Source organism: Mercenaria mercenaria, chromosome 16 (genome assembly GCF_021730395.1).
Source record: "Mercenaria mercenaria strain notata chromosome 16, MADL_Memer_1, whole genome shotgun sequence".
Lineage (NCBI taxonomy): Eukaryota > Metazoa > Mollusca > Bivalvia > Venerida > Veneridae > Mercenaria > Mercenaria mercenaria.
Window position 1 is genome coordinate 59,756,255 of NC_069376.1, and position 126,022 is coordinate 59,882,276.

Consider the following 126,022-nt stretch of genomic DNA (forward strand, 5'->3'; position numbering starts at 1 on the left):
AGTCATGAATGCTTCCTATGAACAACCAAGTGCTGAACTTCTGAAAGAATTACACTGGCTTCCAGTTAAGGATAGAGTCATGTTCAAAGTCTAGTGATAGTATTCCGTGTCATCAATGGTACAGCTCCAGTATATCTAAGGGAAATGTTTGTACCTACTCGACAACTGTACAGACTACGCTCATAAAGTGACACTAACTTTAACATCCCTAGACGGCGAACAAAGTTAGCAGACAGATCTATGACCGTCGTTGGTCTCAAATGGTGGAACGATCTACCTAGCTATCTGTAAGACATTCAGTCTGGAGTCAGCTTTAGATCAAAACTGAAAACACATTTGTTTAGTCAGTTTCATGAACAATGAGTGTACTCTTGTTAAAATACAAAATATCAGTAATGGTATAAATTAGTATTTATATATGTCTAAATCTAAGTTCTAGGATCCTGTTCATATTTTGAATGTATATGTTTTAAATATGCGTTATGTAATTGTAAAGCGCAATATAATATTTCATAATTTTTGCGCTATATAAATTCCATGTATTTGTATTTTGATTTAAAGATGCACCACAAAATAATTGTATTCTTTTGTATCTCCATGATGGTAATTATACATGCTTTGCATGAAGATAATTAGAAATAACAAGTATCTATTTAATTGACAGTGACATATATTAGGTCAAGACAATGTGTGTAATGTCGTAACATGTTGTTGAATAAATGTAGCAATATGTACATAAATCAGTGTATTTAGTTAAATTTCAATCACATTTTGTTTCTACAGTGTAAGATAGTTATTCATCAATATTTTTGAAACTATACTGAAAAGAGATTGACTGAATAAGTTTGCAGTTCAAGTTGTCAAAACACATTTATTCAGGAAAGGCCTAAATTGTCCACCTGAAAACTTGTAGTATAGCTTTATATTACCTGTATTTTAAGAATGATTTTCATGAAGTGTTTGTGGGTGAAAAAAGTAGGTCACTAGGTCGTGGTATGTCTTTAAAACAAATAATAAACGAACAGGAAATAATTGATATACAGCTCAATTTTCGAAAAAAAACAGACGAATTAATTCACCCTATGATTAACGCCATATCTTCAAGTTTTTTAAAACCAATATGCGTCATTTTAATCGTTCTATCTTTTTAATATTCTTATCTATATTGTTGGAAAACAGCTTTTGTATTGCCACTGCACAAAAAAGGTCTCTGACTATAGACCAATTTCAAAATAAGTTGCGCTGGAAAAGTAACGGTAATGTAAGCGATATAACTAGATATCTTGGATGTTTTACATGTTTTTAATGTTCATAGTTCATTACCTTTAATCCAGGATCCACAAACTTTACAGAATTAAATCTAACTCGTAATTAAAACCTGTGGCAAGTAACGTTTAATCCTAACCTAAGATATAAGAACTTTTCTGTTCTCTGACACATAATTTCAAGCATCCCAAGCATACTTTGTATTTCGATATGTCCAGTTAGTTTTACTCAACGCCACAAACATCTTAATAAAATATGCTTCAAATATGTTGTTAGGAATTCAAATTTAATTTAATCAAATTAAAAGCGAAATATCTAAACCAAATTTACATTTCACATACATGTACATACATGCCATTTATTGGAATATATGAATGTAATATGGAATAGCTAAATCTTATACGAAAAGGAAAATACTGACAATGACAGTACGAAGCTGAAAGGCTAGTTACTGGAATAATTAAGTCTGTCTCGATCGGAAGATTGTTGCAAGAGATAGGATATGTATCGTTATCAGACCGTCGTTTAATTTAAAACTTCTCAATCTTGTTTAAAGCAAAAATAATGGCAATTACCCAGACATAATACTCTTAACATTCATTTTCCAAGCTGCTGTTCAAGAAATAATATTGATTATTTAACGGTTGGAAGACGAACAGAATAGTTACAAATTAATTTTACTATCTACTGTTTCTGTTTTGAATAGTTTATAAAGTGTTTTTCAAGCATTGTTCTCTTCAAACGCATTGAAAGGTGGTTAAATTGATTTTGGTCAAGTAACGGTATTTTTCAAAACTTTAACATCTGCTCATTTACAATATGAGCCGCGCCATGAGAAAACCAACATAATGGCTTTGAGACCAGCATGAATCCAGACCAGCCTGCGCATCCGCGCAGTCTGGTCAGGATCCATGCTGCCCGCTAACGGTTTCTCTAATTGCAATAAGGTTTGAAAGCGAACAACATGGATCCTGACCAGACTGCGCGGATGCGCAAGCTGGTCTTGATCCATGCTGGTCGCAAAGCCACTATGTTGGTTTTCTCATGGCGCGGCTCATATTATTATTATACAGTACTAAATGCAAGTTACATTTTCATTGAAAGCGTTGCAAAACGTAATTCAGAAGCTACATAAGTCATTTGGTTCCGGTGGTTGAAATATCCCGATATTCATCAAATGAAAATATAAGTGAAATAAAAGAAATATTCAGTTTTTGAAATACTTTCATACTAAAAGGGAGTAATTGCATTTTTTTGTTTCAAAAATCAGTGAAACATAGGGATTTTACTCTATGTAATTGGTATTTTTTAAATCTTACTTACAGAAACGGTACTCTCCTTCCATCTTCAACAGCCACTTGCCAAGGAGCATCCGTCGGAAATCGGGGACATCGACAGAGATACGCCTTCAGCGTATAAGGTATCAACCACATCTGTAATCAGCATTTAAGTTACAGTAGTGTTAAAACCCAGAAACAGTTTTCTTACAAAATAAGTAGTACTTAAAACCCAGAAACAGTTTTTAATTAATAAAATTATATTAGTGTTCAAACCAAGCAATAGTTTTCTCTACTAAATGAGTGATACAACAGTGTTCAAAACCAGAAATAGTTTTCTTTGCGAAATTATTTGTACAACAGTGGTCAAAACCAGAAATAGGTTTCCTTGCGAAATTAATAATACAACCGAAATGAGTGCGACAACAAAGTTTAGCTAAATGTAGATTTTCTTGAGATACGAGTAATACAACAACGTTCAAACCGAGAAATGAATTACTTATAAAATGGGTAATATAATATTAGTGTTTAAAACTGGAAAAAAGTTTTCCTTACATAATGATATGAATACTTTTCAAAGTTATCTGATAAGGACAATTTTGAAGGTATAAAATTGGATAACATTCCATAAAAAAGGCGGTTTACAATTTCTTTGTAACATTTTCATTCTTGCAGTTCAAATTAATTAGCACGTGCTATATTGTTTTTGTGATTACTCTTAATAAATGTCTTACATTCCGAAAGCTTAAGTTATATGAAAATTGATTTTTTTATAGCTTTCGAATACTTTTAATAAACCAATTACCCCCCCCCCCCCCCCCCCCCCCCCCCCGTCGTACTCCATACGTGGAAATGTTATCCATAACACATTGTAATATCACTGAAGTTATTTTTATATCTAATTTCATAACACAATATCTGCACCTTGCATAAAATCCTGCGGTGTATTGACATTGTTATTGTTTTTATTCCTAACGAAAACTCAGATTATCTACCTTAAATGTATATAATTAGGTAAATTTCGCGTATTGGAACTACTATAAGATTATTGAGCACCTGGCCTAGAATACCGTCATGTGATCCTCTGTTTTTGCATTGTAACAGTTCCTAATGTACAAAACAGCTTGTACACCGTGAGAGAGAAGCTATGATTTACGTAATTTGATAAAGGATATGTAAAAAGGCCCTGTTTATCTCATTATTATATATATTGATTTCGTATGAAGCGTTTTGAAACATATGGTTATCTGTGATGTTGACTGAAATTCCATATTCTATACAATCTAGCCACCTTTGAAATAAAGGTTTTTCATAAAATACGTTATGTTCGGTACCTTTACGCTTATTAATGCTTATATAAACATCCTTTGTCATTAATCAAAATCACAATAATATATGGAACACTGTAAGCTAAACAGATTAACTGGAGGGACTGGATCTTTACGTATTGATCCTCTAAATGAAATGTCCTGCTTTAATGTCTTTTGAAATATACGTTACAGGGGATATTCGATACAACAGCATTTTCAACATACGTTTGCTTTAAAACACGTACAGCTATACCAAAATGGCCAACATTGACAAGGAAAGAATGTCTTTCAATGTTGTTGTTCTTTTAACATTAAAAAAAAAAACAAGGAAAAAAGTCCAACAAAGCTATATCTAAAGATCGCAGCCGCTCATACATACCTGGATGATATTATTTACAAGGCTTATTCGGGGGTGTTTTTGTTTTCTTGTTATAGTTTCGTGAATTGTTTTATGTGGTCTGATAGAATATCTTTTTTCCTCTACTGTTTAAGCAGTCACAAATGTGTTATCAATATTTTGCCTTGTACAGCTATCTATGTTTTCAAAGGATCGATTTAATTAATAATAATATAATGATAATAGCTGCGCAGTGTAAAATTTATATATTTTATCACTGGTGTGTTGTATGGGATTCGCGGTTTTCAATCTGTAAATTATGAAATACCATATGTTCTATATTTTATGATACGTCTGATGCGTTGAAGTCACAAAACTCCATATTTGGGTCAGTGTGGTATGATTACACAACTCACACAATGTTGTTATTACCGTCTTTTGTGCACTTCAATCGATTTAAAGGTAGTTCAAATATGTCAAAATGATTGTAGGTTACATACATAACTGTATTGTATATCTTGACATATCGCCATTTTTCAAAATGAAATAACGAACGGACATATATGTCAAACGTCTGCATCAGTACAACAGAAAGTGGTAAGTGATCAAATGATAAAGGTAGACCCAAATGTATTATTGATAACTATTTTAATTTTGCGATTTAAACAAAAGGAATCGTTTACACTAGATGGTTTAGGTTTAATAAGTTTCCAGTGGCGATATTAACAGTCTTTGCTCCCTACTTAGTCAGTGGCATAAAACGGATCTGAAAGGTTAAGATCCTCGCAAAGAGTGCTGCCATGACGTCACTCCTTTGTATTTACTTACAGTGAGGCTCAGTACTGTATTTTCCGCGTGGAGTCCAATATTTGTTTGATATTGAACAGTTTATTTGATACTGGACTGCACGAGGAAAACGATTAATATACACATTCAATTTACTCGTGTAGTCCAGTATTTTTCAAAAGTTGGGTTCCATACATAAATATATTTCTGTAACCCACTGAAAGCAGTCCAGTATTATAACACAGTTCTGAAAGTAATGAAAATCAATATCAAAATAAAGTTTTATATATAAATGCCTTATCAATATGGAAGTAATCGCAAGATATTTAAAATAGCATTATGAATTTTTGCGTGCGTCAACGTAGTGTTATTCCCTAAACGACACCTTCCTAGAGCAACTACTTCCTTTGAAAAAATATTGTTTAGGTTTCTAGTTTTAAGAATTGTGCAAGACTTTATCCCTCTCTGTAAAGAAAAAAGTTTTATAAGACCAATGATGATAGTTCTGAGAGGCTGTACTGTAGTAGATTCCTGGGTTTCGCGACGAAGGAGGGTCTACTAGTCCGCTATATTGATTGAAGCGGTTAACTACTTCTTGCTTTAAAAGTAAAAGATTAACTACCATATCGGTACTATTGTAATTGAAAAAAAAAATTAACCATAATAATTCGGGAATGTTTTTACAATTAACTACCTAATAGTAACAATTTACGAAAGCTGAGTGAATAATTGCATCCTCATGCAGTCCACATTTCCAAATGCATCCGTACTAAAATTCATGTTCATGGCACTCATACACGTTTCTGAATGTTCATGTAAACGCTTGCATATTGTATTTTTGTTTTGAGTGTTGCGTGGAATTTTTAGCATTAACCATAAGATTTATATACCGTTATGTTCAGATTTCATGTTTATTTGAGTATAACATCAATGTACCTTAAAACAAAAGGTGAAACACATAGGTTGGTATTCCATGGAATGTCATGCAAATTTCTAACTACACCATTCAAAACGATATAAGTTTAAGGTTCTTGTAAAGCCTTTTGAAACAGCCCCTCGGGTGAATTTTTGTTTTAGTTTTTTACGCCGCATATGCCTTGGTTTATCATAAAGAAAAAAAAACAAAATGTTCATGGACGAAGTAGACGAAACTTTCAAAACAGGTTATTCTTTTTTGAACAATACATTTTGTCTTATATCACATGTACGTTGACTGTTCATGTTTTATTTTGTAGAAGATATCAAGTTTCTTGTTAAAAAGTATTTTTGTCATTACTTTTGTAGTTATTGTATGTCTAATATATTTGTCCAGGTACCCCGGGAGTTAAAAGTGTTACACACCGTGTACATTTCAAAAAGAGGCAAAAATTAAAAATCAAAGTAGGACTGTCAAAATGACAGAAAAACACAACATTTCAAAATCTATCAAAGTAAACTATTTTTCATTTCCCAGAGTATCTGGAAAAGTATGTAAGATACACAACAAAACAAAATTTAGAGAAAAATACGTTTGAGAAAGAAGTTTGATATTTTCTACAAAATAGAATGTGGACAGTCGAAGTATATGTTTTGTAAGACAAAATACATATTACCAGATAAGGTGGCCTTTATAGAAAGTGTTTTCTGCTTCTTCTAACAACACCGTATTTATATGCTATGAATAGTACGGGTCCGTCAGGTATAGTTTCCAAAATGAAACTCTTAAAACGCTTTACATGAACCTTAAAATTTTAACTGACTATTCTATGTCCTCCTAACAAATTTTATCCACATATGTTGTTGTTATACTCTAAATTTCCCGTCTGAATACTTTGCGATATCCGTATAGAAAAGAAAAACGCTTTCCTTTCATAAGCGCATTAAAACTGATACTGGGGCCTGCATGGCCTAGTAAAATATTTTAAGCCTTTAATGCCTGAAACAGAAACATATTAAATTATGTGTTTATGAAACGCGTGACATTCTGTAAAATGGGAACTAAATATAAACATTTATAGCTCCCTACATGTAACAAACTGCCTTCATTTCTTGTGTCTGAAGCATTTGCTAAATGTTGTTCAGACTGCCTATATGAAAAGAAAAGAAAAACATCTGCAAAAAAGATACCCAAGTTTTATAAACATGAATTTTCATGAACCTTAGTTTTGTCACAATGTTTTGCAATTTTGTACTGTTTATTCTATTTCAATCTATGCTTTCCGATGAAATACTGAGATAAAAAAGATATGTTTGATAAATTCAAAGTGAAAATTATCAAATACATTTTTACAGTACTCCAGTTGGGACTACTTTAGCAGTGTTTAAGTTCCCCTTAGGATGCCTCAAAATACTGTCACCCATTGTTTTTTTGTTGTTGTTTTTTTTTTTTTTTTTTGATTTTGGAACCACGTTTAGGCCCGTTTATTTCGTAAGTACATCAATACATCATAAACAGATATTTATAAAATATTATAATTTTGAATGCACTATAGCTAGAAAAAAGGGAAGAAGAGTATGAAAAGGAATAATGTAAAGGGAAAAAAAGGTAACGGCCTTGGTAGTAAACATCGTTTGTACATATTACATATTCAACACTGGTATGAAATTTCTCCAATCATTGTTGAAACTATCAAGAGAAGAGGTTTGAAAAGCTCTATACTTTTCGATTTTCAATCTGTTGGACAGTTTTTGTTTAAAGATAGATATGTTTGGTATTGTTTTCTTCGTTTTACAATTATATATGTAATATTTGGAAAACAAGAGAATGAATGATATTATTTTATTTCGTGAATGAAAAAGGATATAAATTTATCTTGAGTAACATCTATACCAACTTCAATAAGCCATAGAAACAATTCGTTCCAAAAAAAATGTGTTATTGGCAACTCCAAAAAATATGTTCTTCACTCTCTATTTCCATATTACAAAAGTCACAAAGACTGGACTCATTTAACCTGCAGTTAAAAAGAAACTTGTTTGTTGCAATATTTCTGTGCAAAAAGTTGTAATGAAAATTTTATAGAATGTTATCTTGACAGATAACAAACGCATTTGTTTTTTCTAGAATTTCATAGGTATTTGTTTCTTTTGGAATTGACGAAATAAGTATGTGATAGTTTAAGAACTCGTTATTAGGAATATTGTATTCTATTTGTTATTGATTGAAAGTTTTGAAATTATTTGTGTCTGTATCATAAACATCTTTAATACGATTTTATGTTTTTACTTTTCCATAGCGGGAACAAAAGTAGAGAGTTATTATTCTTCACATATGAATTTTGCCAAACAATTTGTTCTTATATGTTTTGAGGATTTTCAATATTTTACTCCATGCAACTAATATATCATTTATGAATTTGTTTTTAAGCTTTAGTTTTAATATGTCTTTTGTATTTATATTGCATTTAAATAGAGATATTCCTCCTAAATGTTGCATGTGTTTCTTTATTATTTCTTTCCACAGTCTATTATTTGAGTCGCTTATTATTCTTTTAATCCAATTTGATTTTAAGGAGTTTGAAAATATTCGTACGTCAATCATATTCAGGCCCCCGTTTTCAAACTCTTGTATTATTATATCCCTTTTAACTTTATCCCTTTTTGAGTTCCATATGAATTCATAACAACTTTGAGTATTTCGTTTTATAATTTCATCCGAAGGATTAAGTAGAACAGAAAACAAAAAAGTTAACTTTGGAAGAATTAGTGATTTCAATACTGAAATATTACCTATAGTTGTAAGGTGTCTAGCTTTCCATCTATTAATGTCCGATTGAAATTGTGATAATCTATTATCATAATTTAGTCTAAGTATTTCATCAGTCCTTGAATGAAAAGTTACACCCAGGGTTTTTACACCTTCTGAAGTCCATGTAATGTTTTCATATTTTTTTCTACAGTATACTAGGTCATGTTGGTTACGGGGCGAGCCTATCCTAAGAACTGTACATTTATTATAGTTTAATTTAAGGCCTGAGATAAACGAAAATTGTTCAAACATGTTTATCGTTTCTTTAAAACTGTTTTCAGAACTGTCTAATAGCAGAGTGGCAACGTCTGCAAACGTGCTGTTTTTAACTTCTATATCCAATATCTTGAATCCTTTAATATTCTTATTTTCTCTAATGGCCATAGAAAGTAGTTCAATAGCTAAAATAAATATGCAAGGGGACAAAGGACAGCCTTGCCTGACTCCTCGTTTAATATTAAAGGGATCGGACAAGAGACGGTTATATAGTATACAACTTGTCGGGTTTTTATAAAGTACATTTACCCAAGTTTTCAAATTTGGACCAAAATTAAAATGATCCAGTGTTTTAGTAATAAATGCGTGACTTAGGCTATCAAAAGCTTTTTCAAAGTCAGCCAAAAATAAAATGCCCGGTTTATCTTCTTTTTTTTTCTGCATACTCTATTACGTCATATATCAGTCTTATGTTTTCACCGATGTATCTTCCTTTGATAAAACCCGTTTGACTGTTATCAATTAAATTATTTAACACTAATTTTATTCTGTTAGCAATTACTTTAGTTAATATTTTGTAGTCAACATTTAACAAACTTATAGGTCTCCAGTTTGACAACAGTGATAAATCTTTATTTGGTTTTGGAATTAATGTAATCAAACTTTGTGCTTGCAATTGGCTTATTTTCGAAAGAGTAGTTGAAAGAATTAATGACATCATTTTTTATTTCGTTCCAAAATATTTTGTAAAACTCAACATTTATACCATCTGATCCTAGGCTTTTCCCATTTTTCATGTCTTTAATTGCCTCTGCGCATTCTTTTTCTGTGCTTATTCCTTCGCAAATTGTTTGTTCATCTTAGCTCAACTTTGGTATTTTTGTTTCGTCATAAAAATTATATTCTGAATTACTTTGTTTTTCTTTTTCATAGAGATTTTCATAGTATTTCTTTTATTTCGTTTTGGTTTGATGTAACCGAGCCATTTACATTTAAGTTCTTTATTAGTTTGCTCTCAGCATTTCTTTTCTCTAATTGTTTTAGTAATTTGATATTCCTTTCACTATTTTCTACTTTAATACTTTTTATTCTCATTATTATACCGTTTATATTTTCATCGTAATATCGATCTAATTCTGTTTTTTCCATATTTAGATTTCTTGTAAGATTTTCGTCAAAATTGTTTGCTAACTTAATTTTCTTTCTTAATTAATTGTCACCCATTGTGATAAAAACTTCAATGAGAGTAATTTCGGCTGTACAATTTTAATCAAATCCATTAGGTTGGAGACTTCCCCAAGATTGAGAGACATTCTCTCGATCTAAACACTGTCTCTCGTTCGAAAGACAAAATTGTCTTTCGATCGAAAGACTTAAAGTAACTGTACCATTTGCACAGTGAGTATCCAATACAAAATCTAATTCGTTCACGAAATTTCAGACCTTCGTGAAAAAAATGTTATAGTATCAATAATGTTGAATATAAATGGTGGACCTTCTATTGTCTAAAGTATACCTCCTCCCTGTTCCACAGACGTCATTTGTATATGTGTATCTATATGAACTTCAACAGCGCCAGTTTAAAAGAGAACATCACTCTCTTAATCTATAAGAACATGGAAATTTTGTTTGATCCAAGCTGGTTCAGCAGAGTCAGTGAAATAACCAGTTTGCTACCCCTACCACCCACCCCCGCCCCGTACCCAAACTCCTTAACAAAAAGGAGCCTGATATCTTCATCCACCAACAAACTTTGAGTTGAATAGACGTTATATGACCGTATTATCTGCTGGTTTCAGTAAAAACCAAGTAATTTATTTGAGACAAGTTTCACCAGCTGAATACAGTGTAGGCATTATGAAATTTTCTCATACAATTGAAATATTGTTGTAAAGACGAAGATATCAATGGTATTTCGATGCAAAAAAAATGTCCTGTTTTTATTTAGGAGCCTTGCTTTCAAATGCTTTATGTAACATTTTACATTTGTATATGCGTGTTTTGCTTTTAAACATTTGCTTTACAACAAATTTTAATTTAAAGTAATATGTTATGCGCAGATTACATCTGATAAACCGATATTTTGTGGTTTTCTGAATTACTTTTGAAAGATTTTAATCATTTAAACATCATCAAAAAAGGTCATGTGATTATTTCGTATCCTTGCTTTCAAATACTTTATTCGAATTATACTTTACAACACTTTCTTAATCTAAAGTAATGTGTCATGTGTTGATGGCACCTGATATACCAACATTTTTTTTTTAATCTGAAAACAAGACAGTATGCCGGACAAAGCCATAATATACTAGAAATGTTTAGAGCAAGAATCTCAATTAACTTGCAACTGACAATTATTTGATCATGAAGTCAGTGAACTTGCAACTGATATTTATTTGATCAGGCTTGCCTATCAAAATTAAAGCACGTAAGTTTGCTCCTAAGTCATCGTCATCCCATCGGATAATACGCTTTTTTGAGTCTATCTGTGTGTAGTGAATCACACTCTTAAAGTTCGATATGTTAGCCTTAAAGAATGTATGTATGTAAAATGGCCACTGTATCAGGTCCAGATCAACCGGGATAAGTGGGAACATGCCCTCCAAGTCGGTTTGCAAGTATTGAGTAATGTTTAAAGGCCCCCATAATGATGTCAATCTTATCTGAAAAAGAATCTATTTCTGGTCGTGTTTCACATCATTGTCAGAGTTTCTCGATTTCCGACTCCGGCATCTTATTTTCTTGATTTAGCATTTTTAAGAAACAAAAACTGATATTCCGATGTTCATAACATGACCAAACTTCAATTTCAAAGAAAGATCATTTTTAACCAAAACTGGAGGTCACTGTCTTTAATAAAATGGCGTTTATATATTATCTTAGCATATTTGAAATTCCTATATGGTTTAGTCAGGAAAAGCCCCAAAACTTCATCTGCTTGGCGATAACTTGCTTATTTGTTAATGTATTAGTGGTAGAAATGGACCATGCTTAATAATAAATATCTATAAAACCTGATGTCATAAATGATACTTATTGCAAAACAATGGCACCTACGTTGGTCGAACCAGGTCCAAAGCTATAGTTAAAAAAATCATACGATTCCGAGTTATTTTTTCTAGGTATTCCTATTGGTCATGGAGGCTAACGGACAAGCTTATTTTTCTTTTAACGACACCATTGGAACCACCTGGCCTGTCCTTCCACCCAACTGGCTTAGTCAGAAATAGCACCCTACTACATGTAACAGATCTGGCCACCTAACGCCTTAAATGACCCTATTCTCAGCTTGGAAGGAATATATTTGTCTTATGTACAGCAAAGAAGCTATCAAACTTACATGTCCATATATGCAACATTTAAAGTTTAGGTATATAAGGGTTCGACCTTAGTAAAAACATTTTTACATGGTCAAGTAGTAAAGTATGCTAAATTCTGTCTAGTCGGGTTCGAGCCTCATTGTAAACTAGTGTTTAGTATAATAGTTGCCACAAAAGCTTGATGTAACGTAATATGAAACAGGATTTTAGATCGACACTGAATTATGCGTAACAACGGCAATATTTCAAATCCAATATTTAGAATTTCAGTGTCTGTAAGCCCGACTAACTGCAGTATCACTCATTTCCTTACGCGTTTCCTGTAGAAACTCAATTAGGAAACTTTGTGGAATGGGATTATATAATGTGGTGAATTGTTGCTTCCTCTCATTGTCTATATTCACATTTGTGCTGTTGAACTATCTAGTGTCTAGTATCCAATGTAACACCCGAAACCGAAGCATAACAGACTTCAGATGTTATTAAAATAATATAATTAACCTACACAATAAACCGTTTTTAATACTAGTTTGGTCGTAAAAATCCCAATATTTGCACTCAATATTGTAATTAATTTCTTGTCCCTTCCATTTTCTGTTTTAGGGCTCCTCTTAAGCCGGCTACGATAGGCATTGCACTATTCATAAAATTTTATGAACAGACTCAATTAAACCGGACTTGCTTTAGTTTTCAAAAACAGAAACAATAATAAAATAAAATCAAACGGATGACTTCCTTTATAGCACTTTTCACTTACAGTAGCATGTTCAAACAAAGCGCTGGAAATCAACGTCCGTAAACAGGGAAAATGTCATGACAAATAACAATGAATATACTATCAGGAACAAAGAGGAACTTTGATTTTAATCTCGTTTTATGTAATCAAATATAACTTACTTCTACATAAATGTAGATGACATTTAAAGCACGAGAGCCATCTTACAGCCCGAGGTGAAATCACCGGAAAATCTAGTCTGGTATGCAAGAATATATAACATAGGTCAGCTAAAGTCGGCTTTTTGATGCAGATTTCATTGCATCCCGTAAACACATTCAGGCTTACTGGGCTCTGTTCTGTGCTTCCAGAATACCTTCTCATAGATTTTATGATTGAGCCTGTTCATGGACGGTAGTGGAAATGCATGCTACCGCCCATTATTTCTACATATGTACTGATGTAAAACTATAGTTCCAGATTTCAAACAGATTTCATGATATCACTTGGGAATATATATCATATACCGGAGGTATTCATTATAATTAAATGTTTAACCTACAGGAAGATAGAGACGTTACCAGTTTTTATCTGCAATATGTTATACATGTCCGTATCCCTGATCCAACTTTTGTTCCATGTTATAAGGAGAAATAATTGAGATAGGACGTTACCCAAGTATGCATTATTACCTTCAGGCACATTTAGCAAGTTATATCAGAAATAAAGGTGATGTTTTAAAATTATCAAGTTCGTTTAACGACGATTGCATATTATAAATTCGCCCACGACCCTATGCCTTTGAATTAACAGACATTAGATTTACAACCGTTAAAATGTATCATATAAAACATCTAAATTGTAGACTTTGTTTTTAGACAAAATCTTTGTTTTACCTTATGTCTGTCATTGTAAATAGACTTTGAAGGTTAACATGCTTCAACTCCGTCTATCTTAAAGGCAAACATACTAACCTAACCATCATTTTCCGTGTATACATGAAGTTTTTAAGAAAAAATATCGAATTTTACGCTATAGAAAATAAATGGTGCAAACATGCACAACCACCTTTATCTTACATCTTCGTCCACAGACATTTTCCAAAGAAAGAAGCCAAGACATTTACCGCATCAGATACGATCTGCCATAAATTTACAAAATTTGCGTTTTATAGATGGGTTTTACTGACATTTATATCGAATATTGTCTTTTATTTCAGCCCAGAGTACACCATAAATGTTCTCACAAATGTTGATTTGAATAAATTAGTCAGATAAGAACAGAATTGAATGTACGATCATACTAAGATATCATATTAACCGAATATGCTGGCTTTATTATATGCCTTTCTCTTCTCTTTTTGGTGGGAAAAGGTGGAGTGTGAGGGGATGGGTCAAAGTCAATGTTTAATAGATAACAGTATCATATATATCGACTATCGCGATTAGGGTTTTTTTAAGATTATTTCCAACGGTTGTTATTGCGCAAATGTGTTCATTGTCCGGTCTGTTAATACTTAAGTAATTTTACTTTAAACAGAACGTTGACTTTTTACATGTTAGACGGTGGAAAGTGAAGAAAGCACATATTTGGATAAAGTAGCCTCGATAATTACAGTTATCCTTCTTTAAGCATGCTTTAAAAATCTATTGTAAAATAGCCAGAGATGAAAACATTACATGAGGATAGTATAGTCAAATATTAATCTAAATATCTCAGGAAAAAAGCATGGATACTCATTGTTTTCATTGTATCTGTCTGATAAGCATGGTATGTGCTACTTCTACAGTAAAAATGAAGAGTTGTACATTGGAATAAAACTATTATGAAAAAATGTGTTTTTTATTACATTGTTTTTTTTTTATTTGAGAAATTTTTTCTTATGTTTTGTTTTAAATCATGTGATTGGTTTTAATTATTGAATAATTTGTATCAATTATGTTATTTCCTATGCACTGAAATCAAAGTAAATGAAACTTAATCAATTTGCCATGAAATCTAATCATTACATTTCCATAGTTCGTGGTTTAAACACTTAAGTAGGTCATGCACTTTATACTATCCGTGCCATAAAACTGACATGGTAACCTACCCAAATGGTTGTTAACCTTTCCAATATGATCGCTGAAACAGATATGGTATTATTGAACAAGATATTTGTAATACTTAAGAAGAATCTGTAATTGGAAAATACTTCCAGAAAATGTCTTCAAGAATACAGATAATTAAAATTGAGAGAAATCTGTCACAAAAAAAATGTGTTCAAGTCATCAAACGCATGTTGGGTTTGAAGAAGACAACATTTTTGGATAGGAAATGTTTTTTGAGACGAGTACTCAGTTACAATGTCAGAAGCGCATTAATCCAAGGCAGGCTCTGTCCTCAATCGTAAACAAATGGTTTCTTCTAAAGCTACTCGCACACACTTGGTGTGAATTTTTCAACATGTTAATATCACACAAGCTTGACATAAATAGGGAATATGTGTTTTTAGTGTAAGATTGAAATATCTTTTACGAGTGAACACCAGATCTATCTACTAATGTCACGAGAGGTATAACCACGAGTGAAAATTTAAGGTTTGGTGCTCCTGGGTGAAAGATGTTTTATTTTATATTTTAATTAAAAAAAAAACATTTGTATTTCATGTTTTGACTTAATTAACACATTTTATAGTTTCGTACCAGTGATATATAATATACAGATCAAATAGTTAAAAGCACATTATCTTGTGTTACTTTATCTTATAAAACAGTGTCAAAAATGGCCATAAAAAGGATGTGTGGGAATCCTATTATGCACTTCATTTTTTACATTCAACTCGGATGCTTGATTTTCTCAAGTTCAACATTTACAGTTACATTTACGTATGAAGAATTGTGTCACGAAAATTGCCGAAATTGCCGAGTGTCATTTCGTGATGACCTTAAATTCAACATTTGTTCTTTAACAGAAATAATTCAGCAGTGTCAAATTTTTAATAACGCCATAAATGTACTAAAATTGCTGCCTCCATCTGTAGCTATTCACATGAATTTCAAACTGTCCTATTTTTTTTAACAACGGTTCGATTCAAAAGTTCTTTTGGCGTTACAAATTTCTAGGCAATCGTTTTCATTTATAAATTATCTTTAGGCATTCATTCCCAATAAGGCTTGTCGTGTTCTTATAATATTCGGGACAGGATTTATTTCATATCAGCCATAGTGCCCTTAAACAGTGAACTGATTTTATTGAACACCTTCAACTTAATATGTAATTGACGAGACAGAAAATGACTTGATCTGTCCTGTTTTCAAAGGGAAATAGAGTGACAAAACTCATTTTGTGTAGAATTAGGAACTGTAGTGATATAAAACAAGTATCATGACATTTAATGATTTATATTTTGCTATTTCGATCGGATTTACACGACGACATTCTGTATGGGTAAGTTTCTGTCTTTTTGCGTGATATCAGCCGATAAATTTAAACATGAAATGTTACTTGTCATCAAAAATTTCAAGTTTTGCTTTGCATTCATTGCATTTTGCTGTTTTTGCTTTGAAAATAGTAAAAATGATACAAAATTTTCATTAAGTAAGAGTCATGAATAGCTTTTTGTTATTTCTTAAAGGAAATATCTTAAGAAAGCCAAATTTACTACCTTCACAAACTTTCTAAAATAGAAATGAAACTAAAAGGCATGCATGTATTTAGGCAAGTAATCTGATTATGTTTTATTCTTTCAAGTCGAGCAAAATAAAGTTCATTGAATGGTTTACATATCAATCTGTAGGTGAAGTATTATCATACATTACTCTATTTATCCTCTCGATGTATTTTTAACGTCGGGGGTTTAATGCTAAGTCGATCTCCTATAAGTTAACTAAATTCTACAACTTCTTTATTTCACCTTAATATCAGACACAAGAAATAACTTGTCTACTCCTTGTTTCTCAAAAGTACCATCGTCGTAATTTCCAGACGCATTTATACTATTGGAATGTCAGATCCTCATCGTAAGCACTTTCACAGGAATACTCATCATTTGCTTTCAGTAATTCCGTTTATGGTTAAAAATATCGCAAATTTCGTAGATTTTTCATCATATTAGTCTTGTCTAGTTAGCATGATTTTTTGATCTGATAATTCGGTCTTTATGCTTGTTTGTCTTAATCGTAAAAGGTCAAGGTTTCTTGATAGTACTGCTAGCCAACGACAGTCCCCGCCTGACACTGATGGGCCAAGTCAAGTCTTCGGCTGATGCCATATTTACTTCCCTTATGTCCAGTGTAAGCCGATACTGATGAAAACAGAACCAAATAAAATATAACACCAAGTAGTGAACACTAGTCGGAATGTCAGCCGCGACTGGGAATAGGTCCAGGAGGATGACCTAGGTATGGTAATGTTACATTTCGGAGCTTTCCGTTATCCCTAGACAATTTAATAACTTTAGAGTCTGTACTTGGTGACTAGTCGAAGAAAGCCACATTTCCATTGGTCAGTTTTCAAACATAGCTAAGGAAAAAAGGCAGACGATTGAGTTATGAGACTAGTCTCCAAGATTACGAAAACAGTCATAAACAGTCATAGACAGTCAAAGACCTCCATTACGCAGACGTAAGAGTGAAGCATAAAACCTCACTTAGTTCGCGTGTTATTCAATTATTCAAATAAAAATGCTATCTTCTCTATTACTTAAGTATCAACACTCATTTGCTGACAAATTTATATACCTTTGTTCTAAATTAATGCCATGACAACAGAACACTCAGGACGGTTTTATTAAATTATTTTGATATGTTCCGACAGCTATAATGTCTAGTTATCGTCAACAATTAACTACAACAAGACGAAATCAGATAATGTCTTGTCTGATTTCCTTCCTCACGTGCATAGTTCATAATTTTTTTTGTGTGTTTTTTGTTATTCTTTTTTTTTTTTTTTTTTTTTTTTTTTTTTTTTTTTTCTTTTTTTTTTTAACGCCATTTTTCAACAGTATTTCAGTTAGGTTACGGCGGGCAGTTAACCTAACAGGTGTTCCTGGATTCTGTAACAATACAAACCTGTTCCAGTTCTCCACAGGTAACAGTCAACTTTCCATATGGATCAGAGGTGGAGGACCAATAATTTCAGACACAGTGCATTTTATCAAATCGTCACGGAGAACATTCACCTCGCACGAGGATGGAACTCCGACTCCGCGATCTGTAGATCTGCGCTCTCCCTATTGAGTTATGATAATACACCGACTGATGTCATTTTATGCGAGATTAAAGGAATTTCTCTTCCTAAAATATCCGAATTTACTTATTCAGTTTATGCCGTTAATACATTGCTTTCACCAGTAGTTCATAGTAATGATAACTGTAGCAGCGTCCGTTTTGGAATATTAATTTCGAGCTCTCTTTCACATAAAATACTATTTTCTTCGAGAAAACAGTTTTCATTTAATAATATAATATATGTTTACGATTTTCTAATATTTTCATTTGGTACGTATACACTTTTCCTGTCCAGTAAATGTCGTCCTTCTTCCAATATCAAATGTGTTTTATGACGCAGACGTCATTGCAAAGTCGACTGTGGCAGGAATGGCGTACTCTCTCACACCCTTCCCGTCAAATGAGAAATAAAGCCTAAGATAAATGCCAAATTAATTTATTTACATGATATCTTAGTACAATCTTACATTTGGTGCAGTTCTTGTCTGACTCTTATTTAAACCAACGTTTGTGATAGTATTCATGACGTAATCACGTCTAACATCAAAGACTATCTTAGATATAAATGTCAGTAAAAAACCCCACTATGAAACATGTTGTAGGTCGTAGAATGTCTTGATTTCTGTCATTAAAAATAGACTGTGTGGGTGAAATCTTATATTAAGAAGGTTGTGCTTGTTTGCAACAATTGCTTTATACAGTTTCATGTCTACAGGGAAAACAGTAATAGCATAACGTCATTTATTCTGGACTCAGTATACGGAAAATGTATTTATGGCAACCCTCGAGTAAATTTAATAAAACGGCAACGTATGACAACTTTTGACTCGTTAAATCACGGTCAAATATCCCAAAAACAAGTACACGGACCTATACATTTCATATCACCATGTTATAAACTATATGTTAATTTATGAATGTAGGAGCCTCTATGGGGGAGTGGTGAAGGTCGCTGACTTCAAATCACTTGTCCGTCATCGATATGGGTTCGAGCCTGAATCGGGGCGTTGAATTCTTCATGTCAGGAAGCCATCCAGCTGGCTTATGGAAGGTCGATGGTTCTACCCAGGTGCCCGCTTGTGATGAAATAATGCAAGGAGGGGCACCTGGGGTCTTCCTCTACTATCAAAGCTGGAAAGTTGCCATATGACCAATAACTATGTCGGTGCGACGTTAAGCCCAACAAAATAAATAAATTATTGATCACTGTGAGAAGTTTCAACAAAATCTACATTGTATAAAAATTTCTGTTCGCGAAAGTTTTATTAAATTTTCGATTTTCCCGTAGAAACCCTTCATGACAACTTGTGCTGGGTCCAAACATTTTAAATCAGTTTAGCAAAAAGTCATCTTTTTATATGCAAATCATTCTAAGTATATTACGAAGTTTTCAAAAATCAGGGTTTAATAAAATTGTATATTGAAGGAAACACATTGATCTAAACGTACAGAAACACCTGAAGGTAGAACGATTTGAGGCATGTGGACCTTCGGAAGTTAATAGGTTATAAACAAACAAATCCTACAATGTAAATGTTCATGACACATTTTAAAGGCTGTAAATCTACCTATTTTCATATTCAAAGGTAGAGTTGTAGGTTTATTTCCTAGAAATAATTTACTGTTTCAGTATAATGCCAGTTTTCAAACAGATTTTATGATGTCAGTTTAGAATATTTTTACATACTAGTCTTTTTATCAAATACTTATAATAACGTTACAAGTTTTAACAGTAACCGTTTACCTATCCCGGATACAAGTTTTTCTCCCATGTTATGAGGATAAACGGTAACTTGGATAAAACTTCACTTGGCAGCAAATTAAAATTAGTCATTCCCCATGACTTTTATGTTCATCAGTACAAAGATGTCGGCTACAAAACACAAGGTTACCCCTTGTTTTTCTGCCTTTATTTGGGATTTTAAAGAGTTATTTCATTACCTTATTTTTGATAGAGAATATATGGTTACTGTCTTATAAATTTAAACTTATTAAGTTAGGTGAAGAAAATATAAAAGTCCTGGCTTTAGTCGATACATTTTTTTCGTAGATGAACCTAGTAAATGTTTAAAGACAGTAACCTAATGTTCTATTTATTCTACCTTCTGATTCACAAACTAGGTATGTGTCTGCCTAATATTTAAAAAAATGATACACTTTCCAAATTTCACACACATAAAAGTTAATGGTAGATTTTCCGTAATCACAGAGCACCCAAAACACAGCCTTAGACATTAATTTACAATGTATTTGATCAAAAAAACAAAGAAAAATGTCAAACAGGGAATGCCACGCACCAAAAGCGCAGCCTCCTCAAAACGAACCCCCCAAGTCGCATCCCTTCATAATTACACTCCATTTTGTTGGAGTTTCTACCTAGTTAAAACATGCGTAGCAGGTAGAAAAAAACACTGTGCAGTTAAGATCTATAATGTACTTTTGAAATGTACTTTTGAAATGTACTTTTGAAAGCAAACGTATTGAATCTGTAAATTCGAATAGCCTAAGAGTGGAAATCGACATTTCTATAGAACGAGAACGCCCTGTCAATCTTGTAAACAAAGATAGAATTGTAAAAGTACGAGTTATATTACATTATACATCAAAAAACACAAGATTAATAGTGTCGTTGTCCTCAAAACTCCTGCCAGTCTGAGTGATTTACAGGCTACAGAAAAACAAGTCTAATGTTCATCATAATGGGAGATAAAGCCGATTACAGACAACGATAACTACATAAAAGAACTTCCAAGAGATTTCTATAAAATAAAAGCGTCTGAAATGTTCTATTATTACCACAAACGGATGCAAATTGATTAACATTTAAGTATTGGATAGGATAGCATATCAAATTAAATAAAGACGTGAACTAAGTGACGTTTTATGCTTTACTTTCAGAATCACTCTCGCGCCCGCATTCTGGAAAAAAAACGTATGTAGTTAACTAGTCACAAAAACACATCGTCTGAGTGTTGCTGTTTTTCTGATATTGTTATTTTTTGTTTTTGTTTCTTTTTTTTTTTTTTTTGTCAGTACAATTTTGAAATTTTCAACGATAAGGCCTAAAAAAATTCTTTGTTTCCGGTAACATGCTAAAAAAAATTAGGGTTGGTAGGTCGGATTTTTTATTATTTTTTTTGGAATTTTTTTTTTATTAAGGGAGACTTTTCAGAAAATATTTTTGTGTCAAAAAATGAATACAAACAAAGGTATTATGCCTTTAGAGCATCAGTAAGTTGATTTTTAACATCACTGAGCATGTTTAAAGCATAAAAGGTGTAGTTTTGCAATTTTTTGTTAAAAGTTGAAAAAAATATTCTCCAAGGCCATAAAAACATTTAGGGTCGGGCCAAAAATTTAGGGTATGGCGGGATACCGGAAACAAAAATATTTTTACGCCTAAAGTGGCTTTATTCAACTGGCAAGCTAGAACTGGTTCCAAGACTATCGGTATATGATTCCTTTTAATTTATCTGCACAGAAGTTGGTTTCAAAGCTATTAAAGTATGTTTGAAGTCCACTAGAGAGTGTACGTTTCCGAGGAAACAATTTGCAGACAAGTCCGGATGTGGATTGTTCATTTACGCTGAACAACGTTCTAATATTACATTGATATGTAGTTAAATCTAATACATGTTATAATATACGAGGGTGAATAAAAAAAAGCACTGGAATTAGTAAAGAACAACGTCTCATTTGACTTGAAACATCTGCAGCTGATTTTGCCGTCCAAATTATAAAGGCTAAATTCCTACGGTACGTAGATTTTTCTGAGGTCGTTGTCCTAAACACAGAAACCTTAATGAATATTGTAGATTGAGTCTTGCACTGAAGTGTTTAACGTCTGGACATTAGTATTGCTTCTATAAAACGTTTGAGGACAAAGTGTAGACAGTTTGTCTCTAGCGTATCTGTCATTGACAAAAGTGTAGTACACGAGAAAGCTGTCTATAAGTCCGGTTTGTGAAATACCGCAATGATTAGTTATTAAAGTAATTTTGCCAGATACTGATCACATGAATCTTTTAGTGTGCATTTTAACTTTAATATTTTTAATTCTTCTTTACTGCGATAAAGTATACGAAAACTCTGGTAAACACTTATTTTGGTCGATTAAAAATTCTGGCGAAATCTTGGATAAGTTAATAATTACAAGGTTTCTACAGTCAGTACATACGATTTTTCTACTTTGTATACCACTTTACCACATAACTTAATAAATGACAAATTAACGGCCCTAATTCAAAAGACTTTTGCCAGAGAGAATGCTACATTTCTCGCTTGCAATTTTGATAAAGCTTTTTTTACTAGCAATATTATTAAACATTATACAATGTGGACCTGTGAGGAAGTTTTTAAAGCCATTTCCTTTTTATTGAACAACATTTACATCAGGTTTGGGAATGCAGTTTTTAGACAAGTTGTTAGTATTTCCATGGGAACAAATTGTGCACCCCTTGTCGCAGATTTGTTTTTGTATTGTTATGAAAGAGACTTTATGTTGAGCCTTTCTCCGGATACGCAGGCAGATATTATAACTGCATTTAATAATACATCGCGCTATCTGGATGATATTCTTAATATGGATAATCCGTTTTTTTTGGTCATTTGGTGGGTACTATTTATCCTGGGGAGCTTCAGTTAATTAAAACTAACTGTAACGGGCACCGCCTTCCTAAGCCGGGGTTTATGGGACAAGATCAGTTGGTAAGAGAAATACGAGTACGGGGTTCGAATCCGACTCGGGAATAAAGTTCAGACCTTAAAGTAAATCAACAATTCAAAAGTAGATATCACATTTAATATTCAACCTGTGTCTTATCCCAACTAATATACAATGTACATATTAACAATGTATAAATCCTACATGTTAACGTTATCAAGTGAGGGAACTCGACGCTTGTGCAGCGAGAGAAAGAACCCTCCCGAACAATCATCGTTTACACATTTTATGCACATTTTACCGCGTAAAAAGATCTAACAATTGTTTCATTGGTCGCAGCAATAGTATCTAAGCAACGCATTACAAAACAATACTTCGTAAGTTTCCGTAAGTGCAATTGACCAACCATGCACAAGATGACAAAATGTCATACAAGTGATAATGATTGGTTATTAGCGGTGCGCGCCTCGTATCAGCAGACGACATTTACTAGAAGTCAAATAATAGAACATTAGCCGGTGTAATATAAAATATGTATGTCATCCGTGCAGGTCATTTACTCAGTTGAAGTCTAAAAGATAAAGGTTTGTACCAGGCCTGTTACATACCTCCCCCCGTCACCTTAAAAAATTTTGGAGCAAAAATTGAAAATTTGAGAACAAAATTTTAAAAAAACAAACTAAACAAACAAAAAATAAAACTAGACCCATTATAATGCAATACTAAGTGCTGTGACCAACAAACATGAATATGAAACGAATGTTGAATTAAATCTGAAGTCAAGAAGCCAAACAAGTGATACATAGATAAGTAAATTATACATAAATATCCTTAAGTGCTACATGTGCCTGTATCCAACAATAAAAGCAAATTAAAACCTTTGCGAGAAATTCAAAGTTAAAATATACATATTAATAATTAATATATCTATAGGACATAATGAATTATTATATGCATGTCAATCAAAGATTATTGCTTAATCATCAAGCATACTATCCAAATCAATTCATAATACAACATATTATAATGTGAATATTATTATATTGTTCCATGATTCTTCACACAATGTTCATCAAGCTATGTAAAAACTACACAAAGTCACAATCCTTTAACACAAAACACAAATGATAAAGAATATTCCTCCGTTTTATATCGTCTATATATGGATGATACACGCACACGTAACACATCAATTGTGTGACAAAGTCTCTATACGTAAGATCCTTGACCGGCTTCTTGACATCAGCAATGTTCTATAGCTAGCGCATTCCATACCGGAAGGTAATAAAAGGTCAAGGTAACTATGTACTGAAAAATAAAAAGTACATATTAACATCAAGCAAATAGTATAAAGCAATCTTATACTTCACTATTTTTACTTATAAGAACAAATAAATATTTGATTACAATGCAATACATTATTTGTTATCGTTAAACTTTGTTTATGTATTAAATGCAAAAAATTAAGAGTAGACACCGTTTAAACTGACAATACTTATGGACCTTGAATTAGAATTAACGTGAAAATGACATTTTACGTTAAACCACGTTGTAAGAATAATATACGTTACGTTTACATTGACATGTAATGATTGAAGTATACATACAATTCAAATGTAACAATCTAGATAATATAACCTGTGAATAAATTGCATGTGTTATGTGAAACAGCATTACAAATAAATAAGAAAAAATAAAATAATCTCTAATAAAATTTGTTTAAAGCTGTGAATTTTCATTTAATTTGCAGACGACGATATCATACCAAAAATAACTAGGTAACTGACAGAAATTTCGTCGTAAATATGAAACATCTAAGCATAACAGTTCTATTAATTTATCTAAAAAATCAAATAAAAAAATACAGAAAATCTACTTAACTTATATAATTCTATGGATGTTCTTGTTCGTCTCAGATGAATGGCTCCTCCGGAAGTAGGTGGATGAATACGTGACCCCATATAACGTTCACTGCCGTCAAACGTGATACTGCCAAGAGATGAGAACGGAATATGTGATCTGTTTGAAGTCATCACGAATCTATATCCAGCGACCCTTTCGCCAGAAGTTTATTATCGCCCATGCGCATTATCAATATCCGGCTGAACATATATCTCTATTTCCAGCAGATTGTTGCCAGAAATTCAACGGAGTTGTATACTCTATTTCCAGCAGATTGTTGCCAGAAATTCAACGGAGTTGTATACTCTATTTCCAGCAGTTTGTTGCTAGAAACTCACTGAAGATGCAGACTCTATTTCCAGCAGTTTTTTGCCAGAAATTCAACGAAGTTGTATACTCTATTTCCAGCAGTTTGTTGCTAGAAATTCACTGAAATTGCAGACTCTATTTCCAGCAGTTTGTTGCCAGAAATTCACTGAACTTGTAGGCTATTTCCAGCAATTCGTTGCCAGAAATTTAACGAAGTTGTAGACTATCATTCCAGCAGTTTATTGCCAGCAATTCACTGAAATGTAGACTGTTTCCAGCATTTTGTTGCCAGAAATTCAACGAAGATGTAGATTGTATTTCCAGCAGTTTGTTGCCAGAAATTCACTGAAGTTGTAGGCTATTTCCAGCAATTCGTCGCCAGAAAATCACAGTTCTGCACCCCATGGTACGATCGAATAATATAAAGTATAAAATCTCGAAATATACAATATAGTATATTACTTAGCATAATTTCAACTTCAACGATTTTCGTCTGCACTTGATTATTATAAACGAGACACTTCTTATCATCTGTATTCAAGATGAAGAACATTTCTTCATTCACATTTAATATTTTAATTGCCCTGCCTGTAATAACGTATTCAGAGCTTAAGGAGATGTTTATTATTAAAAAAAATTAATCACGTGATGGTGTACAATTTTCACTTTCTATATTCCTGAATCATCCTACGAGTCAGAAAAAATCACATACCGTTCCGGGTAGGCAGCACGTTCTAAGCAGTGAGGGGGGTAATCCACCATTCCATCCTTGAAGTTGATACGTCCTCAGAAGAAAGAGAATCATGTCCTTATTAACACTTGGAACTGAAACTTATTTTTTCTCATTATAACAATTCAATATTTTTGTTAAAAATTAAATAACTTAGATAATTCTTATCATTATTCTTACAATTAACTTAAGAACCTATTTATTTTTATAAAATACATAGAAACACGTAATAACAATATTATGGGATAAGACACAGGTTAAGTCCATATGTACATGAAAATAATTATTTCCTTCTGTACGGAGTAACAGCCCCTGGATCCATATAATCTGGATTGATCACCCTGACATTCACAATACCAGGATGGTTCAATCTACGGGTGTGCACCAATACCAGATGCCTAGTCAGTGAGGAAAACTGACACCCCGAATATTGGTATTTACATAAATAAAGGTTGTGTACCAATTTCCAGTGCTTTCTGAAAGCACTGTAAGTACGGAACGTGACTTCGCACCCATCTACCACACAAGAACTCCCTGTAGTAAACACAGGTCCTCTCTCGTCTAGCCAATCAAGATTCTGTACAAATTAAACAAAAAAATCTTTTAAGCAAAACATCAACTGTACAAGATTACTTAATCTTAATGTTATTAAATATAGCATATCTACTTTATCATGTCTGATCATTTATATACACGGTACTGACACATTATTAAAGCTTAAGTCATGGCGGAAAGGTATGTTACATTTTAACTACCCTCCCAGTTCTTGTGATAATAGGGGGATGGGGGCGGGGTTCTTTTAAACTAGATCTAACCTATTCCAGCTGCTATGAACTGAAACCCAAAGCCTTGATTTTCGACACAGAAAGGAATGTTCATTGACCCATAAACTTCAACAGGAGTCCCACAAGCCTCTGTGAGATCTGGTCTCGCTTGCTTAGAAATATCTAACTTTAAACCCATCCTAAGGAAAATATCATGCGATATAATGCTCAGTGTCGAACCTGTATCAATCATAAAATCATAAATTGTATTATTGATTTTGACAGGAAGATACATATGGGTAGTATGTAAACCTTGCGTTGATATATCGTTCGAGATATCTTCCGACATTTCACGTGACGTCACTTCCGTTTCCTCGCTGCATAAACTCGTCGCTTTCGGCAATGCATCCTCGTAATTTAAATCTAAGTGTGTAGTATTCACCAAATATGACATGGAACTTGATTTTTCGTCCGCTTTGGAAGAACAAGACTTAATTTCAGGGATCCAAAAATCAGGTTTTACCGCGTTTGTTACTGGGCTAGGAACCTCGGTTGACAAAGACTGATTCGAGTTGTAATAACTGTTCGCCGTAATTTCTTTTGAATATACGACTCTAACATCCGAACTACCCCTCGGGTCCACCACCGAGTCAGTATTCGATACCTGATCATGTCTCACTGCATTATTTTGTCTTATCAACGGTGTACTTACTTTATGCATAAAATTAGCTACGAAACGCAAGGTTTCTAACTTATAAGAGTCTTTATTCAGAAATGGCCTATTTTTGATAGCTGAACTTTCGGCCACAAGCCCAGCATTTATAAGTTTCCCTGATTGTTATTCTGTGAACCTTGTTTATTGGGACATGTAGCTGCAATATGACCCATTTGATGGCAATAGTAACATTCTGTTTCCCCACTTGTAGGCCTACCAAACCTTTGATTTTGATCTTGGGTATAGTTGCTGTTTTTATTGGGACATGCAGGTGCCATATGGCCCTTTTGATGACAATAATAGCATTCAGTTTCTACATGAGAGCCTAGCCTTGGATTTTGACCTTGATTTCTGGGATTTTGTTGCACCTCAGCTTTGTGTGACCTTTTGACCTCAAATAGCAACCTATCTAACTTATTTTGTACTTCCATATTTTCATTATGTGTTTTCATCTTTTGTACCCCACCCATGTTTATTTCTTTGTACTGTTTTGCTGCAGTCACAGCATCCTTATAGTCCCTGGGATTCCTCAACAAAACGAAATTTTCAAAATCCCGATCCCTTTTGTAAACACCCTTCAAAAATACGTTCATTAATATAGTATCCTCCTCTTCATTTCCAAATGCAAGCTCTTTGAGTTTCTGTAATCTTTTCGAAAACTCTTGTACTGACTCATTACTTTCTCTTTCCGCATTCATGAAACATTCTAAAGCCTCTTTGTGATCAGGCAGATGTATAACATAATTTCTTTCTTCATGACGCAATAATTTTGTTTACCTTCAGACGTGAGCTTATTTAACAGGTATCTAGCATTATCATGAAGATTTAACAGAAAGGCCCTGGCCATGTCAGTATGATTTAACTGAGCTGTCATGCAGTGAAACTCAAAATCATTGAAATATTCTCTGACATTCATAAGCACACTAAATCTTGGCATCCCTATGTTGTATTTATTATTCAAGTTGTTCGAAGGGGAATAACTCGTTGCAGCAGAAGGATACTGAAATATACCCGGGCTTCTTACTGAACCTATATTCGGTGTCTGAGGTGAGAATGTATTGAATCCATACCCAATACTTGCAGCACACTTGTTAGAGTATGGGATATTGTAACTATTATTCATATAATTGTATCCATTCCCATCTATCGTACCTAAAGGGGGCTGTCCTACATATTAACTAACTGTACTGGTCGTAACAGAAGGAAACCCGTTGTGATACGTTGTATTCCCTGCAGCATAAGTATTATCATCATAGACAGGACCTATTGTAGGGCTGGGAATAATGGGGTACATAGAGGGTACAGTTACCGGAGAACTAATGGGAGAATTCTGTACATTTGTCAAAATAGGGTTTAAATCTCTAGACCCAAAAGACAAAACGTCCTTACCTCTCTCTCCATTGTATACAAGTGGACGATTTACACCTAGACTTTGTGCACGGGATATTCGTGTACTATCTTGTAGTAGTCTGACTACAATCATAACCCGTTATCAACCACCACAGAAATTTAACAAATCGTACGAGCAACTGAATTAACCCAATCATTATGTAATCCAATTCAATGTACTACCTATACAATAATTATCTACCAGGGTTTATATTTAGACCGATTCAAAAAATATATATAAACACTTGAAATTTTAATATGATTGTTCCCTAAAGCGGAATTCTAAATATCAGGCTATCAATCTATAGCTAAATTAATGCAGTGTTGAATAGCCTATTTTGACATTCACGTCCCGCCGGAGATTCCAGATGTAACGGGCACCGCCTTCCTAAGCCGGGGTTTAGGGGACAAGATCAGTTGGTAAGAGAAATACGAGTATGGGGTTCGAATCTGACCCGGGAATAAAGTTCAGACCTTAAAGTAAATCAACAATTCAAAAGTAGATATCACATTTAATATTCAACCTGTGTCTTATCCCAACTAAAATACAATGTACATATTAACAATGTATAAATCCTACATGTTAACGTTATCAAGTGAGGGAACTCGACGCTTGTGCAGCGAGAGAAAGAACCCTCCCGAACAATCATCGTTTACACATTTTATGCACATTTTACCGCGTAAAAAGATCTAACAATTGTTTCATTGGTCGCAGCAATAGTATCTAAGCAACGCATTACAAAACAATACTTCGTAAGTTTCCGTAAGTGCAATTGACCAACCATGCAATATTATACATACCAAAATTTATGACAAGAGGGATGATTTTAATTTTAGTATTGTAAATTTTCCCCATTTGGATGGGGATGTACCTCAGGCTACATCTTATGGGGTATATATTTCTCAATTAATTCGGTTTGCCAGAGCGTGTAGTCATGTCAAGCATTTCAATGAACGTAATCAATATATTACAAGTAAACTTCTTCAGCAAGGCTACCGTTATTACAAATTGCGTAAATATTTTGCTAAATTTTACTATCGTAATTCTGATTTAGTTTTAAAATTCAATAGTAATTTAAAGACACTCCTGCGAGAAGGTATTTCTAAACCCGTTTTTTATGGAGATTTAGTTTACAAACTTCGTAAGATATTGGGTCATGGTAATTTTCCAAATGTATTTGGTAAAATTATAAAACGTTTTATTAAGAGAGGTTACGACCCAACTGTTTTGAGACATACTGCATGTTTAGTGTTCAACCCGTTTACAGTTGGACACTACGCTTCCCTCTTTGATTGTGTCTGACGGAAGAGGGGGAGGACTCTATGATAAGCAGTTTATAAATCCTACCAGGACTGAACTGTTTTGATATTTGTCTTCTGGCCTTTTTCGTCGGGCCCTTAAGGGTGTTTCTCTTGTTACTCTGTCTCCTGAAAAGGCATTGAGTACATACATTTTTGGTTCTTAAGGTTTGCTTTTTATATATTTTTACACGAGCATTTTTGTGTTTTACATGCCATGCCTTTTTGTTTCCATTACGTGTGTAAGAGATTCACCTGGAGGGGATTACTTTTATTTACACTGTCCCGTGTCTTTGAAACATGGTGGGGGTAAGAGTGAGGTTGGGTGCGCACCATAAACCGGTTTAAGCTTCCCAGTGGTGTTTTTGCCACTGACCGTCCCAAGGCGGTGCCCCACTGTGTTCCTTTGTTTGTTCGTTTTGTCCTGATGTGTCGGCTTTGTGTGTGTGCGTGTGTTTGTGTGTGTGTGTGTGTGTTTGTGTGTGTTCCTTTGTTTGTTCGTTTTGTCCTAATGTGTTGGCTGTGTGTGTGTGTGTGTGTGTGTGTGTGTGTGTGGTGCACGCATCTGCGGGCTGTGGGTTTTGTTTTGAGGAGGCTGCGTTTTTGGTGCGTGGCATTCCATGTTTGATATTTGTCTTTGTTTTTAGATTAGTACATATGAAACATGTATATACCACTCTTCGCCAATAAAATTACAAAACAAGAAAGAAGCTCACCACAGAAGATGAAGAGTTTTAACAAAGGAACATTTTAGAAGTAGGTGGGGGCGATTGAGGGTATTTTTGAGAATGGAATGTTTGGGGGGTCGTGGTTGGTCGAGTGAGACAAACAAATAAAGTGAAAAGAACAGGACTCGTCACAAAAAGCTGAAGTACTGAAAATATGTATTTATAACAAAACTTAAAATAGTATATTTTAGGGGATGTTAGGTAGGGGTAAAATCGGCGGGAGGGGTGTGACAGGATACTATCAAGATACCTAAAAGTAAACTCATTATTTTTTGTGTGGGGGTTGACTGGATACCAAAAGATATTATCAAGAAACAAAGAAACTAGAACTAAAACGGTTGTTTTTTGTGTAGGTGGGGGTTTAAAGAGCCGGGAGCAAACAGATTGATGGACACAGAAATTGAGGAACATCCTTTAGTAGTTCATTAAATGTTGTTATAAGTTCATTTTATTTTTACTGTCATAGTATTAGTCCCGAAAACACACAAAAAGGAATCGTTTGGGAAAAATATGAGAGAGGTTCATAGAAGAATGCTACAGACAATGCTTGGTGAAGATCCATCAAGATTCATGAGACGAAATTACTAAAGGTTTCTATATGTTTTGCTCTGTTGGTCCCTTAAAGGGACCAGACAGAACCGTTTTAACAAAATTGATAGAAGGCTATACACAATTACTACAGGCTAAATTTGTAATGATCCACTTGGAAGTTCATGAGACGTCCTTTACCGATTTTTTCTATAGCGGAACCATTTGAAGGATACAGTACAGACCAAGATTTGCGAAATTGCATCAAATGGTTCATAAAAGGAGTTTTTAATTTTATTTTTAGCTTAACTGGCCCGAAAAGAATTTGTATAACCTTGAAAGAGAAAAATATAATGTTCATCTCAAGATTAGTGAAGAGCAATCAATTGATTAATAAGTCATTTGAGGTTTTTCTATTTTTAGTTCTGGCGGCCTATAAATGGGGGCGAAGTGGAACTATTTGAACAAACCTGAAAGAGTACAGATCAAGTTCAGAAGTCTTCCATCATGAGGTTCATTCAAAGGATTTCCTTCCAGCGACCCATAAAAAGAGCCAAGTAGAATACTAGAGGTCCAAAAGTTTAGTAGGTATATTGTATCCATAAATGGCCTTTTAGGGATTATACTTTCGCAGTAAATACCCCGATAATGCGCACAACTAGACTAGACTTGATACCAAAATGGTCTGTGAAGTTTTATTGAAATCCTGTATATGTTTTTGGAGATAAAATCTTGACAAAATTTTCCATGTAGACTTTGATGTATAAAAAACAAAATGTAATAACTCAGTGAACAAGGTTACAATAGTCACAAAATACGTCCGTAAGAGAGCTTGTTAAGTTGTCATTCTTGTATCTGAGCTTTGACCTCTAAGTGTGACCTTGACCCTAGACCTTAGACAAGGTTCTTGCGCATGACACTCCGTCTCATGATGTTGAACAATTGTGCCAAGTTACATCAAAATCCCTCCATGCATGAAGAAGAAATGCTCCGGACAAAGTCATTCTTGAATTTGAACTTTTGACCTCTAAGTGTGGCCTACGGATCTGGTTTTGTGCATGACACTCCGACTAATAGTGGTGAAAATTATTGCCAGGTTACATCAAAATCCCTCCATGCATGAAGACCTAGGGATATGGTTCTTGCGCGTGACACTCCGTCGCATGATTTTGAACATTTGTGCCAATTTACATCAAAATCCCTCCTTGCACGAAGAAGAAATGCACCGGACAAAGTTTGTGGATGCCGCACGCTCGCCAAGGGCGTTCCCATAAGATGTGTCGTCTTTCAGACGGGCGTATAAAAATCATTCATCCGTAGAATTTGTAACATGTCAACCAGCCTCTCTCTAGTAGCTAACGTTTACAAGCTAAAGAAGACTCCACCAGTTACAGGAAGACAAAGACGAAGACAACCAGCCTTGCTTTTGATTATTCCTACGAAGTTTTATTAACATATAAATAAAGGAGAAGTAGACCAGAAAATCATATTTAAAATTACTGTTTTGGAATAGTACCTCCGCAACATATAATCCTAGCAAGGAGTACCTGCGATATGCACGGTAAAACTTACATTAATCATTCGTCTGAAGATTCATTGAACTCTGGCCAGTGCTTTTTTGGAATGAAGTCCATAAAAGCAAAATGCAGACAGACAACAACGGCAAAGGCAATATGAAATGGAAAAACATTATCCATTTATTTAGCAAATTAACAACTGTCAGATCTTTCTTTTTCTTTTATGAATCTACCCCACCCTCATTGTTCTAGGAAGAACATTTCGTTTCTTTTTTACCCAGGTCTTCTGTCCACCTGTCACAAAATCATGTCTGTTCTGAATCTTTTTGCCCATTTGAAAAGGTTTTCAGCGTAAGGTAAATATTCCTCACAATCTGACAATGTGCAGATTTATGTACAATTTAAGATGTGTCAGTCCAATACTAGGTCAAGGTTGCACAGTAAGTTGTAAGGTCATCAACTCTGAATTTCATATCAGCTCCACCTTTCAACTCACATGATTGATTCCTATGAGAACTAGATAGAGGCGAAAAGAAGGGCCAAATGTAGCTTCAACCATGTAGTTCTATGTCAGAATTATACTGAAAGGTCAAATATCATTTTGGCTTCATTTTTTTTTTCTTAATTTGATGATAAGTTCAAAACTAATCAAGAAATCCTGATTTTTTTCCAAAATCCTAACATCACCTTAGAGTTCTTCAGAATATGCCCAATATCAACAGTATTGTTTTACATTTAAAAGAGAATTCTGGGAAAACTCTTGTTACAGAAAATGTAGATCAAACAGCATGGTTTATATCAATGACTTCTCTTTTAATTCCAAAAGCTTTGATCTTATTACGTACTGACAGTCATGACAATCAAGGAAAAGTTCTGTATACATTTTGGAAAAAGTCCTGACACAAATCTAGAAGTGTGCCCCCATTTAATACATAAATGTATAAATATGTAACTGAACTAAATATTATATCTAATACTTCCGCTTAGAATATAACAACGTTCAGCTTTCACGAAACTCATCCGTATAGGACTCAACGCAAATGAGGCACTCATAGTACGATGTTACAAGCCTTAGTAATTGGGGCTACTTTGACCTAAGCTGTTGTCCTTATCTGGCTTTGAAAACATATCTGTGTGAATTAAGCTTTTGATCTACCGTTTGAGGGCCTTTACTGCCGAATCAGTTTAGTGTTTAGGGGAGGATGGCGAAGTCAATTTGGAGTAACAAATTGATATTTACAGAGCAAATGTTACTAAAGGTTGCATATGAAATAAATACATCTCTAGTTGTATTTTTTAGCTTTCACAAAACGCATCCGTATACGACTCAACGCAGGTAAGAACCGCGTGCAAATCGCATTGCAAGCATGTTTTAATCCCGGACTACTGTGACTTATGTGTTAGTTCTTCTCTATTTTTGAAGATATATCTTTGCAATCAATATTGTGATCTACAATTTGAGGGGTTTCACCGTCGATTCGGTTTATTCTTTAGGGTAGGATGACGGTATTAATTTGAATAAAATTTATTTAATATTTACAGAGCAAATGTTATTATACGTACGTTGCATGCATATGAAAAATATATGGTACTTGGTGATTTGTTTCAGCTTTCACACAAAGCTCCTCCGTAGAGGACTCAACGCAAATGAGGCCCTCATATTACGATGTAGCAAGCCTTAGTAATTCGAGCAACTATACCAAAGTTTTTGTCCTTATCTGGCCTTGAAAACATATTTGTGTGAATTAAGCTTTTGATTTACCATTTGAGGGGCTTTACTGCCGAATCGGTTTAGTGTTTAGGGGAGGATGGTGAAGTCTATTTGGAGTAACAAATTGATACTTACGGAGCAAATGTTACTATTGGTTGCATATGAAATAAATATACATGTATCTCTAGCTGTTTTTTCTTTGGCTTTAACAAAACGCATCCGTATACGACTCAACGCAGGTAGGAACCGCGTGCAAATCGCATTACAAGCCTGATTTAATCTCGGGCTACTGTGCCTTATGTGATTGCCTCTCTCTGTTAATGAAGATATATCTTTAAAATTAATATTGCGATCTACAATTTGAGGGGTATCACCGCCGATTCGGTGTATTGGTTAGAGCAGGGTGACGTTATCAATTTGAGTAAAATTTAGTATTTACAGAGCAAACGTTATTATACGTACGTTGCATGCACATGACAAATAAATTGTACGGCGTGATTTCTTTCAGCTTTCACAAAACTCATCCGTATAGGACTCAACGCAAATGAGGCCCTCATATTACGATGTTACAAGCCTTAGTAATTCGGGCTACTATGATCTAAGTTTTTGTCTTTATCTGGCCTTGAAAACATATCTGTGTGAATTAAAGCTTTTGATCTACCATTTGAGGGGCTTTACTGCCGAATCGGTTTAGTGTTTAGGGGAGGATGGCGAAGTCTATTTGGAGTAACAAATTGATATTTACAGAGCAAATGTTACTATAGGTTGCATATGAAATAAATATATCTCTGATATTAAAATAGTTTTCCTTTTAATTAATTTAATAAAAGCAATTTGTGGAACAAATAATTTCCTTTTAAAGGAACAAATTATGTACTCTTTTTTGTCCCTTTTGAAAGGACCACAAAATTGAACTACATTTAATTGAGTAATTATGCTTTATTTCCAGTAAAACAAATAATTTACCAGTGATTTTCCTTCAAGTCCTTTTAAAGGACCCTTTGCGAAACTATGTTTACTTGATAATGCTTTCTTTTTTAGAAGGATTTATTTGCTCGACATCATTTTCCTAAGATTTGATGTTGTTTTTTTAAAAAAGAATGTGTATGATAAAATGCTTCATGTTTACACAAAAAAGCAAACAATACATACAAATGTAGTCAAACACTGTTGCATTGATAAACATTTGTTGTATTTGTGAAAATGTAGGAATTTCAAACACATATAGTTGATACACAACATGAGTTCAAATACTAAGTAAATAAGTAATTAAAATTATTTTTTATTATAGTGACTTGTGTTATACTATATAAACACATAATACATTCAACTAATATAAACAAAACAAATAAAACAATCAAACAAACACACACAAAATATAGAAAAAAAGACTGTCAAATAAAACATTCATCTAGTACAAATTAATAATAACGCTTGAACAATTTGAATAAAGGACTAATGTTGTAACCTTTGAATTTCTAAAATAAAGCAACAGCTGCTAATCTGGATAATTTGATAAATAATTAAAGCACATTGAACTTTGACCATCTCTGTAACTACTGATAGTGCGTAAACTATAAACTAATTCTTTATTAGTATTCTAATTCAACGACATGAATAATGATATAATACTATTATTTCCAACTGTTTCTTGGATCCGTATTGAAGTAGGTATTTCACTTTTTTGCTCCACTAAAATAACTGAGAATGTGCTTACAATATTTGTTTCTACAATTCGAGCAATATTGTTTTGCGTAACAAAACGTGGGACAAATCACTGATATTTATTTAGTACAACCTGATGTTGATGTTTGCCTACACTTACAGGTGTGTTCACAGGATAGGATCTTAACTCTGATATTTATTTCTGTACAAACTAAAATTGATAGATGTATAGAGGTTAAGGTCGCGTTCTCAGAAAAGTACCATAACTCTTATCTTTACCTCGATAGATGCTTAAACCGGTATATATATACTTAAAGTTGTGTTCTTAGGAACGGATCATAACTCTGAATTCGATATAAGGTGATATTGATGGAAACCAGAATCAAACGGTAAGGATAGATTTCACGGAAGCATAGAGCACAGTAAACACGTCACAAGTACGTTCACCACAAATATAAATTGTAGTGGAATGATAATTATAGCAGACGCATTGCTTCAAAATCAATCATATGAAGGATATAAAAATGTGGATAGGGTAGAAAAAATGATGGGGGTTGTTTGGAGAAAATGCAAGGACTTATATTTAATAGGAAAAGCAATGTGCCAAATATGCAGTCCCCCTAGACAACAAACGACTTCAATGTAAGTACGGACGCTCACAAAACCAATACACACGTACACAAAGCCACAGGGACTGGCCATAACTCTGATAATGTAATTCGGTACAAGATAACTGACTAATTAAAAAACAAACATGTAATAGATTTTGGTCCAGGATCTAGACTACAACTACAGCGCTTATTATGGATGACTGTGGCTTCCTCGCTAAAGACCCCTTGATATCCGATGATACCTTTTGTTTTGGTTTCTGTAATATTGCCCCAACTGTAAGTGTTTTAAGACTGATACATTTAATTGGGTTATACCTTATTGTTGAAAGTACCCTTGATAGCTTCAGTTATTTTATAGGATGTAAGAGGAAATATAGCCCAAGCCCTGAGCTTGATTTACAGTGATGTTACATTTTTTCTGGTCGTTTGGGACCATAGAATCCATTTACTGTGCCTACATAATAGGGTTCCATATAAACCTGTGTTATGGGGCATGAGGGTGTTGTACAAAACATGAAGGTCTTTAAAGAGAATAAATTTTTGTACATATCACCATTAGTTTAACAAGGCTTATCCCTACACACCAAAGTTGTATGACATTTTTGTATAATTAACTGGGTATAAATCTCAAAATTCTATGACAAAGTTCCCTGAAACAGATTATACTATATAAAATGCAGTAAAATGTTTGGAGGTCACCACTTGGGGCAATTCGTGTTCAATATTAATAATGTGTATGACATAATCATTTTAATCCATACAGTAACTGTTTGTAGTTTTAACTCTATGGTGACTTTCTTTTCTTTGATTAAAAATCTAAAAGACGTTTTAAAGATATGGACTTGTATACTGTCTAAATATAATGAAAAAGATTTTTAAAAGGTGGAAAACCACATGGATCAACACGACATAAACGAAAATGTTACAGGCTCGGTTTGATTGAGCTTGTTCGTGGACGGGAGTGGAAATGAAAGATACCGTTCACGCCCCCTAACCCCGGGTTGAGCAGAGTCCAAAATTTACACATGTTATAAGTACCAGAATATAATTTACAGACATCCGCATATATATACATACGGCGATGCCTTCAATGATGCACTGAGTGCAATTCCATGAAATTCGGCGTATGGTCCACGGATAAAATAATGACCCTAAATGAGAAAACAATGAGCAGAACTAAACAAACTGAAATTTAGAAATGGGATCTGAGGTTATGGAATCTGCATTTCACAGAATCTGCCAAAAGACAGAATTAAAATGCAGACACCGTATCTAAGGGGTGATTAAACACTACCCACCGCTATTAGAGCGGGAGTATTTGAACCAACCAAGCCGAAATGTTCAACAGTACACAAACACAATATAAATGTCGTACTGAACGATCTAAAGAGATCGTAATGTAACAGCTCTGAATGAACCTTGGAAGATTTTAATGAAATAAATATATAATGCGTTCCTAACCATCTTAATAGTCACATTTACATGGTTGCATTAGCTGCGTCGTTTTCCTTTGATGACATACACTTAAAAGGAAGGAGTTTCTAGCTACATTAAATCTTAAATAATTGATGAACTATGCAAATTGTACAGAAGTGCAGCAATATATCTTTGCTTTTTAGCCGACGGAAATGAATTTAAAACCAGTCAACTATAATCGCACTTTGTTCGTTTTTATAGCTTTCTTCCTTATTTTCATCAACTTCGAAAGTGAAAGAAACATTTCTTATCTGCTTTTACATCAGTTGTTTAAATTGTTTAATAATTTTCTGCTCTTATTTTAATTTGGTAACTATAAAAGCTTTTCAGTTTGTGCATTATTCCAAATTGATCATCCGACGAAAACATCTCTTTCTACTTTAGTTCGATTAAGTTCGCCGACCGAAGAAAGGACATTGACTCGGTTATTCTTTACAGAGAACTGAGATTTTCAACCATAATCGAGTGGTACATGTCGGATATATCAGTTATTAGTGCCTACTCTGACAGACATAGACTATGGAATCACATAGTATAAAACAACCCATCATTATATACCTTACAACGAAAATAACAAATTTACGTTAAAAATACACAAGTACCAGTTAACTTACCCTGGTGGTATTGGCACAGTGTGCAAAAAGAATGAAAAATTTCTCATTTTACGTTTGGCATTTCTCCGACTGTCGTTTGTGTATTACTTTAAAACCATGTTATGTCTACTAATTAAATTTAAGATAAATGAAAGGGAGCGGTGGTTAGTGGACAGGGTGTCAGCCGCTCAATCCAGGGGTCGTGGCTTCGAGCCCAACTGGGGTCACGACCATGACTTCACATATGACCCAAGTACTGGCTTTCCCAGGAAGCGGACTCGAGAGTGGTTACAATAAGCTTGAAGCTTTCATCACAATCGAGCTAAAACAAATTAGTATAAACTAAATTTAAGATATATATCATTTCTTGAATTTAAAAATTGCTTTTCACGAACGTCTCTACTCCACAAGTAAATGTGTATTTGGTTGTTATTAAAGTGAAAGGAAGCAAAAGTTAAATAAAAACGTATTATGTACAAAAAAAGCAAATTGCAAAAACATGCACCATGATTCCGTAAAATACAATTAGGTCTGTCAGTTCTGATCTATTTTTATACAAAATGTTTACATGGACGTCTTTATTGCTATTTGCAATATGTACATATACATAAATTTTAAGCAAGAATCAAACAGCAAAGAGCAAAATGGGGGAAATCAAAACACAAAATTAAAGCAAAAACCAAAAGCATAACATAACATCGTAGTCTTACGTATAAAATATAAAATTATGTTCCAGATTGAGTCTCAAAATGTAGAATGTCTCATATATAGTATCAATTCTTTCATGGACAAAAATATGATGGATAATGAAAGAATCTGCGTGTAGGTTACACATTGATTGGAAGTTACTTTATAAATACTCGGTAAAAAAAAGTTCTGCACACACGGATATTTTGGGTGACTTTATTTTTATTATATAACACACAACAAACATGAATATACCAGATTAAACTTTAATCAAAGCTTAACACAGAACTGAAAACGAAAATAAAATCCAAGTGTCCGTTCTTGAGTAATCCATAATAGAAGGTCCCAAGGGTCCTCTGTCAAAAATGGTTAAATCATGGTTTTACTACCAAACACTAATAATGCGTATATCCTCCACACTGAATGTGACACTCTGCTTGATACTGCTGATTAAGACGAACAACAGTACTCCGGTGAATTCCAAATATCGCTGCAACTTCTGGGGTCGCATACCAGCTTGTAAATGTCCCAGGGCACGAGTCCGGTCTTCATTAGTTAGTCGTCTAAACGGACGCCTTGGCAGTACATTAGCCATTACTGTGAATAAGGATCGCAAGTTTGTTTTCTTTTATAAAATTCATTTTACAAACAAAATAATTAAGTTATTAAGTTACTAGGTGTTTGATTGATCAACAATAGAATAAATTACTCATATTCAGGACTTTGTCTATGTGTATGGTCAGTGTGTGAAAGAATGCAAGCAAGACTATTCTGAGCACTTTTTCAAATTTACTGCTAATTTTGCCATTTTTGAAGGCTTACCCCCAGTGCATATAAACTGTTATAACTTGATCATTTATGTATCGATTTTTATTCTGTTTCAACCAGTGTCCTTGTAACAGATATCTGTTGACTATGGTAAATCCAAAAATGCATGTACTTTTTTAGTTTGCGCTATAATGAAGAAAACATCCAGCTGTGCAGGACTTTTTTTTTACCGAGTATAATACATGTTTCACTTGCTTTTATATTACACTCTTACATGTCTAAACTGGCCCCGATTTCACGAAAAATCTTAAGTGATTGCTTAGCTAAGTCTGTTATTTTAAAAGTATGCTATTGCTTAAGCTATTGTTATTTAATGCTGATTTTTTTTTCTATACCAATGTATTTATAGCTACATTAAACTATAGTTAGTAGTATTTGTCTGCAGTACTTATTTCAGTCTCGCAAATATGATATTTCTATTTATGAACGATATAAAGAACTTAAGTATTTGCTTAAGTATATTTCTTATTTTTATACTTCATTTCTGTAATATTCAGAATTGTTTTGCTTTGATCTATGAAATAATCATTTACGGGTCTGATATAGACGAAAAAGTCAACACTGAAGATGCTTAAAGGGCAAAAACAAGCATCTGAAATAACAAACTTAGCTAAGCAATTACTTAAGATTTTTCGTGAAATCGGAGCCTGATGTTGTATATACTATATATGTTCAGAGAGTGAACCTTTTATGTCGTCATCTTAACGCCGAAAGTGGATTAATGCTTTAACAAATAGAAGCATCTATCCAAAATGTACCCAGGGGTAGATATATTCTCCTTTTTATTCAAAATAGTTCTGAACCACCTGCATTTGTGAGTTTAAATTATGAATTATGAGTTCTTGTCTTTTCAGACATTTAACATGTATCGTTCTAAAACTAATTAATATAAACATTATGAACATTACTCTTCTGTGGCTGCCGCAGAGCAAAAAGCCAATAAAGAAAAACTGGATATGCAACTCGTTTTGATTCGATAAGGATTAAAAAGCGATATTTGAGGAACAGCTCTGACTCGCTCTGGATTAAAAACAAATCAAGGAACGATCAATCTTATATTCAGACACATAAATTACATAAGAGTTATGTATCAGTCACACTTTTAGGGATTTGTGCTTGACATCTATATGGTATCATCTATTGGTATGATATAATTATGCTGACAATCATTAAACAGAAAGCTGTATTATAGTCTTTTACATCACATTGGCAAATCTGCTATAATAAGATTACCTAATCTACAAGCTGATTTATACTTTGAACTTGTATAAAAATATGTAGATAACCTAAGGTATTTAAACGATGATATACTAAATGTTCGTAGTGGCATCCCAACGCGACACTTAACCAAAGCTTTAGATTTGTTGAAAACAATTGTTTTGAAGTAAAACCTGTGAAAACTATTGAAAGCTTGGCATTACATAATTCTAAACATTTCAGTTAAGTATCAGTTCCTTATCTAAAACTCTTTGTATTGTTTTTATTGCATCAAAACAATTAAAGCTATTCAATTACCAGTCATCTGATTTTCTTTATCAGTTTGACTTTCAGCAATATTCAAGGACTTTTTTTCAGCTGTATCCTGATCTTTTCGAAATAAATAAATATCGGATGTCTGTGGGCACAAAATCAGAAAACGCACACATTTCCTTGCTAGACAGTCTGATAATTTATACACGGGAATAAAACAATCAATTTGATATACAGTAGGCTATCTAAAAATTAAAACATTTAGTAACATCAAAGGTGCAATAAAAACCTCGACAGCTTTGTAGCTGAGCCCATGGGTAACTGTTACATGCTGTCTTAATGTGTGTAGGATTGTGAACATAACTTGCGCATTTGGTGAATAAAACATTACAATTCACTTGAGACAAGGGCATGTGACAACTATCAACTTTTATTGGTGGATGGAGATCCAAGGCGGCTCACTGGATATGGTAATATGTATATGCGAGTACAATAGTGATATCACTGACCTTTGCAAGCGGAGAAACGTACATTCGAGAGGAAGAGTTAATATAGGATTCTGGGTAGAAAACGTTATTAAATAGCAAACCAAAACAGTGTATGCTGTTATAATCTGAAATTCAAATAGATACAAATATCAAAACGCCACCAGTGGAACACTTTGTTGTTGATTTTTTTTCTCTCTCTCGAAGTCCTGGAGTTTCAAGAACAGATTAGATTTGAACGTTATTCACAAGTCTGTTATTAAATTACAAAAAACGTCAAAAGGCCTCTGGTTGGTTTATCTTGATAGCGTCATCGGATCAGCAAGAATGTGCGCGATTATTAAAGTTTGTTATCAGCTTAGTTAATCACCAACACCAAAGTGTGAAATGCTCAAACAGACATGTACACGGAAGAAAATATTCAGAACCTAAGTTTTTGAGTGGCATCGGAGGTTCAGTGAAGGAAGGAGCTCGCTTAATGATGATAAGGGCAGAGGTCCGAAATCTACCGTGGATACGACGTTAGTGAAGTCAGTGAAAGACATTGTTGATAGTGACGGGTGGGTGACAATACATGAAACACATCTGTGATGTAACAAGGTAAAGCTATGAGACTGTTCAGCGTGTTATCACTGATGAAATGAGCATGAGGAAGACTAATGTGAGATGGATACCTTGACTACTGACTGACGATCACAGACGCAACCTGGTCACTGCCTCTAGAAAATTCCTACATCGCTATCGTCGCGAGGGCGCCAATTTTCTGGAAAAAAAGCACTATTGACATATGACCTCAAAATGTGACCTTGACCTTTGAACCAGGGTCCGAGTTTTGCGCATGACACGTCGTCTCTTCATGGGGAACATTTTTGCCAAGTAATATTAAAATCCCTTCATGAATGACAGAGTTATGGACCGGACACGAAATAGCGGACGGAATGACGGACGGAAAAGTGCATTCCTATAGTCCCCAAAACTGGTTTTCAACCAGTAGGGACTTATAAATTGAACTATAAAAAGCAACAAGAAAACAACAAAATAAATCAAACGTGAGTTGTTGAGAAAACGTTAGTCTAAAATATTAAAGGAATGATATATGAATTCACTATTAAACAATAAATAATACAAAATGTAGATACAAATTGCCAACGTAAAAGTCGTTTTCACACTTAACAATAGAACAAAAGAGTAGTAATCATTGAAGCAATGGACATAACAAACGAAAGCAGAGCAACACAGTGAATGCCGGCCACCATTCCATCGTAATTTAACCTCAATTTTTATTTTAGCTAAATATTTAAAACTAGAAACTACAAGGATCTCAGACCTCAATATGAATTATAACAAGAAAAAAATACCAAAACTGGTTCCTTTACTGTGGAAAATGTTTATGTATGACCTTTAGAGCTAGAATACTTATCGGCTGGACAAATCATTTTAATGTACTGCATTATCTCTGTAAAAAGCTTTTGTTCTAATTTACAATTTTATGGTGCAATTTTAAGATTTCTCTTACGTACATAATATTAGGATGCTACCAACAGACCAAATTTGGCATGGCTCTGACTCGTAGTTTCTGAGCGGTAGATGTGTAAGTGGTAATATGAATAAAGGGCAATGCACGATGGACTTTCCAACAACACTAAACAATTCGTTACAACCCTTGATAAGGGATGCATTAGTGGTCATATGAATATAGGGTTATCCTGCTTGGAAATACAAAAAGTAGGTAAGATCTTTGAATTTTCTAGTAAAACATAATCCTTAATAATCTACATACATGTATCATTTTTGTACTTTGACTCTACATAATGCATTAAGGCCGTCAAAAACAACAATAAAACGTGCATTGCTATTAACCCGACTGCACCTATATGATAAACAGCTGACTTGTAATCAGAAAAAAAAATATTATTATGTTTTTGTTTTCTTGTTTGTCTGAGATAATCGGAATAAATGACAGTCTTTAGTTGCATGTGACAATCTGAACTACTGTAAACAGATTTATCATCATTTCCCCCTTTTCTTTAAATAATATTTTGCCGAAAAAGCAATGTTTTAGACCAGTCTACACCAAATCTCTTCCTAAGTGGTGTTAGAAGCATTCTTACATTGAACCATGGAGGCAAAGAGAGTAACACATTGTAAAACTTGAAAGTAAAATTATCTTTACACATTCATATGTTGTCCAAGTGCGTTGTTATTTACTCAAAAATAAATATACTTCAGCAACATTCATTTTTACCAGGTGAAAATAGTATTACTTTCCTTCATAAACATGGCATAAAAATATTAGTTTCCTTCGTAAAAGTGAAAATTTATCCTTATGACTTTTTTTTCTCTCGTAGTGTTATATTTACCAAATATTGAAATTTACTCAAAAATGTATAATCTTTAGAAACATTCATTTTTACCCGGAAATGATAGTATTACTTTCCTTCATAAACACGACATTTTATATCCTCCTCTACGGCAATCAAGATCTGCAAAAGTCCACAACCAAACCTCTTGTTGCAAATCTCTTTATCAATATAGCTTCTTTCCTGCCACTGTTTTCTTTAGAAAACGACATGCCTCGACATGCAGTAAATCACGCTTTAATGCTGTTTAAGCTAAACACCAGGCTTTGTATTTGAGTAAGGCAGTAAGTTTTCTTTGCTACACAGAAAACAGCCGAGACACACTGTCACTATATGAGACAAAGTGTTGTTCCGTTATATTATAAGTTGTAATACATCTCTTCTACGATTCTAAAGTATCTAATGCAACTTATCTTATATGTCTGGAAAACTGAAGTTGTAAAAATGGTTAATAATCGAAATTGTCCTTTGTGTTTGTATTATTTTATTATTTTCAAGGACAAGACAATACTTAGTCTAATAGAATGTTAACCTCAGCTTTGGTCAATATCTCTACATGATAGTTGTAGTAAAAGTGTGCCTTTTGTTACGTTTTTTCTGTATGCGATTCCGGCCTTCTACGGTTTTTACGGAAAACCGTGTAAGCTTTGAGCTACATTTACGCTGAAAAATGCCTAATTATGTAATGAGAATGCTACTTTACATGAAAATTACCAAATTTTGCGAGTGTCATTACAGGATTACCTTAAATTCAACATTTTCTATACAAATCAATGCGAACAAGGTTATACATACTAACACTAGTAACAATATATATGGTTGAATAAATTAGAGAAATCTGAAAACATAATAGTGATGGCAGTACTCTATCCCAGTACTGCACACAAAGTAATTCGTTTCAAAGTACACAAATGTAATGTTGTATTGGGTAGGGCAACTTTACTTTCAGTTGGAAGTCGGAAGTGCGGAAGTCGGAAGTCGGAAGTCGGAAGTAAGAAGTCGGGAAGTTGGAAGTCAGAAGTGCGGAAGTTGGAAGTCGGAAGTCAGGAAGTTAGAAGAAGGAAGTAAGAAGTCAAGAAGTCGGAAGTAAGAAGTGTGGAAGTTGGAAATAAGAAGTCGAAAGTCAGGAAGTTGGAAGTCAGAAGTGCGGAAGTTAGAAGTCAGAAGTGTGGAAGTGAGAAGTAGGAAGTAGGAAGTCAAGAAGTAGGAAGTGAGAAGTGCAAAAGTTAGAAGTGAGAAGTGGGAAGTACGGAAATCAATTGTCCCTCCAGGGCTTCCATAGCTATGTCTTCTTTCATCAATTTAGTTTTATCAAAATAATAGTCGCAACCTAAAGCAACATGGCATTTTAATTACAGTTGTCTTTTTGAACTCTACTTCCTTAATTCTATAAAATTATGTCTTGACTACTTTTCTTACTAGAACGGAAGAAATCTATCATTCTTTACATCAGCAAACTGACGCATCTACAGAAATTTATCTGATTCAGTAGTAATTTTTAACAGTGTTATGTATATGTCATCATCCCTTTATGTTTAACTTTATTGAGGAATCATTGTTCATTGATCTAGTTTTGAGACATCATGTAAATAAGTTCTTTTATATTCTACGGTAATCCAGAATGTTCTACCACAATACTGATGAATAGCGTGTAACAATTATTTTTAGAAAGGATTGTTCTTTGTTTTTCCAGAATGTTCTTCTTGTTCTTAGTGTTACATGAAAGTTCTGGAACCTTCCATGGTACATTAAATTGGATGCTGTCTGACACCAGGCCAGAACTTTTGAAGGATTTACATTAAAATTGTGGACTTATTAGTTATCTTTGAAGAGAGGATTTATACATTCTTTGTATATACTAAATTCAATTTTGAATACTTGTGACATATTATTGAATCTATAATTTGACATGGACAGGTTTTGGACTGTTTTTACATATAAGATTGGATTTTACGGCTATTTGACATTTTAAAATGTATTTGAATTGTTACTTTTATGAATAAAATTGTGTTATTGTTAATAGTTGATGGTTTATTTTCTGTTACTTTTAAGAAATTGTTACCCTTTAACGTAACGAACGTCATAAACGTACTAATGGGAATCCATTTACTTGAATTTCAAACTGTCCTATCTTTTTCAACAGAACACCCTCAACTTAATATGTAACGAACGAAGCAGAAAATGGCTTGGCCTGCATTGACAAAAAGTCTGTTGTGATGAAAAAAGGAACCGCAGTGATTTAACTAACTAATATAAAATAAGTATCATGACATCTATTGATATAATATATATATATGCTGCTATACACGGTGGCAATTTATATTGTTAAGTTCAATCGTCTTTTGCGTGATATCAACTGATTAATTTGAACATGAAATGTTACTTGTCGTTTTGCTTTTCATTCATTGTATTTTGCCGTTTTTGCTTTGAAAATAATACAAATGATACAGAATTTCCATTAAGTAAGAGTCATAAATAGCTTTTTGTTTTGTCTTAAAGGAAACATTTTAAGAAAGCGGAATTTACTGCCTTCCCAAACTTTCTAAAATAGAAAGCATGCATCTATCTAGGCAGTAATCTGATGATGTTTTATTCTATTGTGTCAAGCAAAATAAAGTTCATTGAATAGTTTGGATTAAATTACTTATTGCAATAGTTACATCATTTTATTTACCCTCTGAGTGCTTTTTTTTTTAATTTGCGTTTTGAATGCTGAATCGATCGTATAAAAGATGATTAAACTCTACAATTTTTTATTTCACCTTAATATCAGACACAAGAAATAACTTGTCTGCTCCTTGTTTCTCAAAAGTACCATTGTCGTAATGTCCAGACGCATTTACACTATTGAAATGTCACAGCATAGAAATTATCCCCATCGTAATCACTTCCACAGGAATACTCAATCATTTGCATTCAGTAATTCAGTTTATGGTTAAAAATATCGCAGATTTCGTAGAATTGTCATCATATTAGTCTTATCCATTTAGCATGATTTTTTTTTATCTGATTCGATCTTTATGCTTGCTTGTCTGAATCGTATAAAGGGTCAATGTTTCTTGGTAATATTGCTAGTCGACGACAGTCCCCGCCTGGCACAGATGGACCAACTTTCGGGCCAAGTAAGTGGCTTGGGTAATATTTACCTCCCTAACGTCCAGTCTAAGCCGATATTGCTGAAAACAGAACCAAATTAAATATAACACCAAATAGTGAACACCAAACTCCAACGCAGTGATCTCCCTTGCCGCTTCGCTCAATGATCAATAAGCGAAGCGGCAAGGGAGATCACTGCGTTAGCGAAGCGGCAAGGGAGCTCACTGCGTTGGAGTTTGAGTGAACACTAGTCGGAATGTCAGCCACGACCGGGAATAGGTCACGGATGACCTATGGCAATGTTGCATTTCGAAGTTTTCCGCAAACCCTAGACAATTTAATAACTTAAGAGTCTGTACTTGGTGACTAGTCGAAGAAAGCCACATTACCATTGGTCAGATTTCAAACTGAGCTCAGGAAAAAAAGCAAACGATTGAGTTATGGACGGATTACACCAAACCGGAAGTGACTACTCAGTGTTACATGCGAAGTAGTCCAAAATGTAGTTCCATGCTATGGATGAAATCTGGTATAATGAGTGACATGAGGATGTGACAGTTAAAGTTTTGGCTTATGATAATTGCTTATAGTATTGAGAATAGATCTAGACCATTTTTATTGTAAATTTCTTGGAATAAGTTTTATTCTTTGCGAAAAATGTCTACCTACGCGTAACTGCTAAACGGCTGTTTTCATGGGGGCATTTTTAGAGGGTGATGTTTCTCAGAACAGATTATTTTTCTTATATTCAACATAAGATGTCATTTTTTTTTTTTTTTTTTTTTTTTTTTTTTTGATAAGAAGACATGACCATATATGGTTTTCATATCATTGAAATGCTCTAAAGTGCTGAAAATGAGGTCTGAATGTTTTGTTATTAATATGAAATAAATAAGGAATTGAATTGGTAGAATGTAACCTATAAGTTGTGCAGGGGTAAAAATTTAAACTTGTTTAGATGTGGCTGTAAACAGGCTAGTTTGGCCAGATTATGATAGAAGATGACAATTTCGGTGCAATTTAGCAGAGAAAAAGAAGAAAAACTAAAAATATTTAAAAATCACTGTTTTGGGTGTATTTTTTTCAAAAAATGCATATTTATTGACTAAATATTGGTATGTTTTAGGTGTCAGGGGTGAGTTTGGGTATATTTTACAGTACCAGTGTGTGATTTGAGTGCAGTTTATGGTAAAACTTGATAAAATATGGCAAAAATAAGCTCAAGCAAGGAAAAGTGGTCAAAAATGATGTCGCGACAGCTTTTTTCCAGGAAATTTGGCGCGCTAGCATACGTTACTGAAAAAGCCATAAAACCTTGAAAATTAATTGAATCAAACTGAAACTGGTATTTTTTTCATGCATTTAGGTTACTGGTACAATTTAAGTGAAAATAACACATTTTGAGTATGAAAAATGTTTCTATAAGAGACTAGTCTCCAAGATTACGACAACAGTCATAAACAGTCGTAGACAGTCAAAGACCTCCATTACGCAGACGTAAGAGTGAAGCATAAAATCTCACTTAGTTCGCGTGTTATTCAATTATTCAAATAAAAATGCTATCTTCTCTCTTACTTAAGTATCAACATACATTTGGGACAAATTTATATTCCTTTGTTCTAAATAAATGTCATGACAACAGAGCACTCAGGACGCTTTTATTTATTTATTCGAGTATGTCCGGACAGCTGTAATGTCTAGTTATCGTCAACAATTAACTTCAACAAGACGAGATCAGAAAATGTGTTGTCTGATTTCCTTCCTCACGTACCATGATAGTTTATAAAAAAAATCTTGTTTTGGGTTTAACGCATTTCAGTTATGTTACGGCGGGCAGTTAACCTAACAAGTGTTCCTGGATTCTGTAACAATACAAACCTGTTCTCCTCAGGTAACAGTCAACTTTTCATATGAATCAGAGGTGGAGGACAAATGATTTCAGACACAATGCATTTTATCAAACCGTCACGGAGAACATTCGCCAAGCACGAGGATAGAATTCGCGACTCCGCGATCTGTAGATCTGCGCTCTCCCTATTGAGCTAAGCGGGCGGGCTTCTTAAGTAGACTATATGCATGTCCCTTCTTCTAGTAAAATATCCATTATGATAATACACCGACCGATGTCATTTTATGCGAGATTAAAGGAACCTTTCATTTAATATTATAATATGTTTACAATTTCTAACATTTTCATTTGGTACATATATACATGATACATTTCCTGTCCAGTAAATCATTTATCCAGTAAATTTCGTCCTTCTTCCAATATTAAATGTTTTTATACAATAGTTTTTTTTCGCAAACCTCATTGCAAAAGTCGACTGTGACAGGAATGGCGTACTCTCTCACACGTTTTGTATTGAATCTGTAAATTCGAATAGCCTGAATAGCCTAAGGACATTTCTGTAGAACGAGACCGCCCTGTCACTCTTGTAAACAAAGATGGACTTGTAATAGTACGAGTTATATTACATTATATATGCAAAAAAAACACAAGATTAATAATGTCATTGACTTCTCAAAGCTCCTGCCAATCTAAGTGATTTACAGGCTACAAAGAACCAGTCTGCCTCATGAAGGAAAATGTTCACCATAATTGGAGATAAAGCTTATTACAGACAACGGTAACTACATAAAAGAACTTCTGAGACATTTCTATAAAATAAAAGTTTCTGGAGTTGTCTGGAGTATTGTATTACTATGACAAATGGGTGCAAATTAAGCCCAAGTGGGTGTTAATATTTAAGTATTGGACAGGATAGCATATCAAGTTAAATAAAGACGCGAACTAAGTGACGTTTTATGCTTTACTTTCAGAATCACTCTCGCGCCCGCATTCCGGAAAAAAACGTAGGTAGTTGACTAGTTACAAAACCACTTCGTCTGATTGTTTTGTTGATGTTTGTTGTTGTTGTTGTTGTTGTTTGGGGTATTTTCTTCTTTTTCTGTTCAGTACAATTTTGAAATTGACCAAAAATAAAGTGGCTTTCTTAAACTGGTCAGCTAGAGCTGGTTCCAGGACTATCGGTACATAGTTTCTTTCAATATTTCTGCACAGAGATTGGTTCCAAAGCTATTAAAGTATATTTGGAGACCACCAGCCTCAAAATGCAGCATTGCCATCGGTGAGAAACAGCTAATCACAGGCTGGACTTTTCATACTGATGAATTTTACAATTAATAAGATTCAATCAGCTTCACTTTGAAAACTACGATTGTGATTCATTGTCAACGTACGTATAGCCTTTAAACTCGACATTTGTCAGAGGAGAATTCTTTTTCCACAGTGGGTACACGATCTACAATTATGACATATTACCGGTACATTTAAGCTGAATGCCCTCATATATAGTTAGAACTAATACATTCTATCATATACGGGGATTTATTAAGAATATGTGGAGACTGAAATTAGTGGATCTAAAGAACACTGTTTCATTTGATTTGAAGCATCTGAGGCTGATTTCACCGTACTTTCCAGACGAAAAAAGTTCAATGTCTATATTACAGAAAAAAATGGCCTTAATGAATATTGGTGACTGAGCCTTGGAATAAAGTGTTTACTGAATAGATTTTTATGTCATTGCCTTGACACAACGTCTTGACATTAGTACTGCCTGTAAAAAAATGTTTGAGAAACAAAGTGTACACAAGTTATCTTTAGGGTGTCTGTTTATGACAAAAGTGTACTACACGAGAACACTATCTAAGAGCTCGGTGTGTGAAACACCGCAATGATTAGTTATTAAACAAATATTGTCAGATATTGATCACGTGATTATTTTAGTAAGCATTTTAACTTTGATTTTAATTCTTTCTTAGACGAGTACATATCAAACATATATATACCAGTATTCGCGAATAAAATTACGAAACAAGGAGGAAGCCCGCCACAGAAGATGAAAAGTTTTAACAAAAGCACATTTTAGAAGGGGGTGGGAGGTGGTTGGGGATATTTTTGAGTGTGGAATGTTTGGTGGGTCGGGACTGGTTGAGTGAGACACACAAATAAATTGAAAAAGAAAAAGAAAAGAGACTCATCCCAAAGAAATTTAAGTAACTGTAACAGTGTACTAGTATTAGGAAACACATGTAACTTGAAATAAAGAATTAATATATTTTAGGGGAGGTTGGAGAGGGTAAAATCGACGGGAGGGGAGTGGCGGGATACCAAGAGACACTGTCAAGAAACGTAAAAAAAAGTCATTGTTTTGGGGTGGGGAAGGTTGACTGTATACTAAAAGACAATGTCAAGGAACTAAGAAACTAAAACGAAAAAAAAATATTTTGGGTGGGTGGGGCGTGAAGGGGCGGGGGCAGACAAATGGGCGGACACATAGATATATGAACAACATTTTTATATTCCGCCAGGGAATAACAATATATATACAAGAAAGACAACAGAAACGGAACCTTAAAGTATAATTTGTATAAAAAATAACAAACAAAAATGGGTATTATAATAGGAAAGAAATGTGTTAAGTTTCATTCAGTTATGATGTGTAGGTAGTGAGATAATCGCGCTAATTTCATAGAGGGGCTTATATCATCAAAATAAAAGCAATAGTTATGTGACCTATTCAGTTCTGTTATTTAGTTTACATAATCATGGAGAAGACATGTATGAAGTTTCATTCAGTATTAATGGGTAGAAACTGGGATACTAGCTTGCTAAGAATCGTTAACAGGGTGTCTAAAACACGACGCCGACGCCGGACCTCTGATGAATTTCGCCACGGCGAGCTAGAAGATTATGTTTGAATTCAAAAAGATGAAGGCATCCTTGTTCGTGGGATTGAACAGAAACAAAGAAATGACTGGATGGGTGTTGTTTAAGAAAAAAACGCATGTTTCCCTTGATAAGGCGGCAGGCTTTTTAATAAACAGAATGTTGATTTAAGCATTTACAAAGAAATTAATAAAGGTATGAATGTTTTTATGTAGACTTAATATATGACAAAAGGTCTAAATGGGCCAAAGCCTCTCACCTGACGAGAACCGTGACCATTAGGCCTTCCTTATGACCAAATTTGAGAATCAAAGTTGTTTAAGGGGCTTTTTTTACTGTTACAGTAGTAGTCCCGAAAGTCAACAAAAAGTAACCATTTGGAAAACAAGAACTGTCACTAATTGTGACAAATGCCCCCACAGCGCATTGTCCTTTGCCCTGGTGACCTTGACCTTTGACCTGGTGACCCCAAAGCCAATAGGGGTCGTGTCCTCAATAAGTACTATCAGCATGTGAAGTTTGAAGGTCCTGGGTGCAGTGATTCGCGAGTAAAGTGCCTTCATGCAAAAAGTTAACATTGGCCCCTGTGACCTTGACCTTTGACCTGGTGACCCTAAAGTCAGTAGGGGTCGTGTACTCAGTAAGTATTAGCAGCAGGTAAAGTTTGAAGGTCCTGGGTGCAGTGGTACGCGAGTAAAGAGCCTTCATGCAAAACGTTATCATTGGCCAGTGTGACCTTGACCTTTGACCTGGTAACCATAGTCAGTAGGGGTCGTGTACTCCGTAAGTACTATCAGCATATGAAGTTTGAAGGTCCTGGGTGCAGTGATTCGCGAGTAAAGAGCCTTCATGCAAAAAGTTAACATTGGCCCCTGTGACCTTGACCTTTGACCTGGTGACCCAAAGTCAGTAGGGGTCGTGTCCTCAATAAGTACTATCAGCATGTGAAGTTTGAAGGTCCTGGGTGCAGTGATTCGCGAGTAAAGAGCCTTCATGCAAAAAGTTAACATTGGCCCCTGTGACCTTGACCTTTGACCTGGTGACCCCAAAGTCAGTAGGGGTCGTGTACTCAATAAGTACTACCAGCAGGTGAAGTTTGAAGGTCCTGGGTGCAGTGGTTCGCGAGTAAAAAGCCTTCATGCAAAAAGTTAACATTGGTGTGACGAACGGACGGACATTGGTGTGACGAACGGACGGACAGTTGAAAACTAATATGCCTCCCTTTGGAGGCATAAAAAATGTGAGACAGATTCATAGAAGAATGCTTCAGACGAAGTTTGGTGAGGACCGTCAAGTGGTTCTTGAAGTTTTCCCTACTTTTTGCTCTGGTGGTCCCTAAAAAGGACCATGCACAACCGTTTGAACAAGAAACGCGGCAATGCCACAAAACCAGGTTTTCAACACTTTTCATAAGAATAAACAAGAGTGCCAGAATGTCACAATATACCCCCGTCACAGCAAATTTCTTAACTCTAGCACCTGTATTTGCAGATGTAATTTTAATTTTGTGGTTGTTTAATAATCATTGTAATTCTTTTGTTTTTCTAAGTCCACAAAAAAACTCCTTACCAGGTAGAGATAACATACACATAAAATTAGAAAGTAACAACTATGTTGTACCACAGAAAAGTGGTCTTGGTTTTTCCCTATGGTCAATTTTAAAAAAGTTACAATATAAGTTATTTATAGTAACAACAAAGGGAAGTAATTCTAAAGAAGTGAACTGCGCAAGACCCTTTGTCTCATGATGGTGTATAATTGTGCCAAGTTACATCAAAATCCCTCTATGCATGAAGAAGATATGCTCCGGACAAAGTTTCCATTCTTGTATCCTTTGACCTCTAAGTGTGACCTTGACCTTAGACCTAGGGACCTGGTTCTTGCGCATGACACTCCGTCTCATGATGGAGAACAATTGTGCCAATTTTCATCAAAATCCCTCCATGCATGTAGAAGATATGCTAACCCTAACCCTAACCTAACCCTAACCCTATTTTAGTAACAATGACCTTGACCTTGATCCCAGAAACCCCGAAATCAATCCCAGCCTTTGTCTTGATATAAGCTACATACAAACCAAGTTTTATTCAAATATCTTTACCGAAACAAAAGTTATTGACCAGAAACCCTTTTTCTATTTTAAGTAACAGTGACCTTGACCCCAGAAACCCCAAAATCAATCCCAGCCTTTGTCTTGATATAAGCTACATACATACCAAGTTTCATTCAAATATCTTTACCGAAACAAGTTATTGACCGGAAACACCAGTTTGACGCCGCCGCCGCCCGCCCGCCCGACAGACATCTACCCCAATCTAATAACTCAGGTTTTCGATGAAAACCTGGTTAACAAAACTGATAGAAGGCTTATAATACACATATGCTACAGGCCAAATTTGTAATGACCTGTTTGGCAGTTCATGAGATGTCATCTATTGTGTTTTGGTTTTTTTTATCTTAAGCTCTGGCAGTCCCTGAAAAGGTCAAAGCGGAACTATTTGAATAAACTTGAGAAAACTTTAAAAGGATATGTACAGACCAAGTTTTGCGAAAAAAAAATCAAATGATTTAAGAAAATAAGTTCCTTTCTAATTTTAGTTAGAGTGGCCCAAAGACAAGACAAGCAGAACAATTTGTATAACCTTAAAAGAGAACCATACAATGATACTACAAACCAAGTCTGATGAAGAGCCGTCAACATATTAATAAGTCATTTAAGGTTTTTCTATTTTTAGTTCTAGTGGCCTACTAATCGGGGCCAAGTGGAACTATTTAAACAAACGTGAGAATGCACGGATCAAGTTTAGACGTCTTTCAACATAAGGTTCACGAGAAGTCAGTCAACGGTTTGTTTTTCATTGTTGAGCTCTGATACCTCTAAAAAGAGCCAAGTTGAATCGTAGAGGAGATATATTATGTTCAAAAATGACATTTTATGGCCCATACCTAAGCAATAAATACTTTAATAGAACATCCCGATATTAAGCACTCCTGAAATCTTGAATACGGTTTTAGAGATAGAATCTTGACAAAAATCTCTATGTAGACTTTTATGTAAACAAGAGGACCATGATGGTCCTGAATCGCTCACCTGTTCCCACATGACCCAGTTTTGAACTGAGTATGACGTTGTTTTTTCTATTATTTGACATAGTGACCTAGTTTTTGAGCTCATGTGACCCAGTTTTGAACCTGACCTAGATATCATCAAGATAAAAATTCTGACCAATTTTCATGAAAATCCATTGAAAAATATGGCCTCTAGAGAGGTCACAAGGTTTTTTATTATTTGACCTACTGACCTAGTTATTGACGGCATGTGACCCAGTTTCGAATTTGATCTAGATATCATTAAGGTGAACATTCTGACCAATTTTCATGAAAATCCATTCAAAAGTATGGCCTCTAGAGAGGTCACAAAGTTTTTCTATTTTTAGACCTACTGACCTAGTTTTTGACCGCAGTTGACCCAGTTTCAAACTTGACCTAGATATCATCAAGATAAACATTCAGACCAACTTTCATACAGATCCCATGAAAAATATGGCCTCTAGATAGGTCACAAAGTTTTTTTTATTATTTGACCTACTGACCTAGTTATTGACCATACGTGACCCACTTTCAAACTTGACCTAGATATCATCAAGATGAACATTCTGACCAATTTTCATGAAGGTCCATTAGAAAGTATGGCCTCTAGAGAGGTCACAAGGTTTTTCTATTTTTAAACCTACTGACCTAGTTTTTGACCACATTTGACCCAGTTTTGAATCTGACCTAGATATCATCAAGATGAACATTCAGACCAAAATTCATACAGATCCCATGAAAAATACAGCCTCTAGAGAGGTCACAAGGTTTTTTTATTATTTGACCTACTGACCTAGTTATTGACCGCACGTGTCCCAGTTTCGAACTTGACCTCGATATCATCAAGGTGAACATTCTGACCAATTTTCATGAAGATCCATTCAAACGTATGGCCTCTAGAGAGGTCACAAGGTTTTTCTATTTTTAGACCTACTGACCTAGTTTTCGACCGCACGTGACCCAGTTTCAAACTTGACCTAGATATCATCAAGATGAACATTCAGACCAACTTTCATACAGATCCCATGAAAAATATGGCCTCTAGAGAGGTCACAAGGTTTTTCTATTATTTGACCTACTGACCTAGTTTTTGAAGGCACATGACCCAGTTTTGAACTTGACCTAGATATCATCAAGATGAACATTCTGACCAATTTTCATGAAGATCTTGTGAAAAATATGGCCTCTAGAGAGGTCACAAGGTTTTTCTATTTTTAGACCTACTGACCTAGTTTTTGACCGCACGTGACCCAGTTTCGAACTTGACCTAGATATCATCAAGGTGAACATTCTGACCAATTTTCATAAAGACCCAATGAAAAATGTGACCTCTAGAGTGGTCACAAGCAAAAGTTTACGGACGGACGGACGGACTGACGCACGGAGGGACGACGGACGACAGACGCTGCGCGATCACAAAAGCTCACCTTGTCACTTTGTGACAGGTGAGCTAAAAAACAAAAGGTAATAAATCATGAAAAATCACTAAACCGTAGAAGCTGTAACATATGCGACCAGCCTTGCTATTGATCATTCCTATGAAGTTTCAGTAAAATAAAACTAAATGAGAAGTAGACCGGAAAATCATATTTAAAAGGATCATACCTCTACAACAGAAGATCGAGCAGGGTGTACCTGCCATATGCACAGCAAAATTATATACGAATCATTCCTCTGAAGATCCATTGAAATCCGGTCAGTGTTTTTGGAATGAAGCAAAATGTGGACAGAAAAAGACAAAAGGCGTATGAAATGGGGAAACATTTATTTTTCAAATTAAAAACTGTCAGATCTTTCTTTTTCCCATATGGATCTAACCCACCCTCACTGTTCTGAGAAGAAAATTTCATTGCTTTTTCCCACCAAGTAGTCTGTCCAGTTCACACAAAATCAAGTCTGTTCTGAATCTTTTTACCCCCTGGAAAGGTTTTAAGCTAAGGCAAACATTCCTCACAATGTGCAGATTCATGTACAATTTCAGCTGTGTCATTCCAATTCTAGGTCAAGTTTGCAGTGAGCTGAAAGGTCATCAACTCAGAATTCCATACCAGCTCCACCTTTCAACTCATCAGATTGATTCCTATGAGAACTTGGTAGAAACAAAGAGAAATACAAACTGTAACTTCAGACATGTCAGTTCCAGGTGATAATCTTAATATTATTGAAAGGTAAAATCTCATTTCGACATAATTTTGTGTCTGTTCCACATTATTTCAATCAATCAAAGAATCTTTATATAGCTGGCATAAATGTTCCACAAAATGTGACCAAGTGAATACATTATCTAGCAACATGGTTAAGGTGCATTTTTTAAATGATTCCAATCAATTGTATGGTAATAATGAACAAGAAAATGTAGAATATCTCTGTTCCTTCAGATTTTATTAATTCATTAACAATGTCAAAAGTTGTAAATATAGAAAATGTAAATAAAGGTTAAACAACAAAACAGGAATGTTATATATAAACTATACAAAACTTGGACGACACAAAAGCTGGTTAATATAACTGAAATATAGGAATGTAATAGGTACTACAAAAACATTGATAGAAAATTTCTTACATAAAAAATATTGCTTTTTTTGGTTTACTACATTACACCTTCAATATTTGCATTATGACACAACCATTAAGTATATTTTAAAGGGGCATGCCTTTAGATGTGTATCACAGCCAATTTATTTCCCAAACAAATAGTAATATTTTTGAAACATCAAAAATCCTAAATCAATATCAAATAGGTCAGTATGACTGAAAGTAGCTGCTAATTTCCTGCAATTCCATAGTACATGTTTACGGTGTAACTAATTTTTCTTGTCATATAAATTTTAGAAAGAACTATACTGTTTCATCCATCAAATCAAAAACAAGTTTTTCGTGAATAGTGACTTTATTGGGCATGATCCAGATGTAACGTTTAAATCATACTAAAGGATTTCAAGGGTGGTAGTAGGTTTTTGAATTTTTAACTATCTATAGTTATGTCAATTTTATTACCAACAAAAGCTGTCACATGAGACAGTGCACTTCACTACTTCGGTGCTGGATAGTAAAACAGGGCACTATTGAGAAAGCTGGAACTATCAATGGAGTGTTTAATGACTATACAACAAGTACAAAGTTTTGGTTTCAAAAATAGCTGAAATTTACAATGGAGAGTACACCATCAGTTCTTTTCTTAATTTGGTGAGAAATTCAAAACTAATCAAGACATCCTGAAAAAAATTTAAATTCCTAAACATCACTTACGATTTCTTCAGAATGATGCATAATAGCAACAGTAATGACTTTAATACTCTCTTTACGGAAAAGGTAGTTTATACAAATGACTTCTCTCAATAACTCCTAAAGCTTTGATCTTACTACTCATTGACAGTCATGACAATCAAGGGAAAGTTCTTTCTAAATTTTGAAGAAACTAGAAATACATTCTGCATGCCCACGGGCAGAATGTCGAGCCCGCCAGCACCTTTGGCCGCTAAGTGTGACCTTGACCTTAGACCTAATTCTTGCAAATGACACTCCATCTCATAATGGTGAACATTCATGCCAAGTTACATCAAAATCCCACCATGCATGAAGAAAAAATGCTCCGGACAAACTTCAATTAGACCTTTGACCTCCAACTGTGACCTTGACTTTCGAGATAGGAACATGGGGTTTGTGCATGACACTCCTTCTCATTGAGGTAAACATTCATGCCAAATATAAACAAGATTGGTCCATGCATGTCAAAGTTATGATCCGGACAAAACGGACGCACACACGCACGGATGCACATACACCGACCCGCCAAAAGTGACGACTATATCGAGCTCACCACAAGTTGGCTCGACAAAAAAAAACCTGATAAAAATCTAGAAGTGTGCCCCTTTAATACATAAATGTATAAATATGTAACTAAACTAAATGTATCTAATAATTCTGCTTAGCATATAACAACATTTTAGGAAACACAAACTTAGATATTAGAATAGTTTTCCTTTTAAATGATGCAATTTGTGGAACAAATAATTTCCTTTTAAAGTTACTAATTATGTTTTCTTTTTTTTCCCTTTTGAAAGGACCGTCAAATTGAACCACATTTAGTGGAGTCATATATGCTTTAATTCCAGTAGCACAAATAATTTATCATTGATTTTCCTTCAGTCCCTTCTAAAGGACCCTTTGCAAAACTCTGTTTACTTGATAATGTTTTCTTTTTTAGAAGGACTTATCTGCTCAACAACATTTACCTAAGATTTGATTTTTGTTGTTAAAAACGACTGTGTATAAAATAATGCTTTATTTGCAGCAGAGACACATTTTTCCATACATCTTAATTTAAACATTCTGAAATTTCTTTTAAAAAAAGGAAAGCTACTATCTCTGTCTAAAAAAGCAGTTATCATTATTATTACTATAATTACAAACACTATATAATCTCAAAATAATTATAATATGGCAACTTGATTCTTTGGCATTCAAAGATAATATAATTTTATACTATGTGATTAGTTATACCATTTTATTGGTAGGTTCTTTCACAATCTATTTCTATTTCTAGCACATACATTTCTTATATTATTTGTTGTCATAAAGACAAATTCAACAACACCAGGTGCTATATTTTTTATAATCTTAGTGTATCACACAAAAGAAATATTTACTTAGTAACAGGACATAACTATGTTTTAAACACTTATTTTACAAAACATACAACTGGCTAAGATTATGATGACTCCAGTAAAAAAAATCTTCACTTTACAGCACAATAAATTCAATGTTGAAACTATTCATTACCAATGTGTACCCAAAGTGCACCAACTTGCATTCTACATGGCAAAGGCCTAAAGTAATTGCAAATGCAGACTTTTTTCTCTCAGCTGCACACAAATGATAGACAAATGATTTGGGAAAATGATCAGTGTAAAACTACAAAAAATTATGATTTTAAAAATCAAGGCTCTGGTGCATTTTTGACAAGTTTCTTAGACAAAATTAAATATATACAGGTAATGGTAACATTTAATTCTGTAAAAACAGATACGTTTTTCATTTCATTGCTTTATGATTTGTTGTGTGAAAAAAACTCAGAATGTAAAAAACAAGATAACATTAATATCACAACCAAAAACACACTTTTGAGCAAAAAAAATACAAATAACAAAAACAACAAGAAAAAAAAATCTATTTCATAAACTATAACAAGTAAATACTTCTGAATGTAAGTTAGGAACATATATCATCATTTTATCTTTTATATTACAATAAACAGGGACCTTATATCCATCAACAATAATGTTAAAATTTAGGCTAAAAAGCTGTAAAATTTACTTTGTATTCTGTCCCACTGACTGAACTTTCCATTAATGAGCCTTCTATAGTAAATCTGGCAAGTAGTTCGGAAGATGAAGTATAAAAAAGAATATGTAGACTTTATGAATAAAACTAGATGCCCATGGGCAACATGTCCAGCCTGCCCTTTGACCCATAATTGTGACCTTGACCTTTGAGATAGAGTCAGTCTCATTAAGTTAAACATTCATGCAAAATATAAACAAGATTCCTCAATGCATGTCAAAGTTATGGGCCGGATAAGATCTGACATGACCTTTGACCTCCAACTGTGACCTTGACCTTTGAGATGGAACCTGGGTTTTGCGCAGAACACTCCGTCTCACTGAGGTTAACATTCATGCCAAATATAAATAAGACTGCTCTATGCATGTCAAAGTTATGGTCCGGACAAACAAATCCAGACACACGCACGAACGCACATACAGCGAACAGCCATTTGGACAACTATGTCTTCGCATCCGCAAGCGGGCAGTAGTCTGGACAAATCATATTCAAAACTGACCTTTTTGGTATGTGTTTACTTAATGGAAAAATATACAACAGCAAGTGGTGTTTTTTTTATTATCTTAGTGTTTCACACAAACAATGTTTACTGAGTAACTCAACACCATCACAAACCAATAAATTTACTAAACATACAACTGGCCAAGATTTTGTTAAATCCAATAACTGATACACTAAATTCTCTAAATACACAGCTGGCCAAGATTACGTTTAATTCAACAACTGATTCTGGTTTTTCAGCGTACAAGATTTATGAAATACACAGCTGGCCAAAACTATACTGAATCCCATCAATGCCTTTGAAAGCTCAGCAAAAATTTCAGTATCATAAATATGTTAAAAACTAAGTGATAGCAAATTTAATATTAAGTATTACCCTTCTAAATTTCTAAAAATGGACTGGTCCATCATTCAATTTGGGCAATACCATTTATTATTAGAAGGGTATTCACGGAAAATTTCTGACTGAATAGCTAACAGTGCAGACCTTGATCAGCCTGCATGGACATACAGGCTGAATTTGATTTAAGTTTTCTTAAGCATAGTTTTCTTAGTCCATTTTTCAACCATAAAACACTGATTAGCATGAACCAAAACCTCATGTCAGCTTTAAAACATACCCCACACAATATGTCCCTTATGGTGAATGAAAAGTTACATATAATATCTATTTTTCCCTATCTATTTTTCAATGATAATATTAATTGTCTCAACTTGAATTTTTACAGAATCCATTAATCTGCTACTTTGATAAAAATATGTGCTTTAACATAACCCCCTGCTGAAAGAATGCTGTATGGCAATCAAGAACAAATGTTTACTGTAAATGCAGAAATTTTCTCGAGGGTTTAATTTTCGCTATATTCGCGAGGCCCTACATCTCGCAAAAATTAATCCTACCATAAATATTCACCATTAGTATAATTATAATTCATATAGGATACCATTTTTACAATTTCACGATATTAAACCTCGCAAACATACTCAAAATTTCAAATTCGTGAAATTTTGACCCAGCAAAAATTTGTGCTTTTACAGTATCCCATACAGTATCATAAAACTCATCACAGAGTAAGGTAGTGTCATACATGTCAAAAATGTTATTATTTTAGAATTAAAGACTAATGAAAACTTATCTATAAAAGCACATCTCAATGATCCCTTTTCAAGATGCCAAGTTTAGATTTTTGGCCCTTTGAATGAATGCAGGATTTCATTAAGTATATCTTTTGAAAATGAGCAATCTCTTATTAAATCATAAAAAATCCTTATTTGATCACATCGCTAACTATCAAACCATGATTGGAGGAAAGAAGTGAACCTGCCAGTATCTGATATAAGCTGGTAGAAGCCAGACATTTTCCTGGAACAAGCTTCAAAGAAAATTAATCTTAAGTTTTTAGGTCAAACCACTTTTTATCTATAAATCTGTAGTAACACATAGGACAGATCTTTACTTTTTTTCTCCCACTTCCTCTATACTAATGCTGAAGCTCAGTGCTTACATCCACTGTGGCCCAGTTCATTAAAAAAAAAAGTCTGTGATTTTTAACCCTTATCATGCTGGACACAATTTATTATGCCTGTGCGACCAGTACAGATCAAGATCAGCCTGCACATCCGTGCAATCTGATTATGATCTGCACTGTTTGCCATTCAGTCAGTATCTTTTTGGTATGCACCCCTTTAACAGTTAATGGTACTGTCCAAATTGAAAGATGGACAAATTCATTATAGAAATATTGCAGGGTAATGGTTCTAACCTTTCAAGTTTGTTTACACATCTAAGCACACAATATTGGTACAAGGTGTCAAAACTATATCAATGTTTATAGAAATATGAAACTATACCAGTTATCTCACATAATGTATTATTGCAAGGTAATTTATTTACTTATTTGGGTTTTACGGCGCATTAACACAGTATCGGTTACATGGCGCCAAACAGGACTACAAATTTTGGTTCCACATCTCATTTACATCGGAATAAAGACAGTAAACATTTATTACAATTACTTAAACAGATTGCTTGTTATATTATGTAAATATTAGTAGCAAAATGGATGCAATGGTTTTATAAAAAAAATACCTGTAAATGGGAAGATACCTTGCCCAACTAATGCTGATTAAACATTTTCCTATACCCAGTAAATACTTTCCACAATGAAAACTATTACACTCCCTGATTTTGTTTTTCCGAGTGATTATGAATATGCAGGTAAATCAAGACTATAATAATGACCTAAGCTATTTATGGGAAATGACAAATTTTAGCAAAACCTCTGGGACTATATACTTACTTACAAAAGAGTGACCTGAACTGAAAATCTCTTATACTACAAAAAGCATGGAATATTGTTTAGATGTACTGAACTTGAAATAGAAAGGGTAAAAAATATAAGCAATTATAAAAGAGGGTACAATGAAGATCTGTTGCCATAGTTACAGTCAATCATTTTATGGGCTGTTTTGAATATAAGCAATATAGTATATACTATGTATAATAACCAAACATTTGAAAAAGATTCATATACTTCTTTGCAAATAATAAACAAATATATAATTCTACAATAAACTCACATAATATTGAACCTTGTTGGACGAATGATAGATTATGCTCTCTTTGAACAACCCTTTATCAGTACATAGGAAATTATGCAACTATAACTGTGATATGAATATTATACTGCAAAAAACATTACAAGAAAATACTTATGAATCAAGAGAGTACTTGTAAATACAGTATAAAGAATATTTTCATTCTATAAAACTTGAACAATGCAAATCTGGCTACCAAAAATAACGTAACTTTAAATACTGAATCAAAAATCTTTCTCTTTTTTTTAATCACAAATCATCTCACTGTCATGTGCAGCATTTTTATCAAGCTGTAATTCAAATTGATTTACTGAACACATGGCATTGTCATGAAATTCTGTTATGTTTATGTGGTGAACAAAATGCAAGGAAAGTAACTCTTAAATCATTTTTCTTATCCAACACGATACTATTTCACACTTCTTGTTTAAATGTATCTGATACTATGAAAACACGTCATTACAACTAAAAGTTGTCATTCACTAAAGTTTCACTTCAAAATGTAAATTAAATAGAGCTCTTATGCTATTGCAAAATATTAATCTAGTATAGTATAATATAATATTACATATCCTGTTTTCTCATATTCTCGGGGGCCTAAGGGGTTGTTTTTATTCCCAGTAACAATAACCATTTCATAAACAGCATTTGGGTGTTATTTTGTAGAAAATTCACTTGTCTTTCAGATGGAGTCATAAAATGTTACAGAAATTATCCCATTTAATTATTTTGTTACTGTATTTGATACCACCCTCACCCCCAGAAATGGACCAAGAGTTTCTCGTATTCCCGTGGACATAGATTTGACTTTTCATCACAAATAAGTTGTAGAATTTAAAACATTAAAATTACCATTGTGTAATAAAAAGATATATTCTGTAGTAAATACATCAAGAAATATGACAATTAATTGCATAATCAATAATTTATGACAAATTTGCTAACACCACCAGAAAAAAATAAGGATTTTTTTTAAAATTAAGTAAAATGCTGATAGTTTCGTCAATATGCGTTCAAATCACTTGAAATTTTCAGTGTGTCAGTTTTGAACCATTCCTGTCTAGAAAATGACAAACATTAAATTATTTGACAACTTTAAGGCAAAATACGAGAATATGAGAAACCCTGAGAATACGAGAAACAGGGATATATATTGCTCAAATATTGCTATCAAAGTTGTTAAATAAATCATTTTACCATTCATTTGTTTTATTACTGATTCTTTACTGAGTTTTGCAGACCAGTCTCAGATCAAAGCCTAGCCACTGGTCAATTTCTAGACTGTGTTTGTAAACAACCAATCAGACTCTTTGGGTCTTAGACTGGTCTCAAAACTTTTTCTAACCTAAAGCATAAATTACAAAAACACTGTACATCTAATCTGGTTAATACTTAATCTAATTAAACCAAATTCTTGCTCTACTTGAAGCGAGATATGATAACATCAACTGATTTTCCATTTTTCTGCTTGATCTTGGAACTCTAAAGGTAGTTTTACTGCTACCTGCAGTAGTTGAATGTCAACTGCACAAGAAGTTCCAATGAACTCTGGAATGCTGTCATGAATTATGTTGCCCTAGAAATGTTTCAATATCCAACTGTACAATAGTACAGTAAAAATACTACCCTCTCAATCCACCTTCACCCATTTCTTTATTGATGTATTCAGTGACTGAACCCATCTGTAAACAGAAAGTAATATCATAATGTACTATTCAAATATATATATATCTAATTTGACAAACATCGTATAAATGTATACCCTTCCAAGCAAGAAAACCCTTATTACAGAAGTTAAAACAAAGTGTCACAGACTAAGACATTTTGTCAGCACAATTTTACTACATTGGCAGAAAACAAAGTTTTTTCTCCATGGAAAGCCCTATATGTTATTATGTCCAAATTCATTATGTCTGGCTGAAATTTTCCAGTTCTTACCAATTAAGGAATGTATATTTCTTGAGCTTTAGGAAATTTCAGTGAAATTTCCCATGTTAAAGCAAAAACTTACATGCACCCAGAATCTTTCCAACCCAGCCATATAACAAATCAAAATGTTCTCTATTAACTATTGACAAACACTCTTATATTCTGTATCCAATGAGAATATGCTACAAACTCTTTTGATTAATTTTTCTATTTTGCTTCATTGACTCCCTGATGGAGGACGGACGTTTTGGCCACGGACGTTTTGGCCCGGACATTTCGGCCTAGGATCTTTCGGCCTAGGATGTTTTGGCCAAGAAAATTTTTGAGGTAGGATGTTTTGGCCAAAAATATATTATTTCCATAATATGCAAATTACGATCTGGACATTAATATGTTATCATATATTACAGCATAATTGATCATTCTTCTTAAAAAATAATTGTGAATAAAATTTATTTTCATAACTCTTTTGGTTTGTTCTAAATGGCAAATATTTTCACATACACACACATATACAGTGTGTATATATACATATACAATGTTTATATGTGTATAATATATATACAAAAAGATTATAAAAATAAAAATAAAATACCATGAGTATGTTTTATTATCAGTTTAATTTGTTCACTTATACTATAACATTCTTGAGAATAATGTCCAGACCATATTTTGCACGATATGGAACCACAATTTATTTTTGGCCAAAACGTCCCACCCCCAAAAAATGCCTGGCCAAAACATCCTAGGCCGAAACATCCGGGCCAAAACGTCCGCTGGCCAAAACGTCCTACATTCCTCCCTGATAAAACTAGAACTGTGTCCCAGGTCATGAATGTCCTTGCTATTTAATGTTAGGATGCTAAAGTAAGTGTCTGGTAAGTAAAGGCATTTTATTTTGACAGTAGAACATATAGACTGAACCCTAAGTTTAACCTTGACCTTTAGGTGCAGGGTCTAAGTCCTGCAAGGGGAGCCATGGAATACAGCTTAAGGTCTTGGTCACTCAACACAGAGGTTGCGAACTACAGCCCACTGGGGTCAATATCAAAACTTCTTACATGATACCAGAACTTCAGGCTTAAGGGCTTCTGTTTTGCATGTAATACTTTTTTCTAATGTTTAATATTTTTACTAAGTAATTAAAACATCCATCCATGCATACATAAGTTCTAGACTGGACATGATTTTCCAAACATACACACATACTTAAACACACACATAATTATACATACACACGAACGGACATTGCCCAAATACAGTATTAACAGCAGGTGTATAAACATTTTTTTGAATCTACCGGGGCTTACCTCAGTTTATCTGTGTCATTGTCTGTATAGAAAGAGAAAGTCCTCATCTGTGTTTCTGGTGGCCGTAAACTAAAACTGAACTTCTTTCCAGACACACCACTAACTTCTACAGTGTAACCATGGAGATGAGCAACACCTAGGAACAAATGAAATACTGTTAAAAAGTGTTTTTTGTTTTGTTTTGTTCCTTTTTTCTTGCTATTTATTTTGCTATTTTTGCTTTTTCTTTGTTTTCATAGTTTGTGGGTTTTGTAAGTAAAAACAGCACCATTTTAGTCATACAGCAATATTTTCTCTTAAAATATGGAGAAAACCTCAGGTACCCTTCCTTGCATTATCAGTACCTGTAAATTTTGGTAAGAACCACCAATGTTCTAAATTTACTTTACTGATGTCAGAAACCACCACTTTTTCCTCTAACTGAAATGGTGATTTATCATACCAATGAACATTATCACTATGAGCAAGTACAGGAAGTTTCATCTGAATACTGTAAAATCATTTAATTTCGTGGGCATGAAATTTTGTGGTTTTGGTCAAAACGGCAATTTCGTGTGGATATGAATTCATGGATCTCAAGTTTTGAACATAAAATGAATGGGAATTTTACTTGTTCGTTGGGATTAGATTTTGTGGATTGACTCAACCATGAAATCCATGAAAATTAGTCCCCCATGAATATTAACGATTTCACAGTATCTTAAGTAATGAAGAACACTTTGAACTTAATAAAAAACTTAAACCAATGCAGACGCCAACACTCATACCAAGGCATGTGCAACAGCCTTCCTTATCCTTCAAACAGAAAAACTTAAAGTAAGTTTTATAGGAAGACATGACTGGAAATATATGTCAAGCATTGTTACCATCTGCCTCCTTAGAGTTGGCATTTCTGTAGTAGTAAATGCAAGCATCTTTAAGAACACAGTAACGTTTCCTCCAACGTCGTGTAGCTCTACCCATCTTAAACAAATAGCCCGAACAATCAGGGTTCCTGATATTTAGTGCTGGTAGACCTACATTATGGGCTGTCACGTCCATCCAGGAGTCCTATGTAAGAAATAAAATCAACTATTAAAGCAGTTACAGGTGTAAAATTTTATCAAGTTAAGTTGACCATTTTGTTTATATCAAATGATCTTGGCATTTCCAATCCACCAAACCACACTGTCTTTTTGATGTCACTAACTTTTACCACAGACAAGGATATATTAAGAGTTTCATGGTCAAATTCTTTATTCAACAATCTGTCATATGTTTTCACAGCTTCCCATATATACAACTACCACTGCAAGATTTGATTGGCCAAAATTGCCTCTTTCTGTTTCCATTAAATAGTTTAGTAAAATAGAATAATTCATGAATCTATTTCTTAAACAAAATACCAAAGTATAACTTTACAGAAATGAAACAGACACACAGCTTTTAAAGTTTAGGTTTTAAATTCAAGCAATAATCCTGGCATGAAGCTATTACTTCATTAAAACCTATTTTTCCCTCATTAAATTTGCTACCTCAGAGCAAATGTATTGTAACAGCACTTAAATAATAAAGATACAATAGTTTTGCACTGAGGCAAGCTCATGTAGATATATTTAACTTTTTGTTCCATATAAAAATGTTTACACATCATACCTTACTCTTGCCTTTCTGTGCAGCATCATTGAGGGCACCTACCCAACTGAAATATCAATACACAAAATACTGTCACTACAGTGCCAAACTGATGTAACTGTACATTATAAAAATAGATACAACAGTTGTGCACTGATGTGACAAAATACGTTAACAAGGCATATTCTTGTAGTAAAACATGTATTGTAGGTTTCTGGAAAGTTACCATGCCAAACGTTAAGCCTACCTACTATTCAACTAAGTAGCACTAGAAATTGAAGATTACTGATAATTATTTGCTGTTATTAAAAGCAATAAATGAAAGCAAGGAAAGATCTTTCACTTCTTCACCGAAGTTAGCAAGTAAGGAGCACTGTATCCTCATTCATCAAAGTGAGTACGATACCTCACACAAAGTACTACTGCTACAGAGTTTAATTTCACACCATTATCAGTCAGGGGTGTAACTGTTTCAAGTTATCGCTTTTTATAACCCATTTGAGTTCTTGCTTATATTTTCATAACTTGTTTCAGTTATCATAAAATATTACAAAGCTCTCCGGTGCCAATTCCTCATTATGAATGAGACTAATGCAATTATTTCCTGAATCCTTGAACTTTTATCTTCCCAGCTATGCAATAAAAATTTTTACGCAAGGCTGATAAAGTCTTATGCAAAAGTTTTAAAGCTATAAAACTCTTAACATCTCATTATGCTTATCAAGTCATGATCAGACTAAAAGAGAATTTGATTAACCACAGTTTGCTACTAAGTTCACTTTAAAGGTCACTTTGTGAGAACAGCAAAAATACTTTTTTTGAATAACTTACTTAAGGTATTAGGCCCCTAATAGTAATGTTTAAAAAATGGCATTTGCTGGGTATATTCTTACAGTTGACCGTGCTTCGCACTTAGTTGCAAATTTTTAAAAACTTTTACCGTGCCGTTTTTTATAAATTTTGTGTAATTTATGGTATTTCCTCAAGCTCAAGTAGAGACAGATTTCAAAGTGGTGGCCTTTATCCAAAACGTTTGCAGAGAATTCATTATACCATTATTTTTTATGAGAGAAACATCAAACTATTGGTAAACAATTATAAAACTTAAAATAAAATCTGTCAATATCATTTTTGCTAGGGTGCCTCGAATAAACGGATTTAAGGAGACAGAATTCTAACTCCAACATTAAAAAATTAAGGTCGAATCCTGCGGATCTTTTTCGAATTTTGCTCACTTCATACAAAAATAACCATGGGGCAGAAGTAAAACCTACCTACATTTCTTCCACAATATGTAATCTAAAGAATGAAGGCAAAGTTAAGAACTTTTACCATATGTAACTCAGTATAACTATACCCCCTCTGTTTCAGAGGTAAATTCACTTTGAACAGCTAGAAATCGCTTATCAAATCATTTTTTCCATTTTTTTGTACAATAAATCAATAACAAGTCTTATAAGAAGTTAAAACTTACTAAAAAAAATGGAAAATAAGGGGAAAAAAAATTGGTCCCAGTGGGGCTTGAACCTACGCCACCCTGAAAATTGCAGTCAAAGTAGGTTTATGGTAGGAAATGAATACTCTTCAAAAAGGAGGTACACTATTATGGGCCTAATACCTTAACTATATTTTATAACTAATACAGGTTATAAAATGCTTTAAAAAGTAACTGAAATAGGTTACAAAACTTAAAACAGTTACACCCCTGACTGATTATATGTTAGATCATTCAGCAAATTTTCAGCCTGAAATGGAAAAGGAACACCACCAATGCCCACAACATGGGCAGGTAATTTGGAAGATCCACTTACATTCTACAAGCTGAATAATATTGGATAATTACTTCAGCAGGGCTCAAACCCAATGAGAGGAGGGGCAAATGATTCAAAGTCAGCGACCTTAACCTCTTACCCAAATAGGACACGGAAACATTAATTTGCCCACATAGCTACACAGTATAATTCTTTTCTTCAGTTAAGAAAGACATGATATCTGCTGCTTGACCCTTACAAAATAAACTGAACATTGGCTTTCTTGAAAATGACTGAGGTGTAAAACATGAGAGTTTTCTACATACTTTGTCATCTGTTCTCTGTTTTCCGCCATGAAGTAGAATGTTTTAGAGTTGTATTTCTCTGCTTTGAAGCCAAACTTGTTGAGATCTCCATGTCTGGATACCGTATAACAATTTAATGGAATAGCCCCCAGAGGATCCGTCTCCTGTAAAAACACAGAATATGAAAGTATTAAATGGGAGTAATATTCAGCAAAGGGCCTTCCTTCAACAAAATTCTGGTTGCAGCTCAATGAAGATACAATTCTGATTCATCTAAAGAGCCTCCAAAACTTTTACAAATGCCAACAGAAATTAAATTTTAATAGAGGTATCAGGTAAGATACAGGAATTATTTATAAGATTATAATATTTAAGACACTGTCGATCCCAGACTGTTCATGTCATGAATGACATTTAGTAATACACAAAAAAGAAATTACTGAAAGTGTACAGGAATAAGCATCCAAAATACAAAATCACCGCATGCTATTTGGCAGTCCTGACTATGGTAGTTTTATTTCTGCATATAATACACTAGATCTCTGTAATATTTAAAGCTTAAAGTTCAACATATTTAAAAATTAAAGTTGGTGGATATGGCAGAATATTCTTGATATATGGTCAACTTGTTGAAGATATACATTTTTGTATCAATGTTAGCACTTTCTCAGCTAATTAGTTTCATGAACATAGACAGCAAATAAAGCGGGGCAAAAATTGCATAAAATCTAGGTTTTACACTTTGTAATTATTTTACCTTCTCATTCTTGTAGTAATACAAACAGTTATCTCGCCGCAGGATAAAGTATCTCCTCTTCCAAGTTCTGAATATAGTAGACGACACTTGTTTCTGTAGGTAACCTGTCATCACTGGCACTTGAAGATCTAACGTTACAGTTGGGTCTCCACCTCCTACCTCTATAGTTAGAGTCTTAGAGTCTAAAATATTAACAAATGTTTAACCATAGAATATTAGTCTATTGAGTCTTAGAGTCTGAAATATTAATAAATTTTCAACATAAAACATTTCTGAGTCTTAGAGTCTGAAATATTAATAAATTTTCAACCATAAAACATTTCTGAGTCTTAGAGTCTGAAATATTAATAAATTTTCAATCATAAAACATTTCTGAGTCTTAGAGTCTGAAATATTAATAAATTTTCAACCATAAAACATTTCTGAGTCTTAGAGTCTGAAATATTAATAATTTTCAACATGAAAATTTCTGAGTCTTAGAGTCTGAAATATTAATAAATTTTCAATCATAAAACATTTCTGAGTCTTAGAGTCTGAAATATAATAGATGTTTAACCATGGAACATTATTCAGTCTTAGAGTCTGAAATATTAATAAATGTTTAACCTTAGAACAGTTATGTAACAACTTTCAAGATTAAATAGTCTGCCTGATAAATATATAATACATTTCCTCCAAATCATATCTTACAAAACAAGAGCTGTCTCCATAGGATGACACATGCCCCCGATGGCACTTTGAATGAATAGTTATGGCCGATGTTAGAGTTTAAGACCTTTGACCTACGGAGCTGGGTCTTGCGCGCGACACGTCGTCTTACTGTGTCACACATTCATGCGTAGTTATTTTAAAATCCATGCATGAATGACAGATATGGACCGGACACGCCCATCAATGCACTATCATGAAAAATGACCTTTAACATCTAAGTGTGACCTTGACCTTTGAGCTACGGACCTGGGTCTTGCGCGCGACACGTCGTCTTCCCATGGTACACATTCATGCCAAGTTATTTGAAAATCCATCCATCGATGACAAAGATATGGACCGGACACGCCCATCAATGCACTATCCTTTAATGTCTAAGTGTGACCTTGACCTTTGAGCTACGGACCTGGGTCTTGCGCGCGACATGTCGTCTTACTGTGGTACACATTCATGCCAAGTTATTTGAAAATCCATCCATCGATGACAAAGATATGGACCGGACACGCCCATCAATGCACTATCCTTTAATGTCTAAGTGTGACCTTGACCTTTGAGCTACGGACCTGGGTCTTGGGCGCGACACGTCGTCTTACTGTGGTACACATTCATGCCAAGTTATTTGAAAATTCATCCATCGATGACAAAGATATGGACCGGACACGAAAATTGCGGACAGACTGACAGACCGACAGACCGACGGACCGACAGACAGACAGACGGTTCAAAAACTATATGCCTCCCTTCGGGGGCATAAAAAGTAGAACACTTTGTGAAGAAAAAAAGTATTTTTTTCAAAATTCTTCATTGTTTGACATGTACATTCATAAACAAGAATGGTGTTTCTACTATCAGAATGAATACCTAACAGGTCTTTTCTGAGCATAGAAATGACATCTGAATTTGCCAACAATGCAATTTTTGTAGATGATCACTTCATGAACCACTGATTCATCAGTGCAATGATTAATCAGTAACTCCTCATCAAATGCAAGATTATGTGGCTCAGATAACAGACTGCTTGCATACATTTTGTAATAGTTTTGGGAATCAGTCGAAATTTCTGTACAAAAATTTTTTGGCATTAATGTAATTTCAGACATTTTGATAAGCTTGTCCAGGAATTTTCGATTCACAGAAATCCTTTTACATGCATATCAATAGTGGCAATTTTACTGAATAAAGCTCATTTTTGGAGACATTGTTAGGACACAAAAAAAATCATAGATGAAAAATTATGTTGAAAATTTATTCATGATTCAACAACACCTATATCAATCAGTGCATCTTTAATAAGATTGATTGCTATAAGAGAATAATATTATATCTAAGCATAGTTATGTCATTATAAATTCAATTTAACATACACTAACCTCTATGAACCAGACTGATAATTTCGTCATGGTTTGCCTCCAAAACATTTACACCATTTACAGATACAACAATCTGTCCTTCTTTCAAACCTGAACTCTCAGCTGCACTACCTGAAAATAACAACATTCACACATTAATCAACTTGTTCCTTCATTAAATGTGCAATGGGCCTCTGTGGCTAAATGGTTGAGGTCGCTGATTTCAAATCACTTGCCCCTGACCTCTGTGGGTTCAAGCACTGCTTGGGTTGTGACATGAGAAAGCCATCATGATGGTTTACTGATGACAGGACTGGTGGTTATACCTAGATAATGCCACAAGAAGCACTTTGTATCTTCCTCTACAATTAAAGCTTGGAGGTCACAGTAAATTCTATACTGTGTGTTGTGACTTAAAATCAAATCAAACAAATAAATCAAAAGAGAACTAGAAGGTGTTTTGTCACAAAAACATATGTCTCCCCATATGTATATGGCAAGCCAATTGTCCAATAATTACGTGAACCCTGGTTCACGGTCGAAAAACTAGGATTAACGATCAATAAACTAGGTTTTTCGAACGTAAAACTAGGTTTTTCAAATACTAAATGTGTGAAAACATCAGGTACCGGGCATAAACCATAGTTTACGCTCATGAACCCAGGTTTATGTTCGATAAACTAGGTTTCACGATTGAACTATGAATTTCGGTCGTTACCCTATGTTTACGACCGTAAACTTGGGTTTACGAATGTGAACCTACGTTTACGAGCGTGAACTATGGTTTAATACGTTATCCTATGTTTTCGCTCGAAAAATTAGGTTAGTATTTGAAAAACCTGGTTTTACGTTTGAAAAACCTGGTTTATCGAACGTAAACTTAAGTTCACACTCGTAAACCCAAGTTCACGTTCGTAAACATAGGTTCACGTTCGAAAATATAGATTCAGGTCCGTAAACATAGGTTCATGGCCGTAAACCCATGTTTATGTCCGAAATTCATTGCTGATTCTATAATCCTAATATATCGACCGTAAACCATGCTTTACGTTTGATAAACTAGGTTTCTTGATTGAACTATGAGTTTCGGTCGTTATCCTATGTTTACGCTCGTAAACCCCGGTTCACGCTCGTAAACCATACGTGAACCTATGTTTATGACCGTGAACTGGGGTTTACAATCATGAACCTACATTTACGAGCGTGAACTATGGTTCACAGCGTTATCCTATGTTTTCGCTCGAAAATATAGGTTAGTATTCGAGAAACCTAGTTTTACGTTCGAAAAACCTAGTTTATCGATCGTTAACCCTAGTTTTTCGACCGTGAACTAGGGTTCACGTAATTATTGGACAATTGGCTTGCCATATATGTTTACTAAGGATGGAAGAGGAAATCTGTCCAGCAGTTCAACCTGTTAAAGCCAGACAAGATTTTTCTATTTTTAGCTCTGGCAGCCATTTTGTGCAGCGAAGCGAAACATGCCAGCGAAATGCACAACTGGGGTTGGTACTGATCACTCCTGTGAAGTTTCGTCAAAATCCAGCCAGCAGTTGACCTGTGAAAGCCGGACAAGATTTTTCTACCTTTAGCTCTGGCGGCCATTTCGTGCAGCGATCTAGAACGACATGCACAACTAGGCTTGGTACTGATCACTCCTGTGAAGTTTCGTCTAAATCTGTCCGGCAGTTTGACCCTTGAAAGTCAGACAAGATTATTCTATTTTTAGCTCTGATGACCATTTTGTGCAGCAAAGTGGAACTTGCCAGCGATATGCACAACTAGGGTTGTCCAGCCAGCAGCTGACCTGTGAAAGCCGGACAAGATTTTTCTACCTTTAGCTCTGGCGGCCATTTCGTGCAGCGATCTAGAACGACATGCACAACTAGGCTTGGTACTGATCACTCCTGTAAAGTTTCATCGAAATCCGGCCAGCAGTTTGACCTGTGGAAGCTGGACAAGATTTTTCTATTTTTAGCTCTTGCGACCATTTTGTGCAGCGAAGCTGAACATGCCGGCGATATGCATAATCAGGCTTGGTACTGATCTCTCCTGTAAAGTTTTGTCAAAATCCGGCCAGCAGTTTGACCTATGAAAGCCGGACAAGCTTAATGCGGACAGACGGACAGACAGAAAGCGAAGACAAAAACAATATGTCTCCCCGGGGGAGACATAAATATCTGAAACACAACCTAGAAACTTAAAGTAAAACACCAATTGCTGAAACTAAGAAGGGGTTAAGCAAAACAGGGATTTCATTAAGAGCTAACAGATAGAGATCCCCCCTACTGCAGGGTTATGAAGCCCATTACTTCTCCTGCATCAAAAAGAAGTTCTAAATGGGACAGCCCCCATACCCCGCACTTTGCAACTTCAACCTACTACTTCAATGATTAATGAAAGCCTTGGTAAAATGCTACAGTTATTCTAGGTTCCAAGCAATCTAGACATAAAAAATGCAAGGATAACAGTGTCAGGTCAAAATGTTGATCAAGCAAGTGCTGTTCCAATGTGTGTGCAAGCCATCTTTAACCATTCTTTCACGGTGTATACCCATATCGGATCCCTCTCTGTGGAAAATGAGAAAACAGATCCCTCTTTGTTCGCGCACAGGACACTCTCTGTGCTAAACAATGAACTCCAACGTCAGTCAACTGGGAAAATCAAATTTTTCGTCCTAAACACATTTTTGTGCATAAAAACATATGGCCCACGGAATGACGGAGCTATATACCATTGCTTTTTTATCGTTACATTTGTTTTATCAGTTGACACAAGTCCAAACAAAGATGGAATGTAGCCGGAGGTACTGGCTTGGATGAACATCGTGCGATGTTTATGAAACTTAAATCCAACTTTCTTAAATATAGCAAATATCTGGTACTTTAGATGTGAAGTTGTTGATCCCATCTAACTTTATGTGGATATTTTCATCATGTGTTCTTAAAAACGCCCTACTTTCGATTTCGTTAATGCACGGGATCCCTCTCAGTCAGTGCAATTTTGTCTCACAGGATCCCTCTTGACTCTGCACCTGGCACGGGAACACTCTTCGACAAAAATTTCTATCGGCACCGGCACCCTCAACTTCACTGTTAGAATTTTGAGATGGTATTCTTATTGTAAACAACGTCTGTTTCTAAGGGTATAGATCATGGTGTTTTACTTCCCTTAATATGCTTTTAAATTGAAAATAAATCAGCAATTTCACATAACATTCATATTTAAATTTTATTATCAATTTACTGATACCTACGGAAGCGCATTAGTGCCAGGTGTATATCATTTATTAACTCGAAATTTCTAGTTTCTGACTCGAAATTTCGAGTTATTAAGTTGAAATTTTGAGTTACTATGTTGAGATTTCGAGTTACTAAGTCGAAATTTCGAGTTACTAACTACAATTATTGCTTCCGTTGATGTATAGGTCCTGGCCAAGATCAGGTACCTGGTGTAGTCATTGGGTAGCCTTACAGGGTCATATGGCAGCGTTTGCTCCTAGAAAATATCTCTATTTAAACAATGTTTCTTTATTTATTGATTTTGTTGGGTGTAACGTCGCACCGACACAGGCGACTTCTCAGCTTAAATGTTGGAGGAAGACCTCAGGTGCCTAAACCATGCTTAAGGTTTCCGACCTAGTTTGAGCCCATATGTCAATGCAATAAAGACATACCCAAATGAAAGTGAAATTATGAGTCTAACCAAGACTGAGCACCTTGACAGACCTTGATTTTGAGGAGAGGTAATAGGAGGTGACCGGGAAGTATTCAAACTTAGAATATTTCACTATTTTGACCATGTCTGGAAGGTTTTCGACCTAGTTCAAGCCCTTAACACATGAATATATTACACATGTAAATGAGGGAATATATCAGGAATACAGTTTGAAACCTGGAGTACCTTTAGATGCTATAGTAGGTCATACATTGATGTATTGTAGTATATGTTCAAGTCCCTACATGTCGGTACAATATACGGATGTGTATATAGATGATTCCACTTTGAAGAATCAAAAGTCGTCCATTACATTTTTGGCCTTTGACTGATGGACGGACGTTCAAATTTTGCTGATAAAAGGACAAGATAGTAACTCGAAATTTCGAATTAATGAAAAAAACGCACCTGGCACAAATGCTCTTCCGTAGATATCTTAGTGATACACAAATAACTTTTAAACGCGAATCTGTATAATTTGATTTGCTACAAAGAGGGGCCATTCATGCATAGCTAGTCTGAAAAGGTTCAGCGACACATCTGTACTTATCATAACAAACCCCCCATCCGCTGCAAAACTTGTGCATAGCTAATAACTAGGGATGGGAACGAATACTGAAATCAATATTCGAATATTCGGTTTGCCTTATTCGAATATATTCGAATATTCGGTTTATTTTAATGGAAGCTTTAAATTCTTATTAAGTGATTGGCATATACACAACGTATTCATTTGTTTAAAGCGTGGATCATCGTACGTAATAAGACCAACAAATGTTTGTTTCGGGTAACCCGATCCTACCTAGCAAAACCCGCCGATCCTAGCGTTTTATTTCACGATTCTGTCAGTATAATCATGAACATATTTAACTAATTCGGTGTTTTAGCTTCAAAATGATACAAAAATATCAAAACGGTTATAATTTAGACCGTCGCAATTTTATTTAAAAATAGCAGGTCGTCCCATTTAAACACGTGACGCACTGTTGTATTACCGCCGCCATTTTGAAATTTTTCAATCGGCGTGTAAAAATCGTCGTGTAAAAAGCAAGTAAGGCAGACTTAAACCTCCTTCAACATGAACTTATGCATCAATCATATGCTATGTCTTGATTTTATTATAAAGTACTTCAAAATTTAATTCGAATACGGCCGATTGCGGATGAAAACCGATTCTGCGGATGGTCTGAAACGTCGTACAAAATATTGTGAAAAGATCGGCAATATCTACAAGTTTGGTATTGTTTTCGAAAAAAAAAATTCTACAACTTGTTACATAAAACAGGCGCCAATAAAAATGAACAAAAGATAAAAAAGATATCACATTCACGCCTAATACAAACTGTTAATCTGTAGCGATGAACCCAGGTAATTGTCTTGTTAACTGGACATCTTTTGACATGCATCTGACACATTGACGCCTGTTGTAAACTGTTAATCCGTAACGATGGCCCTGCCAACTATTTTCTTCTTAATTGGACATCTTTTGATACTCGATAAACAAACATGACATGGTTTTATTCTGTAGAATTAGCATGCTCATATTGCCCAAAATCAATGATACTTTTTTTGGAAAAAAAAATACAATAATTTACGAATATTCGAATCTGATTTTCATATTCGAATATTCGACTGATTTTCGAATATTCGAATATTCGAATATTCGTTCCCATCCCTACTAATAACCTATAATTATTGTTTTGCTTTTAAATACGAACACCATTTCATAACCCTAACATTAAAGTTAAATTGAGAGGGCACCTGTGCCGATAGAAAAATAATTGTGTTCGAGAGGGTTCCCGTGCCATGTGTAGAGAGTCAAGAGGGCTCTTGTGAGACAAAACTGAACCAACTGAAAGGGATCCCGTGCATTAAGGAAATCGAAAGTAGAGCGTTTTTAAGGAAATATGATGAAAATATCCACATATTGTGTATTTACAAATAAGACAGGATTAACGGCTTCACATCTAAGGTACTAGATATTTGCTATATTCAAGGAAAATCATATATAAGTTTCATAAATATAAAACGATCTTCATCCAAGCCAGTACCTCCGGCTACATTCCATCTTCGTTTGGACTTGTGTCAACTGATAAAACAAATGTAACGATAAAAAAGCAATGGTATATAGCTACACCATTCCGTGGGCCATATGTTTTTATGCACAAAAATGTGTTTAGGATGAAAAATTTGATTTTCCCAGCTGACTGACGTTGGAGTTCATTGTTTAGCACAGAGAGTGTCCTGTACGCGAACAGAGAGGGATTCGCTTTTTCATTTTCTACAGAGAGGGATCCGATATGGGTATACACCGTGTCTTTTCTATAATACGTTTTATATGCTTTTTCACAAAATTAAAAAGTAAAATTTCATTTTTTTCTGTAATACAAAGCTGTATTCAAAATGTTTTCATAGTCCTTAATGGCAAAAAGTTTTAAGATCTCTGGTACCACATAGCATAAGATTATGATAGACAAAGTTCAGTGAAATTACCTGCATCAATTCCAGATATAACAGCCGGCCTACTGTCCAGTATGTGAATACCAAACTCAACGCTAGAGTCACGTTCAATGGTAATTGACTTCAAATTGTCTGAAACAGTTATAAATAACAAATACAAGAAATGTATACTCTCAGTCTCAAAACTTTTCTGACTACCTTGTAACAGTTTTTTCCTTGGTGTGAAAGTTTAGATTTGAGGTAAATACAGACATTTGATTTTATATGTTGACTTTTTTATAAATTAATAAAGATATGCAAATAAATAACCTAGGTACTGATTTTTATACAAGGCCAATTTTTATGAAACTGATTTAGATGTGAAAAGTAATAAAATTTTGCAGCTTGTAACTAGATGTGTGTCCATAGGACACAGGTGCCCCAACTCCTGCCACTGTAACATGGTTTAATGACTCAGGTTAAACAATTTTTAAGATGTTTGCAACACAAACTTTTAAGAACCTTATGTGTATTTTTCACTTAGTTGGCCATAACTCTGGCCTAGCTGAGTAAAATCCTAAAGAGAACACTTCATAGGCTATAAAACAATCCTCTAATGTTTTATGATTCTAGGTCAAGTACATTTTAACATATATGTTTCAAAAACTTTTTTTATTTTGAGTAAGTCTGGACAAAAAGTTTGGTCTTGTGTAGTGAAATAATGACTGTAGGTAAAATATTTTCGGAGCTACGCACGACAAAACATTAAAATGACAATTTTTTCCAAGGTCAGGGGCCATAACTCCTACATGACTGAATGAATCCGGATGCGAAATCCCAGGTGCACAACTGCACATGCTGACCAACATTCCTGTAAACTTTGGTGACTCTAGGTCAAATACTTTTGGAGCTACACGCGACACAACATAAAAATGACCAATTTTTTACTAAGTCAGGGGCCAGAACTCCTACATGACTGAATGAATCCGAACGCAAAACCCCAGGTGCACAACTATACATGCTGACCAACATTCCTGTAAAGTTTTGTGACTCTATGTCAAATACCTTTGGAGCTAGGCGTGACAGAACACTAAAATGACCAATTTTTACAAAGTCAGGGGCCATAACTCCTATACGACTGAAAGAATCTGGATGCGAAACCCCAGGTGTACAACTACACATGCTGACCAACAATCCTGTAAAGTTTTGTGACTCTACGTGTAATACTTTTGGAGCTAGGCGCGACACAACATTCTCGGAAGGACGGACGGACAGAAGGACGGACAAGAGCAAATCTATATGCCCCCACCACTCATGAGGGGGGGGGGGGGGGGCGGGCACAAAAAGTACCTGTTAAATAGTACACAATAAACAACTACTAGAGAAATTAAAGACTGCTTTTGAAAAATGCCCATCTCCCCACTCTATTTTAGTAAAAGGGTGAAAAATACTTGTATTCTGCATGTACATGCACTCTCATTATCATGATTATGGCACAACTTTATTTCAAAATCCTTCAAGGAGTAAAAAAGAAATGGACTGCCCATCTGACCTTTGATCTCAATGTACAGCTTTAACCTTAAACCAACATGACTTAAAGCTGCATTCTGCATATCTTCTCATAATGATCTACAACTCGGACCTTATATGACTAATAAGTTACTTTTACACGTCATCCCCTTCAAAGGTGCAGCAAACAAGAAATACTGCTTATCTGACCTATGATCTCACCATATCACCTTGACTTTGAACACAAGTGACTGAACTTTACATTCTGCAAGTGGTAACATTATGGTAAACATTTGTGCAAAGTTTTGAAAATCCTTAAAGGTGGTAAATCGTTACAGTGCAGAAATTTAAAATAGACAGAGATGTTAAGACCAAACACTTTATATCTACGAAGCCCTCAAGATTTAAGAGAGACAGAATTTAATACCATGGATTGATACAAATGTGAAATCCACTAAAATTAGTACCCTATGAACAGTAATGATTCTGCAGTAATCTAAGGTTGACATTTTAGATCACTTAAACAAATTTCTCAGAATTTGTTTTTTAATTGTCACTATTTAGACCACCTGGCCCTAAAGACTACCTGTGTTATTTCCCATTTAAACATTGTCTGTGTGATATGACCTGTGAATAAAGTCCATTTGCAAAAAAGGCCAGTTTTGACTTCTTGTACATGGTCATTGTACACAAGTTTTACTGTACCAACAGAGAGAAGCTTAATTAAATATGAGTGCTTATCATCTTGACACATTAATAAATTTACACTGTGTGAAACACTTTGCACTTAATCAATTAATTTTCAAATTTTTACATTTATGACAAGTCTTAATTTACATTTCAATAATATACAAATGTATATTCAGCATAAAACACCCTCAGGGACAATACAACACATTCTGATGGTTTGATAAAAAGGCATAAAAATTTGACATTTGGTTTTTATATACCTGTAGAGAGCAGAATATTTAGTTATACTATACCTTTTAGAATTGAGTTTGCAGACCAGTCTGAAAATGTAACCTACTCAATGGTGAATTCAAAAACTGGGAAGAGTTAAAAAACAGCCAATCAAATGCCAAAGTCTTGTGACTGGTTTAAAATTGAAGGTTCAGCATATAGATGATGAAACCTACCATAGCCTCTGGTAGTAAATCTCTTGTACTCCTGTTGACTGTCAGCCCGCTTCACAAAACGTCTTGACACAGAGTTATACTGACTTCTGAACTCTTGTTCTGATAGCGTAGTTGCAATAGAGTCATTACGCATTTGACTGAAGTCTGGCAAGGGTGACAGAGGAGAAACATTGTCTCCAAACACACTGTCTGTAATTACAAATATATGCATGAATTACAAAGAAACCACATCTTTGGATTCTGAGTAAAAAATATATTCACATAATTATGTATTTACTAACTTGATTTTTTGTGATTCATGTCATACTGGTTTTCACAAAACAGATTAAGCTTGTAACAAGATATTTTAAAGTGTATTTAATATATCTCGTATACTGAAGATGCAGATCTATATAAATATGGGACAAATGTTTGGGTCAGAATCATTAATAGAGCAAATTGGACAATGAATCCCACTCTCTTGACTCTGCAATCAAATGCAATAAACAAGGTTATATGAACTATTTGATACTAACCCTTACCATGCTGGACACGATTGATTCTGCCTTTGCGACCAGTGTAGATCATGATCAGCCTGTACATCTGTGCAGTCTGATCATGATCTGCACTGTTCACCATTCAGTCAGTATCTTTTTTTGTAAGCACCCCTTTTAACAGTTAATGGTACTGTCCAAATTGAAAGATGGACAAGTCCATTATATAAATTTAGCTGGGTAAGGGTTAACACTGTTTTCCTTATCATTATATTCAAGGACACAAATACATCCTTGGTATGTCACTTATGTACTGCAGTTTCACCCTTAGTGTTCCTGTATTCTGTATCAGTACTGGCATCTTCTCCAAAATTAACTTATACACTGCTCAAAATTGAACAAAGAGAATCAGTAGTGGAGAACAAATGACTTAACCCTTATCATGCTGGACACTACTGATTCTGCCTTTGCGAATAGTGTAGATCATGATCAGCCTTCACATCCATGCAGTTTGATCAAGATCTGCACTGTTCGCCATTCAGTCAATATCTTTTTGGTAAGCACCCCTTCTAACAGTTAATGGTAGTGTCCAAATTGAGAGATGGACAAGTTCATTATAGAAATTTAGCAGGGTAAGGGTTAACACACATTTCTTACTTGAAATCTTCATTGAAAACATATTGCTTGTGGAGGGATCAAAATGCAGACCCATAAATTCATGTACATTTGAACATCAATGATTGAACAAATCAAAATAATCTTACCAGTATCACAGGTATCTACACCAAGATTTGACAGGGATATATAGTTGGCCTGGTTCCTACTCTCCTTTATCTCTTCATTGTCACCAATATACAACCATGTGGACTTGCGAAAACTCTCACGATACACTCCTAATTAATACAAAATATAGATTATTACAGTAACCTCAAGCAGGAAGTATATATTCTAATCCAAAATTTTCAAAACCTCACAGGTGAATACATCGAATTTTGAATCACTTGCCCTTCTAGATCTTTATGTTTGTTTGTTTTGGGTTTAACGCCGTTTTTCAACAGTATTTCAGTTATTTAACGGCGGGCAGTTAACCTAACCAGTGTTCCTGGATTCTGTACCAGAACAAACCTGTTCTCCGCAAGTAACTGCCAACTTCCCCACATGAATCAGAGGTGGAGGACGAATGATTTTAGACACAATGTCTTTTATCAAATCTTCACGGAGAACATACGCCTCGCCCAGGGCTCGAACTCATGACCCCGTGATCCGTAGATCTGTGCTCTCCCTATTGAGCTAAGTGGGTGGGCCCTTCTAGATCTACACTGTTGGGTTGAACTATCCACTAAGTTGGTGTTAGAAAGTTGTATTATTCTACCAAGTTATTTATGAAAGAATGGAATAATGCCAAGTGGGGTAATACTTTCAACTGGAGCCTTTCCCCACCATTAACACAATGAAAAGTCACACTGTAGCTCTAAAGTGTGTTTCTGTGACTTAAAATCCAGTAAAACCAAACTAATCAACAGTAATTATGCTGAAAATGCAGAATTCAGTCCTCAGTACTGTCATGTAAGTACCTGACTACCATCAAAAGTCATTTCAGAAAAGCTGAAGACCATTTTGTATCTTTATCTGTTAGCTTGCATCTACATAATACCGTACTTTGGGATATATTCGTCATAGTTAATTTTTCGCCTATTTCGCCACCCATATGAAGTGGCGAAAATATAACGCTCAAAAATAGACCTATGTCCAAAATTTGAAACCATATAAACGTTAACACTACAATACCTGCTTATCTACATTGACTATCGATTGCAAATACCTGACATCGGGTATGAAAGGATAATTGCTTTTGTATTACCTGTATTGTTACAAAAACATGAAACCCGAGACTTCTCACCTTGACCAGTTTTTATTTAACCTATTGATTACGTGTAGTTGGTAATCGGCACTTAGAATTTCGATACACTTACTGTATATGGTTGTCAAAGTGTGAAAACAAACATGTCTATTCTCATTTATTTTCAACCGAAAGAAAAAGAAATCGAAATTACTGTTTTAGATAAGCATTTTGTTTGAGAAGCACCTCATTTGGTGCTTGTATGTTTTTAAATTGAGAGACGGTATGGCAAAAAGAAATTTTAGACGTTCATGCACATTTTAACGCATTTTATTGATTTTATATTTTAATACAATTTGCAATAAATTTCAGTATGTATATACCAGATAAACCGTAATAAAGTCACATTACGCAGTTTGTGTTGTTGGATAATCGCAGAAAAGTAACCTCTCTTGGATAGGCCTACTCTTCAGAAATGCCGGTAATGTTGTTGGATTTTGATGAAACTTTCGGGCAAATGTTCGCCACCTATGTAAGATGGCGAAAAATACACACGCCAAAATAAAACCACTACATTTTGAGTTAAAAGGGCGAAAATTTGCAGACACGAAAATATCCCAAAGTACAGTATAGTATCAATTCATCAAGTATAGTCTGATTTTGACGTCTGAATTCAATTTATAGACTCGTCTGCCGATTAGGAAAATCAGCATGATTTACCTTGCCTTATTTAGGTAAGAACCACTATTGTGCTGAATAACATTATAAAAGATACAAAGACATCGCTGACCTTGAAACCAAACTATATGAAACCACTGCAGAAACAGCTAACTTGCATTGGCCATAATTATTCAAGGAGTTTGGCTTAAAAATAAGAAATCAACATTCAAAAAGACTAAAATGGAAATGAATTTCTAGGTACTAAATACCATGTTTTATTAATGGATTTGCACATCTATTGTATAGAGATGGTACCTAAAAATTCAAATTGCATCTGATATTACTTTCTGTTGAAAGCTTAATACCAGAGTTCCTCAACTGTACAATGGTTTAACTTTCATACCTCATTTTTCATGCTGAAAGGCAGTATTAAACCAGAAAAATTTGGTCCTACTTGGAAAAGTGAAGCCAGTGACAGATAACTCTTCTAGGACTATTTAGTTATCTGAACAAAGTATGCATAGATTCGGATGTGTTTCCCAAATATATAGTTTTATACTTCAAGATCTATGATTCAAACAAAAAAGTTGAGCATTATCTTTTATTTTCGAACAGACTAATTCCAAGACAATATCTTTTTATTACTGCCGATAATTTACAGGTATGGTATGATCATAGGAAAGAAAACATTACTCATGAGAAAAAATATAAATGACTATATAGATATGAATTTTACGACATCAAATCCCTCAACATTTTACAAAATTCGTTTGCCAAGAATAATCAAGGCCTCAAAATGTATGAGTTAAAAACAGAACGATATAAATGTGTATATTCTATCTGATGGTCTCATCAAAATCATACCAAAAACTTTGCCGAAAGAAGTTATTTCACTTTTTATGACTCGCACCATGTGTTTACAAATGTACCTAATTTGCATATTGAGGCATGCAGAATCGCATTTACCTTGCGGAATCTGCCTTTACAGAAACTTTTGTTAATATAATGCAGACGTTCTTTAGTCATGTTAGTATAAATAAAATGGTTGTGTTAGTTAAAAAGAAATGACAATCACCTTTCTTTAGCTAATCCACGAAAACAACGAAGCTGATGTCGCTGTCAAAAGTTCCCGTATTTACTGCATGGTGCTATGTTAAAATATTGCTAGTGTGAGATAAGCGATATGCACTTCAGTTTTGCACTTGATTTGTTGTTGTCATTGAATAAGTAGCCTTAGGTACCATCTCTATATTGTAGATATTCAAACTATTTGTAAAGTAGTTTGTTAAAACTAAATCTAAAAAACTTTAGAGATTTAGAAAGTACTAAACTATACAGCTTTTTCCATTTATGTAACCCAGACCTCCCATTATAACCTCTAGAATACAGAATTAACAATCTGGAATTTGAAACATATCATAAATTAATGGTCCCACCGCCACGTTATTTGCCGCCTTCCCCACCCAATATAAAATTAGTACTACTCAAAATTTAGCCTCAAATGTTAATGCATGAGACATTTACCCCTTCTGTCCTAAATTTTCTGAAGGACAGTGTGACTGGATATTTTGAGGATTAGGGCGGAATAAGATATTAAACTTTTAAATCAATACACAGACAGTCAGATTAATCAGTTTAAGCATTTAACTATTATTTCATAAATCTAATTTATTCTATAGATACAGACTGTGATAAATCAGTTCTCCTTCAATACAGATAAGGCAGATTTATATGGGCGTATTGTAATGACACAAGATTCTTTTGTATTGTAATGGTCGCCTTATATACAATTACATGCCATTATAAAGCTATTTTTATCACACACGTAAATGATACATATAAAACAGTTAAAATGCTTCCTGCTGTTTTCCATTGCCTTAACATGTCTTTTAAGTAAAATGAAATGTATACCAGTTTATAGTGAATCTGGACTAGATTAAATAAATACACAAGATATCTGCACCTAAAACATGCCACACAGTACACTCAGCTAAAATACCCATCTGCCCACTAATAATTTCTATAAAGGAGGGCTCCAGGAAATATATCTCCACACCGACACAAGCTAATAATATACACAGCATTCATTTGGCAAACACTCCATCCCTAATCATGGACTGAAAATGCAAACAGGAATATTATTTGCAATCAAGTGCCTAACTGCCTTTTTTCAAAAGGTCTCAAACAAACAATCATATTTACTGAATAACTGTCAGGGATAAGAGACTGTGTATGGTACATGTACAAAGAAGTAAAATTCCTGATGGGCTCAACAAACAAATATATACCTTTGTCTTCATCTGATGAATTCCCATCATCATCTCCAGTGTTACTCTGTTGAACCAATCTCCTTTTCCTCATTAGTCCTGGTTTAGAATCAGGCAAGTCTCCAATCTCATCTGTTTCAGCAATTCCTCCATTTACTTCCCCTGATTCAGTGTGTTTTGTATCACAATGTTTGCAGAGTGATTGCCCCTTGTCATCTACTGTTACTTTCTCATTTGGTGTCAATGTCTGGCCACATTCACTGCAACTTTTGACATTGAAACCATTAATCAGAACACTGTCTCTAACAGCATCAATGTCATCAGTGTCAATTTCCTTAAGAAAGTCAAATGCTTCACTCACAAAGTGTTGGTTTTTCCTCCAAGTTGGTTGTCTTGACTGCCTTGATATGATCTCATTGGGAGAGTGTGTTCTTAGTTCCACTACTTCATTATCAATTACAACAGATAATCTTTCATTTCCATTACTTTCAACTGCAGTTACACTACTATCATCAGGTCCAGTTTCAACCTGTGACTCATTGTTATCACTAGCTGCATCTTCAGACACTGTCTTACCATCACCAGTGTCTTGTATCACCTCATTACTGTCCTTAATCACTTCATCAATGTAATCAGTTACTTCATACACTGGGTTTATCTCAATCAGTCCTCTCCCAATCTTACCAAATGTTTCTCCTTGCAGGCCTCTTTTTAAACCTCTATCATCTTCTACAAAAGTCACAATTGAAAATTCATCTCCATTCCCTTTACTGCTATCAACATGGTTTAGTATTTTTGTAGTGTTTTCCCCATTAACAATTACTTCTGTACTATCTTCTACTGAAGTTATTATTCTAAACTCTTCTTGCGTTTCATTTTTCACTCTACTATCTAACTCTTTAACTGTTTCAGTCTTCACTCCCTCATTTTCTTTTTTAACCGTATCTATACTCCCATTAGTTTCTGCAAAGTTATCCTCTTTTGCAGTATGTAGATCTTTTGAAATGTATAAAGGGTTCTGTTGAACCACTTCATTGTTAGTAATAGTATCATCTACATCTTCCAAATTGAGAAAACTGAATGCTTCATTCACATATTTTGTTGCAGATCTAGTTGGCTTGTGCGTTAGTACTTCCTCTGTCATGGTAGGCCGACAGTCAGTTTAACATGCTCTGAAAACAAAGAAAAATACAAGTTTTATGCAAAAAAAAATATACATATTTCTTTTATTTAAAGGTATATTTGAGATGTAAGTCAAAATGTAGTTTTCCTGATGTTCAGTCATACACAATAAACTAACCCTCCACATCTGGAATGTTAAATAGCTAATCCATGTAGGAAAGTGAATGTTGAAGAAAAAATCAACATTTAATTTACAGCTTCACTTGAAATTTAGTAACAGTCTGTTGAACTTCCTTCTTTAACAAATTTCACAACAAACATGAATTTAAATATGAATACCAAATTGACCTTCAAGAAAACTACTGAAAGTAATTTTCAAAGTTTTTTACAACCAAATTATTTAGCCATAAATACTTTTAAATGTTATTGGTTAAAGTACTACAATAACTACTGAATTGTAAAACTTGTAAAAAAACACTTTCTAAAACAAAACTTTTTACTTTTACTGCTACAGACTAGTAAAGAATGGCAACTTCAAGATCACAAAGAGATATGATTGTTAAAACATAATGCAACCAGTAAGTTGACAATTTTCTGCTTGAATGTCTATGTCAGTAAGTACTGTAAGACGTAATGTTATGCATGAGAGAGTTACCATTAAAGAGACAATTATGGGCTAAAAATAGTAAAAGGATATAAAGATCATCAAATTTCATAACAGGGTTATATTTAAACAAATGAAAAAGCAAAGGAGGGAACAACAAAACATCAAACACCGGGTGGTTAATAGACTATTTATTATTTGATCTATTAGTTACGGTCTGCTAAGACCTCCATCAGGGTTATATTTAGTCAGGCAAAATATAGATGAAACACAGTAATTTGATTTTATCTTATTACACTATATTTCAGTAACAGTGACTAATAATCATTTTACCATTTTTTACAAATTACCATATGTAAAGGTAAAGGAACACACTATACTGGCAGATATTTTTGTCAATAGAACAAAATTATCAATAGTGTTAATTTATGACAAACATTTCAGATAAAGTTTACCTGTGTGATACTTACATTCTTTAATGGCATTCTTTCCATTTATAACTGAAAATATGTATCTTGTGTGAAAAAACCTATAATAATTATAACACTTTTTAGAGAGGGAAACACCCTTTAAAGTTATTTCACGCACAATCACGATAGGAAAAAAGACGACAGTTTTATATAGCTCAAGGGTTGGGGATTATAACAGATAACTGATTAAGAGTTGTAGTGTCAGTTTCCTGGGTTCTATACTTGTTTTGACTTTACATCCACAAGTAACTGACAACTTCTTCACTTAAATCAGATGCGGAGGACCAGAACGACTTTAAATGAAATAGTGTTTATTCAAATCGTTGCCATGTCACTGAAAACAGAGGCCTCTTAATTAGTAGTACTCGTTGCTTTCATTGTCAAGAAGATAGAAGGTTTTAATATCTTCTTGATGGTGTGCACGCAGTTTCTTAGCACATTTCGTTGTGTCTTCTTGGGACAATGAATTTGATAAAAATTATGATCTAAAAGTATTAAAAATAATTTAACCAAAATGTAAAAAAAGACTATCCTAGTCCTGTCTGTAGTATATCCTTATATACATGTATGTCTATACATGTATTACATTAAACAAAACAACAAATTAATAGTTTTCCTGTGAAACCTCCTTAAAGGGTCAATCTTGAAACTTCTACCTAATTTTCGTAATGAAAATAATTTCTGGTTTTAAAAAATATCATGAATTTTAAAATGGACCAGGCTGACTTAAGTTGTGAGTAGGCAGTGTTTTTCCCCATTGCTTTGGTAATTGGGGTCGGGGCTTTTGCAACTAGGAAAAATTATCATAAAAAAGACAAAACTGGTTCAGTAATACTTTACATTAGCATACTGCTGTGTGTTTCAAATGTTTAATTTTTCATAGGACTTGGGATAGTCATAGCTGAAAAAGGGAAAAAAGTTAACGCTCACTTGGAAATTTTATCTTTAAAATTGGAGAAAACAAACATACTATTCGCGACTGGGATATTTCGGCCACTTGTAGGGGAGGGGACGTCAGAACAGTCCACATTTCTAGGCCATCCTTAATATGTGTGTGTCTTCCTGGCTCCTAACCAGAATGTTAGAGGTCAGTTAAGTTTAGAATGGTCACCAGTGGGAAGACTAATGATTTTGTTGTAATGAGACTGTTGCTGCAAAGAGGTTAAGTAACTAAACATTTCTCCTTATGGGAAAGAAAAGATGGCCTGCCAACCAGTAGCTTTTACTGCCAGTATAAAATAAATGATAAGGAAAAGCAATATATTTTTAATTTATTCAAGCAGAAGTTTTAAACTGTTCAGTCAGAAGATATGTTTATGTATCAGTGTACAGTAATGCTACGCTAAGCTACTACATACAGATGATAATATACTTGTAATGACAAATTTGCTTTAAATGCCTGTTACCTTTAAGTTATTTTTTTCATTTTCATGAATATGAAACATTTTGACTGTACAAAGTTTAACCTAAAATTGACAGCAAAGCCAAGATATTGTTCTATAGTTATGATTTAATCACTAGCTTCTGTGACACTTTATCTGGGAGTATGCCTGAACTAACTCTGAGTATCACAGACACTGGAGCAAATACAGCAAGTTATTTACTGGCAAAGCACTGAATGCAGTACCTTAGCTCTGTCTACTTCAGCCAATGAAATTCACCAAGAGCCACAGATGTAATACAGGGCACTCGTTTGCCCGTTTTTGGGGCCGAATATGGGCCCCATTCCCCTCATAAAATAATATGTTTTTCCCCCTTTCTCAGAAGAAAATTCCCCTGATAATAATGACATAACTAGATATGAACTCTCTTTCAAGTTATATTTTAGTGCCTCTAAGGAAGGGAACTACTGCAATATAGTTACGTTAGTTAGAAATGACTAAAAACAGTATTAGTAAGTGTAAAAAGTAGTAACATATATATCGCTAAAAACTTCCTCTTTTTGTCTTAAAATGACGAAAAATTCCCCTTCCTGAGGGTATGGGTACCTGTCCCAAAAAGTTGTGTAGTGCCCTGCTGTAATTAAAAGTTTAAGTAATCAGTATGCAGACTCAGCTTATGGAAGAGTGGTTCAAAGTCATATTGAGAGAGTTATTAACAAGCCAAAATTATGGATCTTGTGTCATATGATGAGGATAACAATGTGGAAGAACTTTTTTCAGTTTGAATCAAATTCATTAACTAATAACAGATTAAGTGAAAGAGCACCAACATTAACCTGAAATTTAAGTAAAAAGGGGGCAAAATTAATAAAATATTGGTGCCAGAGTTATGGCCCTTGTGTCATATATATAATGTTGTTGTTTTTTTCTCTCTCTCTCTCTCTCTCTCTCTCTCTCTCTATATATATATACCAGATTTATATAGCGCCCTTTTCATGATCATTTTCACGTTCAAAGGCGCTTTACATAGTTCAAATGCAGCCACACAGGGTGCATAATTCATCCTCTACTAATACAGACACAGAGAGATCTGACCAGAGGGACAGAGTGAGACAAAGCCCCCACGACAGAGAGATCAGAAATCAGATACAGGCTTGTCCGGCTAACTTAGCCTAGCTCGTTGCGAATAGACAGCCTGGTTCTTTAACGTGCCCAGTGTATAGCACTGATACATGCAAGGATTGCCTGGGTTCCTGACCAGTACACCTCTAGTTGGGTGGAAAACACTGAAAATTCCCGAGTAGCTGCCGGGGATCGAACCCCTAAACTCAGGATTGGAAGGCCAGTGTGCAAACCACTGAGCTATCCGTCCACCCATATGATGTTGGTGATGATGTGCTACAACTAAGTTTGAATCGAATCTGTTTGGAAATAACAGATATAGAGTGAAAGTGCATAAAAACTTTAAGCCTGAAATTTTATGTAAAAGGGGGGCATAATTCACGAAATACTGGTGCCAGACTTATGACCCTTGTGTCATATGATGTAGGAGATGATGTCGAACATCGAACATCATGTGAAGTTTCAATTTAATATCTGAGGTTTGTAACTGACCTAAAAAAAGAAAAAATAAGTTTCAAATTATATGCCTTTAAGTATTTTGTAATTGACCTAGAAAAAGAAAAAATAAGTTTCAAATTATATGCCTTTAAGTATATGTACTTGCATGCAAAACTTTAACCAAGATTTTCTAAGTCCAAAAGGGGGCATAATTTGGCTAAAATACATGTCAGAGTTATGGGACTTGATCACGGTGGGGAAACCACGTGACTAAATCGGATAACGTGCACGCAAAAGTGCTAAAAATAGGCCCGCTTCAGGTATGTTTTTTCACTATAACTTTTTTGATCCGCAATTGTTTTAAACGAGATAACATGCATAAACCCCGCAATAAAAAGCTCTTTCAACGGATATATGTAACTTGATAACTCCCTCCTGTTTTTACGTAATCCTTGCCCACCGATCCGAAAGATGCAAATATTTTGGTAACGAACAGTCTGTTCAAGTTACGCACCTAGCACAGATTCTGCAGAGAATTTTCGCTGGAATTTAGGTTTAAAATAAAAGTTGTCATTGTCCAAGTCCTGTACCAAATATTTAACAGGGATATTCAGGAATATTAAAGATATCGTAAGACAAAAGGGTTGCGGTAACGTACACGTTCCGGTTTTTCAGGAGGTGACGTACACGTCATTTTCCCAGAGGGTAAGTACACGTCAAAAACTATTTATCATGCATGTAGAAACAACTTTGTCTTTAAATGACTGGGAACAGGCTGTTTTTTTTCGGTAGGTTAGTATATACAAAAATTTGCTACAGTGAAAATGAATAGCATTTGGAATTTTATGGTCTAATCGTGTTTGTTATTTGACAAGTAGACATTGTTAGCAGTTGCCATTTTAAATGTCGACTTTTTCTTTTCTCCAACTATCAAAAGTTAATTAGGTTTCGGGGAATAAACATGTAGTTCTGTCTGTCAGCAGGGTTTAATAAATCCATATGTTCAAATCTTCTTGATGACCGTTGAACTGTAAACATTTTTTATATTGTTAAAAAGTTTGCTGGAATTAGTATAAATTTGAACGATAACTAGAACGATAGCATGCTTGATAACCATGATTTTTCTTTATTAAAAGTTACAATACAGAAAATTTTTTTGTTTAATATGACAGCATGCACCTTTTTGATCTTTGACAAACTGTTTGATTTTCTATCATGCATGGGACCATAACAATCAGCCAATAATATAAACACGTTGTCTTTTTAATGTGTGGGAGAAATTGTTTTTCTTTCTGTGGGTTAGTGACAGTTTGTTGGTCAGCTAGTTATTGTTTAGACTCCTTAATGAAACAACAATCAGTATAGACCTAAATTTTGCTAATCAAGTACTATTACAATTAACTTTTAAAAACTAAACTAAGTATATTGGATCGCAAAAAAAGTTAGAAATGTCGAAAAAAAATTGATTTTTTTTTAACCAAGTACAGTTGACTTAGACAGATTTTGTGTCCCCTATACAAAGTAGCTGCGACATATAGGAAATCACTTTTCCGTCGCCCGTTTGTCTGTCCGTTGGCGACGGCTGGCGTCCGTCACGCTTCTTGTCCGGGCATAATCAAGAAATAATAAAGGTGCTAATTTGTTACTTCTTACAATGATCGAACACAGTGAGAGGGTGTGCAGTATCAAAGAACTTTAACTTAGGTGGTCCCATTTTTCAATTATCTCTCCTTATCCTTATAAAAAGACTTGTCCAGAGCCAAGTCAAAAACTATTTGAAGAATTTGAAGATACTTTACACACTGACAGAGGAAAGCGCAGTGTAATGGTCACATTTTTAAATTTTACTCCCTTATGTTATATAGAAGCTGGTCTAAAGCCCAAGTCGAAATTATTTTAAAGGATTGACTTGAAACTTTGCCATAATAGAGGTCCAATGAAAGGAAAGTACTGTGTCAAAGAACCATAACTCTAACTGATCTTATTTTTGAATAACCCCCCTATAAAAACTTGTCGGGGGCCAATGTCAAAACCATTAAAGGATTGCCTTGTTACTTGATACATTGATAGAGGTCAGTGAAGCAAAGTGCAGTGTCAAAGAACCATTACTTAGCTGACCCCATTTTTGAATCCCCTCACTTTATGCATGAAAAGGAAAAGCAAAAGCTTGACTGAAGCAAAAGCCAAAAACTATGAAGGGTTGATTTGATACTTTGTACATTTAATACAGGTCAGTGAAAGATAGTGCAGTGATAAGGAATCATAACTCTTACTGACCATTTTTAATTACCCCTCTGTGTGTATAAGAAACTTGTATGGGAAACCAAGTAAATCAATGATAAGCAAAATATAAACATGTCAAAAAGAAAAGTAAAAGTTTTTTTTCTGTTGTTATTTTTAGAAATGGGTTGTCAAAAAAGTTTTTCCAAAAGTGGTAGGTTCACGCTCCACTATGTCTCTTCTCGTGCGCCTTTAAATTACTTTTTCTCCGAAAAGACATTTGCACTCATTGCAAATATATTCATTCTCCCTGCTATTAAATAGATAACAGTTTTACTGCTGTTATCTCGGGCAACAATTATACTAATGCGTATTTATACGTCTCTTTCAAAAGCCAGAATCATATGGTGCGGACAACTAAATAACTATCGTTACTGGAATGAACAAATCTAGGCTTCCATCACCCGTAATCAGCTGTCAACTTTTTTACTCAAAGATACATGGTCAGTTGTGCATATGATGGATTTAGAGCAAAAATAATTTCAAAATTTTATCATTTTACTATTTATGTATAGTACACAAGAGCTGTAAACGTGTATTATTTCCAAGCTAGGATAAGGACCCACGCTACTCATTTTCATGTAGCATTTCTGTATATACTAACCTACCCAAAGAAAAAAGCCTATTCCAGCATCTGCATCTTTTTAACAATGTCAAAATGTTAACAATTTTAGTCAATTAAAGACAAGATGGTTAAATGCATGATAAATAGTCTTTGACGTGTACGTTACCCTCTGGAAAAAACCGCGACGTGTACGTTACGCACCCTTTGTCTTACGGTATTTTAATATTCCTGAATAGTCATGTTAATTATTTGGGTACAGGACTTTGGACAATGCAAGCTTTATTTTAAACCTAAATTCCCAGCGGGAAAAAACCCTGCCGAATCTGTGTAGGTGGTAACTTGTGAACAGACGTGTTCGTTACCAAAATATTTTGATCTTTTTGAATCGGTTGGGCAAGGATTACATAACAAAAGGGCCATGAAGGCCTGTACGCTCACTGACCTATGACCTAAAGATCATCAAGATCAACTTCTGACCAAGTTTCATTAAGATATGGTCATAAATTTTAGCCTCTAAAGTGTTAACTAGCTTTCCTTTGATTTGACCCGGTGACTAGTTTTTGCCCCCACATGACCCAGATTCAAACTTGACCTAAAGATCATCAAAATTAACATTTGATTAAGTTTCATGAAGATACAGTCATAAATTGGCCTCTAGGTTTAACAAGCTTTTCCTTTGATTTGACCCAGTGACCTGTTTTTTAACACAACTGACCAGATTTAAACTTGACCTATTCCTTTTATTTGACCCCGTGACCGTTTTTGGGCCGCATGACCCAGATTCGAACTTGACTAAAAACCATCAGTTTAACATTCTGACTAAGTTTCATGAAGTATAGTCAAAAATGTGGCCTCTAGAGTGTTTAAAAAGCTTTTCCTTGATATGACCTAGTGACCTAGTTTTTGACTCCATTGCCCAGATTTAAATTGACCTAAAGATTATCAAGATTAACTTCTGACCAAGTTTCATTAAGATATGGTCAAACGTGGCCCCTACAGTGTTAATTAGCTTTCCTTTGATTTGACCCCGGGGACCTAGTTTTTGACCCGACATGGGCCCAGATTCAAAATTCCCTAAAGATCATCAAGTTTAACATTCTGACTAAGTTTCTGAAGATATAGTCATAAATGTGGCTCTAGAGTGGTTAACAAGTTTTTCCCTTTGATTGATAGTGACTATTTTTTGACCCCCCCTAACCCAGATTTGAACTTGAGCTATAGATCATCAGATTTGACCAAGTTTCATTAAGGTATGGTCATAATGGGGCCCTCTAGTGTAAACTGCTTTTCATTTGATTTGGCTTGGTGCCCTAGTTTTTTATCCTACATGCCCCAGATTCAAATGGACCTTAAGATCATCAATATTAACAATCTGCCCAAGTTTCATGAAGTTTACAGTCAAAAATGCGGCTTAACAGTGTTAACAAGCTTTTCCTTTGATTTGACCTGGGGGCCTAGTTTATGATCCAGAAAACCCAAAATATCGAACTCGTCCAAGTTTTATTAAGGGTACCATTCTGACCAGTTTCATTAAGATTGGGCCAAAATGTGACCTCTAGAGTTTTTAACAAGTTTTTTCTTTGATTTGCCCTGGTGCCTAGTTTTGACCCCAGATGACCCAATATTCAAACTGTCCAAGATTTTATTGAGGGTAACATCCTGACCAAGTTTCATTAAGATTGGGGCCCAAAAATGTGACCTCTAGAGTGTTAAAAAGCTTTTCTTTGATTTGACCTGATGACCTAGTTTTTGACCCCAGATGATTTAAATATCGAACTGTCCAAGATTTTATTGAGGGTAACATTTGCCCAAGTTTCATTAAGTTGGCCAAAAATGTGACTCTGATTTGTTAACAAGTTTTTCCCTTTTGGGATTTGACCTGGATGACTAGTTTTTGCCCCCAGATGACCCAATATCGAACTCGTCCAAGATTTTATTGGGGTAACATTTGACCAAGTTTCATTAAGATTGGGTCAAAAATGTGACCTCTAGAGTGTTAACAGTCAAATTGTTGACGACGGACGGACGGACGGACGGACGACGACGGACGCCGGACACAGGGTGATCACTAAAGCTCACCTTTGAGCACTTCGTGCTCAGGTGAGCTAAAAACGGGAGGGAGTTTCATCAAGTTACATATATCCGTTGAAAGAGCTTTTTATTGCGGGGTTTATACACGTTATCTCGTTTAAAACAATTGCGGATCAAAAAAGTTATAGTGAAAAAACATACCTGAAGCGGGCCTATTTTTAGCACTTTTACGTGCACGTTACCCAAGTTAGTCACGTGGTTTCCCCACCGTGTTGATGCTATCACCTAGACACATGTGAAGTTTCAATTCAATATCTGCATTAGTTTTAGAGATAGTAACTTGCATGTGAAACTTTAACCAGGATCTTCTAAGTCCAAAAGGGGGCATAATTTGGCAAAAAAACATGTCAAGAGTTATGGGACTTGACCCAGTGAGGTTGGTAATTGACCTAGAAAAAGAAAAAATAAGTTTCAAAGCTATATGCCGTTAAATGATAGCCATATGTACTTGCATGCAACTTCAACCAAGGTGTGACGCCGACAACGATGCCAGGGTGAGTAGAATAGCTAGACTATTCTTTGAATAGTCAAGCTTAAATGGGGGAATGATACAAAGTCATAAAATATTGGTGCAAGAGTTATTGCCCTTGTGCCAGATGATGTGGGTGATAATGAGGAATAACTATTTTAAGTTTGAAGCATCCATCAATTAATTAAAGTGAAAAAAGAGAAAGTGCATCAAAACTTTAACCAAGGTGTGGATGCGAAAGGGCAAGTAGGATAGCTCTCCATAGCTCTCGTATATGTAGTCAAGCTAACAAGAAACGCAATGAAATACACACTGGATTATGAACTTTATACAAAGCACTTGGCATTAATTACTTGATACATGTAGATGAAAAAATATCCTTATCAATTATTAATAGGAGTCAGAGCTTGCAGGGAATTAACCAGTTTAATAAAGGCACTGGCCTCCAGATCGTATGACAACAAAAAAGAAGAAAAATAGCAATCAGGAAATTAATGTTATATTTCTTAAATTAAGTTAATAATGCTTTGAAACTTAATTACTGACAGACTTTATGTTATGGAAACACATGAGAATTACAATGTAGTTGTTTTTATGATGAAAATCAAAAAGGGTTTGTAACAATTTACTCAAGGTACACTGCCTTAATTATAAATTCCCATATTTGATTGTCTTTCTGAACATTATTACATATATTCCTCCATGGTGGTATTGGTAAAGATAGCGGAAAAGTTTTTATTCCCACCGCAGCCTGGGATCGATTCCCGATGCACCATCTTTTTTTCTTGATTTGGCATTTTTAAGATGGTTTAGAAACAAAAACTCATATTCTAATGTTCATAATATGACCAAACTTCCATTCTAAAGAAAGATATTAAATTGTTAGCCAAAGTCTGGAAGTCACCGCATTTAAGCTCCTCCTTGGTGTTACTGTCACTGCAATTCTAAGTTGATGCCCCATTGTTTTTCCTGAATGTATTTCTATCAGTATTTGTTTGTAGGGAGAAGTTACACTATCTACTTATCCCTCAGCTAAGATTAAGATTAGGAAAAATGGAGAGCCTACCTATCATGTCACATGTTTCAGTGGGCAAGTCATAAAAAGGAACTGAATACTTGACTGTGTTGTATATAATTTCCTATCTTTGTTTAAGTCAAACAAATGTAGTAAGTTGAAAGTTGGTGACTTTTAAAACAGAATGGCATTTGCTCATTTCATTTCAATAAACTTAAAGTCACAAAATGCCAAAAGGTTAGTAAATAAGAACATTTCTCCCATTGGTCAATTTCATTAACATTGTGTCAGCATGTTTTAATCCCGAGAAAGAAACCAAGATGCAAAGTTATAACATAGACATGAGTGTTTACCCAAAAGCTGTTTATTGAACATGCCATAGGCTGAAATCTAGAATAATTTTGGATTGTAAAATGTCAGGCTCAACTTTTAGCAATGAAAATAGCGGAAAAAAAAATTCGGGTCCAGTGTTTTATATGCCGTCACAGATCTGAGCTGAAATGAATTCTGTATTGAAACCTAACCAGAAATTTTTGTTTTTATAATTTTCTCAAATGAAACCAAAATTTACTATTTGAATGAAAAAAACCAGCAGCCAAAATCAGAGCCCAAAAAAATCAAAATTTTTATCGACCCCTTTTGGTAAATTTAAACCTTTTAAAGGTATGTTTTCGGGTTTTTTGTTAAAAATTCTTATATTCAAAGTTCAATTAATATTCGTATGTACAAAATGTTCATCCTAATAAAACAACAACAACAAAAAAAGTGCTGTATACGAACTTTGCACAACATTATCAGTTGCTAGGAAAGTCAGTGCGCAGATGTTGCAGTTCAACACTGGTTTGGGGACCAATTTGGGTTGTGCATAACTTAAAGATGTGACCATCAAAAAAATAGAAATTCAGTTAGTTATGGTCCCCAGGATACGTTAGGTATTTCAATTCCTTGCCCCTTTGTGTCAATAAAGCTTTTAAAGTTGAAATGTTTTTTGCAGATGCATATCTCAGATCATTCGCGGATGATGTTTTAAGCGCCCAATAAAAAACCAGAAGACCAATTCACGGGCAAGACGCCCTGAACTTTTTGGTACAGTGAAGCGACCATGGCAAATGAAGTCTAACGTAAAAAAAGGGGATCAGAAATTTTTCAAACTCTTTAACAAAAACTTTTTAATTATACTTGAATTATGAAAAATAAAAACAAAAAAACTCATCCTATCTGGGGGGGTAGAATCACCATGTCAGAACGGGCAAAGCGTCGCAAAGTTGGATTCTCAATGGAAAACCTTAAAAAATGCCCATCAGCCGTTAAAGAAAGCCTTATCATACCCTCCCCAAAACCAAAAGGATATTTTCCCCTGTATGATTCCTAACAGAAACCCAAAAAAAAAAAATTTGAAAGTACAAAAACGCAGCGGTTTTGGTCCCGAAAAGTCTTGTGATTTCTCCCCTAAAACCAGATAGATCTCTCAATCATCCCAAAAAATTCATTGGTCATCAGGGCCCCCTTGCCCTTCGCCCAAGAGCCAAGTGCTACAAATTCAAAGAATGGTACGATTTTGAAAGTGGCTAAAGAATTTTATTAAAATGTGGCCCAAAATTTTAGCAATCAGATTCAATTTGGGGTACTTTTTTCTAAAATGTGGTTTAAACCTTTAAAGGCCCCGGGGGGGCCCCGGGTTCTTTTCAGCAATGCCCCCCAGGCTTTGACGTTATCCTTCTTACCTGTGGTCCTGGACTTATTTCAGTGCCCGCTTCAATATTACCAACTTAAAACAAAAATTTAACCCACTGGACAAAGTAATGACCAAAGTTCTTTTCAGCCTAATGCTGAGTGAAGTATCCCCAACATTCCTTTTTCCCACGCACCTACCCGTTTTGGAAGCTCTACCCACCCTGTTGTGCTGAGCCCGGTGCCTTCAAGTCTTCCCTCCAGTCGCTCCCCCGGGCTCTTCTTAGGTGTAGAATAAACGTACAGTGAATATATAGTTGACATTTTAACAAACACACATTTAAGATGCGTTTCCCCACTTGCCCTGGCAGATTTTAACACTTCGGATGTCCACAGAGGGATTGCGTGTTTCCCCGGCTTTTGAAAAAAGGGTCTTGTGACCCCCAAAGGTTTAAAAGGGGGGTATTTCCCCAATTTAGGGGGCATGCAGAATTTTTTTAGTTTTTGAATACTAGTGATTATACAGATTAAAGTGTTTTCTACTGTCATGATTAAAAAGATAAAAAAAAGCTGATATGTGTGAAATAGGTTTTAGTGCTTTTACCCGGGAGTTTTTTATAGTAGAAAAAAGGGGATATGAAACCCCCGGGTCCTATGTATTGTTTTCTGCGCGTATAAACATCGTAGCTTGTTCTTTTGGCCCCCCTTTTTGTTTTGAAAAAGCAGACTGGAAAAATATGTACAATAGCGGCACCCTTTCACGTTACAAAGTGTTAATCAGTCAAAATTCGGACTGGGTATTAAGTTTGTGAATCAACGCAAATATAGTAAATTGGTGACGCAGTCTGCATATAATTATGAAACTGAAAGTACATAAAAAATTTTCAGAAAATCGCTCTTCCAAAAAAAAAAGAAAAAAAAAGTCTTTGTAAACAAAATTGGCCCGATTTAGATTTTCAAAAAATTGCGTCCACTTTGACGCACAGAATTTATGTTTACGGGTCATTTCTCAGAAAAGTGCGACTATGACGCAGGATTTGTGCGTCAGGGAAAACTCTGGCATTGGAGAGTTCATCGTTGAAGTGAAAGGGGTGGAAGGCCTCAGCACAAAAAAGCTAATATGTATACAAGCTAGAACACACATGCCTATTGGTAACCAATATTATAATTGTTATTAGATTTGCTTTTATTCTATCAAGACTGAAAGTCCCAGAACAGTACAGGATCTAGTGACCTAGCCAAAAAAAAACTAAAGTCCGAATATAAATGTAACCGGCTACTATTCAACATAAATATGCAGAAACGTTATCAAACGAATACAGTTATATCTAGCATCCATTCACACCTTCCGATGTATGATAAATTATAAGATAATATATTACACAAACACTTGGGTTTTTATGACGCTCCTCGACATGAAACTATTCGACTTCCTGGTCCATTCCGATAGTTCTGATTTCCCGTACCGTGACGTATTGTACCGGAAACTGCGAGGTCTAGTTTGCTACAACTTGTATTGGAACTTGTATTGGTCTTGTAGAATCTTCTTGAGTCCTGGAACTCGTCTTCTACGTCTATTAAAGTTTTTCTTCCAAATTACTAGTACACTCCCGGTGTAAAATGGTTGTTAACAGTAGAGTCATAATGATGGTTGATTAATAAATGTTACTGGTATCAAATCTAGTATCACCATGATGTCTATCTAACCGTGTCTTAAATTGTAATACATTATTAGCACTGATAATATTGTCAGGCAAACTGTTCCACATATCAATTGTACGAACACAGAATGATCTAAGACGAAACGTTTTCAAACATCTGGGTTTTATCAACTTTTTATTATGACCTCGGGTTTGATTGTCTGCAAATTCAAACATACCATCCATAGGAATGTCATCAATATTTTCTATGATTTTAAAAACTTGTATTAAGTCCATGCGGTTTCTTCTATGTAGCAATGTGGACAATTTCAATTCTTTTAACCTATCTTCATAACAAAGATTGTACAACTCAGGTAAAATCTTGGTGATTCTGCGCTGAACATTAATTTTCAATCATCCTAATGTCCTTTTTCAGTGTCGGGTACCATATAATGTTACCATAGTCCAGAATTGGTCTAATAAGTTTTTTGTATAGAATTAATAGAGTTTCTCTATTCAGATAAGAAAATGAACGTTAAATAAGACCTACAATTAAGTCTGTTCGCACGATTTACTGTTAGGCTTACCCAGATAGCAGACATGCGTTGGCCCAACGTTGGCCCAACTGCAGACTCTTCGTTGGCCCAACGAAGATTTCCAACGTTGGCCCAACGCCATTTTGCTAATTGGCGCAACGTTGGCCCAACGGTTGGTACACCGTTGGCCCAACGACTGGTATCCTACGCTTATCGTTGGCACTCCATTGGGCCAACTACTGGTATCCTACACTTATCGTTGGCCCTCTATTGGGCCAACAACATTTTTTCGTCTATTATGGTTGGTCCTACGTTGGGCCAACTCTATCTCTTTGTTGGCCGAAAGAAGGATGCCAACGCTATCCCAACGAAAACGAATTTGAAAAAATAGACTAAAACTAAAATTATTTGGTATACATTTTATTTTTAGATAATTTTGATTTTGTTTAACATTTAACAAGAATAAATCTAACATTTATTTAAAGTTTGTTTGCAAGTTTCCTAAAGAAATATAACCGAATATTTCATCACTACAACATGTCAAATATTTATTCCAGCCATTTACAAATCTATTTTTCTTTTTTCAGTCACTGATCAAATCCTATTAAAATGAATTACTGTCTGTATTTTAACTCATTATATATCCAAGTTCTGTTTGATTGTTTTCTTTTCTCACTGAAGTTGCAGCTTTCTATCTTTTCTTTTTTCCTGTGCCCCACAGTGTTAGGCGCTCAATTATTACTCTCTTGAACAGCATCCTGTAAAAAACGAAAATCACAATGTTGATTAAACCATCTACGTCATATTGATAACAATAACTATACAGATGCACATAAACCTCTGGACATAAACTGTATGAAATTTATTTTTGTCTGTATCTAACCGAGAAAAATCTGTTCAAATTAACGAGGATATGAGTTATTTTATTTACAGAATTAAATACTCAACACTAGTGCCATCCGCCAGTTTTAGATAAAAGTATTCAACATATGTTCAAGTCGCATAGATACTACATGCATACAGGCTATAAAAAGAAATTCTCTGTAAGATTCAACAACTTTATCAAAAAATATTTAAAAACTTCTACTTACAGTTTATAGCTAGTAGACCGGGTTTTTGTTAACATGTATAATAGTTTCCTTTACTTCACATGTCTATGCAGCTAGAAATCTCGCCTAGAGAGTAAAATTAACCACATTTTCTGGGATTTCTTACATAACTCGGGTTAACGAGAGTTCATGTTCTGGAATATTTCAATAGATTTATTGTAAACATTTTATGATTGTACAAAATTAGATATTTGTTATAGCAGTTTTTTCTTCAATATTTTTTTTCACAAATTAGATTCTTCAGGTAGAAGATTTGAAATAGTTCAAAATATCATTACGGCTGCAGATAAATATTAAGTTTAATTAGTCCAAATTATCAGATTACGAATTGGTGCAGAAAAGTATTTGATTATTAATTAAATACTGCATGTTACACCTACACAATGTGTTTACCTGTAGGTGCTTGTGATAAAACAGTGACCTGTAAAATATATAATTATTATATTATTACTTCTAATGGGCCAACGTTGGGCCAACGATGTTTTCTCTGTGTAAGTTTTTCCCTGAAAATCAGTATTGGGCCAATGCAGAGATATCTTTGACTGAAATTTAAAGTTGGCTCAACGTTGGCCCAACCGCTATATTTACAATACTTATTAATCATTGTTGGGCCAACAGTGGCCCAACAACGATTATCCTTTGACGGTTTTCCGTCGTTGGCCCGATGACTTCATGTTTACAGGGTATATGCTTTTTAAACTTTAAATCATGTTCTATATGAATTCCCAGATCCTTTTTACTGTCAACAACTGTTAAATTTCTTACATGTCCATTCTTGTCTGACATTTCATAGTCAAAACAGGGCTTTTCCTTCCCAATGTGCATGACCTTACATTTATCTATATTGAAGTACATAAGCCATTTGGATGTCCATTCATGTTTATCAAGATCTTCTTGAATTGTTTCAAAATCCTGGAGATTGTGTAAGTCCTTGTAGAGCTTGGCATCATCAGCAAATAATTTACAGTATGATTTTACTTGATCTGGCAAGTCATTTATATACGATATAAACAACAAAGGGCCAAGGACTGATCCTTGGGGAACACCACTTGAGACATCTGACCATTCTGATGCTTGTCCATTTATAACTACACGTTGCTTCCTATCTTCCAAGAAGTTGCTGATCCAATTTAATACATTTCCAGATATACCCAATGACTTCAGCTTTAAAACTAGTCTACCATGTGGAACACAATCAAAGGCTTTTCTTATATCCAGGAAAATAACATCTATGGGAGTGTCATTGTCTATGAATTTAGACCAGTCATCAAAAACTTTCAGCAGTTGTAGTATACAACCTCTCCTGTTCCTAAAACCATACTGAGAGTCTGAACATATGTTATTGTCATTACAGTGAGACATTATGGATGTCTTTATTATACCTTCTAAGAGTCTGCATAAAGTGCTGGTTATGCTTATAGGTCTATAGTTGCTTGCTTGAGTCTTATCACCACTTTTAAAAATACTTGTAACATTAGCTAGCTTCCACTCATTTGGAACAGATCCTTCTGATATGGATTTGTTGAATAGTATAGTAACAGGAAGAGCAATACTTTCTGTTGTTTCTTTAAGAAATCTAGGATGCATATTGTCTGGTACTTCTGATTTTGAAACATTTACAGCTTTCAGTAGAGATTTGACTTTATCTACAGTGGCCACTATATCAGTAATAGAGCTGTCAATATTTTTATCAAAATTTGGCATTTCAACACTCTCGTCTTTTGTAAATACTGAAGAGAAGAAGTTGTTTAGTTCCTCAGCTTTGTCAGTGTCATCAGTTATCCACTCTCCATCAGAGCTTTTCAAATCATTAACACCAGATTTTACATTAGTCTTATGTTTTACAAATTTCCAGAATGACTTTGGATTAGATTTGACATCTAGAGAAATTCCTCTTTCATAAAGTTTTTTACAATACCTTACACTTTGTGTAACTCTATTCCTAATAGTACAATATTTTAGGTAGTCTTCATGCTTTCGAGAGAAGCTGTACTTCTTCCAAGCTCGATATTTGTCTTCGACGAGTCTTAGACAATAATTATCCATCCAGGGTGGTTTAGGTTTCTTTTTGTGTGACTTGTATAGAGGAACCGTCCCATTCATAATTCTATTTATATTCTCAGAAAAGTATTTCCAACTGTCCTCCATGTTCATAGGCTCCATGCAGCTCCAGTCAATATCACTTATTTTATCCTTAGCAGCTAAGTAATCCCCTTTATAGTAGTTTCTTTTAAGACAATCAGGTGTACGTTCATTAATAGCAGGCATTAACTCCATTTCAATACTTAAGTGATCGCTGTTACCTAATCTAGAGGTAATTTCAATGTTGCGTATAAGATCCAGGTTATCAACTAGACACAGATCTAAAATATTTCCTGGTTCTTCTTGTGCCCATCTGGTTGGATGGTTGATAGGTTGCTCCAGAAAGTTATCTCTTAAACATTCAAGAAATGTGAAAGAAATATGATTTTCACTCTTGGTAGTTGTCCATGAATTCCAGTCTATTTCTAGAAAGTTAAAATCTCCCAGAATTACTGTTTGTGAGTAGTTTTTAGGCTGGCGATATTCTCCAGACTATTATAACCATATATCGAGTTTCTGTAAAGTTCAACAGGTGCTGAGACTGACAACACAAAATTTAATTTCATGCGCAATTCAAATAGTCCGCCACGTTAATCAGTTTTGCCATAGAGTTGTATAAAGATTGTTAAACTTACCTGTTTCAATAGATCTACTTGCGCAAACATGTTATAATAATGTTTTATTTTTCTAACGGTAAATACTTGAAAGATAACATTAGAAAATATTACATAATGATGGTAAATTAATTTGCCTCCATGAATGAAATGTCCGTATGAATGGAACTCAACGTTGACCGCTTCGTTATAGATTATGACCTCCGTCTATAAGACATTTACGGATTAAGTCTACGTGGACTGTGGACACCTAAGGCGATAGATTTTTCAAGGGGACCGTCTCAACATAGTTTAATTATATTATGCACGATATGAAAAAGAGTTTATAACGGCAATAGGTTTTGAGTTATTATATCATCACTATGCGGTAGGTAATATAAAATTTGGATGTGCCTGTTTTTAGCTCGACTTTTCGAAGAAAAAGTAGAGCTATTGCATTCGCTCCGGCGTCGGCGTCGGCGTCTCCGTTGGTTAAATTTTTTGATAAAGTCAAATATCTCTGTTACTGTCAAAGCTATTGACTTGAAACTTAAAATACTTATTTACTATCAAAATCTACACAAGGAAGAACAATCCCCATAACTCTGATTGATTTTTTACAGAATTATGCCCCTTCTAATTTAGCATTTTTCGTTATAGTTTTTGATAAAGTCAAATATCTCTGTTACTATCAAAGCTATTGACTTGAAACTTATAATAGTTATTTATTTTCGAAGTCTACACCAGGAAAAATAATCCCCATAACTCTGATTGAATTTTGATAGAATTGTGCCCCTTTTAACTTAGAATTTATGGTTAAAGTTTTTGATAAAGTCAAATATCTCTGTTACTATCAAAGCTATTGACTTGAAACTTAAAATAATTATTTACTATCGAAGTCCACACCAGAAAAAAACAATCTGCGTTACTCTGATTTGAATTTTGATAGAATTATGCCCCTTTTTAACTTAGAATTTTTGGTTAAAATTTTTGATAAAGTCAAATATCTCTGTTACTATCAAAGCTATTGACTTGAAACTTAAAATACTTATTTACTATAAACGTCTACACCAGGAGAAATAATCCCTATAACTCTGATTTGAATTTTGACAGAATTATGCCCCTTTTTAACTTAGAATTTTTGGTTAAAGTTCTTGATAAAGTCAAATATATCTGTTACTACCAAAGCTATTGACCGGAAACTTAAAATACTTATTTACTATCAAAGTCTACACCGGGAGAAACAATCCCTATAACTCTGTTTGAATTTTGACAGAATAATGCCCCCTTTTAAATTAGAATTTTTTGTTAAAGTTTTTGATAAAGTCAAATGTCTCTATTACTATCAAACCTATTGACTTTAAACTTAAAATAGTTATTTACTATCGAAGTCTACACCAGGAAAAACAGTCCTCATAACTGTGATTTGAATTTTGACAGAGTTATGTCCCTTTTTAACTTAGAATTTTTGGTAAAAGTTTTTGATTTTTTTTTTTTTTGATTTAACGTCGCACCAACACATGATAGGTCATATGGCGACATTCCAGCTTTAATGGTTGAGGAAGACCCCAGGTGCCCCTCCGTGCATTATTTCATCACGAGCGGGCACCTGGGTAGAACCACCGACCTTCCGTAAGCCAGCTGGATGGCTTCCTCACATGAAGAATTCAACGCCCCGAGTGAGGCTCGAACCCACATCGATGAGGGGCAAGTGATTTGAAGTCAGCAACCTTAACCACTCGGCCACGGAGGCCCCCAAAAGTTTTGATAAAGTCAAATATCAGAGGATGGGAGCAAAATTTAAAGAACTTTACTGTTGAAGTCCTAAGGAAAATGACAACAAAGGGAAGAAATTCTCCGAAAAACTCTTTGTCCTAAAATTATTAACAGGTACAGATGTGTCAAGATACACCTTAACTTTGCAGGTACCATCCATGTTGTACCAAAGAAAAGTGGTCTCGGTTTTTACCTACGGCTAATAATAAAAAGTTACAAAATAACCTATTTCTAGTAACGTAAAAGGGAAGTAATTCAATAAAAAATATTGTAAGTGAACAAAAAAAAAAAAAAAAAGAATCTGCCAAATAAAAACAAGAGCACCGCAATGCAAAGCAACATAAACACAAAACAAAGTCATGTGACCTTTAACCTCTAAGTGTGACCTTTACCTTGAAGCGAGCTATGTGCTCTGCACGTCGTCTCAATGTGGTGAACATTTGTGCCAAGTTTTTTTTAAAATCCTTCAAGCAGTTTAAGAGTTACACAGCGCACTCGAAACAAAGTTATATGACCTTTGACCCCTAAGACGGACACACAGACAGACAGACGGTCAGACGAACACCAAAATACGTTCCTTCGGGCCTATAATAACAACAAAGGAATGGAGACGCAAGATATTACGTTTTCTACAGTTTTCACAATGTTTTACCTGCTGACCTACATTTTGATCCCAGCTAACCCAGTTAAGATTTATTTTCATGTCGGACGACGACGACGATGGAATACAGATACACTGCGATCAGATAAGCTCATCTTTTCAACTTTGTCGCAGATGCGCAACTTATAATATTGAAGAACCTTTCGGGAAAGTGTTATGACGCTAGATCAAATACTTTTTGCGATATGCGTAACAAAACACCTCTCTGGCGAACAGACAGACAGACAGACAAATCCAAGTCTTATCCTGTGCGGTAACATAATAAGCCAGACCTTACCATCATTATTGGAATGTTTTCCTACCACACATAATTAAATTAAAATTATCATGTTGAGACGGTCCCCTTGAAAAATCGATCGTCTTAGGTGTTCACAGTCCACGTAGACTTAATTCGTAAATGTCTATTAGGAGCTAAGTAAACAAACGCTGGTTCCGAGAAACAATCGTCGATATGAATTATACTGCGCATTATTCGACGACCTGACATAACGTGGAAAATAAAAAATATAAAATATCAATTAAAATGAACTTATAGTGATATGAGTTATGTCAGGTCTTATATTTAGGGCTTAAGTTTTAAGGAACTATTCTTTCAGATCATTTGCTATAGGTACTAAAGGACGTAATCGCTGCGTGATTGCCCCAGTAACGTGATAAGAAACAAATGACCACATTATACCTGTTTTTAGGCTATTTTTATACTAAATTCGTTTTAAACATTTTGACGAATACTAAAAGACATAATGTAAAAAGCGCTTTGTCACAAATTTGCTTTAAGGGTGGGGTGTAGATGTAGTGAGTTTTGTTTAAACACACGTTTTCAACTTTTTTCAGGTTATATTAAGATAGTGGACCCGTATTGGTAATGTTTAACAAATGCACTAACTTGATACAGTTCTGAAGTTAACATATTTCGCACTGTGATTCATCTTTAAATGACTTTTACCGTGTCGTTGTTGTTATGTTATGTTATGTCTTTTTTCCACCATCTGAAACAAAGACAAATTTCAAAGTGATAGCCAAAACGATCACAGAGAATTCATTTTACCAAATATTTTTCTAAATGAAACCTCAAAATATTGCGTAACAATTATAAAACACAAAATAAAATTGGCGATAACAATTTTTCTGGGGATCATCGAGTAAAAGGATTTAATCGGAAAGAAATTAAGCTCCAATTTTTGAAAATTATGACCTTGCTCTATGCATTCATAAAGAACCATAGGGCAGAAGTAAAACCTACCTATATACATTTATTCAAAACTGTGTAAAAATAAATGCAAAATCAAGAACTTTTACAAATGTAATTAAGTAATTTTCAAAGATGTCTAAACATTCACCCTTCAGGTCAAATTCATTTGAAACAGCAAGAAATGACTAAGAAATGGCTAATCAAATAAAACATTTCCGCTTCTGTACGACAGATCAATGAAAATATGTCTTAAAAAAAAACAACAGTTCATCTTACTCGAAAAAAGAAAAATAATGAACAAAGTTTGGTCCTAGTAGGGTTTGAATCTACGCCCTCCTGAAAATAGTAAAGGTGATGTCACTTTTTGAATTTCCGGTGAATAACAAAAAACCAAAGAATATTCAGTTCTTTCCAAAAACTGTTATATTATGATTCAACCAAATAGTTTCCATTGTCTACCAGAAAGGAACAATTCTTATATCTTAATATTGAGATTTGATACCTTTATAACAGACAGTAAACTAAAACAATAGACATTCATATGTGACGTCGGTGAGCTCAACAAAGCAATTTCAAGCACAAATATTAATGTGGAATGTAAAGTAAGTTACACACTACAATATCCGTCCAAGATACTTTCAAAAACAATGCATTTGCAGAATAGAGAGATAAAAGTAATTTTGACAGCTCGTGAAAACTAATGACAAATTTTGACAGGTATATGATGACTTACGACCTAATTAATTTTTTTCTGTTATTTCCAACTTCCAGTTTGATTTTCATAAAATGGGTATTCTTTATTGTAGCTTACAACTCGTACATTAAAACAATAAAAGAATATATTGTTACCTCACTGTCGTTTTGTCTATCCATCTCTCGTACGAATTCCTATTGTTTCAGTCATTTGTCAGTAATTAGAGCAACTCACAGTGTTGCAATCATACAAAACACATCCCTTATTTTCACATAGATATTGAGGAATTATCTAATGAGCACATGTATTGGAAACACAATTTCAATACCGACTGTGTATTGTAATAATGCTAAACTATCTTAGCCGTGACATCTCCTTAAAGTAATCTCATGGTAGGAATTGAATACTCTTCAAAAAAACAACAACATTATTACGGGTACGTCAACTTTCCTAACCATCGTATTAAGGAAGCAACATGACTAGACAATACTCATTAACAGTCCGGTTTATGGCGGGGTTCGAGCCCAAAATTTTCCTCATACCGACAAGAAAATCGCCCCATTTGTTCAATGTTCATACATTCACACATAATGTGTGTGTTGGGTGGGGGATTGCATATCGAAATATAGATGTTGCGTTTGTTACCTTTATGTTTTATCTGATATTATGTCCCTCAATGTTTATTATCGCTTCGTAAGAAACATATATAAACGGTTATGGCACGCCAATTGTCCAATTATAACGTTAACCCAGGTTTACGGTAAAAAAAGTAGAATTGACAATTACAGATAAACAAGGGTTTTCGAACGTAAAACCAGGTTTTTCTAATACTTATCCATATTTTCGGGCGAAAACACACCCGTGAACCCAGGTTTCAACTGGGTTTTTCAATTGAACTTTGAATTTCGGGCGTTATTTTAAGTTCACGAGCGTGAACCTATGTTTATGGGAGTAAACCAGGGTTCTCGAGTGTAAACCATAGCTTACGAACGTGAAAATATGTTAACGATCGAGAACTTAGGTTTACGACCGTGAACATGGGTTTACAACCGTAAACATAGGTTAACGCTGATGAACATAGGATAATGACCAAAAATCATAGTTTTGTTCGAGAAACCAAGTTTTTCGAACTTAAACCTACGTTCACGTTCATAAACTATGGTTCACGCTCGTAAACCCAATTTCATGGTCGTAAATATAGGTTCACGTCCGTATAAAATGGTTCTCGGCAATCAAATTATCCAACAATTACATACTTTGTCGAAAAACTATGATTATCGAATACTAGCATAAATTTTCGAGCGAACACACAGTATAACGGGCTTAAACTATGGTTTACTCTCTTAGACCCATGTTTACGTCCGATAAACTAGGTTTCTCGATTGAACTTTAACTTGGATGGACAAGTTAATCAAGATCACAACAATACCCTATGCTCGCCTTAGTTTAATATGGAAAACCCATAATATCTAAGATTTTGCAAACATCTTTCCCGCACAGTTTCCATTCAGTGTTTTGTGGTGGCCAGCCTTTCTGTACTTTCAGTACTTTGATTACTTTTAGCTTTAGATATTAAGTCACAAAGTAGAGTATTATTTTCAGTATCTGAGTTTGGGCTTCTATAGACACCCCCTATCAACAAAGATGTGGTTTTATTGACATGAATTTCCACCCATACCGATTCTTTAAAAGAATGATTTGTCAGGTCTATAACAATGTTAGAGGAGATATTACTCTTAACATAGATAACAACTCCTCTACTAGTATGACTAACATTACTTGTGTAAGGAGTGTAACCATCTAATTGTAGTTCCGCAAATGAAATGTCTTCAGAATTTCCATATTTAGGGTACACTTCAGTAATAATCAGTATATCTGGATTAGTTAAGTGAATTCTGACTTTAAGTTCATCTAGTTTATTCAACAGGTTGTCTGCATTTGTGTAATAGATAAAAAGACCGTCTCTTATTTCGGGGAAATTCACAGTATCTTCATTTGAAATCTTATCAAAATTGTTGATGCTGTTATCATCCAAATCATCCAGAAAAGTATCATCTGAACCAAGGTCAGAATCGTAAGAATCAGAGTCTGAAATATTTGATATAACATCTTGCTCCTGATGATTGTCGTGACTAGGGCTATGACTAGATCTATGACTGGAACTATGACTAGAAGTGTGACTAGATCTATCGTTATGACTAGATCTATCGTTATTTACATTGCCATCAGAGTTAATATCGATTGTTACTGCACCATTGTGTGAATCAGTATCTGAAATATTTGATATAACATCCTGCTCCTGAAGAATGTCGTGACTAAAGCTATGACTAGGTCTATGACTAGAACACTAGAACTATCGTTATCTATTTTACTATAAGAATTTATATCATTTTGTACTTCACCATGCTCATGCGGACTGTTGTTGTGACTAGAACTATCCGTAATTATATTGACATCTACAGTTTTGACTAGTAACTGGTTGTTTTTAACTAATGTATTTACATGTTCAAACTCAGTAACACTATTTACAGGAGAAGCCTTTGTAACGTTATTGACCAAGAAAGGGACCACTGGAAGTACGCGCTCCTCCCCTGTCTCCTTTCCATGACATTGCATGTGAATCGTCCCTAGATGAAAGCATTGATTTAGTAACTACGTATGGTCCTCTAGGAGTAGATCTAGACTGAGAGTCAACAGCAGAGGTACTTCTTCCCTCTTCATTCCTAGGTGTAACAGTTACAATTCTACCTCTGCTAATTTTCAAATTTGGTTCTTTTTAGACAGGGGTTCGGTGCCTAAGTTCTTCACGAAGGTTGGCTGCTTCAACCCGTTGTTTTTTTTTGTTTTTTTTTGTGAGATCTGGGGTTATGAAAATTTTACTGATGTTTTCATCTTGATGTGCTTTCAACAAACGATTTGCTTGGAGAATAGCTCTCTTTTGATTAAAGTCAGTAACTTCAAATCTCAAAGGGCGTGTTACGATTTTGTTGGAAGTCTCATCAATTTTGCGTTTACCCATGCGAGTAGGATTTTTTACATTTATGTCTAAATTCTTTTTTAATTTCATATCTTCCTCTAGTAGTTTTAACAGTGAATCCATGTCTTCAGTCTTTCTCTGGTCGGGACTATCATTTTCACTCTCTTTTAGGTTAAAACACATCAAGTTTAACTTGCTAGATTCAATGTCTTTGGTTTCATTTATTTCTTCTCTAATAATTACTTTGATGTTGTCTGCAGAAATTGGCTCTTTTTCAAGTTTAGTAACTCTTTCTTCTAATTTTTCATATTTATCCTCCAATATGAACCTAGGTGAACCATCATTTTCTTAACACCAGGAAAAGCAATCAAACAATTAGGACAGAACCACATGATACTGTCTGGGGAGCTCATTAAAGCTTGATAAACAACTTTTTTCAAACCAGAGCAAGCCATACACAACCAATATTCACAAAAGTTACAGCATATCCCGCTTTCTGAACTGGACAATTTCTTATTGCATTGTTTACACGGGGCAGTTTTAGAATTATCTAGCAGGCTATCACTATTATCAGAGTCATATTCATCATTAGATCCATCATCCTCGTCGTCAATGTTTTTATAATTTCTCACATAATTGTGTTCCTGCACTTTCCCTTTTTTTGGTGCGAGTTGACCTAGGTGTCTTTTGGGACGGCATAATAATAGTTATACTGAGTCAGGATAAAAAATCAACAAATCATTTATTCAAGGAGATATTATATGTCCTGAATGGGGTATTTGGGACACTGACATTTAGTTGATATTCAAGTTTAGGTCGATATAAGTCTGATTAGTTCCCTCCAGAAATTTGTTCAACCATCTTGTTTTACACCGGAAGCGGAAGTACAAGATAAAAGATACAAGAAAATTTATTTAATGTCGGATAAGCACACCATATAACATTAGCTTAAAGCTATTTTACAACAAACACAAGTAAATAAGCTCAACATAAGTAAAACAGCTGTATAAAACATAGCAACAATAGCATCTTAAATATAACTGAAGAAAATAAGAAGAGATCACAATTTACCACATACATATTAAAGCACATTAAAGCAACATAAAACATAGCTGACACAACAGAAAAAAAGAAATTAAGTAAATGTTAAAGCACCTTAAAACAACTTAAAACATAACTGACTCTAGGAAAATAAAAAAGAAGACATTGGCATTACCAGCATACAGCAGGCTATAACTAACCTACAAAAATAGAGAACAAGGATTACACACGCAAAAATAAAAATACCTACATTTAAAGGCACTAGTATTATATAATACATGCATCATAATGACCAGGCAAGCAAGGGACAACAGAAACTAAACAAAACTAAGAAACACAGGAGAAGCAACTAAAGCAGAAACTATAAACATATGGCATAATTACATTTAGGGCCAGTCCAGGTGCAGACAAGTCTGCTAAATTCCTTGTAATTATCAATGATCCTAATATCATTTGGCAGACTGTTCCACACCCTGACGGCCTCAAACCTAAATGATATTTTGCCATACCTGAAGTCTTCACCCTGGGTACTTCTAATTAACGTATTTACATACCTGAAATTATAAGATGTATTATTTTAAGTCACAACGACACACTGAAGACCCCATTTGCTCTCCGAACAGCATTTCAGGCACGTGTGGCCGGGCGCTAGGATCGAAGACAGTGGTAAATTAATTAAGCCAACTACTCCATGACAATCATCCACAGGAAATAATTTCAAGTAGGACTAGTGCCAGTTTAAAGCGACAGCCTAATACAAGACATATGGCCCTTCCACAGTGGAGTATGCGTCCACTGTGTGGTCCCCCTATGCCGAGGACCGCATAAGTCAATTGGAGATGATTCAGCAGAGAGATCCAAGGTTCGTCAAAAATAACTATCAACGAACAAGTTCAGTCCCAAATATGATCCATGTGAATTTTAATGGGACACACTTCGGCACAGACGCAACATGTCCAGAACAACTTGCTCTGCAAAACTAGGCACAATCTTGTTGGTCTTATTTCAGATCCTCCTTTACGGCAAACCAGATCTGCCAGAATCCAAAACCAATAGCAAATCCGCTGATCAATACAGCTTTTTTCCTGTCACTGTTGTCCTTTGGAACCGCCTGCTTCAGCATGCCGTGAAGTCTTAAATGCTGTTCTAGGAAACATCAAACCATGGTAACATGTACAGCTTCAAATACATTGGCACATCCAAAGATTCGTACAAATATTTATTTTTTTCCCTAAAACAGTAGGACAGTGGAACATGTTGCCCTCTGTCGCACACACAGCATCAGCAGCTTACTCCTTCAAAGATGTTGTCACTGCCTGTTCTTTTCTCTGCCCTCAGACTCTAAACAGCCACCTGTGTACACATTTCAGTTTTAATCATGTAAAGTTTGGAAAGTTGATATGTAAAAATACCATAGATTTTAATCAGCGCCTATATATAATCTTTAACATTATGAAGGAGTGTAGTAACTTGTAGAAGAAGAAGAAGAAGATTCTAACGCCGGACATATTTATTAAATTTGCCAATACAAAATATAGACAAGTAATTGGTTTCTGTATGGGAACTAACTGCGCCCCACTCATTGCTGCTTTATCCCTATATTGTTATTGTCACATTGTTTTATAATCGATTCTTTTTTTGTTGTTGTTGTTGAATGTGAATATCACAGATTCTAAGGATCCGGCCATTTGATATACTTGTGTGTGGGGGGGGGGGGGGGGGGGGGGGGGTCCTGTCTTTGGTTTTGCTTGAAGAAAATATTCTGGCTTCAACATATGCATGTGTATTGCAAAAGAAATCTGACTCCCATATTCCCATATCACTGAAAGAAATCCAGGCGCCAAGTCAGATTTAAAAAAAAGTCCATTACTCTGAAAGTCATATTCGCTGTTTCGAAACTGCTTTTAGATTTAATATTTTATCATTACATAATAAGGTTAATATATATATATCAGAACTCTTTTTCTTTACTATTGAGGAAGAGCAGCATTTCTATCAACGTTTTAATATTAGTCATCGTCTTTTGAGTATTATATATATATATATATTTCCTTCCTATTTTTAAGACCATACTGGTAAAATATCATAAAAGCTCACTATAATTCAACAATTGGTTGTTGAAATATACAAAACTATCTGCAGTAATACTTCTTACAAGTATCTTGCACCCTAATGAGGATTTCTACATAAAATACATTTTTTCCAAGTTTTGTTGACAGTATATAACTTAAAAAACAAGGATAAATATCAAACAGGGAATGCCATGTTCAAAAAACGCATCCTCTCCAAAACGAAACTCAAAGCACGCAGATGTGCACACTACCGACACACACACTCACATACAAAGCAAACACACGAGGACAAAACCAACAAATAAAGGAACACAGTGGGGCACCACCTTGGAACGGTCAGTGGCAAAAACACCACTGCCACTGGGGAGCTTAAACCGTTTATGGTGCGGACCCAACCTCTCTCTTGCCCCCATCATGTTCCAAAAGCATGGGATATTGTAAATAAAAGTAATCCCCGCCAAGTGAATATCTAATACATGCAATGGAAACAAAAGGCATGGCATGTAAAACATAAAAATGCTCAGGTATAATTATATAAAAAGTAAACCTTAAGAACCCAAAATGTATGTACTCGAAGACAGAGCAACAAGAGAAAGACTCGACGAAACAGTTCAGTCCTGGTAGGATTTAAAGACTACTTATCACAGAGTCCTCCACCTGTTCCGTCAGACACGATCGGAGAGGGAAGAATAGCGTCAAACTGTAAACGGATTGAACACTAAATATGCGGTGTGTCTCAAAACAGCTATGTCGTAACCTCTTTTAATAAAAATGTTTTATAATTTTACCAAATACAGTTGAGAAATTACCATGACCCAAACTTTTACGAAGTTTATAAACCACATCTTCATAAAAATCGGGTATTGAAATACCTTCTCGCAGAAGTGTCTTTAAATTACTACTTGAGTCTTAAAACCAAATCAGAATTACGACAGTAAAATTTAGCACAGTATTTACGCGTTTATAATAACGGTAGCCTTGCTGAAGAAGTTTATTTGTAATATATTGATTACGTTCATTGATATCCTCAACATGATTACACGCTCTGGCAAACCGAATTGATTGAGAAATATATACCCCCATAAGATGAAGCCTGAGTTACATCCCCATCAAAATGGGGTGGGAGGGGGGAGGGGTGGAATTACAATACCAAAATTAAAATAATCCCTCTTGTCATAAATTTTGGTATGTATAATATTGTCCTATAAATAGAGAGATGTAAACCTAAAAATGAAGCATTGATCAGTATCCGAATTGTTAGTTTTATTTAACTGCAGCTTCCATGGATAAATAATATCCACCAAGTGACCAAAAACGGATTTTCCGTATTAAGAATGTCATATAGGGTGGTGTATTATTAAATGCAATAATAATGTCTGCCTGCGTATCTGGAGAAAGGCTCAACATAAAGTCTCTTTCATAACAATATAAAAACAAGTCGCGACAAGGGGTGAACAATTTGTTCCCATGGGAATACCAATTATTAGTCTGAAAATGTTCCCATGGAAATACCAATTACTTGTCTGAAAACTGCATTCCCAAACCTGACGTAATTTTATGTTGTTCAATATAAAGGAAAGGGCTTTACAAACTTCGTCACAGGTCCACATTGTATAATGTTTAATAATGCAGCTAGTAAAAAGAAAGCTTTATCGAAATTGCAAGTGAGAAATGTAGCATACTCCCTGACAAAAGTCTTTTGTTTTGAATTAGGGCAGTTAGTTTTTCATTTATTAAATTATGTGGTAAAGTGGTATACAAAGTACAAATCGTATGTAGTGACTGAAGACACCTTGTAATCATTGATTCTTAACTTATCCAGGATTTCGCCAGAATTTGTTACCGTCCAAAATAAGTTCTTACCTGAGTTTTCGAATACTTTGTCTTATCTTTTCATATTGGCCTTTACAGCAGTAAGGCATGATGTTAATAAATATATGTAGTTTTACAACAGCTTGACTTAGCGGTAAAACCATCTTTATATGATTGTATATGTAATTTTGGAGACCAGTACATGGTTGGAAGTTTAATTTGCTGGTCATCAATGAGAAACTTCAGTGATATGATCAGTGATCAAATGTTGTTCAACAGATGTGCTCATGTATAAGCTTTAGTATTATTTAGTTCGTTTTGTAAAACATTAATATAATGTAGGCGTCAAATGATAATGATATTGTCAGCCGTCTTGTCTGCTGGACCTAAAACATACTTAGAATGAAATTCTTGGATTTCCTTTTCCAGATGTCTTAAAGTAAACTTGGATGTGCCAACTTATTTTATAAATTTTAACACGAGAATCGACAATGTTAAAGATAGTACGTTTCCAAGGCGATAATGTACTGGGATCAGCATTCTTCGGGTTTGTTTACACAGGAGGGAAAACGTGTGTTAACAGAGAGATTCTCGCGCTCACGTGCTGTTAAACACCTTTTTATATATGCGCATTCCGTAGCAAAGCATATACGTATTACTGTCCAAAAAACGGATAATTCAAAAGGAAATGACGTCAACGTAAAAATACAACTCAGACATTCCCGCGCATTTCATGAAAATTTAACGACTCTGAGTGACTATGTATTCACATTTATCAGTTTTAAGCGTAAGCGTTTTATGCTAGAATCGCGTTAGCGCACATTCATTTCATGTTATAACATCTTTAGAATCCCTCGGGATAAATTGGTAGCCTCGCTCTACCATGCTCGGGCACCAACCAATCCCTCGGGATTCTGCAGATGTTAAAACACGAAAAAAACATGCGTTATCCCTACAAATTATTACGTAATCGAGTCAGACGTCATTGAGGCGCGTTGGAAAAAGAAGAGCTCACTAAACGGGCAAATATTTGTAGAATATCTTATAGATGTAGATTATAATACTCGAAATAATATATATAAAACAGTGGTTTGCTCTTGAATAAAATCATTATAGTACTTGAGTGGATTGTACATAGTAGTCATCGAATCAATCTACTTTCACTTTCTAAAACAAGGGAACCCGGTCGTATGCTGTTCCCTCTGTCAAACGCTTCTTACATGTATATATCGCCTATTTCATATTGTTAGCAGGTTTACGAGTGCTTCCATGTCGCGTATACTGTTACCTGGTCTAGCTACCGACTAGATAACCTTTTGTTTTAGAAAAAATAATTCTGTTATATATTCTGACTTCATCAGTCTTGGCTCTGATTATGGGAACTACGCACACCAACCTTTTCGCAATTATGTATAGGGACCTTCAAATATTATCATATATGGCAACTGTGTGATGCAGCATTCAAACACGTCTTCTAACACACTGAGGAAAACAGTTTTGCCGACTCAAAATAAATCTTATCTTATCTTATTGTTGCGCTCGGTATTTCGAGCTGTTTTATTTCGTTTTCTTCTTTTAAAAAGAGACACCAACTTGTTGAACAGATCTTATTTTTATTTAGCTCGTCTGATTTTGGTATAATCACCACTTGAGCGCGGGATTCTCTTCTTTTATTTTTTGTTTTAAGTTAAACAATACGGAGAATGATTAATTATTTATTTTGAAATAGGAACGTCGATTATATTTATACACATTAATACTCTAAGAGATAACGATCTTTCAGTTTCTTTCATTTATTCTATATCTGTTGTAAAGTATGTCTGTTATTTTATGCTTACTTTAGGCATGAAGGGGGCAATTAGCCGGATATGCCTCCGTGGTCCACTCGAATGTAGTCCATATCAATATAAGGTGCAATTTTCCCGCCTAGTAAAGGCCATTTTCATGCCAGATATAAGCTTTATTGATGCTTGATTGTAAAAGTGAATGTCCGCAGATGATTTTAAGCTACGTTATATGCTTCAAAAGTTGATTTGAAGCTGCCTTGTAAAATGAAAGTGAAAGTAGGTATTTCCTGATGTCTACATACGCAATATTAGCGTTTTCATCACATGTCTCAGTCACGTGACCATGGTTTCACTGCATTATGGTCAACCCCATATTTTCTGGGTATATTTTGATTGCCTAAAGACAGACCTTTAAGACAAGGGTAGTCTCACAGGAAGTGAAAGGCTAGAAATCTTGATACAAATTTGTTATAAGTTGTTAATTTTATATAGAAAATAGTAGCGGAAGCATTTAATACCATCATACCTTTAGCCTTTATTACAGATTTCACCATTAGACAGCGAATCTTTTTCTACATTGGGAGAAATGGACTTTCTGGAAAAAAAGTTGGTACGAAATAATATTCGCAACTTCGCATGGAAGTTTTGTGAAACAGGCCTACGAACTTCTTAAAACTCTACGAACTTCGTACGAAAACGTTTTGTGAAACAGGCCCCAGGTGGGTAGTTATTTTATTTAATACAGGAACTTGGTAGGAATTAAAGAGTGAGGTTTGGCGCCAGTAAACTGGTTTGAACTCCCCAATAGTACTTATGGGTATCAAAACAAAACGTCCTCTAGTCATAACATCCCCTAGTCAAAACACCCCCATTTTGGTCAAAATGACCCACCGCCCCCCCCCCCCCCCCACCCCCACACCATTTGGTTAAGAATTTGTTTACCCCCCCCCCCCCCCCCCCACACACCCCGCGACACCTCCCCTATAAAACATTCCCTATTATGTTGTTATTAGCTCACCTGAGCCAAAGGCTCAAGGTGAGCTATTGTGATCGCTCAACGTCAGGCGTCTGTCCCTCCGTCCACACTTTCCTTTAAACAGCATCTCCTCCTGGTTGCCTTGGAAACGAAAGGAAAAACTTAAAAAATCCTCTTGTCCAAAACCGCAAGGCGCAGAGCCTCGATATTTGGCATGTAACATCATATCTAATGGTCCTCTATGAAGATTGTTCAAACTATGCCACTGGAGTGAAGAAGAAGAGGTCCCGCACCAGGGGTTCCAAACTTTACATCGACTTATATAGGAATTTTTTTTAAAGAAAAAATATTCTTGTCTAAACAATCAACTGATCAAGCAAAACGATCTCCTGGAATTGGAAACATGAGCAGAAAAATGGGGCATGCGTTTCAATACTAAACATGTTATGTTATGAGTATAAAATACTAAATCTCCGCATTTCTATTCTTTGTGTAAACATATATTGAAACAAGTACCAGAAAATCCGTACCTTGGGTTAACACTGTCAGAGGACCTGACTTGGTCAACTCATATTAACATAATAACTCAGAAAGCAAACTCCACTTTTCTATAGCTATTTTTATCTGAAACGTCTGTGTAAGTACAAGCGTGTCAACAAATGTCGAAAAAACAATCATTTTTAGTACAAAACTGATATTCCTAATACATGTATACACCTTTCCAAAAATTCATTTTCTATAGCTATTTCTATCTGAAACGTCTGTTTAAGTACAAACGTGTCACCAAAAGTCGAAAAAACAATCAATTTTAGTACAAAAATGACATTCCTAATATCCTTAGGTCACCGGGCACATTTTCATGCAATCTCGCCCGGCTTCTGTATGTATAGAAATGAACTCAATCGATCCAAAGTTATTCACAGAAGTAAAGAAAATGAAAGTAGACAGGCTAAACTTGAAAATCAAGGTCGAATTTGCATTGGTCGATACTCAAATGTTGATTCTACTGAAGCGTGAAAGGGCCCTCAGACGCTAATACGTTTTATTACGTTACAGGTGCGGAAATGATATATATATATATACACCTTTCCAAAAAATCATTTTCTATAGCTATTTTTATCTGAAAAAGTTTGTTTTAGTACAAACGTGTCACCAAATGTCGAAAAAACAATCAATGTTAGTACCTCAATCGACCCTCAGCTATTCCCGGAAGTAAAGAAAATGAAAGTAGACAGGTTTATTTTGTTTTTTTTTTTTTTTTTTTTGCTAATAGGCTATATACCAATAAAAGAAATTGTTCTTTGTTTCATATAAAATTCAGCTACTTCAGAACAATTTTGTTACAGTTTCTAGATTTTCACTCCGTCGTAGACATATTTTCCACAAGATATATCCATACATTTGCTTCAAGAAAACGAAAAGAAAAAGGGGTGTTGAATAGTATGCAGTGAAATGCAAGTCAACTGAAGTCAGGTACCCTCATATTGCCGCATTTCAGAAAGCGGTCCGCAGAATAAACACCCTACTTTCGTTTTCAAGTAAACAACTCGAAAGCATGAGAATATTAGCATGAAAAGTGTCCTATTTTATGTAAAATTCATTCCACGAGTGAAATTATGCCAATTTGGCCCCCGATTTACGCGCAAATGCGCGAAAAATGAAAAAAATAGGATCTATTTATTAGGGACTTCTTTCGACTACACCACGCAACACATTTTTGACCGAATTACTGCATTATGACCTAATAGGGAGTAACACTGGTTCAAATTTGGGCTTTAGTAGGATATTGACCTTTCAGTCAGGTTTTGAAGAGAAATTTCTGATATTAAAGCTGCTACTGAAAGTTTTAAGTATGCACAATAACGGGTGCAACACTTATCGTTATGAATTGCTACTGCATGTTTATCAAATGGATTATCTGGTTCACATCTGCAATAGTAACCTGCTCCAACTGTCAAAAGACGATTGCCAGGGTGATGAATCTCGACCACATAGACTGAATAAACAACGACCTTCTTCATTTCTCCTAAAACACGAATAAAAAAAAGATAGAGGAGAAACTACGTCGCTATCCTCATCATCAATTCACTTTTTGTAATCACAAACATCTAGATCTTTAGTTTTAAGGAAAAGGAGCCAGATTAATTTCTATGCATTGGCCGTGACTTGACTAGCATACTATTACAGATGTATAGGCTACGTAAAACGGACCAGACTAAAATTGACATCTGTTTATAAGTACAAAAAAATAAATAAATAAAAATAAAAAAAAAAAGATTAAGCAAAAACAAACTGTCCGAATTTTCCTTATCAGATTTGCATTGTAATGAAAATACGGACCTACAATTTTAGGAACCAGAAACATGTCTCAGAATTAGAAATTGCAAGAAATTAGGCCTATAAGCTTAAAATATGTAATTTTTAAAGAAAATAAACACTGAAAAATGGTTTCGATCATTTTAAATTATTTAACCTGAAATGGATCTTTTTTAAAAAGCTGAACGTTGTAAATTGCTAGTGTGCCGATGTTTACACAAGAACGGAAACAGCATATGGGTGGTTGTCTTTGAGCATGTTCCCTTATGTCATATTGATTATGATGTAATTGGTATTTTGAATGGTGTGGACAGGTAAATTTTATTTACCGTCGCTTTGTGAAACAATTAATAGATAGATAGATAGATAGATAGATAGATAGATAGATTTATTCGTGTAAATATATACATCACATTGACACAATTAATCACATACATTGAATTTAAACAGCACATAATATATTAACACAGCTTTGATATCACAGATATTATTGGTGACTAGTGCACAATCATGACATATATAAAAACACAGGATAACCTGTAAAAGCCTTGCGGCTTATTTCCAACAGGGTCCTTGAAAATATTGTCATAATGGATAAGAGTATTTAAATAATTTAAATAATAGTAATAGATACAGTTTATGCAGAGTAAGTGCACAATTATGTTGTCAGTACATAGACATACATATATTACACGAACAATATTATCACATTAAAAATCATATCACATAAAATCTACATTTGACTATACTTACAATTAAAAATAGATATAACTGGAATCTTCAGTCAACTTCATATTTAAAATCAAGTGCTTTTTAACTTCCCTTTTAAAAGCATATTTACTCTTAGTATTATGTATACATTGAGGTAACTAGTTCCAGTCTAAAATACTATTATAATAAAAAGTTGAAGTTGTAAAACCATTTACAGCTGGCACATAAAATTTGGTACTACTACCTCTACTATTATACTTGTGTTGTTCATTACACCTTTTAAAATTTTCTTCAAGATATGCCGGACATTTGTCATTAAATATTTTATACACATGATTAAGTCTAAGTTGCTTGCACCTGTTTTCAATATTTAAAAAACCTAGATAACTAAAATCTGAAACACACAGAGAAGTTCTACATTCATAATTCAATATATATCTCACAATCTTATTTTGAGCAATTTGTAGTTTACACTTCAATTGTTTTGTGAGTCCACAATACCATGACGAACTAGCATAATCAAAATGGCACTGTAAGAGTGCATTACATAGAGTTTTTCTTAATGATTCATTTAAATAACTCTTTTGCCTATATAAAAACTTTAATCTTGAATTGACTTTATTAACAATATTATTAACAATAGAAGTGGCAGATAGGTCTTTATCCAACATAGCTCCCAAGTATTTAACAGAGTCCTGTGCCTTAATTGTATGTCCATTACAATGAACTGAAAAATCTTGAATTTTATTGAGCTTACGTCTAGAGCCGAATAGAATACACTCTGTTTTTCCTAAATGTAATGATAGTTTATTATCTATCAGCCATTTACTACAACTAGCAAGTTCATTACCTAAAACAGAACTGATCACTTCTGGGTTCTTATGAGAGAATAGAATAGCGCTATCATCAGCATATAAAATTAACTTGAAATTTTTACTAATGCTAATACCCATATCATTCACATAACACAAAAATAACAATGGACCCAGTATACTACCCTGAGGCACACCACAAACTATATTATCAAAATTCGACATAGTATTATTCACATGACTAGCTTGGGTCCTTCCAGTTAAATATGAGCGAAACCACTCCACCGA

At 34.6% G+C, this 126,022-nt stretch overlaps 2 protein-coding genes across 6 annotated transcripts in view; both read right to left on the minus strand.

The window, feature by feature from the left end:
• The window catches only part of LOC128549745 (galactosylceramide sulfotransferase-like), a 9,395-nt gene extending 5,751 nt beyond the window's left edge, over positions 1-3,644 (minus strand). The window contains exons 1-2 of one of the 2 annotated variants that reach the window (XM_053527202.1): positions 3,539-3,644; positions 2,590-2,699 (exon numbers count right to left, since the gene is read on the minus strand). In XM_053527202.1, the coding sequence (XP_053383177.1) occupies positions 2,590-2,699 (110 nt within the window). In that variant the 5' untranslated portion in view covers positions 3,539-3,644. Of the gene's footprint in view, positions 1-2,589; positions 2,700-3,467 lie in introns of both variants that reach the window. The other variant, XM_053527201.1, reaches the window with a different exon arrangement.
• A 54,233-nt stretch (positions 3,645-57,877) lies between these two features.
• LOC123540709 (uncharacterized) lies at positions 57,878-102,415 on the minus strand. 4 transcript variants are annotated; one of them, XM_045325947.2, is made up of 12 exons: positions 102,330-102,415; positions 87,740-88,890; positions 83,716-83,844; positions 82,479-82,667; positions 79,888-79,986; positions 73,699-73,809; positions 71,621-71,802; positions 70,885-71,027; positions 68,829-68,874; positions 68,060-68,243; positions 67,194-67,329; positions 57,878-65,636 (listed from the first exon to the last, which is right to left on the minus strand). In XM_045325947.2, the coding sequence occupies exons 2-12, from the start codon at positions 88,860-88,862 to the stop codon at positions 65,585-65,587; spliced, it is 2,394 nt and encodes a 797-aa protein (XP_045181882.2). In that variant the 5' UTR covers positions 88,863-88,890; positions 102,330-102,415; the 3' UTR covers positions 57,878-65,584. The 4 variants fall into 4 exon arrangements, with proteins under 4 accessions (XP_045181882.2, XP_045181883.2, XP_045181885.2 ...); XM_045325948.2 differs by having other exon boundaries at positions 102,336-102,409; XM_045325950.2 differs by lacking the exon at positions 102,330-102,415 and adding an exon at positions 89,341-89,369.
• Positions 102,416-126,022: the final 23,607 nt, after the last annotated feature.

What these genes read in the sequence shown, in the direction of transcription:
- LOC123540709 (XM_045325947.2), bottom strand. Translation starts at nt 88,862, where the DNA reads ATGACAGAGGAAGTACTAACGCACAAGCCAACTAGATCTGCAACAAAA. An exon ending in TGTAGATACCTGTGATACTG is followed by an intron (nt 82,668 to 83,715) that starts GTAAGATTATTT and finishes TTGTAATTACAG; the next exon opens with ACAGTGTGTTTGGAGACAAT. An exon ending in AACAGAGAACAGATGACAAA is followed by an intron (nt 68,875 to 70,884) that starts GTATGTAGAAAA and finishes TTGATATTTCAG; the next exon opens with TTGGGTAGGTGCCCTCAATG.